The 144179-nt window shown below is 44.7% G+C and overlaps 4 protein-coding genes and 1 long non-coding RNA gene across 11 annotated transcripts; 3 read left to right on the forward strand and 2 right to left on the reverse strand.

Moving 5' to 3' along the window:
• The first annotated feature begins 1781 nt into the window (after window positions 1–1781).
• MTF1 (metal regulatory transcription factor 1) lies at window positions 1782–27160 on the forward strand. 2 transcript variants are annotated; one of them, XM_075604766.1, is made up of 11 exons: window positions 1782–2309; window positions 2939–3469; window positions 6405–6643; window positions 8267–8398; window positions 9438–9511; window positions 9852–9985; window positions 13623–13700; window positions 16256–16358; window positions 17261–17805; window positions 21727–21790; window positions 23528–27160. In XM_075604766.1, exons 2-11 carry the CDS (start codon window positions 3047–3049, stop codon window positions 23923–23925), a joined length of 2190 nt encoding a protein of 729 aa, XP_075460881.1. In that variant the 5' UTR covers window positions 1782–2309; window positions 2939–3046; the 3' UTR covers window positions 23926–27160. The 2 variants fall into 2 exon arrangements, with proteins under 2 accessions (XP_075460881.1, XP_075460882.1); XM_075604767.1 differs by lacking the exon at window positions 1782–2309 and adding an exon at window positions 2323–2592.
• A 1842-nt stretch (window positions 27161–29002) lies between these two features.
• On the reverse strand, window positions 29003–36330 carry LOC142497246 (uncharacterized). Of its 4 annotated transcripts, XR_012802209.1 has the most exons (4): window positions 35224–36328; window positions 33294–33407; window positions 30385–30660; window positions 29020–29694 (listed from the first exon to the last, which is right to left on the reverse strand). It is a non-coding gene; the product is annotated as an uncharacterized LOC142497246 (long non-coding RNA). The 4 variants fall into 4 exon arrangements; XR_012802208.1 differs by having other exon boundaries at window positions 29003–31328; window positions 35224–36330; XR_012802207.1 differs by having other exon boundaries at window positions 29007–30660; window positions 35224–36326.
• YRDC (yrdC N6-threonylcarbamoyltransferase domain containing) lies at window positions 36325–46600 on the forward strand. Its single transcript, XM_075604772.1, has 6 exons — window positions 36325–36526; window positions 38039–38234; window positions 39552–39666; window positions 42615–42734; window positions 43137–43279; window positions 43923–46600. The coding sequence occupies exons 1-6, from the start codon at window positions 36379–36381 to the stop codon at window positions 43981–43983; spliced, it is 783 nt and encodes a 260-aa protein (XP_075460887.1). The 5' UTR covers window positions 36325–36378; the 3' UTR covers window positions 43984–46600.
• A 30-nt stretch (window positions 46601–46630) lies between these two features.
• Window positions 46631–78959, reverse strand: MANEAL (mannosidase endo-alpha like). 3 transcript variants are annotated; one of them, XM_075604770.1, is made up of 6 exons: window positions 66798–67432; window positions 65597–65678; window positions 56141–56694; window positions 52436–52545; window positions 49987–50063; window positions 46631–49497 (listed from the first exon to the last, which is right to left on the reverse strand). In XM_075604770.1, exons 3-6 carry the CDS (start codon window positions 56613–56615, stop codon window positions 48861–48863), a joined length of 1299 nt encoding a protein of 432 aa, XP_075460885.1. In that variant the 5' UTR covers window positions 56616–56694; window positions 65597–65678; window positions 66798–67432; the 3' UTR covers window positions 46631–48860. The 3 variants fall into 3 exon arrangements, with proteins under 3 accessions (XP_075460885.1, XP_075460886.1, XP_075460884.1); XM_075604771.1 differs by lacking the exons at window positions 65597–65678; window positions 66798–67432 and adding an exon at window positions 78895–78959; XM_075604769.1 differs by lacking the exon at window positions 65597–65678 and having other exon boundaries at window positions 46632–49497.
• Window positions 78960–79369: 410 nt separating this feature from the next.
• UTP11 (UTP11 small subunit processome component) lies at window positions 79370–89888 on the forward strand. The gene is made up of 8 exons (XM_075604773.1): window positions 79370–79548; window positions 80106–80167; window positions 81728–81830; window positions 82435–82548; window positions 83512–83605; window positions 86962–87092; window positions 87748–87858; window positions 88570–89888. The coding sequence occupies exons 1-8, from the start codon at window positions 79486–79488 to the stop codon at window positions 88651–88653; spliced, it is 762 nt and encodes a 253-aa protein (XP_075460888.1). The 5' UTR covers window positions 79370–79485; the 3' UTR covers window positions 88654–89888.
• Window positions 89889–144179: the final 54291 nt, after the last annotated feature.

Below are 144179 nucleotides of genomic sequence, written 5' to 3' on the forward strand. Positions count from 1 at the left end.
CCCCAATGTATGTGTATTAGGATGGGTATGTGGTATGATTCCCTGCATTCTGTGTATTAGGAGGGGCTGTATGTGTCCCTGATGTCTCTGTATTAGGAGGTAAGTGGTATGTTTCCCTGATGTCTGTATATTCGGATGGAGTGAGAGGTATGTGTCCCTGATGTCTACTAGAAGGAGGGGGTGGGAGGTATGTGTCCCTGATGTCTATTAGAAGGATTTGGTGAGAGGTATGTGTCCCTGATGTCTGTACTAGGAGGGGGTGAGAGGTATGTGTCCCTGATGTCTGTACTAGAAGGAGGGGGGTGAGAGGTATGTGTCCCTGATGTCTGTACTAGAAGGGGGGGGGGAGCGGTATGTGTCCCTGATGTCTGTACTAGAAGGGGGGGAGCGGTATGTGTCCCTGATGTTTGTATTAGGCTGCGGTCCCAGTGACTGCTACAGCGCACACGTACGTACCTTCCTGCTGAAGGTGCAGCTGCGCCATACTGCCAGGTTTTTTAAACTTAGTGAAATTGAGTTTAGTGCTTGCGACGGAGGCGTGGCCACGCCCCCGCTGGCGCTTCAGCCAATGAGGGCGAACTAGCCGCGTGAGGTCATGGCCACGCCCCCGCAAAACCCCCACCACGCCCCCTCCCGTCGCAATCTCCCTCTCTCTCTGGAAGACCGCAGATCGCGGTTAGCGCTGTGCACGCGCTGCCCCCCTACTGCCGGGCGCAAGTGCCACAGTGCTGACTGGGACCGCAGCCTTAGGCTTTGCCTATAGTGCCGCCGATGGCGACGGCGATACGATGGGTGACGTCGCCGTCGCCACCGGCGAAAGTTATCTTTTGTCGTTCGGCCGCGTCGCGGGATTCCCACAATTTGATTTGTTTAAGGTCCGTCACATGACGCGACGGCCCTTGAAAAATCAAATTTTGCCGGCAGCGAGTTTTTGCAACGTTGCTCCGTTGCTTGTGGCCGTCGCGTGCACTATAAACGCACGTGGCGGCAATGCGTTTGTTTTCGAGCGAATTCGTGTCGCTGTCGCCGGCACAATAAGCACAGCCTTAGAAGGAGGGGGTGAGGTATGTGTCCCTGATGTCTGTACTAGAAGGAGGAGGGGTGAGCGGTATGTGTCCCTGATGTCTGTATTAGGCCGCGGGCATGGTGCCTCGGGCCGTGCTGAGATGCCCCCCTGCTCAAGCTGGTGCTTTTTTGCGCCCTGTCAGGCGAGGCAGCGAGCGCGCTTTGGGGGCGGGAGGCGTTGCTAGTCCCTCGTTCACATTGACATTTTGCGGTCACGTGACCGGCCCTCCGCTCCTGTAAGTGCGAAAACTTAAGTTAATATGTCGGCTGCAATTCCGCACGAGCCTGCTAAAGCCACACACATACCAGATGCAGGAGGTAAGTGTGCTGGCTCAGCGCGGTATTTTTTACTATGTCCAAGGCCTTCGAAGGAGGGGTGAGAGGTATGTGTCCCTGATGTCTGTACTAGAAGGAGGGGGGAGAGGTATGTTTCCCTGATGTCTGTATTAGAAGGAGGGGGGAGAGGTATGTTTCCCTGATGTCTGTATTAGGAGGGGGTGAGAGGTATGTGTCCCTGATGTCTGTACTAGAAGGAGGGGGGAGAGGTATGTGACTCTGATGTATACAGCAGGTGGGTGTGTTTTTGTCCCAGTATACCGGTAGTAGAGGCGTGTCTTTGTTGCTATGGAGACCTCCTGTCAAGCTCACGTGACCTCAAAGCTCCCTCGCCCCTCCCCGCTGTCACGTGACCTCAAGTCGCCCCGCCTCTCCCTTGGTCACATGACCTATCTCTCTGACAGCGCGCTCCTGGCGTGTCCCATGCGCCTCCCCGTAGGCCCCGGCAGGAAGAAGCGATGCAGGAAGTTGGCGCCTGTCGGGCATGAGCCGAGAACAGGGCCGCCGAGCTGCGGACTCTGCCGGAACCAGAGGACACTAGAGACGGGGCAGCGAGGGGACGAGGAGAGAGCCAGGGCCCTGGCGGCTTGTGTGGGGGGGAGAGGCGGAAGCGGGTGTGCAGGGCTCCCCCTCACACAGGCCTCACTGTGACCCCCCAAAACCTCCCCAACACCGAAGGGGGGGACGGGGACGACACACACGAAACCTCAATCAACAAGTCCCATCCACACAGATCACACCCACCCCCTATGGGAACCGCCCTCCTCCGTCGTTCGCTGAGAAATGTATCCTTGATCTACTTTATCCCTGATAAAAGTTCCCTCATCCCAGAAGAAAACGTGGAGATCTTTCATTCCTTCGCCTGATTGGTTCCTGTTGCTGACAACTTTGAGTTTGGTCCATGAAAGGTAACACATTACAAAGGATCTCAAACGTTGCCTGCTTAATGCTCATCAGATTTCCCTTGGTTAGTCACTTTTAATGGACTAATTGCTGGTGGACTCCAATAATAATAATAAAAATCAATAAAAAGGCCCTGTTACATCCCCCTTATATCCCCTGTGAAAGAGACAGCCAACGAGAGCTTTAATGCCATTTTGAACACACGCAGAAGGCAAGTCAAAGATGAACCTTATGGCAGAGATGTAGAGCTCATGAATTTTCCAACATCCCAACCTCGGATGGTCCATGGTAAAAAAAAAAAAAAAAAATCCATATTTCCGATAATCGGGTTAAAACTGTATAGTCTTTAAAACAATCAAACTGGTTTTCAAAAGATGCATATGCTGGACAGCATGGTGTTATTAATCGTTGTTAATTATTAATCCTGTGAAGCAAATTAATGTAAAAGTGATTTTGTTGTGAAATACATCCATCCACCTGTCAAGCAAATAGTGTGGATGCAACTTATAAAGTGGTATTTTTTTTTTCCCTTATATGATATCTGTAATTTCTTGCGAGGTTGCGCACAATCTTCTTTTTTTGTGTGAACAATTTGCCTTTGTTTACCTGACACTTTTTTTTTTTTTTTAAATAGATTTTTTTATAGCAATCTAACAAGTGGGAATCGTGATAGTGCTGAAGAGGTTAATAATACAGTTATCCGTGACCTATTGGGAGTTAAGTTCTTGTCTCGGTGCCGGCCATGGGGGAAAACAGTCCAGAATGTGCCCTCAAGTCCCTGGAGGAAGACAAACTGGGTCCTGATGAGAAGATGAGGAAGTGGTTCCTAGAAAAGGGTGGACGGGAGCAGCCCACTGTATATGACACGACCACGGTGCTGATAGAGCAGGATCACAGTCCCTCAGAGGAGGAAGAGGATGAGGAGGAGGATGAGGATGATGATGGCAGCATTGGGACTAACCTGCCCTTTCTTGACGCTGCCAATGAGGAAGGACTCCTGCTCATGCCAGAACAGGACGCCATATCCCAGGGATATGTCCAGCACATCATCTCTATGGACCAGATCCACGTCACCATCAACCCAGGCTCTACTCCCATGCCTAGGAACATAGAGGGGGCTACGCTCACCCTGCACTCTGAGTGTCCGGAGACCAAGCAGAAAGAAGTAAGTTGAACCCAGAAACATTAACATGGGGTGGAGGCATAATGCGTTATGAGCAACCGAAGCCAATTTAAAACTTATGTAGAGTGCAAGGATAAGGGTGTCAAAGATAACAGATCTGCTCATCTCACTCATTGGGAGGCAGTAAATAGGGACCAGGGAATCCTGGGAATTCCCCCTGCCATCATCCTCTCATTAGCCCACTCTGACCTCCTTTAGGAGCTGAAATGGCTAGCAGGACATTGCTCATCTTGCAGTGCTGCTTCTTTTGTCTCGCTGAATTAGTAGCATTCCTTGAATGGCTGAGACACCGAGGGACTCCTGTAATAAGGCAAGTTTGGCACAAATTGCGCAATTGTTTGAGTTGTGCCAATGTATCAAGGACTTCGCCCTGTATTTTGCCCCAGTTTTCAGTTTTATGGGGGACTGTCAAAAGGAGGCATTAGGGAGGAGTTACACGGTGTATGAATTATAATTAGATGTATCAAATTGCTCCCTCTGAGTCACTTTTGTACTTTAAATCTGCACCAACAATACAGGTATGCGGTTATTCCTTAAACTGCGATAGTGCCGATTGGGGCAAAATCACACGGAAACTGCTATTGAATTAAATGGGAGTCTCTGTGGGATTGTGCCCAGGTCGGCACAATCACGGTTTAATGAATAGTCCCCAAGAGTGTTGGAAGCAGAATCATTCTGACTAATGCACTGTGTTAAACCTAGAAACATTGATCTTCTTCCTCCCTGCTAAAAGTTCCCTCAGCAAGTTAATAGAAAATGAAGATAGGACCCTCGTTTTCCTCCTTAATCTCCCTCATAGAAATTGAATTGTTGTCTTTGCTTTGTCCACATTGCAAAGTAATTATGAGGCCATCATTAGTCAAACAGATCGTTGATTTGCATAAAGTATTCCTGGAGGAATGCAAAACATATTCATGTTTAACAAGAATAACAAATAGGTAAAACGTACTTTCAGAGGGAAATAATATTTCTAAGTTGGCTTATTTTTGACCTGCAATGTTTGTTTGACTTATGATGGCTTCTTATCAGCTGTACACAGAGTGGACAAAACAGACCTCTAGTTTTGACAAACCGGCTTATAACTAACCGGCATTAGCTGAAGATTGTGCTTACCGGTAAAACGGTTTAAAGAATATTTTAAACATTTATTTATTTTTTAATGGTGTCAATCCTCTCCATTTTATTTAATAGATATGCCACTATCCTTAGTTCACTTTCGTCCCAGGACCTGCCCCTTTAAAGAGTAGTTGATTATATTAACTATCTAATTAGAAGGCTCTATGTGTGAGGGAGTGTGTGCAAGCAACCTGTCCCAACAAAGGGTTCTTGACAAACCAGTTTGGCTAACATCACTAAAGCGACTTCAATCTACGGTGAGAGACATGGTCTCTATAATGCCATCAGGGTAAAACTTGCCTCCCTTGGAATGGAGGCATCATACAGTGTATGCATGTCGAGGCTTGTCCTATTTTTCAGAACGGCACAGTGGTGGTTGTTTTTTTCCCTAATATCTGGGAGGGTTTAAAGAAAATGTTGCGTGTAGTGTGTGAGGTCCCTTAACTGGAGGTGCACTACATAAAGATAACTGCTAATACTGTCAGACCAAATAGTCCATGACGCCCAGTATCCTGGCTCCAACAGTGGCGAGTACTGGAGGGTTCAGGGTAAGTGCAGCATTGAGCATCACCCTCTTCCTGCCTCTAGGTATGTCCATGTTGCTTGTAACCATCTGCAGACTTTCCTCTCACTAGATCTAGTTCTCTTTTAAAGCCACGAATTCTGTTTGCTGTCTCAAACTGTAGTGATCGCAGATCCCAGAGATAGTGAGAAGGTGCTCCATTTTATACATGGGAAATGATAATTTCACTGCGTCACCCCTGGTCTTTGTGTTATGCGAGTTTGTGTACAATCCTATCGGGTTCCACCGTTATCTCTACAAAGTAAATACAGTTATTGCACAACCGTACGAACAAGTGAGTTTGCACAATTTCATTTCAAGTGTGTTTTTTGTTTTGTTTAAACCTAAGCTGCTGAAAGAAGTAACAGTGCGGTATTATTTTTTCCCAAACTATTACGCAAGTATTGGAAGAGGGAGAGTCGTTAATGATCAACCCGAGTCTGTTTCACTGTGATGGAGCGAGAAGTCTTTGGCGGAGGGATCTGACATGTAGGAGACCATGATAGGTTATAACTAGGTCATTGATTTCAAATATAATCGGGCAAGTTCAGGTTTTTTTTTTGTTTTTTTTCCCATGCCATCTGAAGGGGTAACATGTTGTGTACATTTGAATTAACAAGACAAGACCTCCTAAGACCAAAGTGAACTAAGGGCAGCAGCATTTAATAGGTTAAATAGAGCTGATTGAAAAAACATTTCCTTTGTAAACTAAAAGTTTTATAATTTGTTTCTATTTTTAATATCTTTACCTAATGTCTTTTGGGGATAAGACTGTTTGTTAGTCCTCAAAGCATCGGGTAAGTTGCTGTTTTTGTGCTGCTGTTTGGTTTGCACAGTTATTATAAAGCCATCATTAATCGCACACACATTAGAAGCTGATGAGCGCGGATCCAGAGAGCAGAAAAACCTTTTCACAAGATACAGATATGTCTAACAGTTACTTCAATGATGGTTGAGTCTTTCTAAGGAATATGATTACAAAGTTCACATTTACTTTTATTAAGTATTACTTTTCTAGTAACGTGTCCTGGTAAGTGGAAAATAAACAGCGTTGATAGTCGTAACGGATGACATTTTATGCAGGGTGTAAGGGCCACAGGTCTGACCTGTGGAGGGGGGGAGACCTTCCCAGGTTTCCAGAGCTCATCGTCCTCTGCCCGAACCCAAACCCCCCTTCCCCCCCAGCCATGTCCATGGTGCGTATTACCTGGCTCATATGATTTAGTATTTGTGTTCCAGATAAAGAGGTTTCAATGCACGTTTGAGGGCTGCCTCCGGACATACAGCACACAAGGCAACCTGCGCACACATCAGAAGACGCACCGGGGGGAGTACACGTTTGTATGCAATCAGGCGGGGTGCGGGAAGACGTTTCTCACCTCCTACAGCCTCAAAATCCACGTTCGTGTGCACACCAAGGAAAAGCCGTTCGAGTGCGATGTTCAGGGGTGCGAGAAAGCTTTCAATACCCTGTACAGGTGAGGCTGGCGCATGGGGTTTGTTTCACTCAAGGTGTTTTAATCGTACAAACCACCGTTAGGAGTATGGACACTAAAAGAAGATCAGGGCCCACCCAGGCTGCCCATTATCCAGACCTGCTGTAATGCTTCAGACTTCGAACTCTGCCTCATTTGGGATCTTTGTGTCTGTCCCAAGCGTATTTAAATTTCTTTTATTAGGCTTCGTCACTACTGTTGAAAACATGTTCCATTACTCGATCAGCGAAGCACTGCCTCATGAGGCCACTGAGCCTCCCATCCTCTGCCTTTAGATAATGACCTCTTTTTCTAGCATTCCTCTGAAACAACACTCTCATTCTCTACTTTATTGATAACTACAATATATTTGAAAGCCTCTATCACATCCCCCTCGCCTGCCTGTCTTCCAGATTGTACATGTTCACGTACTTGAGTCTTGTCTGATTCTATGACACATGCCATCATTTAGTGGCGCTTACTTGCACCAGCTTTAGTTTGCCCTTTGAAAGATGTGGCCTCCCAGCACCCAGTACCGATCCCTGAGGTACTCCACTCGCAACTTTATCCCAACCTGAAAAGGTTCCATTTATTACAACTCTGTCTATCCTTCCACCAGTTTTCAATACTGGTGCAAATATTTTTACTGAGTCCAATTTGCTTTATTTTGTACACTAACCTCTTGTGTGGAACCGTATCAAAAGCCTTTGCAAAATCTAAGTGGACCACATCAACTGCATTAGTGTGGTCTAAATTGATACCTCCTCAAAGAAACTAATATGCTGACTATTACTAATAATTTTGTTTTCTATTAGGTATCCCTGAATATTATCCCGTACTAACCTTCAAGTAGCTTCCCCACTATTGATGTCAGGCTTACAGGTCTGTAATTCCCCGGTTGTGCTCTAGTTCCCTTTTTAAACATAGGCCCCATGTCTGCTTTACGCCAATCTTGTTTTACTGAACTTGTGGAAATGGAGTCCTTGAATATTAAATGTAATGGTTTGGTTATTACTGAACTCGGCCCCTTAACAACTCTTGGATGTATGCCATCGGGGCCAGGTGCTTTATTTTTGTTTCATTTTATCAAGCCACCTATGAACTTCTTCCACAGTTAACCAAATGTTCGTTAATATAGATGTTATGGCTTCTTCCTGCGGCACTACTGTTGCAATTGATTCTTCCCTGGTAAATACAGAGGCAAAGAATTTATTTAATACCTCTGCTTTTCCCTTATCTCCAATAATCTGCCTGCCCATCTCACACTGAAAGAGTCCTATATTTTCTTTTTTGTTTGTTTTTGTTATATAGATGAGGTCCTACCATTGATATGGAAAGCAGCAGTGTAACCATTATACAGTATTTCTATTGCTAAAACCGTTCTCCCTACACAACTCCGCATCCAGCAGCCCACTGCTGTATTACAGTATTACAGCCCACTGTGTGTATTACAAATGTACATTACTTTGAAGCACCACATATAATAACCCCAGGTTCCCTTTCTCGTCAGTGTTGGACCCTAATGCACCATTAAAAATGTATTCTGCATCTGGGTTTTTGCAGGCAAAGTTGCTGACTTAACATCCCCTGTTGTCGCAAATGACTAAACCTCTTCTATTTTGGCAGGTTGAAAGCGCACCAAAGACTTCACACTGGTAAAACCTTTAACTGCGTAAACGAGGGGTGCAGTAAATACTTCACCACGCACAGCGATCTACGGAAACACATACGAACGCACACAAGAGAGAAGCCATTTAGGTAGGTTTTATCTCGACATTCTTGGCTCGAGCAGGGCTTTAAAAGGCAGGAAGTGGGTCCCTGTTAGTGCTACCTGTTCCAGAACCTGCAGAAACAGGTCAGGAGACTGTGGGGACGGCCCAGAAGAGTGTGCCTGGGAGCTGCAGGACTCTGCAGCCGTGAATGAGGTTAGCCAGGAGGAAGTTAGGCTGCCCAGAGGATGTGCCTGGCACAAGTGATGGACTTACCTCAGGACCCTAAAATAAGGACAATTTAGTCTGCGTTTGTTGCACTGCCTGTGATTCGGCTATCCCTAAGTTTTGTTTAACCGGTAAGCGGGGTAGCAGTCTGGGATTGTTAGGGGCAAGATGGATACTGTGTAGTTATTGCTCAGAGAGGAGCTATGCATTTTGTTTTATAGTTGCTTCGTTTTAAGAATAAACCTGCTAACAGATTCTTATGCTTCCTGCCTTTAATGTGAGAGAACAAGGGATCAGAACGGCAAATACTCCCCAGATATGTGGAAAAATAGACACAAAATAGTGCAATAGCGTATGAACAAACACTATAATGGAACTTTAAAAATATCTCACTCACAATTGAGAGGGTTAGGAAGGCATTTTACCACCTCTTAGTGGATTTTCTTTCCAATGTGTGTTGATGGATAATTCTCAGGAACAGGATAGGATGATAGAGGATTCCCATATGTGAACAGAACAGAGAGGACACAAATAGTGTAGATTGATTTATTGACCAATACATAAACAAACGTATTACACTTACATAAGTGTTGGAGTTGCAGGCATGTGGACCACCCTGGGTCAGAATGTGGATATTGATCTTGTCTCCTGCTCCTGGATGTAGCACCTGTAGTGGCCGTCCACAGGAAATGCTGTCCAGTTATAGGTAGAAACCAGGCAAAACTTGGTCCAGGATCCTTAGAATGGTCTCCCACAACACTCAGGGGGGCTCCAGGTGGTCTGCTCACTCTGAAGGGTTTTTGTTTGGTTTGCTATTTTTTAGCTAGCTGCAACTGTAATTTGCCATCTTGCCAACATAGGTGTGATCATGATGGCTGTGAAAGAGCATTTGCAACGAGCCATCACCTCAAGAATCACGTCAGAAAGCATACTGGTAAGTAGGATTGTGCAACATTGACATGCACCTTGTTTTTTTTGCTATAGACAGGTGAGCTTGGAAGGTTAGAGGATATGAGACATTTGTTCACTTTAATAGACAGAATCCTAATGACCCAGATCAGCATAAGATCACCTATTCAACAATCTGATTTCTATCGCAAGAACAATTGTTTTTCCTCTGGACCAATAGAAATATTGGATTTAACAAAGCTTGAAATCGATTGTTTTTTTTTTTTTCCCCAACCTCATCTTTGCTACAGCAGTGAAAAGAAACCTGTATTTGTTATGTGGGTGCAGAGGATGGTGACTTTAACAGGAGTGTGTTCCGTTTGCAGGGGAGAAACCCTACTTCTGCACCAGTGATGGCTGTGAGAAGACGTTCAGTACTCAGTACAGCCTGAAGAGTCACATGAAGGGTCATGACCAGGGTGGATCAGACGATACGTTTCCCAACCATGCAGAGAGCGAGGTATCCCTGACTGCTGACTGTATACAGACACAATCTCTGTCTTACTGCTCGATCATTTCCCTCCTACGCTGCATTTCTCCGGAGTGCATATAATGCCTATTTTCAGTCGTAGATTTTTGTTCTATGAATATAAAGTTCCGGGTAAATGTAATAACTTCTATTATCGTATATATTTTATGATGGCGAGTCTGAAATCTTCATATACTGAGGTGCCAGCAAATGCATTTTGTTAACCTTTTATCTGTAGTTCATTATACATGTAGATCCTGAAAAGACATGGCGAGTTCTATACAACTTCTAAAGGAAATAGTCAGACTATATATCAATTTCCTTTATAGTATGAGCAATGCTTTATTCGGTCGTGTCTTCTAATAAGCATTATAGGTAATAATAATAACTTTATTTCACATAGCGCTTTTCTCCCAGTGGAACTCTAAGCGCGTCACAATTACAGTATAGCGCGCAGTACGCAGCACATAGGAATGTTACACACACTCTGTCCCTGCCCAGATGTTTTTGGTGCCTGAGGCACGGGGAGATAAAGTGACTTGCCCAAGGCCACAAGGAGCTGACACCGAGAATTAAACCAGGTTCCCCTGCTTCACACTCGGTGTCGTTGTTATTAGTCAGTGGCTTTACTCACTGAGCCGCGGCTTGTCTAGGTGTCTTATTAGCATTTATATGTAAAGGACTCTGGTTGCACATCAGAAAGCAAATCACAATAATAGGATATAAGCCGCACACAACCTAGATGAAGTGCAAAGAAGTCGGTTATTGCAAACAGTGACTGAGTGCTGCGTATATGCTAAGCACGCTCCATTAGAAACAGAATTGACCTCTGGTCAGTGGCGTAGCTAGACGGGCTGGCCCCCGGGCAAAAAAAAACAATCCAGGTCCCCCTCTTGTCTCTGCTCTCTTCTCCTCTCTCTTTCTCTCGCTGCGCTCTCTTTCTCTCTCGCTGCGCTCTTTCTCTCTCGCTGCTCTCTCTGTCGCTGCTCTCTCTCTCGCTGCTCTCTCTCTCGCTGCGCTCTCTCTCGCTGCGCTCTCTCTCGCTGCGCTCTCTCTCGCTGCGCTCTCTCTCTCGCTGCGCTCTCTCTCTCGCTGCGCTCTCTCTCTCGCTGCGCTCTCTCTCTCGCTGCGCTCTCTCTCTCTATCTCTCTCGCTGCGCTCTCTCTATCTCTCTCGCTGCGCTCTCTCTCTCTATCTCTCTCGCTGCGCTCTCTCTCTCTATCTCTCTCGCTGCGCTCTCTCTCTATCTCTCTCGCTGCGCTCTCTCTCTATCTCTCTCGCTGCGCTCTCTCTCTATCTCTCTCGCTGCGCTCTCTCTCTCTATCTCTCTCGCTGCGCTCTCTCTCTCTATCTCTCTCGCTGCGCTCTCTCTCTCTATCTCTCTCGCTGCGCTCTCTCTCTCTATCTCTCTCGCTGCGCTCTCTCTCTCTCTATCTCTCTCGCTGCGCTCTCTCTCTCTATCTCTCTCGCTGCGCTCTCTCTCTCTATCTCTCTCGCTGCGCTCGCTCTCTCTATCTCTCTCGCTGCGCTCGCTCTCTCTATCTCTCTCGCTGCGCTCGCTCTCTCTATCTCTCTCGCTGCGCTCGCTCTCTATCTCTCTCGCTGCGCTCTCTCTCTCTCTCTATCTCTCGCTGCGCTCTCTCTCTCTCTATCTCTCTCTGCTCTCTCTCAAGAGTGCGGGTCCCCGGGCTTTGCCCGGTCTATAGCTACACCCCTGCCTCTGGGCCATATTTACTATGCAGTCTTCTGCCATAAGATGCCTGTCCAGCTCTTGAAGACAACTTGCGGTCCATTGAAGTCAATAGGGGGCTGTAAGGTTTCTTCCAGCGGCAGAATGTGTCTTATGGCAGAGGAGTGCTTAGTAAATCTGGATATATGTATGTTACACGCGTCCTGGCTCCTCCCTGGCTCGCAGTTAGTGAAATTCTACATTTTTATTCAAAGTCTAATAACCAAGGAGTCATTTCGTTGCATCTTTTGATTAAAAAAATGATTTAAGCCTGTTAACCCTGACACGGTAAACTCAATTTCAGCAGGTACCTCCATTAAATGTATATTGTTTCTTATTGTCTTGTGGACTGAACTTAAGTACATCTATAAATAATTTTTACATAAAAGTAGTTATTGCCTCATATGTAAAACCCACAACAATTGATTTGTGAATAATGTACGTGATTAATTAGTGCACTAAGAAAAAACACTTACACTACAATATTTAAGTGTATGTGAGTGGCTTCAAGTCAGTGAATGTGACCACCCTGGTCAGATGTGAATACTCGAACAAAAGATACTGTGGGGCGCCTAGTGATAATAATACAGTGCTTGCAAATATTTGCAAGTGTTATTAATGCAATCAATATCGAAAATCATATCAATTAAAAACACTTGAACAATGTGTCTTATTAATACAAATATGTCCTTTTTTGAAATGTTCAATGACTCCATTGCTGATCTTAGGATAAACGTGGAACTCGGCTCATGAAATGAAAAAAACACATACACGATGTTTGGTAATATTACATGATAAGGACAATGTTAAACCGATTGGTTGTTAGAGAATAGTGAATTTCTCAAAGGTAGGAAATACTCCAGAAAGTGAGGTGAAAAAGTAAATGTAATAAACATTAAACATAATCACATGAAGAACATTGCAGTAGTATCCACGCCTTAAGCCAGCACAAATTACAATCCTGCCCAGCATCCTCTTGGAGGGCGTCTCGAATAGACTGTGAGGGAACCGGAACCGGCTTTTACTATCTGCTCTCGCGAGAGTACTATCGCGATTCCAGTCATTCGGACACGGGTAGGAAGGAAGTAAAGCGATGCCACCACTCCAGCGGCTACTGGAGAACCTGCACGCACCAGTGGGTCTGGATAAGTCGCAACCCAGGACTCCAAAGGCGTCAGCCGGGGGGGAAAAGGCAGCTGCTCCCTACAAAGATTATAATTCAATGCACAAGACCTACCTGTCTCCTGTAAGTAGGATTCTAATTTTTGCTGGCTTAAGGCGTGGATACTACTGCAGTGTTCTTCATGTGATTGTTTTTAATGTTTATTTTATGTACTTTTTCATCTCACTTTCTGGAGTATTTCCTACCTCTGAGGAATTCACTATTCTCTAACCAATAGGTTACATTGTCCTTACCATGCAATATTACACTATGCTTAGTATGTGTTTTATTCATTTCATGAGCCGAGTTCCACGTTGATCCGAACATCAGCAATGGAGTCATTGAACATTTCAAAAAAGGACATTGGTCACGGTTGTATTAATAAGACACATTGTTCAAGTGTTTTTAATTTATGATATGATGTTTCTATATTGATTGCATTAATAACCATTTGCAAATATTTGCAAGCACTGTATTATTATCACTAGGTGCCCCACAATATCTTTTGTTCTACTAATTACATTTATTTGCTATATAATGTGTCCATTTTTAGAGGGATATTTAGTTCACTATCCTATCCTCACTGGCAGTCGAGTTATATCGTGTGTTGTAATTGGGATGGGGAGGTGCATTGGTTCTGTCACAAATGCTCTCTTTGTTTTTGGACATCATTCAAAGGAGGATGTCTGGAAGGCAAAAGTCTTTCATTTTTGATCTTTCTGTTACCTTCTTAACAGGACACAAGTCACTGGTTCTGCCTCAGTGATATAAGCCTTCTGTCTACTGACTCCGAATTACGAGAGAACTCCAACACGGTAAGGGCCTGAGAGTATTGCAAATACTTTTATAAAGGGGCAATATACCCACCAACCCCAATCTGTTTTTGTGTTTTACATATTTATTATCTTAAAAAGATAGGCCAGGCAGTACTTTAAAAAACAAAACCCCCCCATTATTTAATATATGTAGGTTTTGATTACCGTTGTTGAAAATGAATTTGCTAAGCTGCATATTGATTCGTTCTTCCGTAATCGATCGGCAAAGATCCTGCTTCCCAGGGTTCATCAAATGGCTGCCCTCCAGTTTCAATCAATACTTCAGTCAGTGTAACTCAGCAGCTACACTGTATCCTTATATTACTATGGTAACATTATTTATTATAGTTTGCAGCTCAAACTGCTGGGAACATTGGCAACAAATTATTGCAAACCGGAAAGTGTTGCAAGGATCTTGCACTGCTGGGGAAGTGTGCTAAAGCCTGCTATAGAAATGAAAGGCTCCTCAGTATATTAAAACAGAGCTTATTCCTTTTGGTGCTTAAGGCACAGGGAGATCAAGTGGCTCGCCCAAGGTCACACGAGGCTGACACTGCGCTGTTCTTGTAGGATTGTAAAAATGGTTAGGGAAGAAATGATGCAAAGTTGTGCTTAAAACCTATTGGGGGGAGGGGGGCTGTTTTACAGTGTAATAAGGTTTCTGTACAACAAAGGGAGCTAGATCACAACCGGGAAATTACAGACCTGTAAGCCTGACTTCAATAGTAAGGAAACTACTTGAAGCTTTAATACGGGATAATATTCAGGAATACCTAATGGGAAAAAAAATTATTAGTGATAGTCAACATGGATTTATGAAGGATAGATCTTGCCAAACTAACCTTATTTGTTTATTTGAGGAGGTAAGTAGGAATTTAGACCAGGGTAATGCAGTTGATGTGGTCTACTTAGATTTTGCAAAGGCTTTTGATACGGTTTCACACGAGGTTGGTGTACAAAATAAAGAAAATTGGACTCAGTAATAATATATGCACCTGGATTGAAAACTGGTTAAAGGACAGACAACAGAGGGTTGTCATAAATGGGACTTTTTCAGGTTGGGCTAAAGTTGTGAGTGGAGTACCTCAGGGATCGGTACTGGGACCCCTGCTTTTTAACGTGTTTATTAATGACCTTGAGGTTGGGATCAAGAGCAAAGGTCTAGCAAAGTACTAAATTGTGTAAGGTAATAGAATCAGAGCAGGATGTAATTTCTCTTCAGAAGGACTTGGAGAGACTGGAAACGTGGGCAGGTAAATGGCAGATGAGGTTTAATACAGATTAATGTAAGGTTATGCATTTGGGATGCAAGAATAAAAAGGCGACTTACAAATTAAATGGAGATATATTGGGGGAATCCTTGATGGAGAAGAATTTAGAAGTGCTTGTAGACAGCATGCTTAGCAATAGTGCCCAATGTCATGCAGTAGCTGCAAAGGCAAACAAGATCTTATCTTGCATCAAACGGGCAATGGATGGAAGGGAAGTAAACATAATTATGCCCCTTTACAAAGCATTAGTAAGACCACACCTTGAATATGGAGTACAATTTTGGGCACCAATCCTAAGAAAATACATTATGGAACTAGAGAGAGTGCAGAGAAGAGCCACCACATTAATAAAGGGGATGGACAATCTAACTTATGAGGAGAGGCTAGCTAAATTAGATTTATTTACATTAGAAAATAGGCGTCTAAGAGGGGATATGATAACTATATACAAATATATTCGGGGACAATACAAGGAGCTTTCAAAAGAACTATTCATCCCACGGGCAGTACAAAGGACTCGGGCCATCCCTTAAGGTTAGAGGAAAGGAAATTTCACCAGCAACAAAGGAAAGGGTTCTTTACAGTAAGGGCAGTTAAAATGTGGAATTCATTACCCATGGAGACTGTGATGGCAGATACAATAGATTTGTTCAAAAAAAGGTTGGACATCTTTTTAGATGGGAAAGGTATACAGGGATATACCAAATAAGTATACATGGGAAGGATGTTGATCCAGGGATTAATCCAGTCAGGAAGGAATTAATTTTTCCCCTTAATGGGATTTTATGTTTGCCTTCCTCTGGATCAATAAGTAAGTATAGATATAGGACAAAGTATCTGTTGTCTAAATGTAGCATAGGTTGAACTTGATGGACCTATGTCTTTTTTCAACTTTATCTACTATGTAACTATGTAACATCGCAGTGCTTGCTCCCGTGACCCTTGGGCAAGTCACCTTATGAGATTGGAAGCTTAGCAATGCAGGAACTCCATGATGGTGTCATATTTGGCTACAAAAGTATTCTGTAGACGTCAAGATCATATCTCGCAAGCCGTCTTCTGCCATAAGACACCTGTCCGGTGCTGGGAGACACCGTACAGCACATTGAATTCAGTGGACTGTAAAGTGTATTACGGCAGAAGACTCCTTAGGAAATATGGCCCTGTCTTCCATGGGGGAATTGGCTGTTTTTTTATCCCCTTTGCTGCGAGATGGGGCCAGCGACACATTTCAGGGGTTGTAATGTAGCTGGTCACAGATGTATATTTTGGCTTTTGCTTTAGACTCCTGGACACGCTCTCGGCAGATTGTCACCGGCAAACCTCTTCGAGTCCATGTTTCAGGGCCTGGAAAACACAGAGGAGCTAGGTATAGGTCAGCACACAGGTATGAGGCAAGGCCGCATCGTCCTATCAATTTGGCTGTACATGCATTTCGGAGGGAGATTTTCGTGAGAGGGAGGGGGTGATATGTGTTAAAAGTGTAATCTGCTCCAAAAGGATGAGCACTTTGTGGTGGCTGCTTATGTATCAGACGTCTCCTTAAATGCATTTATAAATACTCACTATTAATCGCCCGTCCCATAACTGCTCCCATAGCCCCTCTCTATAACTGCTCCCATAGCCCCTCTCTATAACTGCTCCCATAGCCCCTCTCTATAACTGCTCCCATAGCCCCTCTCTATAACTGCTCCCATAGCCCCTCCCTGCAACTGCTCCCATAGCCCCTCCCTATAACCGCTCCCATAGCCCCTCCCTGTAACTGCTCCCATAGCCCCTCCCTATAACTGTTCCCATAGCCCCTCTCTGTAACTGCTCCCATAGCCCCTCCCTGCAACTGCTCCCATAGCCCTCCCTATAACTGCTCCCATAGCCCCTCCCTATAACTGCTCCCATAACCCCTCCCTGTAACTATTACTCACTAGCGTCAAACAAACATTGACACAAGTCAAAATGAGATGTTGTACTCGAAATGTCTTGAAATAGCAGCCATTTAAAGTGTGGTCATAAGGCCTTGTGTTTACATGCAGATCTCGGTAACATTACAGATAATAACAAAAGCGAAGAATTGCGGCTGAAAGCACAAAAAAAGCTTGTTTAGAATCTACTCCAACAAAGTGGATATATGAATATTTGGTGTGTTGTAAAAAATATCTTGCGGCCATTCCCTTTAATGGGTTGTAAGGTGCTTTATGACTTTAGCACTGTTCTAGAGGTATGGGCCTAATGTCTTAATGTGCAGGAGATTAGCATTTATTGTAATCCTATTATCATGCTTTTCTTCCCCAGAGGCCTTGATAAAAATGTGGACTCCCGAGAGGCAGGCGTCCGTTGCGGCGGAGAGCAGCTCGGCTGGACCCGAGCCTTTAGCCATCCATCTCTTTGACCCGTCTGTCATCTCAGAGCCTCCCCTGCAAGGAGCAGCTGCCACAACCTCTACCTTGCCCGTAGCGCCCGACACTGCGGGATTAGGCACACAGCAGGCCCCCGCAGAGGAATCCGGCGCATTGGGGCAGCCTGTGCAACTGCCTCTCCTCAACAGGGCTCCTTTCACGGCCAGACAGGACGACATTCTCTCGCAACGGACGTTGCCGCCTTTAGTACAGGGGCTGTCTGTAGTTGGAGGACCTGATGTCCCCACAGCTGCTGGCACAGAAGCTGTGCCTGCACTGATTCAGACTTTGCCGCTCAGCACCAACGCGGTGCTAACGAGTAACCCAGCCATAACCATCACTCAGACACCCAGTGCTGCCCTCCTGCAGTCCAGCCTGGTGATTGGGGAGCAAAACTTTCAGTGGATATTAAATGGGGCCACTCAAAGCCTGGAGCAATCGGTGAGTATTCACAAGCGGAGGGTGATGGAGGGAAATAATTCCGGGGAAGGGAGAAATCTCACCGGTATCAAGGTGAGGAGTGGAAGGCCTTATTTTTTCATAGAAAGAGGAATCCTAGAACAGGTGGTTATGCGCTGAAGCTGGAGGGTGGGATGTTTAACGGGAAACGGAAGCAAGTTGTTCACCTCTGTGCTAGTGGATGCATGGAAGAGCCGCCCACCAAGGGGGATGGATATACAGGAAACAAATGTTTGGGATAAAGGAAAATGGGCCAGTCGTGTGTGTGTGTGTGTGTGTGTGTGTGTGTGTGTGTGTGTGTGTGTGTGTGTGTGTGTGTGTGTGTGTGTGTGTGTGTGTGTGTTATATACATACATTTTTTTTATTTTTATATAAATTCAAAAGGTCCACAGCACTATTGGTATATTAAAAAAAAAACCTTATATTTATGGAAAACAGCAGGAGACGGTCCCATTAGTTATACTTATTTCATTAGGATTCCCCCATAGTATTTTTACATTTGCTGTTGGTTGATCGAATAAGGCCAATACACCCGTTAAGTAAGGACCCCTAAATCCAAAGGCCTCCAAGGTCTTAGTCATGTATTGCCAGCTTATCAAAAACCTTTTCTGCATCCAGGCTCAGGAGCATGGCTAAGAAAAACCTGTGGTATCGGCGCTACAAGTTTTGTATTGCATGTGTGTGTACACTATTCAGAAATTATGAATGGAGACACAATACGGGATAAATAAACACTCATCCATTCAAAAACTGTATTAGAGATAAGTGAGGAGTCTCTAACAATAAAGTCTATAATAAGGGACAATGTTTCCCTAAAGACAATGAGCTGGTAAATAACTAATCCACCCCTCATGGCCTCATTGGGATAATCTCTAGACTGCAATAGATATGAGACTCAAAAAATATATATTTACATCTAATCACTGTTGCCCCTGTTCTGTGCCCCTTCAGTAGGCATGCAGCCAATGATGAAGTCCAGATGAAGAAAAAATGGGTATATGGCACACAGGCAGAGAGAGATGGGTCAAAGCAGAGATTTAAAAAAATTACTTTATTACCGGTAGTACATACAAATTAGAAACGGAGGTCAAAAAACCTCTCCTACGCGTTTCGTGCGCACTTTATCAACTAAAGTGTGCACCCGCACGAAACGCGTAGGAGAGGTTTTTTGACCTCCGTTTCTAATTTGTATGTACTACCGGTAATAAAGTAATTTTGTTATCTCCCCCCCCCCCCGCTCAAACCACGCCCCCCCCCCCGCTCCCTACAGACCGCAGATAGCGGTCTGTGCCTCTTAGCGCGCTGCCTGCATGCAGTGCGGGGGCGCTGACTGAGGGAGCGGGGCCTTAGCCTTATGGATAGCTTTGGCCATCTGTTTATAGCTCCTCTCCCCTTCCATAAATGAAGTGAAAAGATTGTGGGGCGATAGTATGGTCTCAAATTTCCTATAGTAGCTGTTTGGTAGTCCGCCTGGGCCTGGAGCCTTATTGGGATTCAAGTCTTTGATTTCCGCCCCCCGCCCCAGCTCTTATTTTTGTTACTTTAGCGTTCAGAGCTAATAAATCCTCTCGACGATTTAGGTCGGTTTAAAAATGTTTTTATATTTATCGATTTGCTGATTGTGTAGAGATTGCTTTAATAGTTTCTTTGTTTAAATTATACAAGTTAGAGTAAAATTATTGAAATTATTTAGCTATCTTTGTGGGGTTATAGGTGATCTCCCCAATTCTCAATTTAATCGCCAAGACCTGGGACTCTGATATTCCTCTCGGTTTAACAGGTCAGGTTTTAAGGATAAACCTGCTTCAGCACTGGTGGCTCTGTCGAAGACTGCACCACCTGTGCTGAAGCAGGGATATCCTGAAAACCTGACCTGTTGGTGGCCCTTGAGCATTGGAGTTGGCTACCCCTGCTCTACATAAATATGTTAATTACACCTCAACATACAATTGTAATCGGGATGAAGCTTTCACTGAGTAGACTCCAATGAGTGGTAGATCTGCACTAAAATAATCTAGACTATTACATACTACACACCCACCACAATAAGAGGGGAAAATGTATCCGTCTGCAGCTTCCACATAAAGAGTAGCGTAATTCGATGTCAGCCAGGGATGTGTGATACCAAATGCTGGAAAGAGGGGAACATAAAGACAATAATGGTCAGACAACAATCGGAATAACAATGTGAGGCATATAGGAAGACATTCCAGTGGATAGAACCTCCATTCCTACTCTTAGACGGCTAATGACGCCTATAGGAACACTGACGGGTCATATTCTCTATTGAGTCCTAGTCTAGGGGACATGAGGATGTAGCCAGACTGGCTTCCAGTCCTGGGCGCCGGGGACAGTGTCTGCTGCGGGATGGCCATGCTTCTGAATGCGACCCTGCGCAGAGTTAATCCTTCGTGGCGGTCGCGTGACCGCACATGGCAGCAGCATCAAAGACACTAAGCTTTGCTACACTTGTAGTATCCAATTTCTCAACCCATTGTGCTTCCTTTTTGCTTCAGTTGTCTTGCTCAATAAGCCCCTTCTCATTGGTGGCTCCCAGTCTATAAGCCGATATCGTCACTGGCTCACCCCATGCCCAGTTTGTTGAAATTGCGCAGCCACCGAAACCCCTATATTCCCACACCTGGTTGTGGATTTGTGTAGGCAAATACGCCCTTTAAGTCATCTCTACGACATAAGGAATGCGCGTTTGACAAGGTATACCACACATTCAGAGTTACACACGAAGTAGTCCTCTTTAATCTTAAATACCCGTACCCGTATCCCATATAGGGATGTGTAAATCTGCTGCCCGTGGTGGGCACAACTTGGACATGGGAAGGTGCCAAATGTGAGTGCCCAAGGATCTAGTCACTGTTTTTGTCGTTGTTGCAGAACCCAATATCTGCTCGTACTAGTTTATCCCTGAAGTTCAGGCTCCTACAGTATGACAATAGTGTCGACAAGGTATTGCCTAATTCCTTGTCTCCCCACAATATATGTCAGAGGTTAGGTGTAACTGGCCCTATTCTCCAACTAGAAACATAGCTACTTACAAAAGGGATTATGGTATCCTGTGTGTTCGCACTATCTGGGGCTAAAAGAGTAGAGCGAATCATCCCATTAACTATGGTTCTCTCTCGCTGAGTAAACCCTTTGGGTAACCTCGTTGTTGAAATGTAGATGTCATCTCCCTTAGTCTAGTGTCCCGTATCAGAGGATCACTCACAATGCGTTTCACCCCCATATACTGGCTCCGAGGGAGTGAACGGACAGTGTGCGGTGGATGGAAACTAAGAAACAATGAGAAATTATTGCAGTCGGCAGGCATTATATACAGGTCAGTATCTGGCGACACAATGCCGGGAAGGGGGGTGGGGGAGCTTGATCACAGCTGCCATTGTAGCGTGCGAAAGGACCAAGGTGGGCCGAAACATCGCTTTTTACACAGTCTCCTGCTGTTATCCATAATGTACGTATTTTTTCCCCCTCTATATATTAAGTGCTGTGGACCTATTTAAATTTGTATACTAAACATATGCTATTTTTCTAAGACTCTGAAAGCTCATCCAACCATTGTCGTATGTGCATATAAATAAAATGTGTGTGATATTACTGAACTATTTTTTTTTTATCATTCATGGAGGTGTAATACAGTAAGTGTAGCAGCAAACAGAAGAGTACACCTGAAACATTTTATTACCATTAGCATTTTTTATATGATTTACTTGGTGTTTTTTATTATTGCTATTACTGAAAAACACGTTTGAAAAGATTCTGGCATTGAAATGACTGAGTGAGTGAGTCCATGCACGCTAGCTTGTGTTTGTCCCCTGCTGGAGCATTCTGAATATCTCTCACCTCCTGTCTGCATTGTGAGCTCAAACATTTCCTTCTGTCCCACAGCAACAAGGTCATAAGGTGGAAAAGGTCTACTTTACTACTGCAGTCCCAGTGTCTGGCAGCACAGGTATGTATGTATGTATGTATGTATGTATGTATGTATGTATGTATGTATGTGGGTGTGTGTGTGTGTGTGTGTGTATACTGATTTCCGAACATGACTCAACAATGCGATTGTTGGTATAACTCTCTGGGGAGAAATATACTCTGCAGATATTACAGACTTCATTGTTCCCCCAGGAAACACAACAAATTCCATTATAAAGTAGAATATCATTGAGTTTTCATTGGATTCAATGACCGTGCTTGTGCAGACTATCACCACATATCTCACCATGAGGGAATACTGAAGGCTGCTATATCTGTAATCAGGGGCATATTCCCTTGAAAACAGTGTATGTGACTCAGTAGACTCCGAAAAAAGGGTATCGGAGGTCCCGCTTTAACTGCCCAGACCAGAATGGCAGATAATGTGGGATTCTCCTCCTATTCCCCTTATCGGAGGTTAGTGAATCTCCCCCAGTGAATCGCTGTGAAATTGCCTGTGAACCTGCTGGTTGATTTCGAACAGTCGCAGTCAGATCCGGTCATCGTTCTTACTCTCGCTGGCGTGTTGTAGCAGCACATAAGGGAGAGCCATTGTTTTGAACCAGCCACTCGTGTAAAGGTGGCGCTACTACCGCACGATTTCAACCCACGGAACGTGCCGTCGGATGCAGTAACAGTGGCTACATTTGTACAAAGGATTGTGAATGGTACAAACACAGATGATCACTTACATTATTGATTTGGATGCCTCGGTGTGAGAAAAGTGAGAATTTATAGAACATTTGCCTGTTTAGAGGGACACCTGACTTAACTATCTAGTTAAATAAGAGAAAATTTAACATTTTAAGTAAAATTAAATAAAAACGATATCTATATCTCGCCTTCAGCCCTTGGCAGGCCACTGTTAGATGAAGGCATCCCCAATGGTCTCCCAGTTACTGCGGTTGCAAGTCTTTCTTCTACACATTGCTCCAACAAATATACTTACATATATCATAGAAAAAGGATGGCACTCCCGAAGCAACTGGCAAACTTGCTTGGGTGCTCTGTAAATAAAGTATACGAAATTTGGAAAAGACAGGCACACTCGAACTGTAAATAATGAAAAATTATTTTTATTCCATTGATCAGGGATGCGCAACTCCAGTCCTAAAGCCCCCACCAACAGGTCAGGCTGTCAGGATAATCCCTGCTTCGGCAGAGGTGACTCAATCAGTCCCTGCTTCAGCAAATGTCGCTCAATCAGAAATTCAGTCAAGACTGAGTCTCGGATTGAGCCACCTGTCCTGAACTGGGATATCTTGTTTGGGTGGGGGGCTTGGGGACTGGATTCGAGCACGCCTACCATAGATAGTTTCGGTCCTTTTGTATCTTGAGAAAGAAGTGCTGTAGGATAAGAGCATATTGCAAAATCCAGTTAGGGTAATCGCCATTAAAAAGAAAAAAAAAAGGTTGAATTACTGAATTCAAAAGCTTAGAGGAGAGTGGGCATAGCCCCAATCTAACATGGTAACCTATATATGATAAGAGTTTGCAATAAGTTAACCCTTTCACTGCCAGAGGGACCCAATAATACAGTCCATTGAATTTGTAAGAAAAGTCTTTTCTGAACCATGTGGGGCTTGTGGAGCGTTACTGCTCCCCCCTCCCCCCCCTGCCCTCCGCCCCCCCCCTGGTAGCAAAGGGGATTAATGAAACCTGCAGTGCAGATGTTGATGTTGCATCAACTTCTCCTGTATCTCTTCTTCACTTTCAGGGAGTGCGGTGCAGCAGATCGGCCTGAGCCTTCCCGTCATTGTAATAAAGCAAGAGGAGAGTTGCCAGTGTCAGTGTGCGTGCCGGGACGTCGCCAAGGAAAAAGCCGCCAAGAGAAAATTGCATCCCTCCACTGAGCCAGACGCTGTCCCCCAACCGCCAGAGCAGCTGCCTCCCGAGCCTCTGCCCCCCGAGCCTCTGCCCTTCTCCTCGCCCCCTGGGGATGGCGGAAATGGACAGATACTAAACCCCCCGGACACGCAACCCTGGACGCCAGCGTCTATAGACGTGTCCGACTTCCTCTCTCTCCAGATCCCTGAAACACCTTTGCCTGTTGTCTCCATGGAAGCCTTATTGCAGGGCGAGGATATCAGTCTGCACAACAGTTTTTCGACGTAAAGAAGGCCTCCAGAAAGACTGGTTTGGGGATTACTTTAACCCAGGGGTTCTCAACTCCAGTCCTCAAGACCCCGCCAACAAGTCAGGTTTTAAGGATATTCCAGCTCAGCACAGGTGGCTGAATCAGTGGCTCAGTCTTTGAGAACCCCTCCCTTAACCTCCTTGCTGCCAGAAGGTAATTGCGGGCCCCTTTGGCAGCGATAGTTAAGCGAGACATTTTACCTCTTGGATACAATTTCATTTCTCTCCATTAAATCAACAGACCATCCATTGTTTTGGAAACCCGCAGTAGAAGGGCCAGTAGTGCTTACCTTCTAGCACTGAAGGGTTTAGAAACGTGACAGAAACAGAGATGAGATCATCAATGGTGTTTTTTTTTTTTTTTCCTTTTTACTGCACTATGTGTCACTTTGATTGCTAGTTACATGTGAACTTGGATTTCTAGAGTGCAATCTCTGCAGAAAATATGAGAGGGGGGGAGAGAATGTGTAGTCTTTCCTATTATTTGCCACTGGTAGAGGACCTGTTACAGCAGATGGTGAAGCTGGTCAATAAGTAGCTCCAGGTTTAAGCCGCAGCACATCCATTTGTGTTTGAAGGTTTATTAAATCCAGGATATACATCTCCTGGGTGCTACAGCGCTGTAAGTAAGCGGCTAAGGGGAGGCAGCAAACACACAATCTTTTAGGTTCCAGATGCCTCCTAAAAAGAAAATCATGAGTAGTTTTCCAGGCCCTCCATTGCTGAACCCTTAGCTTGCACAGCCAATGCATTGCTGGCCCCTCTGGAAGCAAGAGGGTTAAACACAATCTCAATTTATTGCAACATAGTATAGCTGCCAATGTTTTTGCCAGCAATGCATTAGGCTTAGAAAATAAACAAAAGCACCAGTATTATACCCTCACAAAGTGATCCAATGGGTGTAATGGCAGCTGTCAGCATCCTGTTTGATCACCGGAGGTTTCTTTATTTTCTGACCCTGACAAACCTTGATGGCCGCAATGTTGGCTGCTGTGTTATAGGAAATCATGGAGTGCCTAGAGATCTTTTGCCAATTGGCTGTCTCTGGAAGCACGCTTGGTAGCGACATCGTTTTATTGGTGTGCACAACCTTTAGCTGATCTGATTGTGTATCTATTACCTTCGAAATGTAAATATGCTGCAAACATCTGAAACTTGTGTTTCTTGAGCAGAGACCCTGTAAATCATGGACGTCTGTTCATTACACTAGTTGACTGAATGCTGCGTGCACTAATGTTCTATATTGGGGCAGAGGCAGGGAAAGGAAACATTCTGGGATGTGGAGGGTCTTTTCTGAACCTCGGCATCACTCTACTCTGCAGCATGTACTTTATACAAGGTGATATGTTTTAATCAAGAGAATACATCTATGAAAAGGGTACTGATTATTTGTGTTAGAACAGAGTTATTAGCAGAGAATCACATAAAGCCAGCACAGAAACTAATTCTTAGGCGCATTTCTTCCTGTTTTTTGGCCGATGCTTCGTTTCTGAGCAACTTGTACATATCAGACCTGTCTCGGTTTATAATGTTTCCCCACATTTTATTTATAATGTACTGTATCTGGCACTTCATGCTGGATCATGGAATAGTTACACTGCTAAATTCTTCTCATCATTTTCTGATGACACTGTAAGTGAGTTCGTACCACGCTGCTTCTGGGTAGAAATGATTGGTTGAATGTATAAAGTCATTTATCAAAAATCAGATGGCTCATGGCGAAGAGGGACGCTGTGATTCTGAAATTTGTTAGATGACTGCTAAGCATTGAATCTTTTAAGTCTGTCTGCTGCAACGCATTGGAATCCCTTCTGGTTGCGAGGAATTTAAAGTTTGTGCTGTCGCCCTTTCCTGCAAAGCACTAAAGTTACAACCCACCCTAACCAAACACGTTTTTTAATATATTTTTTTTAATATTTGCAAATTTTGATAAGACCACCCGAATCTCAGGGCTGTCTCCTTTCACAAAATCAAGACCCTTCTCTTCTTCCACAGACCACCAATTCTATCAAATACATATATATTTATATATATGTATAGAGAGACAGCAGCAGGCACTTCCACGGCTTCAAAGAAGCAGGTGCTTGTTCAATAGAAATCAATAGTGAACCAGGTGTCCCACCAGGAGACAAGAACAGCACTCAAGATATGATGCAAAAGTTGTATTTGAAACATAAAACAGGCACAAATAAGTCCGACGTTTCGGTCCTGTATAGGACCTTCCTCGGGCGTGCTGGAGAACACTGCCCAAGGAAAACATATATACCCATCACCCACCTGTGTGCGCAATCAAAACCAGCTGTTTATAATTAAAATCGGGAGTGTTGTAGACGCATGGTAGCCCCGTCATCTCTGCGCATCAGCCCGGCTTCACTGCTCTTCTGTTTACATCCGGCTGTCAGATGCCATACACACCGCGCATATATATATATATATTTATTTTTTTAAACCAGGGTCGCTCAACTCCAGTCCTCAAGGGCCACCAACAGGTCAGGTTATAGAGATATCCCTGCTTCAGAACAGGTGGCTGTCATTAACCCACCTCTGCTGAAGCAGAGAGATCCTGAAAACCTGATCTGTTGGTGGCCCTTGAGGACTGGAGTCGGACACGCCTAGGGGTAGACTCTCACAAAAACCAGTCTTGTTTTTTTTTTTGGTCTATATTTTTAGATTATAAAATGGAGTCTCCATGTCTTTCGTGGATTTATTAATGGTTTCTTCCATCTTGATATAAATTCACTGAAGGGCGGGCATCATTCAAACTTCACTATTACCATTCGGCTTTCCAGCTGGGATTTTGCTCTCTGACACTGTTCTTTCAATAACAGAAACTTTAGTCCTCAAGAACAGAGGAGGATAAGTACTGTCCACATCAGATCTAAAAAATAAAGGCAAAAATATGTTGGGTTCTGATTGTGAGAATCAAAACTGAGAATACATACAAGCAATATATGGCAGCTAGTCTTTATACAGTGGGAGGGGGAGGAGGGAGGCTTATGAGCATTTATTTAAATATATATATATTTGAAAATAGTGACATTCAAGGTTTTATATACTTCTAAGCATCACTGACCGTTCAACCTATTACAGCAGGTTTGTTAAGAGGGTGGTACTCCAGCTAAGTGTCTTTGTCTCGTTTGTACAAGCCAGCATTTACTGACCCATGTTAAAAAAAAAAAAAAAGGGGGTTGATCTTAAATAACTTTCTTCTGAAGTTGAGGTTTGTGTGTTTTGAACATTTTTGCTGCCCCCCCCCCCCCTTACCAGGGGAAGGGTTGAAGGAGCATTGTATGTTCCCATGCAAATTGATTTATCAGCAGAAAGGGAGATGTTACCGGCTACAGCACTATTATACCTGAAATCACACCAATAAGGCCAGACGATGTATACGGCTGCCATGTGTTAAATGGCCAAGTAGCAGCCAGACTGGAGCGTGCAGATCCATTACCTCATTTGGGAATTCATGGAGACCTCCAGTAATAATGGAGATGGTGTTTTCCGGCTGGGTCATGGGATGGTAATAAATCTCCACTAGTAAAAATCAGTTCTTTTCAGTTAAAGCCATTTTTTGTGCCGACAGTATCTGACTTTTTCTCAACACTGCATTTCCCTCCTGCTTTATACCTCTGTTCCCCTTACAAAAGATTGTTATCTCCCACAATTTGCGAAAAAGCAAAATAGGAGCAATCACCGCTTCGGTATTGCCACGGGTGCACATACGTCTGCTGCAGAAGAGAGACATCAGTGGAGTAAATAATGGCCGGTACTCCTGTGCAAGTGAAGAATAGGTTTATTGAAGGTATCGACCCCTTCAATAAAAATTTTCTCCACTTGCACAAGACCACTGTTCATTATTTACTCTAGTATTTGCCATCACAGCTTTGAGTATGGTGTTCAGGTCTAAGGCTACAGCCCCAGTCCTCACTACTGCACCCGCACCTGGCGGAGCGTACACAGCCTACAACCGCGATTGGCGGTCTGTAGGGGAGCAACGGGATATGCGGGGGGGTACGGCCTATCTGCCCTTCCATTGGCTGCTCGCCGAGCATGTGACCGCAGCACGGTAAGACAATTCTTGTCTTCCCTGCCAGCGTACGAGTCACAGCGCTTTGCGCGCCCACTGGGGCCTGCCCCATAGAGGGCTGTGCCCGCTGCAGCAGCCTCTGGGGACATGGCCTAAGGCCCCTATTCAATTTAGGCCTACATTTTTAAAGTTAGAAAACAAAGAAACAGCTGCAGACAAGCTTTAACCAGTCTAGTTTAAAAACAAACACTAATTCAATGGGTTACAGTCTCTGCACTTATCTAGTGCAAAGTGTACAGTACATTCTGAACACGGCAAGCTAAAGCTTCTTGGGTGTTGTGACAATGGGACAAACGCAGTGTTCTTCCTTGTATGTCTGCTCAGTGAAGATGCGTTCAATAGCTTTGCAAATAAAGTCGTGTTGGAAAAATTAGCAACTGTGGAAAGTTACCACACCATCTACCTGGAGTATCTTTTACATTTGACAAAGGATCTTACCCAGTGTTTACCATTATCAAAATGGCTTGTTTGCTGGAATCCAGGCTCTGACAGGTGCCATTTTCTTCCTGCCCTTGTAATGGTCTGGCCCAAAACGAAGCATTGGCTTTGGTAAAGATGACCACATTGGAACGGTCACCTCCATTTTGTAAGAACAACAAATAGAATTTCCCTTTTTTTAACTTCAGGTTGCCCAAAAGTTCAAAACTATTCTAGACTTTTTTTGATGCATGTGAGCATTGTCGGCTATTTGTATAAGTAAGGTTATTGAACATAGGAATGGGGGCTGCACTTGCTAAAGTTTTGTCAAAATCAGGTCTTTCCTTTCCCTCTGTCAAGACTTTTACAATAAACTAAACCTCTTAATAAATGTATAGTGTGAATTAATTTGACTCAACACAATCGCTGCCAACAACCATGCAAGATATTTTAGTAATAATTGTTACTGTTTTAGCAATTTATCAAAATTCAATGGCTAACCTTGAGTAGATAGTACTATTAAAAGTGTCAGATACACATTTTGCCTTTAACAGTTTAAATTACTTGCATCTTAGCTTACTAACCCCACAAAGGCTAATAACGTTTAGCAGCACAAACTGAATCAATTGATCGCACTCGGAAATCATTCAATATCATCCAAAGTCCTCGTTTTAGAGTTCAAAATAAGTTTATTAGCGATATAAATACAGGTTGAAAGCAGACGCAAACGTTTCTAATTTATCACAGAATATACAATACATCTTACTGGTTAGGAGCTAGTCCAAAATAAATAAATGACACTTGTGGGAATATAAAATGTTCTGCACCCCCCAGTTTGCACACCCCTGGTATGTATATCTATTCCTGGGCTAAATGGCTAGGAGCTAGTCCCTAAATAAAGAATGTAGCAAAAATAGCACAGTTGAAGCGGTCAGGGCAGAGTTAAGTAGTTTAGGAATAAAATAGTTCTTTAGAACAGTAAGCTGCAGTGAAGCCACAATGGAGGCATGTGAAAAATGCAATACCCAGAAAAACAGAGTAACAGTCCCTTTAAAAAAAAAGGAACTGTCACAGGTCATGTACTAATCGTGGGGGGGGGGGGTGGGGGGGAGTTAGAACTGGCATTTTTCTTAGTCATGAATCCAATAAGATCTGATCCTCCTTCACTTTTCACAGGTTAGGTTTTCCCGAGTATCCTTATGTGCACCATCAATCGCTGTACGCTCCTTTTTGCCTTTAGCACTCGCCTGTAACAAATCAGTTGCTTGTAAGTGTTTCATTGAAGACATATCAAAACACTGCTCACATGTTTAAGACAACTTCCAAAGACTTGCACCTACATTGCAGATCATATGGAGGATTAGAAAGTTGCACGGTGGATGTTATGAACAGCACACCTGTGAGCATGTGACATATCTAGCGGATTTAATCTTCACCTCTGAAAGGTCCTTCAAATGAATAATCTCTAACCACTGATACTACCAATAATGTTTTACTCTTATTTGCAGTCTTTGGTCCCCGTTTAATAAACAAACTATGCACGTAACATCTGTTGTAGCAAAAAGGTGTCCAAAAATGTAAATACCTCTACAAGACATGCAAGTTCAGAGCCCAAATATCCACTTATAAAAGTTTAGATTTAACATACAAAACTTAGTACAGCACTTAGTTAACAGAGAGATTACAATAAAATACAATAAAGGCAAACAGTTTCATTAAATAAAGGATTTTAAAAAAAAATTAAAAAAATCCCTAACATACGTTATCAAACATTTTTGGGTTCTCTCAGGGTCATAAGACGAAGAAATTTCACGTCTCTGGTTGGCATAAGACACTCCCTTGGTTAAAATCAAACTCAAAATCCCTGATGCAGGGTTTATATTCTAAAACCTCGTTGATTGAAATAGTGAAAACCCAACGTCTGGTTGTGTCCTTACCCATCCTTTGTGACATTTTTACGACTTAAAGCAGTAGTCCAAACTGCCGTTTCTTTTTCCCTTTAATATGTGCATCAATACAATCCACAATAAGTAATTAGCCAAGTTGACAAATAGATTAATTCTCCCGAAATCGATCGGCGAAGATTCGGTTGAAGGGTTCACTAAATGGCTGTCAGTGCAGCAGAAGAGGACCAAAGATGCAAAGTTCTGTGGGGAAGATCATGTGACCAGGCATCACCAGATACAATTGGTGCACTTCTAGAAAGGTGAGGGCTAAAAAAAAAAAAAAAAAAGTGTGCCAGAGCCTGTTTCAGAAGAGGAAGGGGATGTGACTTTGTAAATGGTTGCTATAGAAACAAAGAATGCTTGTTACATTAAACATGTCATGCAGAGTTGTTTTGAAAAAATATATATGGTACAAGTATTTTCTCACAGTATATAGTGCATTTCAGTGGACAATTCAAAATAGCTCTTCATTATGACGCCAGAGTTCAATGCGAGTTTCCATGCGATTGTGCCCAAACAGCACTATCAGAGCTTACAGAATAACCACCTTAGCAACAGAATGACTGCAGATAGAGACCAGGTGGTCCATGTTGGAATGGAAAATTTGGTTGCAGACATCCCACCGCACCCAACTCCCCACCGGTGTTTAGCTGCAGGAGGACCCTCCGCTTTGACGAGAAGGTAATGTTTAGTGTATGGGGTTAGTTTTAGTGATTAGGGTAAAAGGGGTTAAGGTTAAAGGTAGGGGTACCATTAGTATTTGGGGTTAACATTAAGGGGTTTTAGGGTAAGGTTTAGTGACTTACCTTGGCAGCAAAGCGGGCGACGGCAGAAAGTCTCGGAGGTAAGGTGAGCAGCGGCTAAACGGCCACAATCAAATGTCGTAGACCAGCCCATAGTCTACTGGTTTACCTATGTAATAAACTGCCAAGCAGCTGTAGACATGATAACCAACACCAATTACAAACCTCTCCTACCAGGAGACATTCTGGATATACAAACTTAACTCTCTCTCCCCCAAAGGGTTGAATGAAGACAGATATATGGTCCCTCTATTAAGTTGGTTTTCTCTCTGTTATATACCTGTAATGGGTCATACTACAGGGCATATATTTTCTTCTTTTGTTTTCTGCATGTTTCAGATGTGTTGATTTTATTTATGTCTGTTGCATTTCTAATCTGTTATTTTTATTCACAGCCTTCTCATACATTGTTGTTTTATGTGTAATTTTATTCATTGTTTATTAGGCAGAGTTCTAAAATGTACGTGTAGGTAAGGAACCAGGAAAGCACAGCCAAAATACAAAAGCGGGGACCAGGCAAAGCTAAAGCTATAGAATTGAGGTTTTATTCATACAAAAATGGCAGCAACATACACAGGAGCAGGTAGAGTACCTCTAACGCGTTTCACACTATTCAAGCGCTTTATCAAAGAGTCATTGTTTATTAAATTGTTTAAGTGATTTTAGTGTTGATTATGTCTACAGCTGCTTGGCACTTTTCTGCATGTTAAGAATTGGTCCATCCTAATTGAGTGACTGACCAATCACTACAGAAGGATGGGTATATAGTTGATATGCTCATTATGATTTGTCAGTCCCTGAAGTGGCGTTCCCGCTACGAAACACATTGAATTGTGCCAAGGAGCTCCTAAGTTGTTCCTTGCTGTATTGGGTATTTTATTTTACTGCCCCCACTTGCTTTTGGTATACTTCTGTGATATTGAACAATCGCGAGTCACGCTGACGTGAGCAGAGGCCGCCCGCTGGCGTACAACGTGACTCAGTGCCCCTGCCACACCATATCAAGAGAGGCAGCCGGCGAGTGTGCATTCCATCTGGGGAGTGCTCCATCGCGCCCCCCTCCTCCTTGAGCCCGTGAGTCATCTCGAGGGACTAGCAATCCAGGTGACATCATCGGTCGTCCACTGGTCCCGGAAGCTCCGTGCTGTGTGACTGTGTGCTCTCATCTCAAGGAGCACAGAGGCTGAAAGGAAGCGTGCTGTATTTGCAATCTGGTACTGGACTACCTATTCCCCTACATACTTACGATCAGCTGTTGGGAGAGGACTTCAGTACCACTTACCACTGAGGGAGAGTGACCCAGACGTTACCAACGGTACTCAGGATCCCGGTTCCAGTGTGGTAACATCTACTGGGCCTTATACCATGCCTGCTGCTTGTTTGTTTTTAACCCAATGTACGCAGAACCTTGAATTTTATTAATACAAATATTTTGTTTTCATACTTCACTATGAGTGTTGTGCGCTGTGCTTTTTCTTTATCTTCTAGTGTATAAGGGTGTTGAGCCCCCTTTCAAGACAGCTGCAGACGCTCTCTTTGCCAAGCAGGTTGTGTTTATTTATGAACTTCTAATCACTTATGTGGTGATTTTAGTTAACTTGATAAATTATTTTAGTGGATGTATTTTAGTAGCGCACTTTACTGTTTTTCTTAACTCAATGCATTACTTCCTGCTAAAACATTTTTATAAATAAATTAATTTTACCCACCCTAATCTAAGTTGTGTCTAGTTTGCAAACACCACCAACTTCACAATGCGGAGTCAGTGACCAAGCTCAAACAGATGAGTCCAAAGGAATTAAAGAGCTGCCCCTGAGTGGGCTCACAGACTTCCTTGTGCCAGGCTAAGGCTACGCTTATAGTGCCGGCGACGTCAGGCTGCAGTCGCTGGAAAAATCAAAGTGAGATGCCTTCCAGTGATCGCGACAATGCATTTGTTTTGCCGCGACATCGCGTCGATGCTGCCGCCGCTGCCGCCGCTGCCGCCGCCACTATAAAGCGCAGCTTTAGCTGTACACGCTGTGTAATGAAGCAAGCAGAAATAAAATTAACATTAGGGGTGAGTTTGCATATGGTGTAAAACAACCGATACTTAACAGTGAAAGAGGCATGGATCCTACGAAGATGAAGCAGCATCTCATCACAGCGGACTATATTCTCCAACAGGAGCTGCTGCCGATCATTTATAACCCTCTTCATGTCCGGGTCGTCCTGGGGAGGAAATTAAAGCTTTGATTGAACACGTGCACATTACAGATGTTCCAGAGCTGAAAATAGTGGTGTAAGTTTTTGAAGTGAAACTTATTTGCTGGCACCTACAGAGTTTTAATGGGGAAAATTTAATTCGTTGTAACAAAAACACGTGACGGGAGTGACATGACGCAGAAATGGCCACGGCGCAGTCGCAGAACGGTTCTCGGGCTGCCTGCCGCACACGTGCAGAGACCTCCAGCGCAGTACCATCAACACTTGGGAGACGGAGACCACACAGAGACACAGACAGTATACATATAGAAGTGTGAATAGCTCAAATAGGGGGGTGCCAAGTCAAACTTCTTTGCGTTTTGATTTGTAATTAAAAAACCATCACCAATACAATTTATATGACAAGTGAAAAAAGACAAAGAAGTTTCACTTAAAATGCACGTGCTCGGCACACACACACACACTTTGTTTTTTGTTTAAATAGAGTACCGATAATATATCCAAGAAAGCAAACATATGGCATAAAGAAAATAACAGTAAGACCTGTAAAGTAAAGGAGCAATCCGCATGATGATCCACACTCACGGCGCCAAAGAGTGCGAGACCCAAAACCAGCGAGCCTGCCAAGATATCGCGAGATCTGGATCTCACTTGACGCAGAAGGACTGTGCGCTGGATGCCGCCGCAGACCATTTCAACTTACAGAGTTGGGAAAATTCCAACTGCGCATTACCCATCTCCAATCTGTGAGTGCAATGTGCATTTGTGGTTTTTTTATTGTACTAAATTTTGCCATATCTTTCATATATACAAATACCAACCTCTGAGATGACAACTGACCGAGGGGATAACAAACGCAGCAGTATCGGTGCCTAATCTTTGTTGTATCCAAACACCTGAACAAGAAGATTTTCTGTGAGTGTGGATTTCCCCTTTATCACACTTTTCCTTTGCGCTATATTTTTGCTTTCTTGGATATCTGCTATTTTTCACTCTGGGCGAGATTCAAACCTCAGCTGCAGGGACAGTTTTGTTTTATGCAATTGTATGGTCACTTTTATATATTTTTTCTTGCACTATTGTGCTCTGTTCTATTTTTTTCCTTTTGCAACACGTTACAAAGCAGCCATTAGGATGTAATAAAGCTCATTAAATATACAACAGATTAATACTTTGATTGCGTCATACTGAAAGATATTCAATGAGCCAACATGAGTTCTTCATTATAAGTTCATGTTTTCTACGGCCACGGATATTAAATATACACACTAGTATGGCGAATTGGCCATGAAAGTGTGGCGAATTGGAGTTTGGCAGCTCCCACAGTAAAATAAACTTTTTCTGGCGACGTGTGCTGGTTTCCGCTTTCTGAATGAGTCATTGACAACACAGCCATCCAATACTCCCCTCTCCCTTCAGTTGAAGTCTAGATCCGACCTTGAACTGTTATTTTTTATGGGAGCTAAAATTTGTAGCGACGCAAGTAAACGAAAAGCATGGTGCAGCGATTTTCGTTTCCCATTCGCCACACCTGTGGCTACATTGAAAAATAGGTTGCCCGCCTCTGCACTAGTGGAAGAGACCTGCGAGGGTTCAAGACGTAGAATAATTTTACCTATGAATAAGCCATGTTGGTTTATTAAAGGTACCACAGAATAGATGTGCACTCCATTAACCTAGAGATGATTGTTAAACGCAGCACACACAGGCGTGGACAACAGGAGTTATGGCATCATTGGATAGCTTTACACAGAGAGGGGGTTTACCAGTGAGTGTAGCTCTGTGAGTACAGGGGATAGTGTGTTACACTTCTGTCACTCACCAAAGGTATGTTATTGTGCTGCGGTGCAGCATCTCCCGCTGGGAACTCGCCTCCAGACGCCATCTGAACAGAAAGCAAAGCACTGGGCACAGAAGCAACTGCGATTCAGCGGCCACAGAAACAAGCGGTGGTGCTGGGTCTGCTCATCAGCTGCTCTATAAGGATGAAACATTGGGGCGGGTGTGAAGAGGATTTATACACTATCCACGCCATCATAACGCGAGGGAGACCCTTTGCAATGTTATTTAAAAGTCCAGCAGGATTGCACGGGTCATCAGTATAAAGAAACAGTGTAACCTGTGGTGCCTGTGCTGACCTGCAGTAACCGCGGCTGTGCGGGCGCGGAGACTCCACGTGTTTGAATGAAATCGCACTTGTGCCTTTTAAAGTCCGTCCTTTAATTACGCCCCACAGATTAATGTCACGTGTCCTGTCTACGGGTCGCGTTATTAACCCCTCACGCTGCGTATATTTGGGATGTTTCCCCCTATCTTGGAAAGGAGTGTAACCGTTTCGCTGCCGGAATGCGATGCAGGCCCCTCCCTGTCACTACAAGCGCTTCCCGCCCGCCGCTTTATTCTAATTACCTGAGCAGGTGTGCCCGCCAAGCACACACCCCGCCAAGCACAGTGCCCGCCAAGCACACACCCCGGCCCGCACAGCGCCCGCCAAGCACACACCCCGCCAAGCACACCGCCCGCACAGCGCCCGCCAAGCACACCGCCCGCCCCGCACAGTGCCCGCCAAGAACACGGCCCGGCCTGGGGAGCACAGTGCCCGGGGGGCAGGGTCGCTGAGGCAGCCAACACAAAGTGTCACGCTATCGGTACATGGTTCTGTGACTTGCTATGTGTGACCCATTATATTTAATTCGATGTCGCAACCGGCACACACACAAACTGGGGAGCCGGAGAGTCCCTTCAGGTTGGGGGGACGTTGAAGGGGTTAAGAGATGATGGTGAGAAAGGTGTTTTGTGGCCGAGCGCTTTCAGTGTATTGCAACCCCAAGGTGTGGGGGTTTGGGGGAGGTGTTGCTTGGAAGAGGAGCTGTGTCTTTAAGGTGTGGGGTTGGAATCAGGTGACGTATGTGGGCGTGTCCTTGCTGACCCGGAAGTGCAGCAGGGTCCCCGCGTGTTGCATCAGGAGCTGTCTCGGATGAGGCTGGTTGCCCGGCTCCCTCGCACCGTGTCCGGGTTAAGGAGCCGCGAGTTCCCGGGGAAACCTCGTGTTATGCGCAGGGAGATGGCCTGCAGGGTGCTGAGGTTGGGAGGGTGTCGGGACGGACCGGCCGGGGATGTGAAGGGTGAGGAAAGGGAGGCTGGAGGAGTGAGAAGGGAGCCTGGAGGATAGGAGGGTAGGTGGGAGAAGAGTGAGGTATTTAGGAAGGGATGGTGAGGGCTGGCTGAGAAGTGGGCGTGTGGACCCCTATGAAATCACTTTACACTGGAGAGATTCATGTAATTGTTTTAATGAAGGGGGAGGGGAGGTAAATACTAAGCAGTGTTTCCCAACCTAGGGGACCCAGAGTGACAGGTGGGACACACATTGGGAGGCAAAGAGTAGGGAGGACATAGGCTGGGGATTCCCTAAGATGTGTTGGAGGGTATCTCACTCATATAAATCAATGGCGGATCAATGTGAGAGACCCTGCATTGCAGCTTGGTGATTCCCGGCCAAAAAAAATATGCACCGCTTTTAGAATATTACAATACACGGTAAATAAAGTACAAGCAATGGGATTCAAGTGGCTGTTTTTTTTCCATCTGTTTATTTTATTTTTTTCATTGGATTGAACCCCATTCACATTGGCTCTGGGGATCCACTGCTTCCCGAGATACCTCAGTAGGAGGTGCCGGTAGCCGCCACGCTCGGCTAGCCTGATTCATGTAATGGTGCATTATCAAATCTCTTGCGCTACGCAAGCCAATAGGAAGCCGTGATGTCATCTGGTACGGCTTCCTATTGGCCCACGTGACGTGGGAGCTTTACATTTTCCCAAGATACCAGCACCCCATTCTGAGGTACGAATGTCTAGAAACAGGTCGTCTCCGGAGCTGACATTAGTGGGGTTCAGCTCCAGAGACCCCCTGCTTCAATCCTATGTAAAAAAATAAAACCTCTTGGATTGCGCCTTTTTAAGAATAGCCGTTAAATTACAAAATATTGCAAAAGGAGATCCTGCCCCGAAGAGCTTACATTCTGAACACTCACATTGTAAGATCTTCGGGGCAGGGTGTTCCATTCCTATTGTCTCATTTTGTTTGTTGCATTTATGTATGTCTTTATATAGTGCGATCCATATACAGTACATAGCGCTTCACAGCAGTAATACATGTGACATAATAATAGAACACGTAATGGGAATTAGTGCTACAGACGTAAAAGTAAGAAAAGGAGTCCCTGCCCTGAAGAGTTTACGATTGAAGTGTATTCGAATTCCCCAGTGTGTTGAGGGGTGCCCTAGGGATTCACCCCCCAGTGGGATGGGGAATACATTCTGCCCCAGTCACTAGTAGCTCTGCAGTCTCTGCTCTTTAATAGCTATTCCACGGGCAGGATCACATCCACACTATCCCACTCAGGACTTGGGTCACTCTTAGACCTCAGTGGAATTGCATGATAAAAGAAGCGGTTCTAATGCAGAAGTGCCCATTCATTTTACCTCCGGTGATCAATGTGTTGTTGGTACCGCCAATTGGACTGGATTAAAAAAATTAAGCTCTTTCCACCTATATTTCAAGTTGTTTTGCATTGTGTCTGAGCGCTTTGACAGCAAAGTGAGTTCTAACTACACAATGACGCTGTCACTTTGCAGGTTGGAAAGAAACGCTGAACACCTCTGTTGGCATCTTGCAACAGGGCGGAGTGATAGCTGTGCCCACTGATACCATCTATGGCATCGCCTGTTTAGCTCAGAACTCCCAATCCATCACCAACATCTACAATGTCAAAGGACGCAACGGGACCAAACCCTTAGCCATCTGCGTGGGGGACATCCCGGATATTTACAAGTGAGTGATCCAAGTGTGCACTTTCAAGCGTCACTGCTTAAACCCCTTGTGTGTTCCTGTACAGGCTCTAATACATTTTATGGATCAATACGAAGGCTGCACAGTGTTATTTCTATAGTACCAGGTGACCGTACCATATGGACAGTTTGATTACGGGTACCATAAAGAGATGAGTATTAAACATGACTTAAATGTAAGAAACATTATATTCCTGTTCCCAATGGTGTTAAATTAAACTACTTATGCAGTAGAAATACAAATGCAAACTCTCCAACTATCTATTTAGCATGGCCGTACCTGTTTTGGGTCTCGTATCTAAATAATGTCACCTGTATCCATTGTACCCTTTCTGCCCATGTGTGAAAGATGAACCGAGCTTAAATGTCTGTCTCCATTGGTTTAATCTCGAAACCTTCTGCTTATTTAATTAGCTTGTGGACATCTGTAGAGATGGGAAAATCTGCCCAAATCCATTTCCTGGTATTTTCTTTCATTTTTTCCCCCAAAATCTGTTTTGCGGTGTAAAATCCGCAAATACATTTGGTAGGTTTTAATACGCGCGGATTCATCAAAAACCGCCAACAGATTGTATCCAATGGCGGATTTGTAGAATCCAATCCGTGGATTCAGAAACTAGGCGGATTCTTAAAAATCCACCGCGGATTGCTGAATTTTGGATTGGATTCTACAAATCGGTCAACGGTTGCGGATTTCGCGGAGTGTATTGGCAATAATAATACAAATAACCTACAAAACGTAAATCGCCCTTTTTGAGATTGATCCGCTGAAATCTGTGGACCAAAGGAACCAGTATCGGCTACGTATCTAATTTCGTCCATCTCTAGACTTCTAGCATACTGCTTGGGAAAAAAATAATCAGATTAACATATTTATTTTGGGGATCCTTTCTACAATGAACTAATGCAGGGGTGGCCAACTCCAGTCTTCAAAGGCCCCCAACAGGTTTTCAGGATATCCCTGCTTCAGCACAGGTGGTGCAGTCATAATGACTGAACCACTGATTGAGGCACCTATCCTGAAAACCTGCCATTTTGCTGGCCCTTGAGGCGTTTGCCACCCCTAAGCCAATGTATACATATTTACACACGCAGAATTCACATGATGGCCCAATAGAGATCCAGTGCCTATAATTGTGTCTGCTTGTCTTCCACAAACCTGCTTCACTTAACCCACTGTCTTGCCACACAGTGGTTAAGCTGCAGCCAAGGATTCTGGGTTGTGACATGCAAATGATCACCTAGTGTGCCCAATAAAAGGAATGGGTGAAGGATTGAGCTTCTCCTGTGACTGTTGCAGGTACTGCCATGTGAACGTCCCTGACCAATTACTGCACGACCTGCTGCCGGGACCTGTCACTCTGGTGATGGAGCGATCCGAAGGCCTCAATAAGAAGTTGAACCCTTTTACCTCTGTAAGTATGAGTGCATGGAGCGGTGAAGAACTACAGCTGGTATATAAGACGCTTCGGAGAAGTGCAGCTGGGAGATGATTCCTTGTAGTCGGTGCAGTGAACCCGAGGACTTTACCAACGAGAGATCTGTCTATTTTGCTTCTCTGAATTTCCCAACAAACTTTCCAAATTGTCACTATTTTTGCATTTACATTTTTTAGACAATAGCAGCTTCGGGTTTAAAATGATAGATAAAAAAAGTTTGATTATTAATCTTCTGTTCAAAGCTCTAGTACCTGTTCTAAGTCCTGGAAAAACGTACGCTTGTTGTAAATTGTCATACCTTTTTAGTGGACCTGCATTTGGATCTTCATAGATGAAATTATAATGTACAGCACTTTCCGACCCCTTAGGCTGCGGTGACGTCACCAACTTCCCTTCCCTCCTCTCTCCCCCTCCTCTCTCTCCCCCCCTTCCCTCCTCTCTCTCTCTCCCCCCCTTCCCTCCTCTCTCTCTCTCCCCCCCCTTCCCTCCTCTCTCTCTCCCCCCCTTCCCTCCTCTCTCTCTCTCTCCCCCCCTTCCCTCCTCTCTCTCCCCCCCTCTCTCTCCCCCCTTCCCCCCTCTCTCTCCCCCCTTCCCTCCTCTCTCTCCCCCCTTCCCTCCTCTCTCTCCCCCCCTTCCCTCTCTCTCCCCCCCTTCCCTCTCTCTCCCCCCCTTCCCTCCTCTCTCTCCCCCCTTCCCTCCTCTCTCCCCCCTCCTCTCGCTCTCCCCTCCCCCTTCCCTCCTCGCACTCTCCCCCCCTTCCCTCCTCGCGCTCTCCCCCCCTTCCCTCCTCTCGCTCTCCCCCCTTCCCTCCTCTCGCTCTCCCCCCTTCCCTCCTCTCGCTCTCCCCCCCTTCCCTCCTCTCGCTCTCCCCCCCTTCCCTCCTCTCGCTCTCCCCCCCTTCCCTCCTCTCGCTCTCCCCCCCTTCCCTCCTCTCGCTCTCCCCCCTTCCCTCCTCTCGCTCTCCCCCCCTTCCCTCCTCTCGCTCTCCCCCCCTTCCCTCCTCTCGCTCTCCCCCCCCCCTTCCCTCCTCTCGCTCTCCCCCCCCTTCCCTCCTCTCGCTCTCCCCCCCCCCCCTTCCCTCCTCTCGCTCTCCCCCCCCTTCCCTCCTCTCGCTCTCCCCCCCCCTTCCCTCCTCTCGCTCTCCCCCCCTTCCCTCCTCTCGCTCTCCCCCCCCTTCCCTCCTCTCGCTCTCCCCCCCCCTTCCCTCCTCGCACTCTCCCCCCCCTTCCCTCCTCGCGCTCTCCCCCCCTTCCCTCCTCTCGCTCTCCCCCCTTCCCTCCTCTCGCTCTCCCCCCTTCCCTCCTCTCGCTCTCCCCCCCTTCCCTCCTCTCGCTCTCCCCCCCTTCCCCCCTCTCGCTCTCCCCCCCTTCCCTCCTCTCGCTCTCCCCCCCTTCCCTCCTCTCGCTCTCCCCCCCCTTCCCTCCTCTCGCTCTCCCCCCCCTTCCCTCCTCTCGCTCTCCCCCCCCCTTCCCTCCTCTCGCTCTCCCCCCCCTTCCCTCCTCTCGCTCTCCCCCCCCCCCTTCCCTCCTCTCGCTCTCCCCCCCCTTCCCTCCTCTCGCTCTCCCCCCCCTTCCCTCCTCTCGCTCTCCCCCCCTTCCCTCCTCTCGCTCTCCCCCCCCCTTCCCTCCTCTCGCTCTCCCCCCCTTCCCTCCTCTCGCTCTCCCCCCCCTTCCCTCCTCTCGCTCTCCCCCCCCTTCCCTCCTCTCGCTCTCCCCCCCCCTTCCCTCCTCTCGCTCTCCCCCCCTTCCCTCCTCTCGCTTTCCCCCCCCCTTCCCTCCTCTCGCTCTCCCCCCCCCTTCCCTCCTCTCGCTCTCCCACCCTTCCCTCCTCTCGCTCTCCCACCCTTCCCTCCTCTCGCTCTCCCCCCCTTCCCTCCTCTCGCTCTCCCCCCCTTCCCTCCTCTCGCTCTCCCCCCCCTTCCCTCCTCTCGCTCTCCCCCCCCTTCCCTCCTCTCGCTCTCCCCCCCCTTCCCTCCTCTCGCTCTCCCCCCCCTTCCCTCCTCTCGCTCTCCCCCCCCCTTCCCTCCTCTCGCTCTCCCCCCCTCTTCCCTCCTCTCGCTCTCCCCCCCTCTTCCCTCCTCTCGCTCTCCCCCCCTCTTCCCTCCTCTCGCTCTCCCCCCCCTCTTCCCTCCTCTCGCTCTCCCCCCCCTTCCCTCCTCTCGCTCTCCCCCCCCTTCCCTCCTCTCGCTCTCCCCCCCCCTTCCCTCCTCTCGCTCTCCCCCCCCTTCCCTCCTCTCGCTCTCCCCCCCTTCTCTCCTCTCGCTCTCCCCCCCCTTCTCTCCTCTCGCTCTCCCCCCCTTGCCTCCTCTCGCTCTCCCCTTCCCTCCTCTCGCTCTCCCCCCCCCTTCCCTCCTCTCGCTCTCCCCCCCCCCTTCCCTCCTCTCGCTCTCCCCCCCCCCCTTCCCTCCTCTCGCTCTCCCCCCCCCCCTTCCCTCCTCTCTCTCCCCCCCCCCCTTCCCTCCTCTCTCTCCCCCCCCCCTTCCCTCCTCTCTCTCCCCCCCCCCCTTCCCTCCCCGCTCAGACCCTGCTTAGTGCTCCGAAGTCAAATCGAACTGTCTTGGTACAAGCACCAAGCTTGGGAGAGTGTACGAGCGAGCACCGCGTGAGCAGGGACGTGCTAATAAAGATTACAGGAAGTAAACTTGGCAAGCAGCGTGTACGCAGCCTTAGTGTACACTAAGAGGTTTGGAAACCTCTACACACTGATTTGTATCCATCTTATGTAGTACAGATAAAGGGACCTGCAGTGTCACAGCCCTTACTCTACATACCGTGAGCCGTCTTCCCCTGGCAATCAGCCGATTTTTAAGCTCCCATTTCAATGTGTTTTTGATCTTCCCGGTAAAAGGGTAAATGGCTTCACAGTTTATGGAATAAGGGGCCCAAGCGCTGACCCCTCTCTTCACGTGTCCCGTCTTGTTACAGCTGGTGGGAGTTCGGATCCCAGATCACTCCTTCATCAGGCAGCTGGCCCAGCTCTGCTCTGAACCCCTGGCCCTGACCAGCGCCAACATCAGCACCCAGGAGAGCACCCTCACTGCGGAGGTAGGGTTCTTCCACAGAGCAGTGGATACAGGGGGGAGGGTGGCGTAATCCCAATAACTAGGGGGGGACTTTAAAAACCCAGTGGGTGTTAATCCCATCACTGCTGGAAAGGTCAGAAAGGTAATGCAAATCTGTGCTGACCCCTTTAATGGGGGAGGGGTTAACCCCTTTTGCTGCCAGAGGGGCTCCGGGTTTTTAAATAGGGAAAAGTGGTAGTAAATTGGAAAGTAGAGGGACTCTGGGCTTATACATTGAAATGAAGCAGGGTATATAACTTAGAAAGTAGTGGTACCCTAGGCATAAACATAAAAAGAAATACTCTGGAGTTGTACATTTAAAAAGTAGCGGTACGTCACACTCTCTTACTGTGGACCCCTGCGGATTATGCACTCCTGCTTTTAGGAGTTCAAGGACCTGTGGCCCCTGCTCTCCATAGTGGTGGACGGCGGTCCAATTGGGGACATAACCAGCCCTGAATGCCGCTTGGGATCAACAGTGGTCGACCTTTCTGTGCCTGGGAGGTTTACAGTGATCAGACCTGGCTGGTGAGTCCCACTCACACATGTTTGTGCCGTTCTCTACACTAATGCTGAGTATCTGTAGCCACATCCATTCCCACCATGTCCTCCTTATGTCGTCCAAGTCACCAAAGGTCTACACTGCACAAAATCTTTAGTTATTATTGCATGCTGGCGGTCTCCTTCTTTTTTAGCTCATTCAAAGTTTTACCTTTTCACAGACAACTTAGGATGGAAAAATATGGCTGCTGGCGACTTCTGGGTCACCAGTAGGAAATAATGTGATATTCCCATAATGTAGCCCATATCTATCCTATATCTAGATCTCTCACCCGGAACAATAAACAGGGCATCTGTCCCAGGCACCAGACAAAGAGACAGGCCCCATGTAGGTAAATCCTATACAAATTAGTGTATTATAGTCCACGTAATCTATACCCTTAAAGGGACTATAATACACTTCTTTTGATGCAACTTACCGGTGTGGTGCTGTCTCTGTCTGGTGCCTGTCTTGTGACGGAGGTTCTGGGTGGTGTATATGCTTATTACTCTACTTGAAGCCTGCACATGCCAAATAATGCCAGCGTTGCTATGAGTGGCGTGCCTACTATAGTGTATGTTTTATGTATACGCATGTATTTACCTTTTGCTTATCTCCCTTCTCTTGCAGCGCGCTGTCACCTACTCTGGAGACCATCAAAAATAAATACGGTTTATTACCCACCTCCTGACCCCACTGTGGGTAATAAAAACCTGTCATCTGCTGGCATAAAGGGGCCCCTGGTTAACCTGAGACTGGCACAGGCGTGGCATGTTTTGGGGTATTTTGCAACACATTTTGGAAACGATTTAGATCTTTGAAGCCACTGTCCCCATATATAGATGGCGAAAAACGTCTACCTCGATTAATACGCAATTTATTTTTTGCTACTTTTAAATAATGGGTCCGATTTAAGTTTGAACGGTTCCCAGCACGCCTTGTTATTCCAACATACTGTCTGGTACTAAAAGTGTTAAAGTACCATTTCTTCTTCACTTATATAAAAAAAAGTCATTTTTACACTTTTTCTTATTCACCGGTATCAAGTGTTTCATAGTTTGGGGGAAATTTATATTTTTTTTTTTGGCTGGTAGTCTTACGAATGGCCACCCCTACAGAATCCATCAGCCTTGCATTTCTCCTGAAGCTGTGAGATCACAAATAGATCTGAGAATAAGGCGATTGTATAGTCCCTGATATTTGTTGTTGAACTTTTCTACATTGGGATTTCAGGCCTAAATGTAAACAATTTTTCAACCTTTAATACAACAGCAAAGTAGCAGATTGTTACGTGAATAAATGCTGTTTGCATTCTGCAGAGTGACACTGCGCCCCTCTCTGTCCTGGAAGTGTAGGCATTTATTTGTATAGGTTTCGGATATTGTAGAGTTGTTACACGGCATTGCATGACTGGGACTCTCCCCACCGTAAGACAAAATGAGCATGGGGTACTTTAAAGTGAAATGGAGTATGACCAGTTACCTCCCAGTGGTTTGTAAGGCAGTATCTGTGCCGCTGCAGGACCATAACAATACTCACTGATACATACTGTACCAGTCTGACTCATACACATGATGCACACAGCAGACTGACTCTCCCTACTGCCGAACTTGGACTGCAATGGGAGATTGCAATGATTCCAGTGATTTAGTCTTGCCCTTTAAAGGAACCACCTGGTGCTAGGGATTGCATGGGTACCCGGCATGCCTGTCTGAGGCTGGTTTTAAGTCTTTCCTTTGTAGAGTCAAAATCTTCGGGCATCCTAAAAAAAAAACTGTAGCTCATGTGTGATGCTATAGCATGGAGCACTGAATATGCTCAAGCTTCCCTTTCAAGACTTGCTGTTTTATTTTGTGCATTTTATTTATTTTCCCTTAACGTTTAAGGGTAGAGTTTGTATGCTTATTTCATGTCAAAACAAAAAAGAATACAGAATAAAATGATTTAAACATGTACAATGCAGCGTTTATTTTTTGATGGGATTGTTGCTTCCCAACTTTTATGGGGGAACAGATACGTGTGTATTTGATATGGCAAGGGCTGCTAACATCTAGCTGGGCAACATTGCAAAATTGCCCTCCCCCTCTTTCGCCAAGCCACATACATACAGTAAGTCCAAATATCCATTTGCTGTTCCACTCCTAAAGAGGTCTCAAGTTACAGGTCGGAAGACTGCCTTGTGTTGCTAGTAAAGCTCTGCAATACCCCCGATAATTCAGAGTGATGTGCTGTGACTCAGAGAAATATTGTCCCGTTTTGCAATTGTAGGGTGAAATAACAGTGAGCAGGTAAGGTGGTTTTCTGCTTTTCATCAGGAAATGTACAAAGGTTCGTCTTTGGTTGTTCTGACCAGTGGTTTAAGTGGCTTCCAAAAAGTAGTTGATCTGCATCTGAGGGTTTTTTTGTTGCGTTTGTTTTTGTTTTTTAATGTAGCATTGTTTCCAAAAAAAATTCGAACTGTATTTTAGAAATATTTTATAGCTGCCGTGTGCGCAGATTTATTTTAGTTTTGGGGCTCTGGTTGGTGGTATAAAAGTAGGAAGGTGGGAAACGCTACAACAAATCTATTTCTCTATAAAAAGCTATTTGGTATTTTTTTTGGTTACAGAAAGTAGTGGTACTCTGGGTGCAGAAATTAGTACTGGTACTCTGGGTGCAGAAATTAGTACTGGTACTCTGGGTGCAGAAATTAGTACTGGTACTCTGGGTGCAGAAATTAGTACTGGTACTCTAGGAGTAAAAAAAAAATAAGTTGTGGTACCCATTTGTATCATTACGGGAGGCTACTTTTAATGGACCACAGACAAACCTTAATATATGTAACAGTGTTTTACAGAGCTTTCATCTGCTCAGGATATACTGAAGAGGTGTCCCCGGTGCTGGTGAATTCGGCTCCAGTCTAATGAACTGGGACAATAATCTGCAGCACAGGGAAGACGACTTCAGAGTATTGAATTAGAGGAATCTTGCAGGTCTCTTCTTTATACGTAGTATGAACGTTTTAAGGACACACAGCCAATGTTTGGGAAGACAAGATTTAAAAGGTATCGCCTAACACTGAAGAACTCGTTTACTCTGCACGGTTTAAAGCTGCAGTTCAAGCTCCTTGTTTTTGTTTACTTCAATAGTTTCATGTGGGCAATCTCTACTTGCCTAAAGAACTGCATAGCTGCCGGTTAATTCGTTCTCCGTCTATTGATCGCCGAAGTTTGGCTACATTTTAGAACTGGGGAATGTAAATGGTTGCTATAGGAACAAACATGCTTGTTAAAATAGTACACAAGAAAATGTGGTCTTTAAAAAAACAACTTTGAAACAGAAAATGCTAAAAGTATTTTTTCTTACTACAAAACTGATTTATTAAAAAAACACATGCAGGATATTGCTTGAACTGCAGCTTTAAGCTACAAACGTTATTATCTTGATTTCATTCTTCTGTGAGTTGCTTCTGTGCAGTAGTAGTTAAAGGGACAAACCCGCCTAGGACCAAAGTGTACTAATGGCAGTGACCTGTTTAAGAGATCACATCTGGGCGATGCCTTTTTGCACCCAAATCTGAACCCTATAAGTATTTTTAATCCTTTTTAAAGTTATTCTGTAAACCTGGTGAGCTGGGACTTGGGAGGAGTTTGATTTTCTTTTGGCTGCTCTGTTTTGTCTGATGTCATGGTGTTTAACAAGAGTTTGCACAGGCAAAGTTCCCCTCATGTCCCATTATGTCTGAGGGTAGTGGAAACGTTTTGGGGTATATCTAACAACATGGTGTGTTTAGGCAAACATTTGTGGAGCAGAGCTGCATCATGTATTTGTATAAGAACAGTTTCTTATATCTGATGCAGAATATTACACTTTTGCCACTTCAGATATAGAGTATTATTTGGGGGCAAATAAAATTGGAAAATTATGGTGCAGAATGTGATGCATCTCATTATAATCCGTGCACCATGTAACTCACCAACTCCTACTGACGCTCCCCAAGGTGCATGGTGGGGTATAGATGCAGAATGTGATACATCTCATTATAGGCTGTGCACCAAGTAACTTCTCCTACTGACGTACAAGCTGGGGCAAAATACTTTGATATATTGGGACAGAATGGAAATATCCTGGTTGTGCTCCGTAATGGCCTTGATACATATCATTGACACCCCCCTGTTCAGAGGTACCTTGACAATGCAATCTGTAATTCATTTCCAAATAAACTAAAATGGCCAAGTCTTTGCTTGGTGTGTGGTTTTATTTGTTCAAGCCAATTACGTGGGGCGAGTGATTTAATCAAGAAGACATAGGAACCCATATGGGAGTTTCTTATTTATTAGGCATAAAACAGGGAAACTATTGTTGAATATTTGCACTGTGAAAACAATATGTATAGATAAGGAGATCCCGCAAATCCAACAATGTACGTTTTATAACACATGGGACAGAGAAAGGAATCTTTGGATTCACTAGGATGTGTAATAAGTCGTTTAAAATATTTTCGCTTTAATTGTGGTTCTAGGTTTGATTCTGCTTGTATACATCCAGAGATGGCGCTATTTAACATAGGAGCAGGGTATCTGTTTCTACCTAGTTCCCCCCTGCTCACTGATATGTAAACTGTGTTATTCCTAACAAATGAGCCCAAAACAGAAGTGAACACTGCTCCTAAACATCTCCCATTTTTTCCCCAACACCTTATCAGAGAAGTTCAGGATAACGCAGTGACTCCGATAAGGCTCTTTGGAGTCTGCACAGAAAATTGCTCTGCTACCTGGTGGGGTGTAGTAAGTGAGACTAAACAGAGGCTGCCATGTGAACACTCTCTACTGCAGGCTTTGGGCTTTTAATTTAAAGTAATTAAAGGGCATAACATTGAGCTCACTTTCAGGATGAGGGAGGGGCAGGGAACTGCACCTTTAATGTCCATCTTCATTCTGCCAGAACTATACATTCTAGCAAAAACAAAGTCCTAGATGTGAGGCTTCTCATGAAATTTGTATGTTATGTGCATTGGATTCTATGGCAGGAAATCCGGCCATCCAATTCCCCCCATCTCCATTGTTTAGAGTTTCTGCAGGTGCCAGAAGTACTTGAACGCCTATCCTAATGGGGCCAGCAACACAATGCCAAGCTAATGGGTACTAATAACTATTCCTAATCATTCACCAAAGTGTCTTTATCACCAAAAGGCCACATCCATATGTTGCTTCGCGAAGAAAATACAACAGGGTTGTGCAGTCAGTTCTGTAATTTGAGGCCATACATACGTCCCTCGTTACCCATACCAGGCCGGATACCAATCATCAAGCAAGGGAGTGAAGAGGCTTGAAACTGCTGAATCGGGTTACCTGGCATTGATGCTATCGGCGCCGGTCACAACTGCCCTAACTGATACCTCTTTGTGCAACGCATTCCAGGTTCTTCTCTACATGCAATCAGGCCCTCTGTCACTCTTAAGGGTTTAATCAACATCTATTTCTGTGTAACTTGGTCAAACACAATCCCCTAAAAAGGAATTATTCACCCCTAAATTGCTTCATGTTCTATGTAAAGAACTGTGCAGCAGTGTAGAGTTGTACTGAGCATTCACATAAGCCACTGCTCTTTCTCCTTATTGAAATGTTCAGCCCACTTCCTTGTAAGTACCAGGTATAGGTCAGGCTGGTGGGGTAGGTAGTCCAGGTAAAGACGGGTAGCAATTTTCTTTGGCACGGCCTTCTCGATTTGGGTCCCTTCATGCCACTCGTTGAAGGAGGTGAGGGACACAATATCTGGCCTTGCGTTCAGAGCGGCCTGCAGTGCTGTCTCGTAATACTTCCCATTGACCCTGTTACGGGTGTTGTGGTTGTTCCATGGTCGGATGCTGGTGTCTATGTATCCTGGCCCGACGCTTGGGATGAACATGAGATTGTTGTCGTCGCAGAAGCTCTTGACAGACTTCCAGTTCTGATGGGAGGATCCGTAGGAGAAGCCGTTGGAGGCGAAGTAGGTGTAAATCCCGTCATATCCGCCCGTAAGGATTTCATGCTTGTGCCCCTCTTCCACCAGGAGCCCAATGAAGACTGCATCGTAAGGCGTGTTACGGACTGAGTGAGAGCCGGTCAGCGTCAGCAGGTTGGCCCAGGACTCAGGGGGGGTCAAGTACGAGTCGTAAATGTAGAAGAGCGGCAGACTTTTGCTGGTGCTGGTTTTGTATCTGTAGAACGCAGCGTGGGATCCGAAACTAGAGAAGAGAAAGGAAAACCTGTTACTGGGCGGTTCCAGTAACTCCAACCTGGGTCCAGGGCTGGTATTTTAAGAACCCTCCATTTCCCTTAGTCCTGTATTTCTATGAATAGATTGTGAGCAATGGATTATAGTTACAATGCATACAATGGCAATCTCATGATGGTGAAGGCTGGCTGTACTGTGGTCTTGACTACAAAGCAGCACTGAACCTAAGATAATAAATCACCTTTAAAAAAGGAAGTTGGTCTGTTAAATCTGTGTTACAGGATGTCTTGCAGAGTATCCTCTTTTAAAGTCTTTTGCTTTATTGTTAATTAAATTTAAAAAAAAAAAAAAAAAGGTTTTGCCAACCACTGCATAAGGTATGTGCCCACATGGTACGGCTTTCCCACTAAAAGATCCGTGCCCTTGCCACCAGGGGGCGTTTGTTGTAGTGACCTGGATACCCTGAGCGAGAACCACATGGGACCGTGACCAAACTTACTTGTCAACAATGTACTTGATGTTATCGTGTATTGTGCGGTCGTTACGCCCCTGGTATGGCTGTATATGGAACGCCACCTGCAGCGTGAACGAGAGAAGCGCACGGGGAAATATAACACTTGTTAGATGAAGATAAAGATTTATTTCTAAATAGTCACGGATTACAAATTGAAAGGTGCGATTCCTCCGAAAAGATTTGAGACGCAGAAGAGCAAAGTATTATAATATTTTTCCATTCCCCTCGTGCATTCTATTATTAAACTGTAGAATCCATAGTGGCAGCCATGTATTTCTATCCCGCTAAATCTGATCTACAAGCTATCGCTGTTCAGGTTTTAAAAAAAATGAAAAGAAAAGTTTTTTTTTTATTTAAGGTAAATGTATTTTTTCAAAATACAAATGGCATCTTTTAATCTAACAAAAGTCCCCGTTGAGGACAGTTTAACAGGAGTGGCCAATTCCAGTCCTTAAGGGAACACCAGCCGGTCAGGTTTTCAGAATATTCCTGCTTCAGCACAGGTGGCTTAGTCGAAGGCTGAGGAGTTGGCCATCCCTGGTTTAAAACTTTCACTGCTAAAGGTGCCAGCAATTCATTGCTCTGGCAGTGAAGAAGTTAACTAGGGTGACCAAATTCCCATATAACATCCACAGTAATAGCTGAGCTGTTGAAGCTGAACATTTAAAAATCGGCGTATTCGCGGGCTTCACTGTTCTAATTTAATCTCTGCAGTCAAGAAATGATGTCGGAATTGGAACGTACAGTACTGGTTCCCATTCTGTACAGATATATTAATTAGAGTTACATTTTAAATACTACCCTTACTACTCTTTAAATGTACTACAATTGTTTTATGATCGTGCCCCATTTTTGGTTTGTCGGATAAATGGACCCTTTATGTCCCTGGCATGCGATGGCTCCATTTGATTAACACTACCTTGTATATTCTCTCCATTCATGCATATGATGATAAATCTCTTGTATGGCTTAGGTCAGGAGTAGCCAACTCCAGTCACCCCCCCTCCTCCTCTCCCCACTCCCCCTCCTCCTCTCCCCACTCCCCCTCCTCTCCCCCCTCCAAGGACTGGAGTTGAAAAACCCCTGGCTTAGGTAATAAGGTCTTTGAAACTACCTCTGGTGTAATAAGAGGATGCTTGTGTATGGGATGTTTGGATGTCAGCAGATGAGTCTTCTTGACCTGCAGGAATCCCATAATTCTAATTCTAAACCCTATTATTGCACACCGGTTACATAGTTACATGACGGTTGAAGAAAGACATACGTCAATCAAGTGCAACCTATGCTAAATTTAGACGACAGATACTTTGGGCCTCATGCAGAGAGCAGCGCTATTTAGAATTGGAGAGGGGATTTTTTTTTAGCTTTATTGGAGAGTTTTTTTCTCCATATGCAGAAAGGGCATAAAACTGCATTTACAATCCTTTCTGCATATGGAGAGTTTCAACCAGCGCTATTAGCGCTGTTGAAACCAGTGGGAAAGAAATCGATTTTTTTTTTTTCTCCTCCACCGGCCGCCGAGCGCCAGCTGCTTGGTGGAGGGGAAAAATGTTGAAAATCGCGCCATTTTTTTGGCGCGAACAGCCACTAGATGGCGTTCGCGGCTCTCTGCATACGGCAGAAAAAAACACTCGAGAGATTAGGATCTCTCCAGCCGCGCGGCGAATTTCAAGAAAAAAAAATGGCGCTTTTTTTAAAACTTGCCTTTTTCTGCTGCTTTCAGCTCGATTTTCGCCGGAAAATGGCGAGATTGCTATTAGCGCTGCTCTCTGCATGAGGCCCTTTATCCTATATCCGTATTTACAGTATATTGATCCAGAGGAAGGCAAACAGAAAACCCCAGTGACATATCCTCTAATGATCTCCCATAAGGGGAAAAATAAATTCCTTCCTGACTCCAAATATTGGCAATCAGATTTCTCCCCGGATCAACATCCTTCCCATGTTTAGTTATTTAGTATATCCCTGTATCTTTCCTTTCTAAAAAGATGTCCAACCTTTGTTTGAACATACCTATGTTATATCTATGAACATATCAATCTAGATGTCTACTAACCTTCTGTACCTTGATGGAGACGCTGCAATTTGCTCCAAAACACGCGGCAAACATTTTAATCTGCATCAGTTTTTGGAAGCACCCTATTTATGAATCGTGTTTCTTACATTTGGAACGGATCAGGCAGAATTATTTCACGCAAGAAGGAAAACTGCACTAGTTATAGGCCTATATGATGATAAATCTTATTGTATTATTACATGGACTATCTCGTCTTATAACCACTCCGTCATGCAAGTGGCGCACATTCTCTTGATACATTGACACGAAGTAAGAGTCAAAATGTGCAATTTGAGCGTTCCGTGTGCACGTCTCCTGTATCAGTGAGAAGGTGGAGTATTGCAGAGCTGTGGTTTATAGTGACAGGTAAAGTGGTACCTTTATGTTGTATCTAAGGGCAGCATCCAACACGAGGGGCACCAGGTCTTCCACTGCATCTCCGTTCTCATCTGCCATGCCAGGTGGGTACCATGATAGGACAAGCACCCCTACAAGGAAACAGTACTCAGCGTTAGCGACTCCTTTACCTGATTAAGCACAGAACACGAATCAAACCCCTGTGTGCCAGAGAATTTGGAATGGTGTGTGTGTGTGTATATATAATATATATATATATATATATAATTTCTCTACGATTAGAATTAGGTGTTCTATAGAGGTATGTGAGGTTTTTTATTTAATTTTTTTTAGACAAATTTATTCCCCATTGATATCAAAGAAGGAAATCTATCCCACTGATGCTTATTAATACACCTTTCCTAAAACTCCTGTTTTTATTCTTTAAAATAAAATCATATTCTTCCAAAGAGAAAAATGATATATTTGTTCTGTCATTTGTTTAATTCATTATTACACTAAACTCTGAGTTTCATTGTTTCCCACCACAAAGTATCATGGGTTGGACTGAAAAATGCAACTATTTTTAACTCTTTCATGAGATGAAGGGTACATGTGAAGAAGGGATGTGTGCGGTTTGGAAAGCCCTGTACACACGAAGAAAACACCTATGAGGTTTGGAAAGCTCTGTACACGTGAAGACGCGTGAGGTTTGAAAAGCTTTGTGCATGTGAAGAAGAGACCTGTGAGGTTTGGAAAGGGCAGTATTCTATTGAAAGAAAGACACAGCGTGCTGGGAACATTTGTCTTTCTTTGAATTATTGTTTGAGAGGAAATGGGGTCCTCTCAGTTCCACATTGCACCACTTTTGTTTCCCATTATATGCTGGTTTTGTGTGCTGTCTATCGTTAATTATTTTGTGCAGTATTCTATTATTTCATTTATGAAGAACCCTCATGTTAATCCATTAAAAAGTATCGTACTAATACTCACCTACACTTCTCCAAGACCAATACGACTACTAGAACTTTGAACTATATTGTCAAGACTTCTCTCAGTGATAACATGTTATTAGACGTACACACACACGTACACACACGTACATCCAGCTGGCTTCATTAGGCCGCGCTTATAGTGGCGGTGACGCGACGTCGCGTAAAAACAAATGCTTCGAATCCATTGCGTGCGCTTATAGTAGGAGCGGCGCGACGGCACAACTGCTTGGTCGCGATCGCTGGAAGTCAATTCAACATGATTTTTTCAGCGACCGCAGCGTGACGTCAGCGTCGCTGTTGCCGTCACTATAAGCGCGGCCTTAGGCATTGCTCTTTAGCTGCAGTAATTTAATAAGTGAGCTATCCATCTGCAGTGTCCTGAAACAGGATCTGGCTAATGCGTTTACAAGTTGTTTGCACAATGACAGCTCCAATTGTCCATTCCTACAGCGATCTCACCACCACCCGCTCCCTCTCTCCATGTATCAGTCACCTCATTCTCTGCAGAGCAAACTCCCTAAAGAATGTTGCAGGTTGTAGTGATGCAGAGTACATAATACAATCCCAGGCCCCAAAAGCTCAATGTATACAGAATGGACCAACGCCCATATTTATTAAGCAGTGCTATGCTATAAAAGACACCTCTCTGTGCCGGGTGGCACCTTGGAGACTATAAACTCGAATGAGCTGCAAATGATTTTCCAGCGTGTAGGAGACGAGTGCAGAGGTATGACCAGGGAGACATATATTAGGGAAAATAAACCTGGACTTTATTCAGCCCGTAGCTTCAAACAATACATCTTTAAGGCAGCATACAAATACACAAACCGCCTATCCCTTTGTAAGGGCTAACTCACTCACCCAGCCCCTATCTGCAGGGCTGGGAGAATAGGCCTCTTATCAGTCTCTAACCCAAAGTCCAAAGAGGTACATCAGGTGCTCTTTCCATCAGTTCGGGTCTGGGTTGGTGTCTGCGGGTGCACCCTCTGCCGGGTTCCAGGGTATCCTGGAATAGAGGGTTCCCTGGGATTCCTCTCTGCCCACAAACACCTTCCATGTGCAGTTCAAGCAGGAGGCTTTTCTACCTGTCTGATGAGCCAGGTGGAGACTGGTTACATTTCTGTAGCTGCAATTAACCAGCTCCCTGCTGGACCCATCAGACCGACACAGGCTTTCTATGGAAGCCCTTTTAGACAGGGGTTTATGCTCTGCCACACAGCGCCAGAAGATGTCTTATGGAAAAACACTGCTTAGTAAAAATGGGCCTTAATGCACTAAATATACTCAATCCATATGTCATTTGTCGCTAAATGTGATCTTTGCGGAGTCTGACTTGCTCATTTTTGCTTCCTCATAGTGGTTTGTTCCCTTTAATTAGAGAGCATTAGATAGTTACCAGCTGTAACTATTAACACTTGCTATCTAAATAAAAGCTTCATATGCTTGGCAGTTGCTGTACCCGTTACTCCTTTATTTCACTGCTAGGATCCCTCTTGTGTATAAGGGTGCTATATTTTGGGAAATTAAATACTACTGAGTACCTATGAAAATGATAGACTGCATAAGGGGCGTTGAAGCCAAAAAGCAGGTGCTGAACATAACCATGCTGCAATTTAAAGCTGCACCCGGGCAGTGAAGCGGTTCATGTCAGCAGAAATATCTATCTTGCATGCACTTGGCGTATACAATCTGCCAGTCCCGGTTAGACGAGCCTAGAGCAGTGAGGGCTCTGTCACTGTAGACAGTCAGCTGATAAATACTGATGGAGCAGTTAGCTGCACTCATTATATCTGTAACCTTGTTTCTGGTGGAGGAGATAAGCGGTCCAGCAACTTGCTGATGGCCAATCTGGTAGCAAAAGGGGTTATACATCAATTAGACGAGAATGCATTGTGAGCACTGGGAGTCATTGTTTGCACAGAGCTGTCAAGGTGATGGTCTGCTGGACAGGTGAGGTCTCGTTTTTTTTTTTTTTTTTAATGCAACCTTGATTCCTGCTGGTGGGTTTCAGAAGGCAACAGAGAGCGCAGTATATGTGATACAGAGAGATGGAGATGGGATCAACTGAGGGATGGAGGAGGGATGGGGAGCAAAGGAGAAAGAGAAGGGCTGGGAGCAAATGTAGGACAGGGAGGGAGAGGAGATAAATGTGTGCAAAGCCAAGGGAGAGAGCACAGAGTCGTGAGGTGCAGTGGTTCAAGGAAAAATGAGTACCACTGATTATCCACAAACCTATTTGTCCACTTTGTTTCATTAATAACTAAGTGTCTGTTTACAAAAAAAAAAATCTTTTCTATCCTTATAACATAGAACCTTTACAATTCTATCTAAAGAACATCAGCCTTTTGGCCAACTGGATTGTGCATTTTCTGTATCATGCGCAGTATCACTACTCTTTTCAACGGCTCTTTGACCACTGCACCTAACACACACCATATGCTACATGTGAAAAGCCAAGCAAACTCATGTGTTCATGTGTACAAACTCACATGTTGGTTCGGTAACCCATTCACTGCCATTCTAAAGAGTATATGTTCTTGAATTGCTATGGACAAATAATAATGGTCATTGGATAGTAGGCATAACTTGAGTGGGGATTTTTGTCTGAAAACTTACAGAACAGGCGCTTTGGACTATACAGAAGTAAGCCTTTAGACTTCCTTTTTTATTCCTGAACCAATGTTTCTGTCCATATGGACCTTCAGCAGGGTTAGGGTTGCGTCAAAAAGCAGAAGTCAATAAATGCACTTACCGATAGCAGCTGCTTTTAGCTGCCTCATATGCTCTTCCAGAACCTCAGGGTCCCTGGAGCTGTATGGTCCCAACTCTGGGTAGAAACTAGAGCCAATGTCTTCGGGAGGGCTGTGTCTGCCCTTGGGGTAACTTGCAGATATTTTGGGGTCCCAGTGGGGTACCATAACATGGTCCCAGTGGACGTAACTCCCTTCAAACTTGGGGTTCCCATACCACATGTAGTAGAAAATGTGGAGGTCGTAGTACACTCTTGTCTGGTCCTGTGAGTCTGGGGTGCCCTGAGGCCGGGCGATTACCTCGTTGGACACGGAGCGTCTTTCCGACTGTTCGGCAAACGGCATGAGCTCAAGGCCAGGCGCCAAGTCAGAAAACCCATCGGAGGGCTTCAAAGTCCGCAGGCCCATCATGGTCCCGAAAATGAAGAGTGTAAAGAGGAAGAGAGCGATGCAGGCTTTCCTGCGGAGTCTGGCCATGGCAATGAAACGAAGGTCACCTTGTTACAAAAACTCCATCAGGGCGACTAATTCCACCAGAATCCAGAGGCAGGAGCACCTGTCACATGGAGATACAAGGAGGAATTGTTAGCTGTATCCTCAATGAGGAACATATACTGAATATGAGTGAAAGAACTCAACTTATTTCTCTAACTGATGCATTTAAAGTCCCTAATATATTCTGCCTCTGACTGCAATGTTTAAATCTTGATTTGTCTTAAAACGGGAACACAGAAGTTGCAGACTGTCTGACAGGGAGAAATGGCATGGCACACCGCTCTGCCAGCAAAGTGCTTTAAAACCAAAAAGTCACAATACCCTTTAAAAGACACCCACGCCATATAATTCAATGCAAGTGCTCCTTATTCAAAAGGAGCATCTGCTCCACGGCTCATGTTTCAGCCGAAATGTTACTGCCCCCTCAGCGATATTACATTCCACTGCATCTTTAAGTAACAAAAGCAACAGACACACTCACAAGAGAACACAATGTGGACAAGGGGAGGCGGATTGCAACCCTGAAATAAGAACCGATAGCCCTCATTCACGTAACGTCTTCTCTGCCTCTTGTAATGTTTGTTTCATTATTGATGTTCACAATGTTTGGCTCAAACGATTAACTGTGAAAAGGACATTAAGATATACTATATCTACACTGTGTTCAGAAAAAAACCGGATCGCTTTTATTTTTCGTCATATCTTGCCGAAAAATTAGTCAATTTTCATGAAAATTTGAGCAATTATTGGCCTGTCACAGTATATTATTACATTTGATAATCTAATACATACTCTGTAATTGGTGGCGGCGCGATGACCTCATCGAGTGCATAGTTACAAAATGGTGTTTGGCGAAGAAGCTAAGCACGTTATAAAGTGCTTGAGACAGAAAGAATGATGCTGCAAAACGCTAACATTAAATGTTTCCTGATAAAGGATGATTGCCAAGAGGACTGAAAAACGAATTAGTAAAACAATGTAACATCCAGGAGTGGGAGCAGCTGGATCATCGCGTTATCGGTTATGAATCAGGCAGCGGCGTTCTCCTCTTCGGGCGCCCGTTTCAGCAGGAGGACATTTTGAACACACACTTTTACCATATTTTAAACTCAAACGTTATAGTAATCTTAGTGTTTCAGATTAGATTACAACAGTTCAACACAGGGGCGCGCAAACTTTCTATGCTGCGCCCCCTTGTCAGGCCTCCCCCGTCTTGCGCCCCCTCTCCTACCTTCCACATGCGTCAAATGACGCTCCGGGGTCGCGTGACGTCACATCACGTGATGTCATTTGACGCCGTGTTGCCATGGAGACACGTCCGAAACAAGGTAAGTTTCCTTGTTGCAGAGGCCTCGCCCGATCCCCCGGCATTAAATCAAATGCCTGGGGGAAGAGCGCGGGGCCTCTGCAACGGCCCGCGCCCCCCCAGACAAATATCCCGCCCCCGCTGGTTTAACACATACCAAACAGAGGAAAGAGTTCTAAAGTTATTTTTTGTAAATGACAAAGGGGGCCATTTATACTTCTCCATCTCAGTCCGGGATTCATCAAGCTGCATTTGGGTTATCACACATCGATCCGGCGGTAACTGCCACTGACATGAATGGCTCCGGATTGGTCCGCGATACTTTGCATCGCCGCTTGATGAATACCTTAGGCCTTAGGCTCCTCTTTATAATGCTCTTAAAGAAAGTCTCCATGTCCATGAAGCTCTGAGCTCCATTCATTACAGAAGACAATGAGAAGTGGCTTCATACGTGTTATTGAAAAGGGGTCGTAGAGATTTTTCCCAAGGGTTTTGCTTTATAGTGTGTGATCCGGATCAAAAGGAAGAGCGAGTAAGTCGAGTGTGGAGGTCCCGCAGAGTCGTGCGGCCCAGTGCAAAACTGAGGCTGTACAGCAGAAATAAACAATGACGCACCAAATCAGACCCAACTCACTCTTTGCGAGATCCTCGAACCTGACACGTTCTGCGCCAAAAAAGCACATTGTGTAAGGATACATCCCAGAACAACGTCACGTGTGATAACCAACCAATCAGGTGTAAAGCAGGCGTACATACAGAAACACTAACCCATACTATTATGCATGTACATATTAAACCGTATGTCTCCCAAGTAATTCAGCAAATGTTAATTAGAAATAACAAAAACAATTTAAAAAATGTGAATTTAAATTGCAGAATGAAAATTCTTATTGAAAATTATTGTGAAAAAATAAACTGCCCACTCTAAGTCCAAGTGGCATTATTTTACAACGCTTCATTTTTCAGCTTCCATCTTTTTTACACGTCAGTAAGGATGTTCGGAAAATATGTAGAATTTTGCACAATCACACTTTCTTTTAGTTAACGTGATTGAGTTTTTACTTTGATGGGGTGTTCTATCTCCACAGGTGTGGCACGGCGAATAGGAGCAAGACTTGCTCCCTCCTATGTCAGCCTCTTTCTGGGGTAGTGGGAGTCGTGCCACGTCTTTGAAGATAGTAACACCTCTAGATCGCAGATGAATTATTGAATAGATATATTGATGATGTGCTTTTCATCTGGAGTGGTAGAGAACATGATTTACACATTTATTTATTTTAAGTATATTAACAAAAATTGTTTGAGTCTTTCGTTTTCTGACATGTCATCCTTTTTGTGTTGATATCCATTTATTTATAGGGACTGATGGTAAAGTTAATTCTTCTGTGTTTAGAAAAAAAAACTTCAGGAAATACCCTTCTTAAGAGTTAGTAGCCGTCATCCAAAGTCTCTCATTATGTGTCAGTGTTTCTGTATGTGCCTCTGTATTTTACACCTCATTGGTTGATTATCAGCCATGTAACTATGGATATAAAAGGTACATTTTTGTTCTGTATGATTCAGCAAAGCGCCTTTTTGGTTCAAAACATGGTAAGTCAAAGAGAGGATATTGCAAAGAGGGGGCGGTCTGATTCGGTGCGCATTATTGTATCTTTTGCAATGTAGAAGATTGAATTTTGCTGCACTGCTTCATATTGCACTGGGATGTTAATGTACGACACCGTGGGACATCCAGTTCCGACTTTGCCCAGGCTCGTTCTGCATGTCTGCGCTCCGTACACAGTAAGGGACTGGAAGGTCTGTCTCAGCAAATAGCAAATAGAATGACAATTTGTATGCTAAAAATGTTTTAAACAAACTAATTAGAGCATGAAAGACTTTTTGTTGGTTTCGCAGTGGTGGATTGTTACTAAAACATTTTTAGGTTCTAATCCCTTAAAGCATGAGTGGCCCACACCAGTCCTCAAGGGCCACCAACAGGTCAGGTTTTAAGGATATCCCTCTTCAGCACAGGTGGCTCAGTCATTGACCGAGCCACTGATTGAGCCACCTGTGCTGAAGCAGGGATATCCTGAAACCCTGACCTGTTGGTGGCCCTTGAGAACCAGAGTTGGGAATCACTGCCTTAATGATACAGCAAAACACCTCCATGGTGACTTCTAATTATTATCTTTATTAGAAGTGCATCCGACTTGGAGCCTGTTTTCTGTATCCTGGCAGACGTGTTGTTATTGTAGAGGTAGTTGCAAGGTGTAATAACTTTGTCAGCAGTTGAAGAGCCTTAGGCCGCGCTTATAGTGCGGCGACGCGATGGTGACGTCAGGCTGCGGTCACTGGAAAAATCAAATTGAGATGACTTTCAGCGATCGCGACCAATCCGTTGCATCGCGCTTACTATAAGCGCACACGACGGCGGCAATGCATTTGTTTTGATACTACGTTGCGTCGCTGCCGCCGGCACTACAAGCGCAGCTTCAGGAAAAAAGTAGTACTAATGCGCCGGATTTGAAGACATTTTAAAAAGTGGTTAAATCAATGTGGCAGAACCTTTGAAAGATAATTTTAGGAAGAATTATACGATAGCGCTACTCTAAAAGCATACATGGATAGGGGCTTTTTAAAACCGCTTTTTTCATTAAAAAGTAAGTGGTACTCTAGGTTTGTAAATGTAAAAAAGTAGCGTTCCCAAGCACCATCATACTTCTACTACTGCTTCAATAGAGCAACATGAAGGCTCTTTATATCAGAAATGTGTTCAAACGCTTTCAAGGCCTCACAAGTCTGTTTCCAGATTTAATTATGACGCATATTAATTCCTCTCGACATTGGTCCATGATAAAAATATACATACTGTACACATGTACTATATATATATATATATATATATATATATATATATATATATATATATATGTAGATACATACGCAAAAAGTGGAGAGAAAGCACACCATATATACAAGACAATTTGTTCAAAATTGTCAAGTGTGCGCGTCATAAATAGTATAAAACAGATACTTCGCCAAAATCAAATGACCAGGGAAGGAGACTCAGCACTACAGGAAGATGAAAAAAATGGTATTTAATCCATATCCAAATGTATAAAATGATAAAAAAAATATACATATATATGAGTCAGCCAGGGCTGATACTTTGTAAGCACAAATGTTAACCCCGTCACTGCTAATTTTGTTGTTGGACCCTCTGGCAGGGATCAGGTTAATTTGACTAATTTATAACTTCACTAACTTATTAACCCCCCAATGCCAGCACCTGAGGCTCTTCACTGTACCAATTCACTTCCACTCTGACACACATACTTACTGTAACACATATACTGTATGCAGAGATATCGATACACAGTCTAAACACGTGTATATACATATGCACTATCCAGGGGTGCACAAACTGGGGGGGCACTGTTACAGAGGCCCCGTGTTTCCCCGAAGGCATTTAAGTGAAATGCCGGGGGACTGCGCGAGGCCTCTGTAACCACTTACTTTTGTGTCGGGTGACGCATCGCCATGGCAACCCGGCATCAAATTACGCCGCAGAGTCACGTGACGTTGCGTTGCCATGGCGGGGAGAGGGGAGGCACGATCAGGGGGGGGGGACAGCAGGGCACAGGGGAAATAATTGGTGCACTCCTGCGTGACTATACAAAGATACACACCAATGTGCACACACGTGCACGATATACACAAGTGCTTACACACTGCTATTTACTGCAGACATTATAAACGTGAGCTTTTTTGCTCATACGAGTGTTATACACACACACACACACAATGTACAGCGATGCCAACCACACGTCACCGCTGTCCCTCATACTGCAGAGGTGCAGTAATAACATAGAATTAAGCTGAAAGATGTAAGTCCTCATTATAATAACTTCCATCCAGCCACAGGCAAATGGGGCTGCATCTGAACTTAATCTGTGGGCATCTGTCTGCTCCCAGCCTGTGAGTTGTGATGCATGGTGCGCTCTACCTAAGGGACATGAATATTCAACTGCTTCCCCCGCTAATAGCCCAGAGAATAAGCATTGAAGGTGAGACACTCAGGACACACTGCACATGATGGAACTTAGCACTGGAAACTGCCAACCAAATGGGCACCAATTACTGTGACAGCTAATTAGCATTCAGTGCCTCGGAACAGGTTGGAAATGAAATGAACGCATTCTGCAGCGGAAGCGTTGTCAGATGCTACAGTCCAACGTAAATTAGGAACATATTTATAGGGTTGACATAAGCAGTGGAGAAGGCCCTGCAAGTCTGGGACTTGGAGGACAGTGAAAAATAGGAGCGGAATTAGTTCTAACGCAACTTTGGATGGGCCACATTAATGCAGGCGGATAAAGACATATATGTGATCTGTAAACTTTCTGGCCCCTTATACAACATATTCTATAGAAGAAAGATAAAGGTCTAATCTAGTAGTAATACAATGGGATGATGTTTTTGCAGGGAAAAATGTAGAAGATAAATGGGCAGTCTTTAAAACATTGTTAGAAAAGCACACTTATCAGTGTATACCCTTGGGTAATAAGTATAAAAGAAATAAGTCAAAACCAATGTGGCTAATTAAACAGGTAGGGGAGGAAATGAACAAGAAGAGGAAGGCGTTTAGATTCTTTAAGTCAGAAGGGACAGAGACATTGTATCAGAATTATAAGGAATGTAACAAAAATTGCAAAAGGGCAATCAAATTAGCAAAAATGGATAATGAAAAAAGGATTGCAATAGAAAGTAAGGTCAACCCTAAAATATTCTTTAAGTGCCTTAATAACAAAAAAATGAGAACAGAAAATATAGGACCCTTTCAGTGTGGGATGGGTAGGCAGATTATTGGAGATAAGGAAAAAGCTGAGGTATTAAACAAATTCTTTGCCTCTGTGTTTACCAGGGAAGAATCAAGTTCAATAGTAGTGCCGCAGGAGGAAGCTACAACCTCCATATTAATGAACAATTGGTTAACTGAGGAAGAAGTTCATAAGCGACTTGAAAAAATTAAAGTTAATAAGGCACATGACCCCGATGGCATACATCCAAGAGTACTCAAGGAGTTAAGCTTAGTAATAGCAAAACCATTATATTTAATATTCAAGGACTCAATTTCCACAGGCTCAGTACCACAAGATTGGCGTAAAGCAGATGTGGTGCCTATATTTAAAAAGGGAGCTAGATCACAACCGGGAAATTACAGACCTGTAAGCCTGACTTCAATAGTAGGGAAACTACTTGAAGGTTTAATACGGGATAATATTCAGGAATACCTAATGGAAAATAAAATTATTAGTAATAGTCAGCATGGATTTATGAAGGATAGATCTTGCCAAACTAACCTTATTTGTTTCTTTGAGGAGGTAAGTAGGAATCTAGACCAGGGTAATGCTGTTGATGTGGTCTACTTAGATTTTGCAAAGGCTTTTGATACGGTTTCACACAAGAGGTTGGTGTACAAAATAAAGAAAGTTGAACTCAGTAATAATATATGCACCTGGATTGAAAACTGGTTACAGGACAGACAACAGAGGGTTGTCATAAATGGAACTTTTTCAGGTTGGGCTAAAGTCGTGAGTGGAGTACCTCAAGGATCGGTACTGGGACCCCTGCTTTTTAACTTGTTTATTAATGACCTTGAGGTTGGGATCGAGAGCAAAGTCTCCATCTTTGCTGATGATACAAAATTGTGTAAGGTAATAGAATCAGAGCAGGGTGTCATTTCTCTTCAGAAGGACTTGGAGAGACTGGAAACGTGGGCAGGCAAATGGCAAATGAGGTTTAATACAGATAAATGTAAGGTTATGCATTTGGGATGCAAGAATAAAAAGGCGACTTACAAATTAAATGGAGATATATTGGGGGAATCCTTGATGGAGAAGGATTTAGAAGTGCTTGTAGACAGCATGCTTAGCAATAGTGCCCAATGTCATGCAGTAGCTGCAAAGGCAAACAATATCTTATCTTGCATCAAACGGGCAATGGATGGAAGGGAAGTAAACATACTTATGCCCCTTTACAAAGCATTAGTAAGACTACACCTTGAATATGGAGTACAATTTTGGGCACCAATCCTAAGAAAAGACATTATGGAACTAGAGAGAGTGCAGAGAAGAGCCACCAAATTAATAAAGGGTGTGGACATTCTAACTTATGAGGAGAGGCTAGCTAAATTAGATTTATTTACATTAGAAAAGAGGCGTCTAAGAGGGGATATGATAACTATATACAAATATATTCAGGGACAATACAAGGAGCTTTCAAAAGAACTATTCATCCCACGGGCAGTACAAAGGACTCGGGGCCATCCCTTAAGGTTGGAGGAAAGGAAATTTCACCAGCAACAAAGGAAAGGGTTCTTTACAGTAAGGGCAGTTATAATGTGGAATTCATTACCCATGGAGACTGTGATGGCAGATACAATAGATTTGTTCAAAAAAAGGTTGGACATCTTTTTAGATGGGAAAGGTACACAGGGATATACCAAATAAGTATACATGGGAAGGATGTTGATCCAGGGATTAATCCGATTCCCAATTCTTGGAGTCAGGAAGGAATTAATTTTTCCCCTTAATGGGGTTTTTTGTTTGCCCTCCTCTGGATCAATAAGTAAGTATAGATATAGGATAAAGTATCTGTTGTCTAAATTTAGCATAGGTTGAACTTGATGGACGGAAGTCTTTTTTCAACCTCATCTACTATGTAACTATGTGTGTTGTGTTGAAATGGGCTGCTTACTATGTAACGTACGGAATATGCTAATAAGATACTACGGTTAACGGGAGGGTGCCATAGTCTAACGCCCAGGCCTGCACAACTCCAGTCCTCGAGGGCCGCAAACAGGCCAGGTTTTCAGGATTTCCCTACTTCAGTACAGCTGGCTCAATTAGTTGCTCAGTCATACTGAGCCACTAATTGAGCCAGCTGTGCTGAAGTAGGGATATCCTGAAAACCTTGCCTGTGTGTTGGCCCTCGAGGACTGGAGTTGTGCAGGTCTGGTACCCATCGTCGGGATTCACTGCCATTGACTTGAATAGAATATGCCCCTGCATCTTAGTGAATCCCGGCAGTAGCGCCATATTAACTAAGTGGTGCTAAGTCATGAGGCACCTTTCCGGTCTGGAAGACACCCTATGGCCCATTCACTTGAATGTCTACCAGTACCTCCGCTTGACAAAATTGGCGCTGAATGCTGTTTCGAGCATGACCGAAAAAAGCCTTCAGTTGCTGTTCTGGTTCTGTTTGGATATGGTCCATACCCAAGGAAATTACAAGTACTCGTTTATTTTAAAAATAATTAGCAATCAAAGTGTGTTTGGATGGTGCATGGAAGTATCACTGCTTTTTTTTATTGGGAACACACTTTATTAGTAAAGAGAAAGGATTCATAATAAAGGCTTTCCTACGGTTTATCCTTAAAGCACAAACACAGCGTACGCCTTTGGATTGGACACAAATACCTCGATACCCTTGTTTAACAGGTTCTCCAGAAATAAAGCACAGTCCCACTGCTTTCTACGTGCGTTTTACCTGGAATGCATACATTGAGATGTGAAAAAAAAGTATAAAAAGTGCAAAAAAACCACCACTGTGATAAATGTGATGATAAAAAGAAGTCGTAATATACATGATACTGATAAACCTCCTAGGGTACCTGCTGCTCTCAGATAACAGTCTCCTCCTCCGGTCACAAGTGTCCTTTCCTTAGAAGTTCTGGGAGTGATTGTGCCTCAGAGCTTTGAAAGAAAATACATTGAGATGTACAAATAGTTTTTCATATACAGCAAGTCCTGGGAAATGTAGAATGAGGGAAATGTAACCAGTTCATTGAGGTGTTCAATACACATTGGGTCTGTGAAGTCATGGGGAGGACGGAAATCTTGTGTAAAAAAGTCTGTGACGCGTGTATAATTCTGGGGCAGTTCTTTTACACTAGCTTTGTCCCACGTTTTACAGCCAGGGGACCTTAGTAAATCCCCCATAGCGCCTACCTTTCCTAAAGACCCGTCCTTACATTAAAAAGGTGTCACTACTGTTCAAAACCAATCAAAACCAACATAAGCCAAAATCATGAAATTCCCTCAAAACCCAGTTATTATAAGGTTAACAAAAGTCTGTCTTTTAGAAATCCCTTATCCTAATCACAGAACTCACTGCCAAATCCTACAGTCATTTTCCACTTCAGAGATTGGGTGGTGTAATATATTTCTCCCTGGCACCTCTTAAATATGGCAGCCGCTGTGAATCCATCTCATGTTTCAGCCCTGAGCACTGCAACACTGGAATCGCTTATTCCATATACCTTTCCACTGCCTCGCCCACACTGGAGACGAGTTTAGTAGACATGTGTGAAACTGTCCTAAATGCATTAGCTAAATCGTCGGCTTTTTTTTCTTTGACTAAATTCGATACTTCGTGAAATGTTTCGTCAGGCCTCAAATGGCTAAAAAAAAAAAAAGTCGCCAATTTAGTAAGCTTTCGGCAACACCTCGCCAGACGTCTCAGTATTAAACGAACCTTAAAAGAATGTAGCAAATTAGTATATGAAACAAAATTGCAATGCACGTTGACTTAACACTCGACGAATCGCTTGCGAACTCTGACTCATTCGCTGCCTTTTTCGGGACTCAAATTGGGCACATTTTGCATGTTACGCAGCCTCGTGTGAAAGTTTCCCACATCTCTAGACTTCAGCCGTAGAGGTCTGAATGGGGGAAGGGGGGTGATGTCCATATGGTAGGCTCACCTTATTTAGGAACAATCCCTGCACCCGCCAGTAATATAGCCCTTTAACCCCTTCACCGTCAAAGGGGCCAGCCCTATTGGCGGCGAAGGGGTTAATGAAGAATATTTACCCTATGGCGGAGGTCTTCTTGGACCACAAGGGATTCAGGGTGAGTGTCTCCGCGGTCCACAGATCAGGCTCTCTCCACGCAGTAGGGCTTTCTCCTTGTAGACCGTCAGGCTGGCGTGGCTACGGATATTTTTCCTCCACGGATGCGTTCAATTTAAGATCACACGTCTGACCTCCCAACATCTTCTCGGTACAGGGGGATGTCTGAGTGGATCCCAGAAGTATCTGGTCTGGAATTCAGTGCAAAAGGATTCTGCTGCCTGTTATGGCAGGAGGTGCGACTCTCCAGGTGAGGACCACTCTCCCGGTGAGGACCACTCTCCCATCATCACCCCATGCAGAGATGCTCGGGGTGCACAGGGGGTTTGGTGTTAGGTATCTTACAGAGCCCGCCTGCTGCTGCTGCCCACATTGTGCCCCAAGTCCTCACACACATGTGTCCTGCTCCTCATTCAGCACAATGCATGCACAAAAGAGATGTGGAGGCTGCAACCATTACTCCCAGTGGGGACCATCAACAGGTGCATAGCTACATACCCTGTCACTTTCTATCCTTCAGAGCTATTGCTGACAAATAAACCCCAAGCATACAATGTGCCGGTGCCTTAGTGTCTGTGTTTATGGCTTGGCCTTTGCCAAAGGAAGCTTGAGGGGGGAGGGGGTGTAGGGGGGGAGATGCCAATCCCTCATTGTATCTCCCCCCTGCCTGCTGTAAAATGGAAGAGCCCAAGCAGAAGCAGTCTGCAGTGTGAACAGAAGGCAGCTTTTAAACTGAGAGCTTTAACCGTTTCATTGCTGGCCAAGCTAAAATAATCCCTTGTGTTCTTTGTGAGTGCAGTAGCTGTTGTTTTACTTAGCCAGTCCATAAAAGCCCTTCACGACGTGTATGTGCATTGTCATCTATATATTATATATTTGTATAAAAATTAAATGTAACATTAACGCATTTACAACATATACATTAGAATAAATTGAATTATAATATATATATATATATATATATATATATATGTATATATAAAACATGTGAGCACATTCGCATGTCTAGACAGGTCTGCAACCCTGCTTTTCACCATTATCACCTACCATACATGCTTCTACTGCGGCAAGGGATTCTGGGAAATGACATGCAAAATATAAAAAATATCATGCAAAAAAATTACGTTTTTTGCTTCTATCATGAAAAGGGTTCTTGATAGAACCGAAACATTGCTTTTTTTGCATTAACTTTTTAAGACTTGTGATATATATACAGGAGTCAGACAGGGCAATTATTTTGTAGGCCCAAATTGTAACCCATTTGCTGCCAAAAGGGCAGTCACAAATTGCAGGTCAATATAATATAACTAGCTGAGAGACCCGGCGTTGCCCGGGATGTAAATGCGTAATAGGTAGTATTATTTATAAATTGTGGAACAATAGGTGACTGTTTGTTGTAAAGGTTGGATAATAATATTGAAAAGAAAGATGGAAGAAAATGTAATACGATGTTGTATAAAAATGGTTTATTGTAACCACACCACAGTACAATGTATATTTTGGTGCTATAAGTGATGTAAAAATGTGAGGCGTGTGTCCTGCTAGGGTGTGAGGCGGCGGGTGGCGCGTGAGTTGTGAGTGCTGTCTGCGAGTGGGTGTCCTGCTAGGGTGTGAGGCGGCGGGTGGTGCGTGGGTTGTGAGTGCTGTCTGTGAGTGTGGGTCCTGCTAGGGTGTGAGGCGGCGGGTGGCGCGTGGGTTGTGAGTGCTGTCTGTGAGTGGGGGTCCTGCTAGGGTGTGAGGCGGCGGGTGGCGCGTGGGTTGTGAGTGCTGTCTGTGAGTGGGGGTCCTGCTAGGGTGTGAGGCGGCGGGTGGCGCGTGGGTTGTGAGTGCTGTCTGTGAGTGGGGGTCCTGCTAGGGTGTGAGGCGGTGGGTCAGTGATGTCGGTGCGTAGGGGCGGGAGGCAGCAGGTGTGTGTGGCGGCAGGTATGTGTCGAGTGTGGCGGGTGTCTGTTGAGTGCATGCAGCGGCTGTGAGGCGGTGGGTGAAAGGCAGAGGCGGGGGTGGGGAGGCGGTAAGGCGGGCAGGAAGGCGAAGGGCGGCGGGAAGGGGAGAAGGGGGTGGTGGAGGGGGGCAAGGGGTGGAGGAGGGGGGCAAGGGGTGGAGGAGGGGGGAAGGGTTAGAGGAGGGGGGGAAGGGTTAGAGGAGGGGGGGAAGGGTTAGAGGAGGGGGGGGAAGGGGTGGAAGTGTGGGAGGGGTGGGAGGGGAAAGGGGTGGAGGGGAGGGGAGCGGAGGGGGGGGGAAAGGGGAGCGGAGGGGGGGGAAGGGGAGGAGAGGGGGGGTGGAAAGGAGAGCGGAGGGGGGGGAAGGGGAGCGGAGGGGGGGGAAGGGGAGCGGAGGGGGGGGAAGGGGAGCGGAGGGGGGGGGAAGGGGAGCGGAGGGGGGGGGAAGGGGAGCGGGGGGGGGGGTAGGGGAGAAGTGGTGGGAAGGGGTAGGAGGGGGGAGGTGGTGGGAAGGGGGGAGGTGGTGGGAAGGGGGAGAAGGGGGGAGGTGGTGGGAAGGGGGAGGAGGGGGAAGGTGGTGGGAAGGGGGAGGAGGGGGGATGTGGTGGGAAGGGGGAGGAAGGGGGAGGAGGGGGGATGTGGTGGGAGGGGGAGGTGGTGGGAAGGGCTAGGAGGGGGGAGGTGGTGGGAAGGGGGGGGAGGTGGTGGGAAGGGGGGGGAGGTGGTGGGAAGGGGGAGGAGGGGTGAGGTGGTGGGAAGGGGGGGAGGTGGTGGGAAGGGGGGGTGAGGTGGTGGGAAGGGGGGGAGGGAGGTGGTGGGGAGGGGGGAGGTGGTGGGAAGGGGGGGGAGGTGGGGGGGAGGGGGAAGGTGGTAGGAAGGGGGGGAGGTGGTGGGAAGGGGGAGGAGGGGTGAGGTGGTGGGAAGGGGGAGGAGGGGTGAGGTGGTGGGAAGGAGGAGGAGGGGGGAGGTGGTGGGAAGGGGGGTGGGAGGCAGTGGGAGGGGGGGGGAGATGGTGGGAGGGGGGGGGGAGGTGGTGGGAGGGGGGGAGGTGGTGGGAGGGGGGGGAGGCGGTGGGAAGGGGGGGGAGGCGGTGGGAAGGGGGGGGGAGGCGGTGGGAAGGGGGGGGGAGGCGGTGGGAAGGGGGTGGGAGGCGGTGGGAAGGAGGGGGGGAGGCGGTGGGAAGGAGGGGGGGAGGCGGTGGGAAGGAGGGGGGGAGGCGGTGGGAAGGAGGGGGGGAGGCGGTGGGAAGGGGTGGGGGAGGCGGTGGGAAGGGGTGGGGGAGGCGGTGGGAAGGGGTGGGGGAGACGGTGGGAAGGCGTGGGGGAGGCGAAGGGGGGGTGGAGGGGGGGGCGGAGGGGAGGTGAAGGGGGGGGTGGAAGGGAGGTGAAGGGGGGGTGGAGGGGAGGTGAAGGGGGGGTGGAGGGGAGGTGAAGGGGGGGGTGGAGGGGAGGTGAAGGGGGGGGTGGAGGGGAGGTGAAGGGGGGGGTGGAGGGGAGGTGAAGGGGGGGGTGGAGGGGAGGTGAAGGGGGGGGGGTGGAGGGGAGGTGAAGGGGGGGGTGGAGGGGAGGTGAAGGGGGGGGTGGAGGGGAGGTGAAGGGGGGGGTGGAGGGGAGGTGAAGGGGGGGGGGTGGAGGGGAGGTGAAGGGGGGGTGGAGGGGAGGTGAAGGGGGGGTGAAGGGGGGGGTGGAGGGGAGGTGAAGGGGGGGGGGTGGAAGGGAGGTGAAGGGGGGGGTGGAGGGAAGGTGAAGGGGGGGTGAATGGGGAGGTGAAGAGGGGGGGTGGAGGGGAGGTGAAGGTGGGGTGGAGGGGAGGTAAATGGGGAGGTGAAGAGGGGGGGTGGAGGGGAGGTGAAGAGGGGGGGTGGAGGGGAGGTGAAGGGGGGGTGGAGGGGAGGTGGAAGGGAGAAGTGGAGTGAGGGGAGGTGAAAGGGGGTGAGGGGAGGTGAAAGGGGGTGAGGGGAGGTGAAGGGGGGGGTGGAGGGGAGGTAAATGGGGAGGTGAAGGGGGGGGTGAAGGGGAGGTGAAGGGGGTGGAAGGGAGAAGTGGAGTGAGGGGAGGTGAAAGGGGGTGAGGGGAGGTGAAAGGGGGTGAGGGGAGGTGAAAGGGGGTGAGGGGAGGTGAACGGGGGTGAGGGGTGGGTGAGGGGAGGTGAAGGCCGCTCACTCACCCGTCCGGCAGGTCCCACGTGGATCTGAGGCGGGAGGCAGCGTGTTGTGGCCGCTCCCCCGCTGTGTCCCGGGCGCTCGCTCCTCCGCTGACTGTAGCGGCGCCGGGGGGGGGGGGGGGTATCGGGGAGACACTGACACTGGAGAGGAGGGGGGGTGGAGGGGAGGTGAAGGGGGGGTGGAGGGGAGGTGAAGGGGGGTGGAAGGGAGGTGAAGGCCGCTCACTCACCCATCCGGCAGGTCCCACGTGGATCTGAGGCGGGAGGCAGCGTGTTGTGGCCGCTCCCCCGCTGTGTTTCCCGGGCGCCGCCATCTTGGGTACTCGGCGCCGCGAGGCAGCCTGCCTGGCCACTGGCTGTTCCCCCGCCGGGGAAGGGGTGAGTTGTAGCGCCGGGGAGGGGGGGGGCATGTATATGTGTGGGGGGGGGAGAGGTGGGAGATATAGAGGGGGGGTCTCGCACGGCCGCTGACACTGGGTGGGGGGGGGGGGCGCTGAAGGGGTAATAATAGTGTGTGTGTGTCCCGCTGACTGTAGCGGTGCCGAGGGGGGGGGCGGGGTGAAAGCGCGGGAGACACGGGGAGAGGAGGAGGTGCGCTAATGTAGGTAACAGTGTGTGTGTGTGTGTGTGTGTGTGTGTGTGTGTGTGTGTGTGTGTGTGTGTGTGTGTGTGTGTCCGTGTCCGTGTGCGTGTGCGTGTGCGTGTGTGTCCCTGTGTGTCCTTTGGCCCGTCACTCCGCCTCAGGCCAATGAGAGGTGTGCGGGGGCGGGCGGGCCAAGGGACCAATGAGATTGCCGCTAGGGACGCAGACATACAGTGCTTTCAGAAATATATAGTAGAGAATAACATGCACAACAATATAATATAATAACATGCAAAACAATATAACAAAATGCAGAAAATATAATAACATGCAAAACAATATAACAATATGCAGAAAATATAATAACATGCAAGACAATATAACAACATGCAAAAAATATAATAACATGCAAAACAATATAACAACATGCAGAAAATATAAACATGCAGGAAATATTATATAATAACATGCAGAAAAATGCATTGCTGTACCTTCTTGTTAAATCAAATGTATTCTTACTTAAAACCATTGTTGATATTTGCAGAAAGGAAAGCAGAGGTACCCTGCTACACTAATGGGTTTTGTATTGTAACATGATATTGTTTCAGATTCATTTTTGTAGAGGAACATTTTATTAGAGATCAACAAGAATCCCCATATCGTGATTATGAAACTATAAGGAATGGGGCAGGATTAGTAACTGGGGGAGAGGGTTTACATGCCTTTTCTGTTATATTTATTTATTTAAAGAGGAATTATTTATTGTAGTTTGGACCTAAAATCCCCCTTTTCCCTATAAAAAAAGGTTAGGTACCTCATTCAAGATAAGCCTTTGCTTATTTCGGTCAATCTACCTATAAATAACAGCTTCCTTATATAGACCCGTAATTTATCATCTTGTACATTACTACTAGTTTATTTAGTTTGTTTAATATATATATATATATATATATATATATATATAAGAAAAGGGAAGAGAGAGCGCATACCCATAGCGTAAAATAGTCAATTTTAATGAGGGGAAGGGAGGGAAGGGGTTAAGAAATGCGCTTACAAGAAAGCAGTAAAATCAAGCATTGTGTGAATAATCACCACCATCCGGTTTGTATCTGCAGTATCCTGGGGCAGTCCCGATCGTGCAGCAATAGGATCAGTGTCCAAACAGATGTCCAGGGCTGGTGTATTCCATATACACGTGTAGGGTCCTGGAAAGATGGCTCCTCGTGGATCAAGCCTTTGCAGCAGTCGCGCGGTCCAATCAGTTCCGGCGCGCGGTGATGACGTCAATGCCCATGCGTCTAACGTGATGACGCTCCCTGACGCGTTTCGTCACTCACGGGTGACTTTCTCAAAGGGAAGTATAGAGAAGGGGGAGGTCCAGTACTTTATATGCTCTCCAATTATCTCGATCACTGGGAGTCTCCCCTTCTCAGCTGTATATACGCTTGGTGCTAATTAATATTTGTTAGATGCGCACAATGCATATTAAAAACCTTTGAGTTGAAGGAGTAAAGAAAAAATCTTATTCAAACAACAATTAATTAGATGAAAAAAAGGCACATAGTATTCATATGGGGAGTCAACCTTCACATAACATGACAAAGTATATACATCAATAATTGATAAACCTGTCATACAAATATCGTGAAAGATAGACATGCAAGGAATGCATATTTATTACAAGTCGTGCATGTATATGGTCCACTCAGCTGACATGACCATTCAAAATATAAAAGGTATCTCCCTGTATAATTACATATAAAAATACAAATTGCATACAATTTAACAATACCAAATTGTGTTGAAAAACATATAAATGTAATTCCAATAATTAAACAGAATCAAATGAAAGACACAGCAAGAAAGCATTATTACCAGATATTGAACCCTATAAGGAGGGCAATTTCCCATATTAACATATGCCTAACAACTTAAGCACAGTGCATAATAAATATGCATTCCTTGCATGTCTATCTTTCACGATATTTGTATGACAGGTTTATCAATTATTGATGTATACTTTGTCATGTTATGTGAAGGTTGACTCCCCATATGAATACTATGTGCCTTTTTTTCATCTAATTAATTGTTGTTTGAATAAGATTTTTTCTTTACTCCTTCAACTCAAAGGTTTTTAATATGCATTGTGCGCATCTAACAAATATTAATTAGCACCAAGCGTATATACAGCTGAGAAGGGGAGACTCCCAGTGATCGAGATAATTGGAGAGCATATAAAGTACTGGACCTCCCCCTTCTCTATACTTCCCTTTGAGAAAGTCACCCGTGAGTGACGAAACGCGTCAGGGAGCGTCATCACGTTAGACGCATGGGCATTGACGTCATCACCGCGCGCCGGAACTGATTGGACCGCGCGACTGCTGCAAAGGCTTGATCCACGAGGAGCCATCTTTCCAGGACCCTACACGTGTATATGGAATACACCAGCCCTGGACATCTGTTTGGACACTGATCCTATTGCTGCACGATCGGGACTGCCCCAGGATACTGCAGATACAAACCGGATGGTGGTGATTATTCACACAATGCTTGATTTTACTGCTTTCTTGTAAGCGCATTTCTTAACCCCTTCCCTCCCTTCCCCTCATTAAAATTGACTATTTTACGCTATGGGTATGCGCTCTTTCTTCCCTTTTCTTCTATAGATGCCCTGTGGACGTGGTTCGTCCACTTTGGAGAGCAGCAGGAGACCCTTCATACCAGGATCCATATCATTATTGGACTATCTGAGGACTGGTGTTCATACTCTCTTTTTTCTTTTGGCTTTATTTTTTATTTTTTCTTATTACTATTAATAGATCATGTGTTTTTGGTTATAGGTCTATTTAATATCTGTGTTAGGATAATCCAATTATTTTATTGTTTAAGTGTATAGATTAATAATAGTTTTTGCACAGTTGGTGTATAGGATATATATTTATTTGCCTAGTTAACCTTAGCATAGGCGCTGCTTTCCTTCCCCCTTTTTTTTATATATATATATATATATATATATTTATAATAATGCATTAATGTAGATCACCCTGGCTTTGTATGATGTATTTTTAGTTTTTATTGACATACTCTGCAATATAAAAGCCCTGTGATATTAAATATTAACATTGTACCTCTTACACATAAGCTGGTATTGGATGCATTATGTATGAGAGAGTGTTCTGAATAGACCAGATGTATTATCAACCTTAACTACTAAATTATATGCTAATGGGCTCACAATATTTGCCAGCAGACTCTGGCGGTGTGTTATGAAATGTTTTAGCAAGAATGTCTACTCCATTCACATCTTATGGTTTGTGAATTCTTATCTTTGTAACTGCTTGAATGCACACAAGGGGTTATATGATTCAGCAATAGAAAGCCGGCGCTGTGCTAGTAGTCAACGTGTAATAGCACTGTAACAAGGGGATACTCACTATCACTTCTCTTTTTATTTGCAGAGTACAACTACTTTTTATTTACAGCATCAATTTCTTATTATTATAGAAACTTTCCACTTTCCTGTTTTTTTTAACCTTAAATAGGGATAAAACCTTAAACAAAAATTATATATATATATATAGTGCTCATTTGCATGTAATTTCCCAGAATCCCTTGCTGTAGTGGGAACACTGTATGCTGGGGATAATGGTGAAAGGCAGGGTTGCAGACCTGTCTAAGACATGTGAATGTGCTCACAAGTGATATTTTTATTATATTTTTATTGACAAATCACCCAAAAATCTACTCGCCGAACCAAAAAATCTACTCGCCACCTAGTCCCGCCCCCAATCCCGCCCTGCTTGGGCGGCCATGAGGAGGTCGCAAAGGGGTCAAATCCAGTCGCCACGGGCCTGTAGGTGAATGGATTTGTCGAACATTGTATATATATATACAATGTTCGACAAATCCATATATATATATATATATATATATGGATTTGTCGAACATTATATATATATATATATATATATATATATATATATATATATGAGGAACAGAGGGCCCAACCTATTTACAGTGTTTACAAATGATAAACACACATGTGGATACAAACTTTGAATGTCCAGTAATAAAGGGGGGACTGGAAACCTAAAATGAAGAAAGAAGAGCCAATATGGTGAAGTACGTATAATTAAGGTTTCCACAATGCAAGCACTGATCCTACTTACAAAGTGGTAGATAAAACAAGCATGTCGGTATAAATCTTTCACAGCAGCCCAGGCAGTAGAACACCCAGCATAGGACGCCGTCCGCTCTCAGCCTTCTGATGTTACAAAGCGACTGCAGTCTGGCTCCTTCTCCTCTCAGTCAGCTGTTTTCGCGATGTTTGCTCTGTTGTAGTCTGTTATACAAATGCTACTGGCGATCTTGTATTTCAACAACACTCCTCAATAAACGAGGAACAATAAAACTTTGTATAAAATTCCAAACATGCCTTTAAAAAGGCATATTATTAAGAGAGTCCGTTTGACTATAAGAACTCTAAAAGCACACTGCTCTACGTGTTTCGTCTGGGAAGACTTTATCAAGCCAGCTGTCCAATAGGAAAGCTTCTTCTCCTGCTCCGGTCACATCGTCCAAGCACACAGTGCAGTATGGAGTCCTGGAGCTCCCGCGCGGGCTTCACATGACCGCTGCTGCTGCCGCACCGCCCCCGCACCTCTGCTTACCTGTTCAGATGTCCGCGCGGGCTTCCAGCAGGTAAGTAAGAGATACTTTTCAACTACCCTGACATTACCCGGATACCCGGCGCCGGGTCCACTTTCCAGCTGCCGGGTCCGGGTAATTTCCGGGTAGCTGAAAAGCCGCCGGGTACCGGGTAGTACCCGGTACATCACTACTTGAAGCTTTTGGCTGGTTTCGCCAATGTAGCATCCTTGGTCACATTTGTTACATTGAATCATATATACAACATTCCTGGATGTGCAGCAGTATGATCCTTTAACATTGAGTGTTCCATGGTTGTGACAGGCTGTGGGATCTTGGTATATATGTTTGCAGAGTTTGCAACGTGTGTTGTCACACGGGTTTGTGCCATTATCCGTGTCTTTAAGTTCATTATGTTTTAGTTGACTCCTTTTTGATTGAGGTTTGGTGGTTGCCGAAACGCAAGAATGGGAGGTTTGGGGAAGACTCTCATTCTTGCGTTCCGGCAACCACCAAACCTAAAACAGAAATTAGTCAACAGAAAACTTCATAACGAACTTAAAGACACTGATAATGGCACAAAACCGTGCAACAACACGCGATGCAAACTCTGCGAGCATATATGACAAGATCCCACAGCCCGTCACAACCATGAAACCCTCAATGATAAAGGATCATACAGCTGCACACCCAGGAATGTTGTATATATGATTCAATGCAACAAATGTGACCAAGGATGCCACATTGGCGAAACCAGCTAAAAGCTTCAAGGCAGAATGAAATGCACAGACACTATACAACACCACGAAGAAGGAAGATGCTGCTAACCAGTGGGACACACTTCTAACTACCAGATCATTCCATAAATGATTTAAAAATCTAAATCCTCAATGGAATATTTAAACGCACCCAAGAACGGAAAACATTTGAACTCAGAATGATAAGACTCTGCCACCAAAACAAGGTGACTTAATGCGGATATGGGGTTTCTCACACACTATCACAATTGTTTGTAATTATCCTGCCTGCCTCTCTCACAATGTTCTTATCCACACCATTCTAGCTCCCTACACCCCCCCCCACCCACACAGCATCCCATTCCCCCTCCATGCTGTTCCTTGTCACAGTTTTATTACCCTTCTATGTCTTCAAACACCACTTTCTCACCCTACCTTATCTACATCTTTTTTTTTTCCAGCTTGCTTTAGCCATAGATTCCTTTGTTAATCAGTATTGCTGACCTGAGGAAGAGAGAACTCTCGAAAGCTTGTCCAATGACACAAATTGTTAGTCCAAATAAAAAATTCGCCTTCACCCAATACTGAAGTACTCATTTATTCTGCACTATCGCAACTGGACTAACACGGCTATTTCCATTTTATATATATATATATATATATATATATATATACACCATAATACTGAGTTAAGTTAGGCGGGGTTGCAGACCTGCCTAAGACATGCAGGTGAGCATACAGTTGTATTTGCATATTTGCTTTCCTGTGGAGGGTTTTTGTCACTTTTTTTACTCACCATAACTTAACTCAGTATTATGATATAGCCTATCCCATAGCCTCTTTGCATATCCAGTTAAAATCAACCCCACACTGATGAGACCCATCAAGGTCGAAACAGCTGTCTGTGGGTGGTTTTCTGGGTATGCACCTTAACCCTGGCTGTGCGCAAAGCTGTGACCATGCAGCAAGCTTAAGCCTATAGGGAACCATGTTAAAAATGGTTATTGAGGCAAAAAGTGACACTGTGTGCTCATTTGCATGTCATTTCCCAGAATCCCTTGCTGCAGTGGAAGTGCTGTATGCTGGGTGATAATGGGGAAAGGCGGGGTTGCAGACCTGCCTAAGACATGCAGATGAGCATACAGTTGTATTTGCATATATATATATTTGCATATATAAATACATACACATTTATATATAGATACATGTATTCATAGTGTCGCTCAGTCACTCACAGGGGAAGAGGCTGTTTCCCCACAGGATTTAGTGGGATCATCCTATGACATGGGCTGAAGGAGAATTTAGTGATCATTTCACTGCCTTTGAAGTGGGTGAACCTAATTAGAATCTTAGTGTCAGCTCTTCTTGGGAAAGTCACTCTCCCTGTGCCCTTGGCATCAAAAATTAGATTATAAATTCTGGAAGGAGTGGTTTAGTGAGTAAAAACACTGACTGTAAACACTGACACTGAGTTTGAATTCCTGGTGTCAGCTCTTTGTGACCTTGGGCAAGTCACTATCTCTCTGTGCCTCAGGCACCAAAACATAGCTAGTAAGCTCATCTGGGCAGGGACTGTGTGTAAAATTTCTATGTGCTGCGTACCGCGCACTATGCTGTAATTGTTACGCGCTTTGTGTCCCATTGGGAGAAAAGCGCTATGTGAAATAAAGTTGTTATTGTGCCTGCAAAATTATATGTACAGCACTGCATACACCAGTAACACTATATTAAAAAATATGTTATTACCTTCATGTAATTCAATAGGATAACAATTTCCCACACAGATTTGCCCACAGAATCTAATGGGGTCACAATCGTGCACAATCTGCACTAATACCCCTAATTAATAATTAGGATCACCTTCTTACACACACCACTTATCTCATAAAACTTTAATAGGATCACATTATTTTCCACATCAGCTGCTGCAAATATTAAGAGATTATCCTCCTATTCATTTGACCCATACATTTTAAGGTATCCACTTACTAAACAATAGTTTCCACTTTATAACGCCCGCAAAAGGTCTACAATTCCGATGTGGTGGTTTCCACACCACAACTAGTTTCATTTTCTACACTCCCCTTTCGTTAAAGGGATATACACGGATATAATTCATATCATATAAATAAAGTGTCGAGAACATGCAAATCACAGCCTTTTTTCAATAATTATATATGATTATAATTGATAAGTACAAATTTATATATAGATACTACATAAAATAATTAGCAGCATATAATAATCTACGAATATACTAATGCAAACGAAAAGATGCTTCCTGACAGCTCGTGTGTTTCAAAACGATGAATGGGCGAGAGAGCTGATTGGACAGGAAGGGAACATGAAAGGTAAAGGGGTGGGCAGAAGTGATGAATGGAGCTTGGAGCTGCGTGTAGGGCACCGGAAGTGCTGAGTGGAGCTTGGAACGCAGGGCTGCGTGTAGAACTCCGGAAGTGCTGAGTGGCGCTTGGAACACGGGGTTGCGTGTAGAACACCAGAAGTGCCGAGTGGAGCTTGGAACGCAGAGCGGCTTGTATAGCACCGGAAGTGCAGAGTTGAGCTTTATGAGGAGGCAGCATGTCTGCGGCTTTTAAGAAAGCGCTAAAGTCCCGGCAAAAGGACCACAAGGAGAGATCCCAGGTGAGGGCAGCGTGAGCGTGGGGAGAAACGAGACAGGACTGAGAGTGGGTACTGACAGAAGGGAGGCAGTCTTAATCGGGGATGTGGAGGGGAAGGGAGTGCAATTTCACTCGGTCACCAACTGCAAAGGGCAGTTTTAATAATTGACACACTCGCTGGGGGAGGCAGTCCTACTCAGTGAAGGTGTGGAGCAGTCTCTGAGTCTCACTCAGTCTCTGACATGAAGGAAACGAGTCTCACTCAGAGGGGGGAGGCAGCCTCAGTACCGCAGTCTTTCACAGGAAAGTAATGAGTTTGGCTCAGGGAATGTAGGGTCTCAACCCAGCAGTCTCGCTGGAAGGAGACAATTTCAGCAATAGGGGGAGGCAAAATCATTAACAAGCGAGGGGGGTGGTAAATAGAAGCAGCCTCACTCATAGAGGGTAAACCGTGTCCGTCATTTACAGAGGAAGGTAGTATGACGGGACTGTCTCATTCAGGCAGGTTCTCACCTACTCGCTGTGCACTAAATGTATAGCGATCCCAATACTAACAGTTAATGTGTCTTTGTATCCTAGCCTGGCTTTCGGAAAAGTTTAGGTCTCCTGGAAAAGAAGAAAGATTACAAACTCCGAGCAGAGTGAGTAGAATTTACCACCTGAGTTTGCATGGATTTGAAGCTTGTATAATCTGTACTTGGGTAAACCTTAAGGTAACACGTTCACCTTTTTTACGTGTGACCAGTAATAGCCACAGATGCCCTAATCGTGCCACGTGATCACCATGCTTTGTGCAAAAAATGGTGAAGCTAGTCCATTGTATAGTCATACTCCCATATTGAGCTGTAAATGTCTTCTCGGCAATTGGGAGCGCAGAATCAATGGATATGTGAAAAAATAAAAATAAGAATTCAATACTGCAGATATAGCAAAAATAGGTGATGTTTGCAAATCTTGTGGTACTAAAACTCACATGGTGCAAGATTTAAACAGGCATAGGTGTAATAGGATCTGTTATAGGTGGTAAGTAGAATCCCTCAGATATCCTTATACCAAACAATTTTATAACAGCATGGATAGTGAAACATACATACTTGCAATTAAAGTAAGAACCAGCACGGAGTCAGGATCACATTCCCCTGACGAAGCATATTGCTAAGCGCGTTGAGCCGTGATTCGTGGAGTTGGAGACCACTATGACGTCAGGCTCCTTACATGTGAGATACTGCATTGCACAGCGGATATCCGTCCAGGAAAGAGGCGGCGATCGGGGCAGGAGCCCTATCCGACTCCGGCCTGGTTCTTACTTTTTTAATTGTAAGTGTTTATGTTGCACTATCCATGCTATTATACAATTGTTTTTATAACTCCTGTTCCTGCATCCTATCTTGCCTGCTGGGTGAGACAAAGGAATCCTATTTGGTCTAAAGATATCTGAGAGTTTATACCTACCACCTATAACATATCCTATTGTATGTTTTTATTTTTTCACATATCCACTGATTCTGTGCTCACCACTGCTGAGAAGGCACACTTTACGAGGACATTCTTTTGAGGTTTTTTTGTGCAGCGTATTTATGGTTTTGACACCCCTGTATTCACTTTCTATGCACTTGTCACTGCAACCTTTCCATTTCACTTTTTTTTTTTAATGTCACTTATCTTTTAAGAGCGTCCGGTTTATTCACGTTTTCACACTAATTTGTAAATATAGCATAATAGGAATTGGAGAGGGTTAAAGGGACGCTTACTCCCAAAAGTGAAACAGTATGTGCACAATGTCCATTATTCTCCCCAAATCAAAACAAGTTACATGGCTATCCAAACTCCATTAACTGGCCTCAAAGACCAATTTGTGTTGGGAGGGGGAATATTGGTTTCTCTGAATGTCAACTGCTCATTTTATATAATTATTACAATAAAAATATGAACTGAATCACATGTAGGACACCTGCGGAAGGGAAGGATTCTTTCCAGGTGTTTGAGACACTTCGTGAAGAGATATTGTTGCAGCATAGAAATAAAAGGAAATAATGTATACAGTGTAAAAATTGACTTTCACTGGCATACGTTTAAGAAAAAGAAGCCAACATTTGGCACAAAGTAAAATGTATAATTTGGAGTTGACTTTTTTTTATGAAGTGGATTTTTCCTACCAGCGGGTTTTTTGTTTACCTAACCTTTTTTGCGTTATAATCCAGAGACTATCGGAAGAAGAGAAACACACTCAATGCCTTGCGGAAGAAAGCCCTTGAGAAAAACCCAGATGAATTCTACTTTAAGATGACCTCGTCCAAGCTGCAGGTAAACAAGTGACGCGCAGTGTAAATGATCTGCTCTGACACACAGTGTGTGTGTAATGTTTTCTCGTCATCCCTGGTCTTTTTTTGCTGTTTTTTTCATCCCTAACAAACTATAAATCTGTGTTGCTGTAATGGATTCAGACATTGGCACCAGACAAAGTAAAATGTACCAATAACTTTCTCTTTAGGGTAAAATCACTGCTGTGTAAATAAATTTTTGGAGATATAAAAGCACTAAGGTGGTCCTTCAGTTCACTGATTTTCAGACACAAAACCTTTTGCTGTCAAGTACTTCTTTGCTGTTGTATGAGCCAGCGCTGAACTGCATATAAATGTATAACTGGCTCGTACAGCAGCAGTAAATAGGTGAGCCCAAAGAGAGTAGAAAAGTACCTCCCGACAACTAAAGACCTTTATTCTCAAACTGCCCAAGTATCTGTTTAAACCGTTTTCAGATGAAAATCCCCACTTAAATCTATAGGGATTTTTGGCCGGGAATGGCCTTTTACGGCTGCTCCGGCAGAGATAGAATAAGAACCCGCAGTGTCCTGTGTCCATTCCCACATGATGAGCTGGATCCTGAGCCTTGTCTGGTTTCTTTAAAGGACGGGGTCCATGTGCTAAAGCAGCCGACAGAAGAAGTGACAGATGAGCAGCTGAAAGTGATGAGGACGCTGGACATGAAGTATGTGGAAATGAAGAGAGTGGCAGAGGGCAAGGTGAGGTGTCTATTACCTAGGCAGACAAATGGCAATAAGGCATCTGTTTATAGCTTTGTCTATTTAAAAAATTTTTTATGGCAGTTAAAAACATCACTTGTGGGGCATTTGCATGTTTCAAACAGGTCTGCAGCCCTGTCTTTCCCCATTAGCGATAAGCAAACATTGCAGCCAGGGATTCTGGGTAATGACAAGCACATGAGCACTCAGTGTGTCACTCTTTACTTCTTATCCCTTTAATATAGACCCATAAAAGCTTATGCCTGCCATATTGCACAGCTTTTCAGCACAGTCTGGGTTACAGAAGGGCATGGCCAGTAAACCCACTCAGACGGCGGTTTCGACCTGTTTATGCTAACAAACTTTACTGAAGTGGAATATCTATATCAAGGTCTGCTGGTATTGTCACTGTCTGAATCTGCTTCGAACCTCAGTGTCGGACCCGACTTATCTCTCAAGTTCCTTTATCTCTCAAATTAGAGTGTATGTTCTTTGGAGCAGTGCTTGCAAAATTCAGCATAGCTATTTGAACATGGTCAGTAATATGCAAGGATATCTTTGTGCTTTAATTTTAGGGGTTACCTTACTCACAGGGGTCCCCTAGAACTTTCTCCGTGGACCCCTGCAGTGTCCAAACAAAAAAAATACTTGCCCAGTTGATATAACACATTGCTGGGAGGTCATTGCTCGCTCCGGTGGCCAATAGAAAGCTGCGATGTCACGGGGAAATGCTGTTGTGGGTCTGTATTGGTAACCCCGACGGTCATGTTTGTATTTGTTTTCAGAAACTATAAGAAATTAGCATTCCTTTTTAATAGTAACTGGGGTGCCCCCTGCAGATCGGGGGAATCTCTGATCAGCTCTAAGGGGACCCTTGGTTCAGCTAAAGTGTAAAATAAATAATCCATGTTGGGAGTATAGATACCTCCAACCATACAGTGAGTGAGTGGTTTGCATTTACAGAAAATTGAGCGGTTGAAGTCAGAGCTCCACCTGCTGGACACTGAGGGCAAACAGAAAAACAAGCACACTTTCTTCTGTGACACCAAGAACGAAGGTGAGATGTCCGTGACCAGCTGGCACTACAGGGTGTGTGTCTGGCATGACTTTATATGCATTTACTTGTTGTACCAAGGGAGGAGCATCTTAGCTGCTAGCTACACATGGACGGTCGCTAGAACCACAGAGACCCCTCTCCCTACCTAGACTTTCCACTCGCCCCTTCATCTTGGATTGTAAGCTCCTTAGGACAGCTTGCACCGTACCTACTGTACCAGTGAATGTTAATGTGTAATATACTGGAGCTTTATAAATAAGGGATGCATAGAAGGGGTTAGGGTAAGGTGGGAAAAGGATGTCCGCATCAGCCTTTGAGCTAGAAAAAGAATAGGGTGCAATGTAGGGCCAAGAGCAAACACAAATTATATATTTATATAAAGAAAGGTGCCCTACCGAATGCACTTGTGGTGTGAGGATGTGAAATGGGTATAGTGCAAGTAAAACCCTTTTATTATTAATTAAAAATATTTATATAAGGGATCAGGTGTGCAAGTCCATGACCTGTCCCAAAGGAATAAACCACACCCTGTTAAAGCTTCTGATTTAAATATGCATTAGCAGAGAATATGGCTCCTGAGTCTATCCAAAGGTCCCCTGTAGTATTATGGGGGTAGCTCCCCTCTAAAACTCACTCATAGCATAATTATTTACCCACAGTTGGGTTGGTGTAATGGTTTAATAATCCAAATGATTTTAACTAAAAAATCAGAACCTGCTCATATATAATAATGAACAGTCTGATGCACTAGATACACCAGAATTCTACAACTGTATTGGGGAGGGGTGTATAGAAACAGCCATACCTCATTATGTGCAAGTCAATGGTAATCTACTGACCTATCAATCCGCTTATGCAATCAAGAGTCGAACATCACGGGCATTAGTTCATAATTATTAGGATATCGTGAAGTGTGATACCCATCTGTATGAACATTTGGAATAAAATATATATGCGACACCCGTGAGATTCGAGCAGTGGCAGAGAGACGGCACGAACACTGGCTGAGTGAATTATAAGATAAGTTAAAATCATTTGGATTATTAAACCATTACACCAACCCAACTGTGGGTAAATAATTATGCTATGAGTGGGTTTTAGAGGGGAGCTACCCCCATAATACTACAGGGGACCCTTGGATAGACTCAGGAGCCATATTCTCCGCTAATGCATATGTAGCCCATGTTCCCCCCCCCCCCCCCCCCCCCCGACACAGATCGTGCCTCTAAGGTGTTTTGAGGGCTGGCTACATGTAATTGGGTGGTGCATACCTGCTTGGAACAGGAGGGCCTGAGTCTCCCGCGTTGGTGTGGGGGATAACAGGGCCAGGTTTCTGGGGTATATGCCTCCATTCTTTAGTGGTTGTGGTGCCGCGCCTCCATTCTCTGGCGAAACCTAGGGGATAGGTTGGAATCTTCCCAGAGAAAGCCCTGGTCCCAGGGCGAGAGATTCCAATCTCACACACACAGTCTCTTTATAAAAGCAGCAATGGTCTTTATTGTACTCACAGCAGATCAGTAGCAGCACGCAGCAGCAGCACACAGCAATACTTTAGACACAGTGTATAGGCTTTTCCTCCTTCTCCTTTCCCTCCAGAAGTGCACCCTCAGGATGGTCTGTGGGGTCTTTGCTCCCTGCCTCCACCCCAAACCTAGGGCGCTCAGGGAGGGGCTAGCTCTTCCCTCACCCCCTAAGCAGGGTGAAGGGCACTGGTCCACCTATTGCTACTAGGCCCTACTCCACAGGAACCTAGCTAACTTACTGCTCTGACTGTCCAGTCAGGCACTCCAACACTAACTGCCTGCACACAGACAGGAACTGCAACTAAGTTTAGTCAGCCCCACCCTGCATGATGTCAGCAGGCCCTCCCCTGTGTCTATGCCTTCCCACACAGTCAGGTGCCTACCTCTACCAATCCCGGCAGGGCTTGAAGCAGGGAAAACCCATGATAACTACTGGCGGCCTGCTATTAGCAGGACTTACACCAGTAGAAGATAGATATATAGCCCCCATTACTTACCGGGGCTACACATATTTAACTCAGAAGCTTTAACAGGGTGTGGTTTATTCCTTTGGGACAGGTCATGGACTTGTACACCTGATCACTTTTATATAAATATTTTTAATTAATAATAAAAGGGTTTTACTTGCACTATACCCATTGCACATCCTCACACCACGAGTGCATTCGGTAGAGCACCTTTCTATATAAATAAGGGATGATGAGGGTTCCCCATACTTTGGCATGGATAGGATATACCTCCTGACCCTAATCACTGCATCAAAGCCTGCAGATCTTCTTATTGGCACTTTGTAAAGAGGCATTACAGCTGTCTTCATATTATGGCATATTCCTGCCCAGGGCTATTTATATTAAAACCGTAAAACTGAAATCTTGTGGTGTTTTTTTCCCCCCCCTATCAGTTCTGTAGTATTAGATAATAGTGACCTTTTTTTATTTTTTTTATTCAACTGTTAACGCTGCCGTTCTTAAAACCCCTTTTTAATTTTTTTTTTTTTAAATTATATACAGTATGTGCATCAATACAATCCACACACTGACAAGTGATTTAGCTAAATTGCCAACTAATTCATTCTCCTGTGATCGATCGGTGGAGATTCGGCTTGGGGGTTCATTAAATGACTCAGTGCAGCAAAAGAGGACCCAAGATGCAAAGTTCTGTGGGGAAGATCATGTTACCAGGCAGTCACTAGATAGAATTGGTGCACTGCTAGAGAGAGGGCGGGTCTCAAAAAGGGGTGTGTCAGAGCCTGTTTCGGAAGGGGATGTGACTTTGTAAATGGTTGCTATAGAAAGAAAAAATGCTTGTTACATTATAATACTATTTCTTTTTCTTTTTTTAAATGCTACAAGTATTCTCTCATAGTACAGAACTGATTTATTAAAAAGAAGCACACATAGGATTTTGTATGAACTGCAGCTTGAATGCCTTTTTTTTTTTAATTATTATTATAAATATATAGTGAGCATCCTTTTGATTTCTATAGCAGGTCTTAGCCACCTCCCCAGCAGTGCAAGATCTTTGCAACACTTTCCTGTTCGTGATATTTTGTTCCCAGCAGTTTGAGCTGCAAACTGTAACAATAGATCATGTTATCTTAGTAATATCAGAATGCTTTGTAGCTGCTGAGTTACTCAGACTGCAAGGATTGGTTGAAACTGAAAGGCGGCCATTATGTTAGCCACACAATTAGGATTTTTACAGATTTATAGCATGTAGAATTATACATTCACATGATTTACATATAAAAATTATAAAATAGGGGGAAGTAGACAGCCCCCATAACTCTTTGCACCACAGGTTATTTGGTTACTGTTTTGTCTTGTTCCTCAGTGTTGCAGTTTGATCTGGCAGCTCATCTGAACACTGCTCCGGAGCTGGTTAACAGGGTGTACAACAGACCTACCCTGGAAACCCTGCAGCAGAAGACACTGAAAGGAGTCACAAACGCAAAACAATTAAAGGTAAAAAATAGCGTTCTGTCCCCAGCCATCGCTGCTTATTGTGGGACCAAATGTCTCTCTTGGAGCAGATGCCAGTACAGCATGGTGGCCTTTTGTGGGTCCGTCTGGTGTTAAGAACTGGTCACCGACTCACTCTGGGTTGTAGTAACCTGTTCACCCGACACTGCTTTCTTTCCGCTGGTTACTGTCACGGTGTCCCACTTTCAGATGACAACCACGTGTAGAAGGACCAGCAGTCCCATGGATATTTTCAGTGGATTTATTCAGTGAATCAAACGTTGGGTCGATTGATGGACCATTCTCTTGAGAGGTCCCATTGATGGACCAAAACGTTGATCACCCAATAAATCCACTGAATGTGCACGTGAGTGCTGGTCGTCTATTACCCACCTTGACACCACTGGCGTCTTCATGCATCGCTGGCAGCATCCTAAGAGAATTGGGAGAGCTTCCTTTATCCTACTACAATAATCCAGAACATAGAAGTCACTGCGTTGTAGAGAATGTGCCAGCAAACCGCTCCATGTTTCCTGGGATGTGGGGGAGGGTGGACCCTCCTTTCGCCAGGTTCCCTGTGGAGTTAATACATAAGTGGACTATCACTCCGTGGTAGTGACGGAGTTGACTTTTTTTTTTAATGTATTCTGTGTCACAGAAATTATCCAAACAAAGGCAGCAACAATATGAGCTCTTGAAGCAGCGCATCGAACGGGAGAAGAAAATGTTTGTCATCTCTCAGAAGATCCAGACACGCAAAGATCTAATGGTAAGGAGAGGCGTTTGTGTGCTGCCATTACACTTCCTCTTCTTACACTGCACCCCCCATATACACATCCCAGCACAGGTCATTTTAGTATTCAGGAAGGGGATATGTATAGCCTAGAAGGCAGAGGCAACACTGAAAGCTATTGAAGCTGTTGGTGAGAGTTCCATATAAGTTCAGACTGGGTCTTTTTGTAGTGAGTGATGCTTCTATTGGAATAAACCAGAGAAAAATGGGGTAGCAACATATTTTTACAGGGAAACGAAAACCTACCTGCAAGTGTGGCCAACACGATAGGTATTTAAATAATGAAAACTGGGTAAGGCCTCACACTGCAGGTCGGGCCCAGGGATGTGGAGGTTTTTTTTTTTGAAGAGAGATTCTGGCACTTATTTTAGCTGTACTCCGGCACATATGGTTCTTCCGCCACTGGATGATGCTCTGAAGCCAGAGGGTGGGAGACACCAAGGTAGTGTAAGAAATTCCATCACTGGATGGGTAATATATCCATGGAACAGCCTCCCAACGGAGTGATGGCAGATAGACCCAATTGAATTCCTTTATTGTATTAAGGCTTTATAACACGTTGAAAAATTGGCAAACTGAGTGGGTCCAATCTGCTGCCCATTTTAAATAACATTGCTAGCACGGCAGTGCTTCTTTTGAGTTTGCAGATTACAGACGTCTGTGATAATCTGTCTATTCGACTCCTAGGACAAAACGAGGAAAGTGAAAGTGAAGAAGGAAACTGTGAATTCCCCAGCGATTTATAAGTTTAAAAAACAGCGCAAGAGGTAACGTCAGCGAGGGAGAGGCGAGCCACAGGACGTCTGTGCCGTGCAGGCAAACAGCTGAACATCTTGGATTTAAAGCGTTTCATTGTAGAAAATCTGTACCATTCTGCCTCCATATTAACATGTAATGACATCTATAGTAATACTGAGCATTACAATCTACTTGCAGTCCTAAAAGGAAAACGATCTTTGATATCGGAAGGTCCTTCAACGTGTTGCTATGGGGTTGAAGATTGCAGGAGCAGCTTCATTTGGATCGGGTGGGATGTAAGATTAGCATCGCTTATTGGATGTGCTCCAAAGGGAATAGTTTTTTTGCGCTGTCCTTTTTAATGAGACAGAAGGTGGGATCCAAATGTTTTAGTAATACTCCCAATTGCTGTACTCTTAAATCCTTGGTTTAGACATGAGGTCTGTATACTGCAACCCTGGTTATTAAGGGACAAGAGAGATTGTTTGTATTTGTTATTTTTATAGACATGTAGAACTGCTGTTTTAGTATTTGCTTTTGTCTGCATATGCAACGGTGAAACTTTAATAACCAATCTTGTATTTTCTTATCAAATATTCAATACATTTCTGGCATCATATTTTAAGTAGGTTTCAGATTCCTCATTCATGTGGACTTGGGCGCAGCATGTTCAATATTCCAGGGGTAGGAGCAGAGGATTCTGGGAATGCAAACAAGCAGTTTATTTTACTCTAGTTTCCAAGCATACTGCCTAGAGCAGTGGTTTTCAACTTTTTTTTTTTTTTAAATGTTGTGAAATTGTGCAGAACCCCAACCCTCTCTAATAGCAAGTCTGAGATCGCATGTGTTGTAAGGAACCCCAACCCTCTCTAATAGCAAGCGGCATAACTTTGCTTGTAAGGGGTTCCCAGGTACATGTTGGCCCGTTGTTGCCATGCTGACGCAGCGTTGCATCACAATGTGACGTAATGGAGGAGAGCTGCTATGTTACAGAGGCTTTGCTCTCTTCCCGGCTATCTGTTTCATTGCCGCGGCGAAGAGTGCGGGGCCTCTGTAACTGCTTGGGGTTTTTTTTTTATAAAGTGTCTGGAGGGAGGATCCCGACTCCTTCCATGCCCTCCGAGTGGGGGCCACCGGGATGTTCCCGGGCTGTAGTTACGCCACTGCTAATAGCATGTCTGAGATCAGATACAGAAGAATTTCAATGCATTTGGTATACAGTACAAAACAAGCAATTTATACACCGCTCATAAATATATTACAATTTTTACTGTGTCTTTTCCTCTTCTCTGAATGACAATAGGTTCACCCTAATAGAAAATATACTATACAAAACAAGCAATTGTATACACCGCTCACAAATATGGCGTGGTGACGTCACATCACGTGGTGCGGTGTTCGGGCCAGTTGCAGGAGTGGAAAGCTGTATGCCGAGCGACTTGGGCTGCGCTTATAGGGCCGCGACGCCGCGTCAAAACAAAGGCATTGAATCTGTCGCATGCGTTTTATAGTAGGAGCGCCCTAAATCGCTGTAGTCAGTAGAACAGCAACAGTCTCACCATGTGACAGGCTATAAACCAATCAGATATCTTTGTGTGCCAACTTTAAAATAGTAAATTCTTTAAAGTAAATTCAGCATACAAACAGAAATTACAACTCCTCTCCATTTCAGCCTCCCCCCTTGCTCTGATCTCCGCCCCTCTGCCTTCCCCCTTGTCTGACGTCACTTGTAGCAAGAGACATCTCAAACTCAAATTACAACTCTCACAAGGGCTATGGAGACGGTGATGTCATCCGTAGCTGGCACTGCTGCACTTATAGTGTCTGGCGACGTCGTTCCAAAACAAATCCGTTGAATCCGTCGCATACGCTTATAGTAAGCGCGACGGAGCAATGTCGCAACCAAAAATTTGGAAGCCAGTGAAATTTGATTTTTTTTTTTTTTTTAGAGAGAGACAGTCGCCACATGTGACTTTCTAAACCAATCACAGAACGCTGCCCTCCTCGGTGATGTCACTGGCCTTGTCGCCAGCGATGTCGTTTAAAACTAAAGTTTAACTTTCGCTAGTGGCGACGGGTGACGTCATCGGTCGCGTCGCCAGCACTATAAACGCGGCTTAAGATGTTGCAACCTGGATGTAACATGCACCAAGTCACCTAAGTAAATTTGTTTCTATTGCTGGTATTGAGACACAGTTACATATATTATCTCGTGTATTATAGTGAGCACAGTAACATTTGGCAGCGAAGTTGGAGCTGCGCTGTGCGTAGGCAGATCCTTTATATGCGAGTCTAGTTTATATTAGGGTCCAAGCTTAATGTTCATTCTGCTTGTTAAATAACACAATGACTACACTGGTTCTTTCTCACTAGCATAGAGTAAAATTAGGCAGCGAAGTTGGGGCCGCGCTGTTTAATACACAGCATTTATATACAAGTTTAGTGCATCTAGTGTTGTCTGACCTTCATAACTAGTGCTCTTTACACCAGCATATAAACATAATTATCAGCTGCTTAATATGTTTGAATTTGGTTACTATCATTGATTAATCTGACTTGCTAAAATATTGTATATGAGATCGAGTTGCATTAATGGCAAACAGATAAAGACTTACACCCCTTTTATAAAAAGTAGCAACAAGGGCCTCCTGACCCACGTGTGAACATTTTCATATCAATATTTTATTCACTCATCACTTCAGCACTTCATATTCACTTTAGCATATTAAAAGGTAAATAAAAATGTATTAGTTTGGTGTGCACCATGGTAATGTGCTTTCTGTGGAGGATTTGCTGATTTCTTTTCAGTTAAACTCTAATTCGTAATAATACATTTTGGTATACAGCAAATGGAAAAAATCCACTTGTGAGCACATTCACATGTCTCGGACAGGTCTGCAACCCTGCTTTTCACCATTACCACCTAGCATACATTGCTTCCACTGCAGCAAGGGATTCTGGGAAATGACATGCAAATGGGAACACTGTCACCTTTAGCATCAAATCCATTTTGACATGGACCCCTGTAAGCTTATGTCTGCCTCATTACAAAGCTTTGCAGCATAGCATGGGTTAAAGTGCAGAGCCAGTAAACCTATTCACATACAGACTGTATTTGGTACAATTTTCAACCTTTTTGGGGATGCCTGGGGAGCCAAGGTTGAAAAAATAACAAAAAAACACTGGCCTAGAGATAAAGCCTGCAAGGGAAGGTCTTAACCAACAGTAGAAACATACATTATAATGCAGTCACAGCTTCTTGTAAACTAAATTGCTAGAGTAGGCATCGCTACACTGGCAGTTAAGGCAGGGGTGCGCAAACTCTTCTCCCCGTGCCCCCTGCCTGTCCCCCCCCTCTCGGCTCCAGCGTCAAATGATGCCACGAGGTCATGTGATGTCACGCTACATGGTAACGTGCCGTTATGTGACCTTGCGCTGGGTTGCTATGGCATCGCTGGAAAGTAAAGGTAAGTAAAGTTACAGAGGCCTCGTCTGGTCCCTCGGCATTTAATTTAAATGCCTTTGGGGAAGCGTGGGGCCTTTGTAACCGCTCCCTCCCTCCTGAAAATCTTGCGCACTCCTGGATTGAGGAATAAACAAATGGTGTTTCACGCTGAGGGCGATTGTCATTCTGTTCTCCAGGAGGTGGCACAAGAGAGCTGCTAAACTATTGCATTTTTCTAACTAACTTGGACGTTGCTCAATAATCAAAGGAGATACAGGCAGTCCTCTGTTATTCAACAGAATCCGGTCTGGAAGTAGTGTTGGATAGTGAAACTGTTGTAAAGCGAGTCCCATGTTAATCAGTGGCGGTGAGCGTTGGATAACACATTTCCGGCGTTCGAAAAACGGCCCAAAGGGTTGCATTGTAAAGCGTTGGATATGCCATTTGTTGTAAAGGGAAACGTTGGCTAACGATGACTACCTGTACAGCGATGTCCTTTATAGCAGAAATGTGTATTCCTGCCCTCTGGTTTGTGTTACTGTTGTATCACTGTTTAATTAACCCCTGCACTGCTAAGTGTCCAAGAGCAGTTCTCCGCAGCAAACTGGTTAAGGCATTTAGAGCCAGTAACGAACGAACACACGCATGGGTAGAAGTGTTGTAGTGCTAGGGGTAGGAGTACCTGTACTTGGTTTTTTTTTTTTCACCTAGAGTGCCACTTAAATGTTTTTTTTTTTTTTAACGAGTTTGAAAAAGCGCCCTGTGCGTGAAACATGGCAGAGGACTACCTGTGTGCAACTCAATGTTGCTAGTGGTTCCGGTTTGTGAATAAATTACCTGTCATCACCTTTTCCTGTCTGGATCCCCGTTTTTTGCTATTGGAGCAGTGCTTTCCATGTTCCTGTTCTCCAGGTCTTCTAGAATGTAAAATTATACTGGGGAGTAGTTTTCAGGATGTCACTATATACAATGCCCCTTTGGCAATGAAGGGGAACATGGTAAGTCACCTCGGGTCCCCCCTTTATTTCAAAACCCTTCACAGATAATAAATTAGAGGATACACTGAGTTTTACAGAGAGCCATCACCCATTCAATATTATGGATCATTGGGTCCATACTGACCTTATTAGAGAGAACGTAGTAAAGGTCGCAGGACAGGACAGTGTCAATACTATTGAAAACCAACCAGGAATGTGTAACAATAATCCCTTCATAAGACTAAACAGCCCCTCGGGAGGTCATTACCTGTTTGGTACAAGCAAGTCATGTCATTTTGGGGGACAGCTTTGACATTTTACGGCTGGAAGTAAGAGGGCACAGGGTGCAGCCGCCTCCCCAGGATTTTAATATCACGGTGCTGAGCGCTGCCTCCTTCTATCCTGCTTTTTCCAGCTGGCACAGTTACCCACTGACTTGCAATGTCTTTCCAGGGTCAGTGTGAGCCTCTACTGAGACAAACATTAGATTGTCATCCACGCTCATAAGACATCCCATGATGTGTGTACATTGTGTAATGTGTATGTATTGTGTAAATTCGTGTGTTAGTGAATTTGTGCAGTGGTTAAAGAGCATTAGGTGCTGCCATTAGTGCTCAGCAGCTACAAATGGGCATTAAAGCACCAGTCCAAGCTGCCTACCCCCCCATTTTCTTTAATATATGCATCAATACAATCTACCCAATGATAACTAATTAACTAATTTGTCGATCGATCCGTTCTGTGATCGATCGGCGAAGATTCGGCTTGGGGGTTCACTAAATGGTTGTCAGTGCAGTAGAAGAGGACCAAAGATGCAAAGTTCTGTGGGGAGGATCATGTGACCAGGCAGTCACTAGATACAATTGATGCACTTCTAGAGAAAGGGCAGGGCTCAAAAAGGGGTGTGCCAGAGCCTGTTTCAGAAGAGGAAGGGGATGTGACTTTGTAAATGGTTGCTATTGAAACAAAAAATGCTTGTTACATTACAAAACATTAAACATGTAATTCAGAGTTTTAAAAAAATGCTACAAGTATTTTCTCATAGTGCAGAACAGATTTATTTAAAAAAAAAAATAAAAAAAAACCATGTAGGATATCGCTTGGTCTGCAGCTTTAAAGCAGCAACCCCCCTGTCCCGCCCCCACCTCTTCCCAAGATACTTGTGAAGTAACCAGTACTACCTCTTGGTTTTGCTGGAGGACTTAAATAGCCATCCAATGATGTTGGTTTCTGATTGGCCTGCGGTTTGGAAGTCCATTTTTTCTCTCTCCTGGAGGGAGATTTGAAACCCGGTAACTTTACCCATAAGTATATCAGGGACCAGGAGGAAAAATGTCAATCTTTGAAGGCATGTTTGACACTTGTTTCAACTCCAGAGTATTTAAAAAGAAGCGTGGTGCTGCAGGGACCTCTGGCAGTGAAGAGGTTAAAACCAATCTATATCTTTATGATACTCATACCTGTTTAAGAACACTGTCCTGATACCTTCTCTTCCTTCTGCGGTTTAGACTTAAAAGGACGCCTGGATTGGAAGAGGAGTTTGTGCAGTAAGATCCAGCATTAAATAGGTCACTTGACCCATGCAGTCTTCCTCTTCTCTTACCTGCTGATAAGCCTCATACCCCCTTAGTCCCCAAAGAAATGTAGGATTCCCTGGTGTCTACCCCAAGCATCTTTGCATTCTTTTGCTGTATTACACTCCGCTGGGAGGCTGTTCCATGCAGCCACTACCCTTGTATGGTGTGAATCAGTCCAGCCGATCGCAAGTTATTCAGCTGGGAAATAAAGTGGAAAAGCATATTAATAGCAGATGTTTACATTTATGGTTAATAACAAAAGATCATAACTTGCGATTGGCTGAACAGATTCCCAACAAATTTGCCACCCTATATCACATAGCTACAGACATAAATGTGTCAAATTTAGTGCAAAACTATCCAGCCAATAGCGAGAGATAATGGTTTGTTAAAATCTATAAAATTATACTGCTGTTTTGTACCTGTTTTGATTATTTTCCTGCCCACGGTACGTTCTGACATTCATATCTTGCGATCGGCTGGATGTGTTCCCAGTACATTTCGCACGCTTGTATTCCGTACCTGTGTGATACAGAGCGCCCACTTTGGTGAGAATCCATCCTGTCGATCGTGAAATGTGTGGGAGCGTAAGCAGGAAAATAATTTAAATAGGTATAGAACAGCAGTTACATTTTTAGGGTTAGTAACAAATGGTCATATCTTGTGATCAACTGCAGAAACTTAGCACATCTATAGCACATATCTGTGATATAAGGTGCCAAATTTAGTAGAATCTCTCCAGTCGATCATGGTTCATGAGCATCGGAATGTAGCCAGAAAAGTATTCAAATAGGCATTGGGCTGAGGATTACAGTATTTGTATGTTGAGAAAGATCTATTTGATTTATACAAATATATTTTGTGTGCAGTAATACATGTGACAATAATATAACACATAATGGGAATAAGCGCCTGAGACATAAAAGTAACAGGAAAAGGAGTCCCTGCCCCGAAGAGCTTACAATCTAAGTGGTAAGTGAGAAGAACGTACAGAGACAGTAGGAGGGTGTTTTGTAAGTGCATCTGCAAGGGGCCAGGGTTAATTTATGAGGTGTATAGTAATATATAATCAAAATCAACGGTGAATATTTGAGTTACCTACAATTTGCAGATGACATTGTTATTTTTGACAGAATTCCAGGAGACCTCAAATTGGACAACTCGCCAAAGCCAGTAATGAACCTCAACAAGACCTAACTGATGTTCAACAAATGTGTCAAGTCTGCAAAGATGGAAATAAATGGAATATAAGAAGTTGAAGACGGTCTACCTTGACCGGCAAATAACAATGGGTCGGAACTGTTAGAGTGAAATCAATAGGAGAATAAAGATGGGATGGAGGACATTTGGAAGAAACAAGATTATATTTTAAGGGAACCTTCCACTGTGCCAGCAGGGGAAAGTTTTTGACCTGTGTATTCTGCCTGTGCTCATGTATGGATGTGAAACTTGTACCGTAAGTGCGAAAATAATTCAGAAGCTTCAGACAACTCAAAGAAGTATGGAGAGATGTATGCTGGGTATTATCTGAAGAGAGGAAAAGAAAGGAATGAGGATGAAGAAATGAAAGTGTGTGTCTATATATATATATATATATATATATATATATATATATATATATATATATATATATATATATATATATATACTGAGTTAAGTTATGGTGAGTAAAAAAAGTGACAAAAACCCTCCACAGCAAAGCAAATATGCAAATGTAAATACAACTGTATGCTCATCTGCATGTCTTAGGCAGGTCTGCAACCCCGCCTTTCCCCATTATCACCCAGCACACAGCACTTCCACTGCAACAATGGTTTTTGAAGCAAAAAGTGGCACTGTGTGCTCATTTGCATGTCATTTCCCAGAATCCCTTGCTGCAGCAGAAGTGCTGTGTGCTGGGTGATAATGGTGAAAGGCGGGGTTGCAGACCTGCCTAAGACATGCAGATGAGCATACAGCTATATTTACATTTGCATATTTGCTTTGCTGTGGAGGGTTTTTGTCACTTTTTTTACTCACCATATCTTAACTCAGTATGGTAAACCCCATCCTTTAGCTTCTCTGCATACCCAGTTTACTAACCCCACACTGATGAGACCCATAAAGGTCAGAAGGATGGTCCTATTTGCATCACTTGGTCCTCTGGTCATGGGCTGAGGAGGCGGATGCAAAGTAGCCCGGGCTTTTTAATCTTGCACCCCAGGCTTGGAACCCCTGGGGAGCATCACTTGCTGCACTGTGGATGGCTGTTTGGGCGGCGGCCTCCACTTAAGAGCACTTGATCTGCACAGATTTTTTTGCACCATCCCCTATTTTTCCCGCACTTTGGCCCCCCTTATTGCCTTCCGCTGAGGGGACAAGCCATTATTTTTGTCACCGCCTGGCCTTGCACCGGGCCGGGCGTGCACTCGTGCACACCCTTTTTGAGTTTGTACGTTTGAGCACCTCCTGCACTGCATCACACAGAGCACTGGAGCACTCGCACCATGGATTTTTGATGTTTCGTTTGTTGGGTTATCGTCACCCCTCTCTCCGGAGAGCAAAGACTGAGTGCTGGCTAGTAGTCGCCATCCCTTCGGGGGAAGATTGCGGTGGGTTAGTAGGCGTCAGCCGAACACCCTAAAGACTTGGACCCTCCTGCGGCGTCAGCTGCACTAGGAGGGAACAGGATGGACGTCGGATTCCTCGGATGACGACGTCGATGTAACAGCAGGACTCCAAGGCTTCGGCTGGAGAGGACTGCTTATGGCACGGACTGGCCTACTCTCCGGAGCGGACTTTGTCACAAGTTTTGAGCACCTGGTCTCACTGGACCATGAGCACGGTTTTTGAGGTGGAATCACTTTTTCACCACCCGGGCTAAAAAAAAAAAAAAAAGCTGTCTGTGGTGCTTCTCGGCCTTTTGGCTAAGATCAAGGCGAGATGAGTGCTCCTCTCGACCTGCACAGCTATGACCAAATGCAGTACTATCCTACATGGGGCTGGGGTGCACCCGCACAACCCTCGAAAGAGGGGAGATGATGTGAACTCCCTTGCGGGCCTCGGGCCAGAGGGAGGAAGAGACGGATGTCCTGAATCCTAACGGAGGAAGGCATCAATGTCCCTGGAGACCTAGGCTTTCGGGCTGAAACCTCCAGGGAAACTGGGCACTGAGGGCGGGTCTGACTTCGGTTGGACAGTCCAAGGGCAAGCTCCCTATCCACTGAAGTGGACTGGGATCCGATGAGCGAAAGGGTGTACCCTCTCGTGAGGAAAAAAAAAAAAAAGCTGTCTGTGGGTGGGACTCTTCGGAGGAAGACGTCATGGAACCGGACTAGCCTACTCTCCGGAGAAGACTGTCACATGTTTTGCGCACCTGGTCTCACTTGACCACGAGCACGGTTTTTGAGGTGAAATCACTTTTTCACCACCCGGGCTACAAAAAAAAAAAAAAAAGCTGTCTGTGGGTGGGAAGGCAGATATGTAGCCCGGGCTATTTTATCACGGCACCCCAGGAGTGGTTGACCTGGCGGAGTCACTTGCTGCACGCTGCACAGCACTTGACATGCACGGATAATTTGCACACGCCTACATTTTCTGCACTGGCACCCCTTATTGCCTTCCACTGAGGGGTTCGCCACTATTTTTTTACCCGCCAGGCTTCCGGGTCTGGCGTGCACTTGTGCACACTTATTTTTGTTGTTTCGTTTGAGCACCTCCTGCACTGCATCACACAGCGCACTGGAGCACTCGCACCATCAATTTGTTTTTCTTTTTTTTGGGTTATCAGTCACCTAATTTTCTTCGGAGAATGCAAGACTGTGTGCTGAGAAAAAAGGGGTTGAATGTCCTCGGGCGCATCACTCTGCTTGCGGCTCCACGGCGTGTATTATATGCAAGGCAAAAGAGAGAGAGAAGGGCCACAGTGAAAAAAGACAGCTTCCTATGCTCGAATTGATCGGTCGCTTGTAAGTTTTAAATCTCAAGTTTTTATTCGTTAATAAATTGTATTGCACTATTTTTTCCCTTTATTTTTTACTAAGGAAGATTTTAGAAGGCATCTCCTCGGCCTCAACCCATCTACCTGCACATAGAAGAGAAGACATCTGTTGAAGACACCTACTACAAAAAGAGAAGGAAATACCAATTCAAGTTTTGAGAGTTTTAATGTGAGTGTGTCCCCAGTCAACAAGTTTGAATTAATAATAGCCATCCCTTGTCTTTATTTCTCACCCCTCGCAACCACCCCCCCCCCTTCCCTCCACCCAGATGAAAAAGTGTGCAAAACTTTGAGCTGTCTTTTTTCACTGTGGCCCTTCTCTCTCTCTTTTGCCTTGCATATAATACACGCCGTGGAGCCGCAAGCAGAGTGACGCGCCCGAGGACATTCAACCCCTTTTTTCTCTTCAAATCCATACAGAGGTTGGTGAATAACCTCTGAAAGACTCAGGCAGCGAAATCACTCTGTGGAAAGGACTGGAACCACAAATTGAACAGTAGGATAATTCTTTCTTTTTTGGCGCAAACTTTCCCCCCTTTTTTCCCTCAAGACTGTGTGCTGGTCGGTGGTCGCCATTCCCTCGAGAGAAGACTGCGGTGGGCGAGTAGGCGTCAGCCGAAAGCCCTAAAGACTTAGACCCTCCTGCGGCGTCTGCTGCACTAGGAGGGAACAGGATGGACGTCGGATTCTTCGGATGACGACGTCGGTGTAACATCAGGACTTTTCTTGGCCCTTGTGGCTGAAGAGGACTGACCATGTCATGAACTTGCAGCTCTCCGGAGCCTACAGTCACAAGTTTTGCGCACCTGGTCTCACTTGACCATGAGCACGGTTTTTAGAGGTGAAATCACTTTTCCACCACACGGGCTACAAAAAAAAAAACCTGTCTGTGGGTGGGTTTTCTGGGTATGCACCTTAACCCTGGCTGTGCTCAAAGCTGTGACCATGCAGCAAGCTTAAGCCTATAGGGAACCATGTTAAAAATGGTTTTTGAAGCAAAAAGTGGCACTATGTGCTCATTTGCATGTCATTCCCCAGAATCCCTTGCTGCAGTGGAAGTGCTGGGTGATAATGGTGAAAGGTGGGGTTGCAGACCTGCCTAAGACATGCAGATGAGCATACAGTTCTATATATATATATATATATATATATATATATATATATATATATATATATATATATATATATATAACGAAAAAAGAGAGCACCCGATCCTCGTGCAATATGTAAAATAATATCATTTAATATACAAAAAAAGAGTCCAACAATTTAAAACTCACAAGCAACATGAATAAAAGAGCATTGTATGAGTAATACTCATGCACCAAACACAGGAACTCTGCTGCTCTGCTCACAAGCCTCTCCACTGCACACGATCAGGACACGATCAAAACCCCTCTGAGCCACCGTCCAGCAGGAACTCAGGTATTGTGTCACTATCCCGATTAAATCCCTTGATGTGAAGAAACTAGTAGGGTGAATTGCTAGTGAGAGCAAGCAAACACCATACCTCTACATTTGGGACTCAAAGACATTGATGCTGACAGCTTACTCCTCACGGTTCCTGTTTTGGTTTACTCGGTCTGGCACCCCTTGCACATGCGGATTGTTTCCGGAGGACACTAGGAGAAGTGATACGATACCTGAGTTCCTGCTGGACGGTGGCTCAGAGGGGTTTTGATCGTGTCCTGATCGTGTGCAGTGGAGAGGCGTGTGAGCAGAGCAGCAGAGTTCCCTTGTTTGGTGCATGAGTATTACTCATAAAATGCTCTTTTATTCATGTTGTTTGTGAGTTTTAAATTGTTGGACTCTTTTTTGTATATTAAATGATATTATTTTACGTACTGCACTAGGATCGGGCGCTCTCTTTTTTCGTTTTTATAGATCTACTGGGAGGTCGTTGGTTTCACGTAGAAGGCTGCCAGTATCCTGCAAAGAGTGCTATTCTTGATTTGAGTACATTTTTTTATTCATCCATTCATGGTTTTTTATCCACATTGATTTTTTCCAACATTTTGTTTATCACAGCCATTTTTTGATCTATGGTTTCATAGACACTAGCAATTTTTTTGGTTAGGATATTTACATTTATATGTTTGATCATCATTTTTCATGTTTTTAGAGATAGAAATAGAATATAGTTAATCATAATTTCAAGTAATTTCTATATGTTAAATTTGCAAGTGTATATAGATCCCAACAGGTGCAGTCTTTTTGTTTGTGTGTATATATGTGTGTGTGTGTATATATATATATATATATATATATATATATATATATATATATATATATATATATATATATATATATAAACAACAGGGAGATAAGCTGCGCCTCTAAGGAACATACACAATGAAAATATATGTGCTATAACGATATGATGTAAATGTCTTAATTACATAAGCAATACATATATACACATATAATAATAGTGTGGACCTATAATGATATCAGGCCCACAAAAACATGAACAATAAAATAATATAAATGCAAAAAAGGATAAACCAGTCCTCAAATAGTCCAATGATTAGTATAGGTGCTGGTATGCAGGGTCTCCGGCAGCTCTCAGTATGGACCAACCATGTCCACAGGTATCTAAAAAGAAAAGAAGAGGAGAGAGCGCACGCCCATAGCGTATAAAAGTTTTAATGAGGGGGGGAGGGGGAGAGAGGGGGGTAAAAAACGCACTTACAAAAAAATGCATTAAAATCAAGCATATGTGATATACATAATCACCACCATCCGGTTTAGCTGAGGCTCTTGGGGCACTCCTAAGCTCCGTTGGTAAGGGGCAACGTCACTGCAGATTCCAGGGCTGGTAGCACCATCCGGTCAAGCTGCAGGCTTCAGGGGCCGTCCCAAGCTCCGTTGGTAATGGAGCACCGTCCCAGCAGATTCACAAAGCAGGTAGGCTATGAAAATGTCCAAGAAAGAGGTCCCGTATAATGCTGCCTCTAGCACTTGTGCCTGGATCAATACGCTCCAGCGCTATATATATATATGACACACACACATACTTTTTATGTAAAATGTTCAAAATTTCACAAAATTAAGTACACTACAAAGAACTTTGTTAAAATAAAGTTATGAGTTTTAAATCAAATGATTAGAATAAAGGAAATTTAGTTATGGGCCATGTCCTGGAACAAGTATTCCCATTTCTGTTCTCTTTGTTCACCCCCCCCCCCCCCTCCTTTGCAACTTCTGCCTGTCAGTTCCTCATTTTCAGCTGCATGTATTTGCTCTGAACACACACTCTGTGCCTGTGTGATTATACAATGTTGCCATTCCTGACTGCATGAAGTCTGTGAGTTGCTATAGCAACCTCTGAGATCCTTCTCAGAATGGGCTATTCTACCATTCCCCCCCGTCCCTGCTGACAGTTGGTTTAGCCTGGCCAGTATCCCTGTGTCACAAGCAGTACACACTTTCTTTTACTTCCTGACTCTGGCTGAGTGAGTACGTTTCATGTTACACTCCTCTGGCAAGGCCCAATCCCTTTTTACCTGCCCTTAACTACAAAGCATCCACAGAGAAGCACTCTCCCAACACAACATCACATCCACAAGTGTCTGTATTTACTGTTGCTTTCCTAATAAAGTGAAGAAAATATAACAGGACTTGGTGTGCTTTGGAAAGAGGGCTGTGTTAAAGCTAACTGGAGCAATTCATGCATCACACGTGACCCTGGTTCCAGTATAGGCCAGACCGTGGACCCATAACGTGACCTCCTTTTGCCCTGTATGACATCATATAGACATCAATACTGTATACGGCACAGCACTCCAAACTCACCGTAGAAAACTAGACACCCTCTACAATTCAATATGCCGCTTTGTCCTCCAATGTAACTACAACGCACATCACTGTGAAATGCTCAAAGAATTAGATTGGCCATGACTTGAGTCTAGGTGCAAAGTTCATCTCTCCTGTCTTACCTTTGAATACTTCTTGGGCAAGCTACCCTTGTATCTGAACAAACTCCTCACCCCTACCACACGCAACTTTAATCATCAGAGATCTGACTCCAAAGGACTTTTCATGGTCCCAAGGCTCAACAAAGTATCCTGCCACTCCTCTTACCGTGCACATCACAACTGGAACAACCTACCTGAGACTCTCAAAGCCGCCACTAGTCTAAGTTCTTTCAAAACTAAAGCTGTCTCACATTTTAATGTGGTCTGTAACTATTACATACGCCTATAACTTATTTTACCTTTAACTGTTCATGCAATGTCTTCATATATAATGTATAACTCTGTTCACCTAATGTAATGCAATGTCCTTATATATAATGTATAACCCTGTTCACCTAATGTACCAATTTATTTGTAACCATGTATCTATCATCATAACTCTATGCCCAGGACATACTTGAAAACGAGAGGTAACTCAATGTATTACTTCCTGGTAAAACATTTTTTATAAATAAAATAAATAAATCATTGATGACATTACAAATGTATTCTAATAACACAATCTATAATTATGTAATGTATGCAAAATGTACAATTTTAATGTATCAAAGCGAAGCCTGTGGCATCTGTTTGAGCAAAGAATCAAAACATAACTATATATTTATTTTATTTCCAAATATGTATGTACTGTATATCCAAATATTGTAAGAAGTCAGAGTTCCTGTCACGAGAGATTGTCGCAGCAAACAGTAGATCAGGTCAGCTCTTCCGTACTGTGGAGATGTTTGGCAGGCCAGCAGGTCTGTGGTCTGATGCAGTTTTCTCCCAATCACGTTGTGATAAGTTTGCTCTCTTCTTCTCGGATAAGGTATTCTCTATCTGGGCTGAGATTCCGACAGTGCTATTAAAGGAGTGTCGGGGTTTCAGGCAGGTGAATGTGGATTCTCTGGCTTCATGGACTAATTCTGACCATCTGGATGTGGAAGACGTGCACACTATGCAGGGGTTCGGCCTCACTACCTGCAATTTGAATGCAAGCCTGTGATGATGTAGTTTGCCAAAATATTCCAGTGCTCTTTGCAGACAGATCTTCCCAGAACCGCTGAAGGAAGTAGTCGTCAGACCTCTTCTATAAAAAAAAAAGCTTTCATTAGACCCGGACTGCATGACTAATTTCAGACCTGGATCAAACCTTCCTTTCCTAGGAAAGGTTATTGAGAAACTGGGTGCAACCCAACTGGAAACCCGTATTTCGAGCCATGATATTTATGATCCATTCCAGCCAGGATTTAGAAGACAGCATTGTACTCAAACAGTTCTGGTTTGAGTGCTTAATGACCTTCTGGGAGACAGAGGTCACTGTTTGAAGTTAGTGCTCCTTGACCTCTCTGCAGCATTTCTTACCTGAAGTATAGGTTTGGAGTGGAAAGGGAGCGCTCCAGTCAGGGACACATCATGTAAATAAAAAACATAAAAAGCAATAATTGTGCAGTATGTTAATTCAAATGTTGATCGGATGCAGTTCTTGGCTCTTGGGGCAATTCTACTTACAGCAATAATGAGTATTTAAAGCCTGTATCTGACTTAGTCAGAAGATGTGTAGATTGTTGGTATTGTGCTATCAATTATTCCCCAGACTTTTCTCCCGCAGTTTGGGCTGTTCCAGAGTTGAAGAGACTCAAAATCCCATGTGGCAATATGTAAGTGAAGAGATAAAAAAAGCCCAATGGTGCAGATTGCAGAAACAATAGCTTTTATAAAAGTAATGGGTAAATGGATGTACTCACACTTTGTACATATATATTGTACACATAAAGGTGTCTTTCGGAGCACAGTATAGGTGTGTGTAGCGGTGTTTGTTCTCTCCCGATCCTCCTGTGTGTCCAGCCGCGCCGTCGACAGTGGCGTCTGACGTCACTTCCCTTTCGCGGTCAATCGCATCAACTTGGAATGGATTGTGACGTGCTGGAGGGAGGTCTGTAAGGGAGTTCCAGCGTCTGGCGTCTTCTCGTGAAGGCAGCTGCAGCAAGGCTCTACGCGTTTCGCTGTTACAGCTTCGTCAGTTACCTGAAGTATATTCATGGTCTGGGTGTCACAGTTCGCAGCTGGTTAAAATCTTTTCACAGAGTATCTTCAGGAGTATTCTCCTCTGCACCAGAGACCCAGTCATGTGGAGTGCCACAGGACTCTATCTTATCTCCCATAGTGTTTGCAGTGTACATGGGTAACATTATCAGATGACATAGCCTGGGCTATCCCTGCTATGCTGATGACACTCAATTCTACTTGTCATTTGCACTGGGTACTAAGGATCCATTAATAGTCATTAATGGATGTCTAGGTGAACTCCTTGATTGGTTGAGGCTGATGGGAGGAAGTGTCATCTTCATTTTTATGGTTCTTGATTTATTTTTTAAACATTTGAATTTTTGCCAAATTGAAAACACTAATGTTTAGAACCACAACTAAAACATTTGTTTTGGAATCAAAGCCAAATCAAAAAACTGAAAGTGGAATTTATCTAATATACAGGCAATCCTCAGTTATCCAATGGAATCCGTTCTGGAAGTAGCGTTGGATAGTGAAACCGTTGTAAAGTGAGTCCCATGTTAATAAGTGGCGGTGAGTTTTGGATAACACATTCAGGCTTCGGATAACACATTCCGGCCCATAGGGTTGCATTGTAAAGCGTTGGATATGCCATTCGTTGTAAAATGAAACATTGGATAGCGAGGACTACCTGTACATATATGTGTGCACTACATATATATTTATGTAGGTGGTATATAAATTATAGCGATGAATAGAGGAGCACACATAGCACCTAACCTTTACTCTAAATAAATAAACAACTCTGTCATATGCACTCACAAGAAGAGTAGTGCTTCACATAAAGTACACCTGGAGGGGTCCTCCGTTTTCGTCCCTTTGTGGACTAACGTTGAAAGCTGCTTACTCCCTCACTGCTGCATACCGATTCTCCACATGGATATCATTTCTACTATGTCTACACATAGAAGTCATCTTTTCTAGTGTTTTAATTACATATAAAGAGCTCTCTCTCCCGTCTCTTTCCTTCTCCCTTTCTTCTTCCCCTCTTTCCTTCCCCTCTCTCTTTCCCCCCTCTCCCTCCTTCCCCCTATCTCTCCCTCCCTCCTTCCCCTCTCTCTCCTTCCTTCCCCTCCCTCTCCCTTCTTCCCCCTCCCTCTCCCTTCTTCCCCCTATCCCCTTCCCCACTTCCCATCCGCCCTTCCCCCCTTTCTCTCCTCTTCCCCCCTGACTTCCCCGCACCCCCGCTTCTCTCCTTCCTCCCCCTTCTCTCCTTCCTCCCCCTTCTCTCCTTCCTCCCCTTCTCTCCTTCCTCCCCCTCTCCCCCTCTCCCCATATCTCTCCCACCCCCAACGAAAGCACAATACGCTCCTTTAATTTGTCCTGGGCCCCAAGATTTCTATTGACGGCCCTGGTAGTACCAGCACCTCTCCCAATCAATAAACCAAGTGGAAGTTGGAGAGGGGCTCCTTTCTCCCCCGCCGAGACCGATCTCCAGCATATTTCTCTGGCAAACACCTAGCATTCATTTATTTATTCATTATTTAAAACACTGCAATTAATCCAAGATTACATACATACAAAGCTTACATGCTTGCAATAGGTTTTCTGTTCCATAAGATCTTCACAGTACCACTTTGTACCTTACTACTTCCTACCTAACCTTTAATCCATGATTCTAAGGCTGGGCGGGAGGGTGTTACTACCTGCTCAGATCCAGGAACACTAACATATTTTTCTTCCTCCCCTCTCCTTTCCCTCTTGTGCTCCATCCCCTCCCCCAGCCTTCTTCTCCCTTAACCCTATACCTTCCACCTCTCCAGCCACATCTGATCTATCGTTTATTTGCCCCTAAACATAATTCTTTTTAGCCTTGCTACGGGTCATTCGGACCCGCAGTCATGCCAACCTTGCGCCCATGGCGCCACGGCTTCCTGTGTCTCTCCCCCCCCACCCCTGCCCCCCTATGCTTCTCTCTGGTAAGATGGTAATCTTGTCCATGAAGGCAATCAGTATCCTGTGAGCAAATGATATGAATACAAATGAGGAAATAGAGTTCTTACCTCTCTTGCTGGTTACGCTGCAGATAGTAAAGAATAGAAGAGTATGGGTTAATAGGAATGGTATCGATTTAAAGGTTTGTAACAATAGCTGTGCGCAGTGATGTCACTGCCGGCCTCTGATGTCCCTCATAATAATAAAAAAATAAGTCATATTTGCATATTTTGCATAATTAAACATGCTAGTAAGTTGAATCTAATGATGTCAGACAGTGATGTCATTAAAGATATCATGCAGAGCAAAAAGTGGGGTTATGAGTCCCAAGGCCATAACTGTATATTTCTCTATCTATAAATAGTTCAAAACAAATTGAAAAAAAGGATAGAGCACTCGGGAAAGCAAAGAAATCCATCAGGGAAGGTTTAGAATCACTTCAAAAAAACCTCCAGCCAACTGAGCCGTACGTTTCATCACAGCCGCACTGCCCCAGAGAGAAAGCCCATCGTGCATAATAAGTGGAGGCTTCTTCTTAATTAAAGGCAGGCGCGTGCATCTGCAGAGTTCAGCGGTGCCAGCTTAGAGGGGCGCAGACACCTCTCGCAGGCTACAAAGTTCAAACGAAGCTGACGTGAGATGCTGGGCCAAGCAGCAGGTGGAAGCAAAATGTTCCCCTTATTAGTCATGCAGGTGAGGCTGTGAAGGTAATTAATGGGACAGAGTTTGCATTATACCCAACACCCAAATGTCGCTGCTAAATCCTAACTAACTGCCGGGATTACTTATCCTCAGAGCAGCCTGCAAACTATGGAGGCATCGCCTTGATCTGGAGATGCACACACTACAGTGTATAGTGGCTCTGAGTACTAATATGCACTTCACTAACTTAGACCATTGGAGATCCAGTAGACACAGAAACATAGAAATGGTATCATTCGTCCCTCCCAGCCTGCCCAAAGTCACAGTCCCCTACTTAACATGCTGTAAAGCCGTTTCTTCAAGTCATGGAAGCAGGGCCATCAAAAGCTTTTCTGGTGCCCAGGACTAGTCCCCACCCGGGCCCCTGGTTGTTGAGTATGGGGGAGTTGTCAGCTTCCCCCGGTCTGTGGGCCTGCAAGCTTACTCCTCCATACCCCTACGCATTTCGCTAATAAGGTTCTTATGCAGTGACGGTAATGTCCACTGCACCTACCCTTAACAGACTTTGGTTTCACTGACGTCATGTGCAGAGACGAGATGGAAACCGAACAGTGCGTTCCTTGTTGGATCCAACCAGCGAGCTGACTACAGCGGGAGTCACAAATAAGGACTGTTGTTGGTGGGTCCCATTACATGCAATATGTTTGCATAAATTTTGTAATTGCAATTTTTAACAGTGCTATATACCTTTTTATAGCAGTATTACGCTGTTATGCTCCTTATTTCAGGAGTTACTCCAGTCCAACCTCATCCTTACCCACGAAGACTACCTTTCGTATATCTCCTCCACCCTGATTAACATCTTATAGCGTGATTCACCTATGTGAGTGTATATTATCAGAACACTTGATTTTATTCAACTCACAGTAAGAACATCTGCCCATTGGTTTTTTTTTCTGTCTTCCTTTTTTGCGCTTAGGTCCTTTAAATTTATATATATATATATGTGTGTGTGTGTGTGTGTGTGTGTGTGTGTGTGTGTGTGTGTGTGTGTGTGTGTGTGTGTGTGTGTGTGTGTGTGTGTGTGTGCACACAGACGTGTATACACACATACACACACATTTAATAAACATACTGATATTTACATATTTTCCTTCTAGCTGAGTTAATGGGACTGGTTCTTGAAAGTCCTCTGTCTGTCCTACCAAAATATTTATTATAGCGTCTGCTGCTTTAGCAGATCTAAATCCCCAGGTCAGACGGCCGAGGTGCACATTCATTATTTAGCAACATCGCATTCCCAGGGTACATCTGCACCAGGCAGACCCCGAGCCAGAAATAGTAGAGCAGAGCGAAGCCGGCTCATCATTTACTTAAGCGATGGCCCCCGATGCACCTTCCCGGGGAATTTCTCATATATTATGCGCTGTCATTAGCTAAAGCAGCCAGCAGGGCCTTCATTAGACGCCGGAGTTAAGGTCTTGTTGTGGTTGCCTCATCAGCATCAGTGAGCTGCGTCCCTGCGAGGTTTGATACAATTTAATTAACCTAATTAAAAGCTCTGATTGCAGAGATGATTGGGGTAGCGCCAGCAGCGGCTGCATATTTATAACGAGCTGGAAGGCGTGGGATGTCGGCCAAATGATATACATCGAAAATCAGCCTCCCCTATGCTCGAGTGCGGCTTTCAAAGACTAACATTTATTTTGGGTAACAAAGGGCTTCGCCCCCTCCCCCCCCCCACCTCCGAGCTGATTGCCGATGACGCTTCCTCCTGAAGTGCCTGTGACAAGGTACAGGAACGTGGAAGGATTGTTTCATACGTTTACGTCTGCAAATGTTGCTCCTTTGGCAGTGACGGAGTTAAAACAGCAATTATTATTTCGCATTATCAGAGCAGCCCTATACAGTATAAGCTTTAAATAGTAACAAAAGCTTTCAATATTGCTTGACAATAACATTTAAAAAAAAAAGTATTTTCACGACTGGGAGTCACACAATAAAAAGAGAGATCTGACTCCAAAAGACTGTTCATGGTCCCAAGATTCAGCAAAGTATCCGGCCGCTCCACCTCTTATCGTGCACCCCAAAACTGGAACAATCTACCGGAGACTCTCACAGCCACCGCCAGTCTAAGTTCTTTCAAAACTAAAGCTGTCTCACATTTTAATCTGGTCTGTAACTGTTACATACGCCTATAATAAATATATATATTATCTTTAACTGTGCATGCAATGACCTGTATATAATGTATAACCCTGTTCACGTATGTAACTGTATTTGTAACCATGTATTTGTCATCATAACTCAGTGCCCAGGACATACCTGAAAACGAGAGGTAACTCTCAATGTATTACTTCCCGGTAAAACATTATATAAATAAATAAAGTGTGACTTCTGGCGGCCATATCCTCCCGGATAAGTATTCTTGTATGAGAAATGAAAGTTCTGTGCAATTCAGCTCTGGGGGAGCTCCTGGTTTAGATAGTAACAGTAAAAATAAAACTAGCAAAATAAATAAAACAAACATAAAATGACAGCACAGATTGCTGCTTTAAGCCCAAAAGGTCTTTCCCTGACTTGCACTTTTAACAAATAACTTTTACCCCTACTGTGTCTGCAAGTCTTCCAATATACCACTTAGATTGTAAGCTCTTCAAACCTCCCTTTTAGTTGCTGCTCTTATCCCCATTTGCACATAGTTTATTGTCTATGTTTTGTAATTTTGTAAAGCACTGCGTACACTTAGAGTTGCCAGGCGGCTTCTCCAAAAATACTGGACACAATAGCGAAAAGTGCGATGCGCTCAAGACACACACACACACCCCCCTCCCTCCACTCTATGCTGTTTCCTCCTCTCTTTGGCCCCACTCCCAGGCTCCTGACACCTCCTCCTGATTGGCTAGTGCTGGGTAATGCAGTAATGCAGTAATGCAGCCAATCAGGATGGAGGAAGCTGCCCAGCCCCCTAGCAACAGCCCTGCTCTCTCCCTGGTCGGGGAAATCACGCGCCCCCCCCGCAAGCCGGTCAGGTCACTAAGTCCAGAGAGGTAATACCAGTATACACATACATGTCCAGTATTACCTCTCATTTTTTACTGGACACTGGTCCATATACAGGAGTGTCCGGTTCAATACTGGAAACCTGGCAACTCTACAACTGTAAACGCTATATAAATACAATTATACAAACATACAGAAAAAATATCAGACCCTAGACTAGGAGTAGCCAACTCCAGTCCTCAACGGCCACCAACAGGTCAGGTTTTCAGGATCTCCCTGCTTCAGCACAGGTGGCTCAATCAGTGGCTCAGTCAAAGACTGCACCACCTGTACTGAAGCAGGGATATTCTGGAAACCTGACCTGCTGTTGGCCCTTGAGGACTGGAGTTGCCCACCCCTGCCCTAGATAGTACCTATTAAGCAGGCATTGTACCTCAGGCCAGATGCACCTATTGTACGGTCTTCTGCACCCATTGGTTACAGCTCAGAACCTGCAGATAATTAGTTCTGCTGGAGGGTTTGTTTGTTGCATGCGACTTAAAAAATATGTATGTGATGAATACTTTATCCCAGGTACTTATTTGTTGTCCAGTATGTACATCCGTAGGTACAAATATATTCAAAGGTTTTAGTGGGACTTGCGTACAGTTATGGATTCTGTTTTCGGTGTTTATTGTTTTTGTACAATCAGTGTTTATTTAATTAATTTCCAAATATTTTTCCATATGCCACAAAAATCTGTGTTTTCAGTGTTTAAATAACAGATAACAATATATTTTCATTTTTGACCACACCCGCATCAAATAGCATAGATGGCACCCGACATGGTAACGGGAGGTGGAGGTGCGCTTGGGTGAGGGTTTCAGGTTCTGGGGGGGGGGGGGGGAGGTGTCGGTGTGCTGGGGGTAGGGGTTGCAGTACCTGGTTGCCTCGCTCTTTCTGCTCCTCCTCCTCCTGTTGGCTGCCTGGTGCATTACATAGAGCTGCTCCGTCTTCTCACTTGGCCACTTGCATTCCCGCGCCTGGAGTACTCAGTAAACATTGCTTTTAATGCACCAATGACCAAGATAGCAATGTATTCATGTTGGGTCTGCCCTTCTGAATTGCTGCTTCAACTAGTTTAGTTTACAGAACTTTAGTAACCCTCGCAGGTTTCTTGTTCAAGTGTTCAGAAGAAGCAGAGACCTAAGGTTTGCAAAGTTCTGAACACTATCATTTAATCTATGAAAAAGTCTCTCGTTGGTCCATTAAAATGTAAAACAATTACCAACCTTCTATCAGCAAATAAAAATATCAAATTTCTTAGGCCTCGGGCATGGTCAGCGCTTACGCGCTGACCCGTGCTGAGGCGCGCTTGTACTTACCTGTGAGCCCCTACAGCCGCAATGAGAGCGGCTTTAGTAGGGGCTCGCCTACGCTTCCGCAAGTGCGCGGAAACGTAGGTCTTAGCAGAATTTTACATTTCAGCACTCGCCGGAGCACAGGGCCGGTCACATGAGCGGTTCGCCCAATGTGGGCGAACCAGCTCCGTGACGTCACTGGCCCGCCCGACACGCCCCCGGACGGCGCGCTGTCTAAGGCCAGGGAAAGCATGCGCTTTCCCTGAGCCTCAGCGCGCCTCCGCACGCCAGCAGGAACCCTGGCCGAGGCCTTAGACAGGTGTGCAACCCTGCTTTCACCATTATCTCCTAGCATACAAGGCTTCCACTGCTGCAAGGGATTCTGGGAAATGACATGCAAATGAGCACTCAGTCACCTTATGCTAAAAATACATTTTAACATGGGCCCCAATAAGTTTATGCCTGCCGTATTACACAGCTTTTCAGCACAGCCTGGGTTAAATAAGTGCATAGCCAGTAACCCTACTCACAGACAGCTGTTTTGGCCTTTTCGGCCTTTTCGATCTCATCAGTGTGAGGCTGGTTATACTTGCGTTGCAATTTCAAGTTGGGATAGATTTCAACCACACATTAAACAACCTTCTATTCTAATGTAGACCAACTTGGCCACTAGACTTTCCAAATTACTTTATAGAACAGGATCTACAATACTTGATAATAATCCAATAATGTTTTCAATCATTGAAAACATGGCCTTTTTCTCTCAGTTGTCATTGGCTAAGACTGGTTTAAGTGATGGTCCGCTGCTGGGACATGGTAATCAGAGAGATTAAATCCAAGACAAGTCAGGATCGATGAACCAAAGTATTTTTAGCAGATGAAATCAATGGGAATGATATACATCAGGGGTGCTCAACTCCACTCCTCAAACCCCCCCCCCCCCCCCAGGGCATCCCAGCTTTAGTACAGGTGGCTCAATCAGTCCCTGCCCCCGCAAAGGTGACTCAATCAGAGGCTCAGTCTTGAGCCACCTGTGCTAAGGCTGAGATATCCTGAAAACCTGGCCTGTTGGGGGGGGGGGGGGCTTGAGGACTGGAATTGAGAACCCCTGATGTACATGAAAGTGATGAGAGAGAGAGAGAGAGAGAGAGAGAGAGAGAGAGAGAGAGAGAGAGAGAGAGAGAGAGATGGATGTGGCTGGGAATGAGCAAAGCAGAAAGATAGAGAAAAGGAGAAGGGAGAGAGATGTACAAGAAAGAAGAGTGTGACCGCTGCAGACGGCTTGGATCAAGTGCAGGAGAAAGAGGATGCAAGAAGAGTGCAAGATAGAGGGGCTAATAATAATATTATCATGAATCGTGTTTTTTCACATGTACAAGTGAATCCCAGTGACACTAATTGTAGGCAGTTTGACTCGTCACTCCCTGGAGGTTGCACGGGTCTATTGTAGACCATCATGTGTTTGATTTAAGACTTTCCCAGATAGAGATTTAGCAGGACTTGTTCCCAGCTGTTATCAACACAACCTATCCTGTTATAACGCAAAATATCACAGCGCTTGCATAGGATTTAATGGCAGTGTGGGTGCAGAAATATTACAATATATCCCATCATATTCCACCAAGAGGGGATAATGAAGTTGCTACTGTTCATAGCCTGGTTTGGGAGAATAGACCAAGAAGGGAGAAATGGTCAGTTGAGTGAATGTTGGGTTCCATTGTGAGCCCAGAGATCAGTCACCCAATGTGATTTCCGAGCAGCCACAATAGCTCCTGGGAGGAAATCAATCTGTTCATCCCAAAAACCATTTGACATAACAGCACATTGGTGTGATTATCCCTAACAAGCAGCCTGCTACCAGCACAGAGGAACAGCAGATGGTGGAAGGTGTGGGACAGAGGTGGAGGTGTTCATGCAAATTTACACTTACCCTACCCTGGATTTTGCTAGTGAACTGTGACCTTAATTCTTTATCTCTCCTTAGGAAATGATAATGGTTCAAGAGTTAATGGGAGGAAGCCGCCTTCTGGGTAACTTGCGATTTGGAAGAGCCAGCTGCTTGTGACCTGTGCTTTATGCATTAAGATTTTAATTGAAAGCTCTTTAGGAAAGACCTCAAGTCAGCCTGCTGCCTTCTCTCAGAAACCTGTGCTCTATGGTCTACACATCTATATATCAAAGGAAAGACAAATGTTCTTTGGTGCATAGCATCATTGAAAACATTCCTCCTGCTTGTAGCCGAGTCTATGATATGAAGCTCGTTAGTCAGATTTCCTATATTTGTTGCAGATCATTAGCCAGGGAGATTTATGTTACAGGGTTTTCTTTATGCAAAGGAAAGAAAAATGACAGTATGAGATGACAACCCATTTCATTACTTGGTTTTTACAAACTCCTCCTATTGACACTCCCCATATCACATGCACACGTGGGTGCCAAGTACACTGACAAGTATATAAAGAGACAGGAGATGAACAATGATTTTACAGCTAAGACTGAGAACAACTGGGCAGGAAAGGCAATTTCTAACAGAATATTTAGCGGTAAATGCAACTGAAGATGTTCTCTCTCCTGCAGATGAGTTTACGAGGACAGGAGTATATTGTACAGATCAGCGTTTTCATTTCCCGACGGCTGCAAAAAAAAAAATATGGAAACGCGAAACGGCTAATTCCTACATCTAATTTTTCTCACGCTGCATCCTTCCCCAATCACCCCCTGGGTTGCTTGGTGCTTATGCAGAGAGGGCTAATGCTATTTTCTGCGCTTGTGATTGATGCCCGGTTCGTTTTGTCATTTCGGCCCGCGCTGTATAATATAAATAAACATTTCTCTCACCCCCGCACTTCGCAGTCTCCCAGCCTTCTGAACACTCCCTGCGGGCTGGGAAAGGAGGTGCTGGAGTTACCTGAATTCTCACTCTTCTGTCTCACAGGCAACGTATGTGCGTTGGAAAGCTGGAAATAGCACAGGCTTCCAGCTAGCAGGCCAGTTTGTCTCTGGGAATTATAGACAGTGTACACAAACTGACACCTTTTCGTGGAGCAGATAGCGTTACCACTTGGCTTCCTCCAGTACAGGATGGTCGATGTTACATACCCAAACCTTTTAAGGATTTTTTATGCAAATCTTATAGTCAAACCATTCAGAGAAAAACGTGCGACAATTTATCTAGGTCATTTTGAAACAAACTTGCTAGGGTTGGCTCCAGTGCTTCCACATGCAACTGCTACAATAAAAAGACAACTGTTTAGAAAATGTACAGTTCACACGGGGCTCATAACACCATGTTATCAAAATCATTAACCTACGGTATGTTCCCTCAGGTTAACGCATATCCACAAAGCTAATATGTGTAACACAGTTCCCCCCCCTCTGGAAGATGTTGCTACTGGTTACTGCTGTTGTGGTGCGGTCATACCTGTGAGGGTCCAGGAGAGCGGAGTGATCTGCGATGGTGTGGGGAACAGGACAGGCTTTTGATGATCTTAATGTTCAACTCAGGGTATCAGTGCCTCCAGCTCCAGTGGGCTCCAGGATTGGCAGAGTCAATCCCCCACTAGGGCAGATTGCATCCATACTCCTACCCAACAGACTGAGAGCTCAGGCAGGGGTATATGAAAAGGGATGCTTTATTAGGCAGTCACTGCAGGTGTTACACAGCGGATGCAGATAGGTCACAGAGGATCCCAGGCCAATGTATGGTGCTGGGCTCTCCGGTAGTCTTGAGGCCTCTGATCTCTCTGGCCCAGTCAGCCCAGGAGGGACTGACTGGCCTGGATCACTCCCAGCTGGGAGGAGCAGCACACACTTCCTCTCTCCAGGAGGGGTGGAAGAGGACTCAACTATCTTTTGGGCACTTGCTCTCTGAGCTTTTAGAAGGGGAGGGCACAAGGTCTGTACCACTATTGGCTGTACACAGACCCTTGTGGCACCACCTCTTCTCTCACTCAGGGAGTCAGCATGAGGGTAGTCAAAGGCCTAGGATAGCCTGTCACCGCCTGTAGCTACTAAGGGCTTACGTGACAGGGGGTAGAGAGGCAGTCTGGGCCAGCCATGCTACATATGCAAAAGCAACAGCCGTTGTATATCTCATTAACATAGCCTTAAAGCCATATTCAGGTAACACTGCCTTGCGCCAGCTTCAAATAACATGGTGTTTAGCCTGTTTTACCCAAAGATGGCATTACTACCAGGCCCAAGTTATGGCCTAGGCACTATAGTCACTGTGCCTAGGGCCTACGAAAAGTAATGGATGTATTATGGTAAATTATTTATATTTTATATATATATATATATATATATATATATATATATATATATATATATATATATTCTTTAAAAATCTATAATAAAAGTAATTTACCATCTTAAAATAACAAAAAGGACACTTGACAGGTTTTTTTGTGTCTACTATAAATTTTCTAATTGTGCAGCGGAAGGCCGGTCGGCCTTTAGGAAACGTAGTTTGCCAGCGTGCCGTAACATAAGATGGCCGCACCCACGCCCGCACTGAGATGACAGAGTCGGGCCTGCATCTGAAGCTGAAATGAGTTCAAGAGACAAATTCAAAACACAAAAATTTTATGTGATTATGGACACATTAATAGTTTAAATTAAAAAAAAAAACAGTTTATTGTAGTTTAAATGAAAGATTATGGCCCTTATTCGGTAAAATGTGATAAGCACAGATGGGACCTTTCAAGTGATAGCACGTAATCTGCGCTTATCACATCTCACAGAATAAGGGCCTTTGTTTCCTAACAATCATAACTGATCATAAACTAACCACATCTGAAATCAGGATAAAAGCACCAAATCTAGTTCAAGTTTACCCATTGGATTTAGAAGCTGATGTTGTGGATGAATTTCTTATTTTTTTTCTAAATTTTGGGTAAATTGGTAATTTTTTCAACAAAGGAAACCTCATTTCTAAAACATTTTTTTTTCAGAAATAAAAAATAATTGTTCCTCATATGCTTCCCCAATTAAGCACCATTCTGTGTGTATATAAATATATATGTTTTTTGTCGCCTTTTTCACCCACCATAACTTAAAGTGTGTGTGTGTGTGTGTGTGTGTGTGTGTGTGTGTGTGTGTGTGTGTGTGTGTGTGTGTGTGTGTGTGTGTGTGTGTGTGTGTGTGTGTGTGTGTGTGTGTGTTTGTGTGTGTTTGTGTGTGTTTGTGTGTGTGTGTGTGTGTGTGTGTGTGTGTACATTTTAAGTTATGGTGGGTGAAAAAGGCAACAAAAAACCTCCACCGTTAGCATATAGCCAATGAAGAATATCACTTGTGAGCACATTCACATGTCTTAGACAGGTCTGCAACCCTGCCTTTCAACCATTATCACATAGCATACAGTGCTCCCACTGCAGCAAGGGAGATGACATGCAAATGAGCACACAATGTGTCACCTTTTGCCTGGAATATCCATTCACATGGAGCCCATTTAAGTTGATGCATTGCCGTTATATATAGTGTGTTTATTTTTTATTTTTAATGGAAGCCTATTCTTATAACTTTTTTCTGTATTATGAAAAATAAAGGCAGTTAACTTAGATGATTATTAGTAGTTACTGCGCGTTGATCCCTCACTCTCCTAATACCAATATTGTTGATCTCTCCTGCAGCTCTTCAAATCTCCCGTGATCAGCGGGGTTAGATAAGACACTATAATAAACACACAAAAAAACGCAATAAAAAGATAAAGGGCCTCATTCAGAGAAGGTTCATAAAAAAAAATCACCGGACCATTGAAATCACCCTTTTTATGAGCGTTGCTATCACGGTATTCAGAAAGCCTTAATTACCTGTCATAGCAAAATTCACAAAACGGGTGAATGATCTGATAAATGACCCTCTGAAAAGGCCTTACCCGGCGAGTTGTATCTGCTGCAGAGAGAGCTGCTCTGAGAGAGCCGTCTCTCCCTGTGCAAATCTCGCCCGAAATTTATGTGTATAAATTTTAATTTTGTTAATAGTTTAGATGAGCAGGGGGTCTCCTGAGCTGAACCGCATTGGTTTCAGCCTCAGGGACCCCCTACTTCCCGAGATACAGGCCCCGTTAGGGGGTGCCGGTATCTCCTATGCATTTTATTCCATGGTCACGTGACGCGGACATTTAAATGCATAGGAGATACTGGCACCCCATTACGAGGCCTGTATCTCGGGAAGTAGAGGGTCCCTGAGGCTATCCGCTATGGTAATGAAGTTTACTGTAAATGCATTTTTATTGCATAGGATTCATGCCAGGGGTCTCTGGTGCTAATATTAATGGATATCAGCTCCAGAGATTCCCGGCATCAATCCTATGCAGGAAAAATGCATTTTTTTCTAAGTCCCATCTCGCTGCTTCTCTGCAGGTTTCCAACACCTTCACACCAACTTTTTCTGGCGTGAGAATTTTGTGATAAAATCATCATTCTAGAGCGGTGATAGGCGTTCATAGCCAAATCACTGCTACTAGAATTGCACGAGTTTATGAACATGCCGAAAAGTGGTGATAACTGGCTTATCACCGCTGCCTCGGTGATATTTTTTATGACCAATTTTTTTTGAGCGGTTCAGCCTTTTATCACCCACTTATCACCGCTTACTGAATAGCAGTAGGCATTTTGGGTGATAAGTGCTTGATAAGTGGCTTATGAACGCTTTCTGAATGAGGCCCAAAGTGTTTTATGTAAAATATACACTTAATACAAACTTACATGTCAGATAAAACCGGTTGTATCACCCCTCCGACAAACTCCAGTTTGTTAATTGGTCAACCAAGTCCAACTATCGGTAAAGGGAAACCCCGGTGTCTCCTATGCACTCTGTAGCTAGCAGGGTCAGGAGCAACCAGGGAAAGATGATGGATGGGAAGGGGAGGGTGTGAGGGGGGAGACAAGGACCTAAGACGGAATTCAGTCCCAAGGCTACTGTACACCCTACATGGAGACAGTGAGTGAGGCTGTTGCAGCTGTACCCACAGCTGCTGCTAGGATGCCAAAACGCAGTGCTTCCGAGAGGGATGGGGTGAGGAAGGTAAGTTACCAATACTCTGAGGACCGGGCAGGGAGAGAGTTCGATCCGAACAGCTGCAACTGCAGCAGAAACGCCAGTTGTGGGGTCCTCGTGGTGGGTGCTGACGTCAGACGTCCATCGTCACGGCATCAGGCATCAGGCATCAAGCGTTGTAGAACCTGAAGTCTTCCGATTTTACGACGCTTGATGCCTGATGCCGTGACGACTATATCTGAGACCTTACACCACATTTGGGTAAGCCTATGCTAATGAGATAACTAACGGGCCATTATTTTTGCATATAATTAGCTTTGTGGATTGGCATTATCCTCAGGGAGAATACACAAAAGAGAGTATCAGAGCCAGCAACTTGGGATGCCCCTAGCAGGGGTCTAAAAGGATAATGCGTGGTAAACCTGAGGGCTAAGGCAGGCAAGAATCTGGTCAGGGAACCAAACCATTAGATAGGCAGTAGCCAAGAACACCAAAAAACAAGAGATCAAGTAAATGCAAAAAAGGTAATTTAATTACTAAAAAGTAATCTAAGCATCCAACATTTTGGTTCAAAGCACCTTCATTAGGATAAAATCGTGCTTTGCACTGAAACGTTGGGTACTTAGATGACTTTTTAGTCATGAAATGACCTTTTTTGCATTCACTTGATCTCTTGTTCGTTGGTGGGCTTGGGTACTGCCTATCCATTAACCTCAGGGAACATAACGTCTGTTACTGATTTTGATAACGTTACGTTACGAGCGCTGACTTAACAGAGCTCTGTGGATCTGCGCTGAGTTCTGGAGGCCACATTTCCAGAAGGATATAACAAGGTAACTTTGGTACAAGAAAGACTAACGTGGTGATTGAAAGATCTCAGCACGTATGGCTTGGAGGGATGAAGGGACATAGGGGAGAATGTATGGAGAGAGGGGGTTAGATAGACACATTCATATACATCAAGGGTACAGATGTGGGAATGTCTTCATATTTGGTTCACAAACCTTCTTTTTTTTCAGACGTTTCGCCACTTTTTGCCAAAATTTAGCAAAAGGGCAATAAACAAAGGGTCATGTGACCTGAATTTAAGGTCATATGACCAGCACATTGACGTTTAATGCATGACAAATGTTATTTTGCGAAGCAAATTTAGCCTGGTTTGCGAGACTCAACACATCTCTGATCGAAGGTATTCACCCAGATGGGAAGCATATTTCACAGAGATAAGAATACTAGAACAGGAGGGGGGGTAGAAATATGAGGAAATACAATGAAAGAGTAGCGCATCAATTGAATGGCCTCCCAGCAGAGGTGGCAGAGGTAAATACAGTCACTGGAATCACAACCCCTGTCTGTCTGGCATAGATATAAATGCATCCAAAGAAGCAACAATAGGGTCTGCACAGCAGGCAGGAAAACAGGCAGATTCGGTAGTTATTGCACCTGTATCGCTTTTGTTGCCAAAAGAGAAATGTTAGTGGCAACATGTTGTATTATTGATCTCTGTAGCAGTACACAGGCCTGTCAAGTGTCATTTAGTCTCACTCATTGGAGATCAATGCAATTGCCCAATCTATTAAAATCGCTCTTTAGAGGGACAGTCCAACATAGTGGCCAAAAAAGAATTAATCTTACAACAAGTAACTTAGTAACATTCAATCACTCTTAGGCTAGGTCCCCGCTGCAGCCGGCGGCGCGTGCAGCTGCGTGCGCGCCTCTCACCAGCCCCTTACCTCCTCCCTAGCAGTCCCCGGTGACTCCTCGCTTCCTGGCTCACTGCATACTGTGACGCGTCAGCCTGCAGCGGATATAACAGGATTGTGTTCCCATGCGGTGACGCGTCACATGGTGCACCAGGGAGCCAATCAGAAGATGTTTAAACTCTGTGGGCAGGAGCTGTGAATTGTGAAGCTGTACAATCCCAGCTCTCCATTTCAGCTGCCTGTATTGTTCAATTTGGAATATTTTAGGGGGTGCCAGCCCCCATAATCATCTAGAATAAAGAGGTGGCAGCTAATCAAGTGCTATCGATTATTTGCCCTCTGTTTAATATTCATGCTCCGTGCTCCAAAAGCAGGAAATAAAGTCTTCCTCATGGCGCCATCCATCATTAATTAACAGGAGCGCTAAAACCAACCAAAATATACCAGCTGTGCCTAATAACAGCACCACAGATTGATTTGTGCCAGTCTTCTGAAGAATCTCTGCACTCAATCCCAGACATAGCCGCATAGAATGCTGGGAGATGTAGTTCTGCTGCTGTCCTCATACAACACAAATCACACCAAGCTACCTGTCATGGCCACACCCACCTGACCCATTTTGGCCACGCACCATGCCTAAAAATGCTGCCTACAGACCGCAGGTCGCGGTGAAGCGCTGTGCACGAGCCACCAGGATGCCAGGCGCGCGTGCAGGCGCGTGCAGCGGGACCTTAGCCTTATGGTCTCTGGGTCCTATAAAATTCTGACTAATGATGATAGCATAATACATTTACACAAAGCAACACAGAAAGGGAGCATGGATTAACAATATGTCTGTTGACACAATAGTTCACCAACAATCTTACCACTTAAGAAATTAGATCGTAAGTGAACTCCAGGACATGCGTTTACTACAAAAACCATTAAACATATGAAACATTTTAACTCAAAATGATCCTTTCAAATCTGTGATAACAGGGGACATCTTAACTACTTCAATGCCAGTGAAGAGGTTACCTGTAACAGGGTAATGCAGCTATCACAGAACGGAGCTCTATGTCTCTTGGTGTGATAACGTTCTATAGGTTCTGATGTTAGCATCAGCGCGCAGGGCTTGTTCCACGTGTGGAACAGCAGAGCCACACTCATAGCTGTGCAAACTTTTTCTGCCTGCTAGAAAGTTGCCATCAGCCACCTCCTTGTAGAAACGCTGCATACTTCACTGCTTCTTTATTGCAGGGGTCTCTGCGTTATTATCCATTCAGAACAAACTGGAATAGAGTGGTCCATTGACCCTCTGGGGTTACATTACTTGATTTCATTGTGGCGCTAGTAAATAAATGTCCTGACAGAGACAATAATGTTTTTATGAGTCTCTAAATTATGGACTCAAAACACCCTTTGTAGTGGACTAATAGCCAACGCGTGTCTCACGCTGAACTTTTGTAGCCCGGCACAAAAGAGAAAAGGCAGCAACGAACAATGGGAAAGCGCTCGTACAGCGACCACTTTGTATTCCTCCAGGGCTAAGGGGAGCTAGAAGAATCCATGTATTGAAGGTCAGAGCTTGGAGCAGTTTGGCTTCATTTTGCCCTTGTGAACTGCCTAGAAAAGATGATAATATTTCTCTCTCATCTGTTGATGCCCACCTACACACGAGCTGCCTCGGAATAATCTCTCCATACAAGCTTCTTGTTCACTGGAATCTTTCTGATCCCAGAAATCCCGAGGCATTGTTGCGTGTTTAAGTCAAAAACCGCACCCCGGCCTACGTTGGCCAAAAGGTCTTTCAACTGTAGCCTTGCTGACGTGGACAAGTTCACATTTTCTGAAGGGCTCACTCGTCAGTGTTTGTGTTCACGCTGCATTGTGTAGGTTGGAGAGTTGTGGTTCACTCTATACCCATCATCATTTATTTGTAAAAACAAAAAACAAAACTGTGCGCTACTACCTAACTACCTATAAAGTGTAAATGTATAAATATATACAGTGCAGTGACTATACCATCAATGTAGTGATAAAATTAAAAAAAAAAAATTAAACCACAACTCCCACAGTGAGATAATTATACATTAAATAATAAGTGCCACATAACCGTGTTGGGGATAATGGCGTCTGCAGCTGTAAACGCAGGGGTGGCTCAGCACCCCACACACACTAAGAGAATGGAAACAAAAGAAAACAGCGCACAACGCCAAATAGTGAAGCAAATTCAACAATATATTATAGAATTAAAAAGGGGGTAATATATCTGCGTACATGAAAAAGGTTGGTAAAAGGCATGTAGTGTGTATCACACTGTTTACCACTCGGCGGCTGTTAGCTGTAGATTCAGGTGCTTGCTTCCCTCTGCTGCTGCAGCTCAGTTGATTCTGGGGCAGGGCGTCAGTCTTTCACTCCCAAGGGGATTTCCCTTCATGCAGCCAGGTTCAGCAGCTGGTACTGGGGCTCGGTGAAATCGCTCCTGCTTCCTGGCCGATATGAAGCTGCTCCTGTACCTCGGCAGGTGTATCCTCTGCACAGAGGTTAAAACGCAGCTTGCTGGGGTGCCCTCAGCGTGCCGCGATGCCGCTCCATCGCGGGACGCTGTGTAATGACGTCACTGTCTTCACAGCAGTGGTGGATTCAATAGGGAAGTTTGAACAGTCTTACAAAGTCTCTCACAAGTGTCCAAAACAGCACACAGGATGAAATAAAAACAGGACAGGCCAATACATAGACAAAGGCCAATGTAGGCAGATATAAGGCAATAGAATGTTACATCCAACTAGTTTCGTAGAAGTAACTACTTCTTCAGGGAGGAAGTACTCGGACCGTGGGGGGGCATTCCCAGTGACCTCATGGAGCTGGTTCGCCCTCCTTGGGCGAACCGCTCACGTAACCGCCCTATCACACGAGAAATCAGTTTTAACTGAGTGCTCACGCATCGCGTGCCCCCTCCTGCCTCCACGCGCACGCATGCCACATGGATACGATCACTGCCTTGAGGCAGTCTGATCGCGCAGCGTGCAGACGCGTCCACGCGGTCGTTCATACCATGGACGCAGCCTAAGAGGTAGGATGGGAAACTTACAGAGACACTAGATGAGAGAATAAGTGCAGTAACTGTCAGTGCTTGGCCACAATGGTTTGTAGGAGTGGCTGTGGGACAATAGCCATCAGCCCAGGCTATTGGGATGCTTCATTTAAGAGGTGGGTTTAGTTGGTCATTTAGTTCGATATTTGTTTTCTGCAAATATCTGGTTGATTTGTTTAATATCCATTTTGTGATTTCTTCATTTTTGCTTACATACCTATTGAGCATGTGTTTTAATTTGATACCACGTGTTTGGATTAATTTCGTACTGTACGCTATAGCAGAGAAACGTGTCAGAAAGGGTCATTTTTATTTCTCTTGTAACATAACTTTAACTGAATTTGCTGAATTTCCCCGCTGTCAAACAAACTTCACAAAAGTCGCTGCGACAAACTGACAAACTTTGCACCCAAATCCTTGCCAAATTGGTTAAGTTTATGGGTGAAGTGAAATCACTTGACTTCTTCGCGGGCCGAGAATATCTACAATTCTCGTGTTTTGCAAACGTGTTCGGGGATGTTTTGCGCGTCTTAACTGCACCCGGCGGTGCTATGTGAGTTTTTGTAGGGTGGGGGAACTTTAATTGGGGACTAGAAACAGCCTTAATCTCCTGGATTTTGAAACAGTAGAATGTAAAAATCACCCCCCCCCCCAACACGCCTCTCTGTCTCTTCTGCATTCAGGGCACAGATCTCTCCTGCTGCAGGCGGGGGAGCTGTGAACACTTGCACCCTCTCCAGCATTCACCATGGCCGCAGCCTAAGGCTGCATCCATAGTGGAACGCGATAGCTTCCGCGCTCCTCGGAGCAGCGCACGCTCGCCTGCAGCAGGAGATATTTGCTGTCCTGCAGGCAGAGGCGACAGGTAGGCGTGTCAGGGGGCGCGGCCGTGACGTTACAGAGCTGGTTTGCCCTCATTGTGCAAACCGCTCATGTGACCCGGCAGTCGCACGGGAAATACAAACCTGTTTGTAGCACGACGGTCTCCCCGTAGTGCATGTGCATGCGCTAGCGCATCCGCACACTATGCACAAATTCAATGTCGTCCTAGTGTTTGTTTCGGAGCGAGCTACGTATCTCGCGCCGTCTCCTGCATTATGGACGTAGCCTAAGTGAAACCCTCCCTCCACAGCTCGTAGGGAGTTTACATAAAATAACTTTTCTTGCTCAGAGGTGAGTACCTTGTCAGGGTGCTGGGTTCGTGCAGGCTGGGTGATGGTAATGCAATGATGGGTGCCAGGAACTTTATACTTTGTGTATACTATCATCAATGTTCTCTGTTTCTTCTTCCATAGCTTCCCTGTATGTCGGCCCGCTAGGAAGGTGCTGAGGCCTGACTAACTCCTGTTACCTAATGGATCCCTCTGCTTTGTAGTGTTGATAATACTCCATCGCCTTTGGACCCCTGTCAGGCCTTGTACTACTCTCTCAGTCTATTATCTGTACTCTCATCGCAGGTACTGAGTGCCATCTGTGGCCTTCTGGGAGTCAGCTATGGACCCTCCGATGGGGCTGGTCCAACTATGCCGTGGGGTTGCGGCTTTGGGAGCCCACTCTGGGCATAGGCTACCTCTCTGTTAACCTTTTGTAATGCGTAGCTCAACACAATCGAGGTGCGACCGCGGGGCTGAGGTAGGGATTGGTATAGAACGCCGACCACAACTGCGAGAGCACGTCTAGAGTGTAGGATAGTCTTGCAGGTGAAATGAGAGAAAAAAATGATTGAGACACCTATTTAAGGGACACTAACGGACACTCTTGCATAAACCCCTGAGGAAGAAAGCAGTTGCTTTCGAAACGCGTAGGGTGGCTTGCAAGGACCCCTAAAAGTGACGCCGAGACTGCCGCTGCTCCCGTGAGTTGACCTGGAGGCGAATCAGCTGAAAACTCTGACAGACGAATCTGCTGCTGAGAAATCGCCAACACGCTGCACGACATCCATCCCGCGAGCAGGCAGTGAGAGCACACACACACACGCCGGCTGGCGTGTGCAGCGCCTCCTCTGCAGATCCGTTCCGGTGCAGTAGCTGTTTGAGCAGCTGAGAGGGGATACTCTCAAAATTATCCACTGCTCGTTACCATCCTCCGTCCGGTGAGTGGGCATTTCACCCGTTGTCGCAGTGAGGTGGTCCTCACCATTAACCATTTGGTCATTTTTATCAGTCTGTGTATTTTTATTATTTTTCTTATGTCCATTGTCATAGTAATTGATTATATGTTTTATTAAATGTTTTTTGATAATTTTCACCTTGATCTCAGCTGTTAGTTTTTAATATTGAGTGTTGTTTGTCCCATATACCTACAGTATCACGCTATGTTTTGTATTTTTGTATTTTTGTATTTTGTATTTTTGTCTTCTTCTTTTTTAAGCACAACTCATCTATCCTGAGCCTCACCTTGGCCCTGCATTCGGTGTGATATATCCTTTATCATATTGGCGCCTATAATACATCTGTTTCACATAGTCTTGCAAGCTGTTACAATAGTGTAACACAGTATTATCAAAAATGGATCAAAAAGACCAGTAAACCAGCATCAAATGCACCCACAAATTGCACATTATTTTCAGCTTTAGGAAGCAGTTAAAGGTATCCAGATGATGATGATATATGCAGGGGTCAGGTAATGGCACCCAGGTAAGTAAGGTATGAAAAGAGATAACATGCCAAGATAGTATAATACTTTTAAAGCATTTAATAAATTAAGGGAAATAAAATCAATGCACTCCCATATTGTACATTGAACTCAGACGCTCCAGCAATCAATGTCCAGATAGTCCTGTTATGCGTTCTCCACATGAGATGCATAGATAGAAAATGGATCTCAGGGATGCCGGCTTCAGCCTGGACAGGCTTCAGGTACAAAATGCAAATCGCCCTACGCGTTTCACCAGTGTCCTCAGGTACTCTCACTGAAGATTGCAGAATATATTGGGCAGAGTTAAACAACATGTGGCCTTGGATCAGATCGATTCTCATCAGGATCGTAGTAGTTCGATCAAATTATAACCTCTGTGAGATTGACTCCGGGACTTTCGGGGTCCAGGCACTCCGCAATTGGACCTTCCCTGAGGCAGTGGAGCTAGTCTGCATTTATTTTAATCAGTCCATGGGTGTGACAATGTGCTCACCACAAACAAGATGTGACCACGCTGCTGAGGTGGGGTAATGTATATAACACCAACCCACAGCCGTGTGGGCACGTCTGGAGTGTAGAGTAGTCGAGGTAGCCGGGTCAGGGTAACAGAAGTGAGAATAGTCTTGATACTTGCCGGAGTCAGTAGTGGAGAGGTACAGATCGTTGAGGGTGCTTTAGCCGAGATCAGGATTGGAGAGGTACGGATCTTGAGGGTGTTTAGCCGAGGTCAGGATTGGAGAGATGCGGATGGTCAAGCGTAAGCCGGGTCAGGAAAGGAGAACAGCGGAGTTCGAATACAGGCAGGGTCAGGCAACAAGACAAGGCAAACCAAGCTGGAACAGAACAGACTGTGGAGAAGCACATGCACAAACAGAGATTATGCTCAGCCGACGAGACTCTGGCACTGCAGAGTATTTACAGGGAGTAGTGACCAATCAGAGCAGGAGGCGTGTCACTGAGCAAGATTCTGATAGGAAGCTCAGCTGCAAGAGGCTAAGGGGAAACAGGTGCGTGCTGCACACGTGCAGTACGCGCATGTCGCCTTCTGATGCTGTCACCACGGGGAGGGAACCAGGAGGCGGAGCCAGCGGAGTTGGCATTTAGGTCCGTGCGGGCTGCGCGTGCACTCCTAAGATGACGACAGGCCTCAGGTTGAGGTTTGGGAGCGGTGCTGGTAGCTGGATGTGTAGAGGGTAAGTTTTTCTTGCACTGAGCACGCGGCGCCTCACGGATCCTTGCAATGGGCCATTGGGTCACTGTTCAGGGAAGCCCTACCTGAAGATCCATTGAGGGTTCTCCAACTTTTCTTCTGCCCAAAGAAATACCATTCTTTACAGTTGGGCAAAATATTTTTTGCTGTGATGGGTGAGTTGGGCAAATGTTCAGAAAATTTCCTTCTAGCCCACAACAGAAGCACCATTTGGATTGGCGACATCAATCCGTCTCCGCAGGTGTTACAGGGCTCCAGAAAATTCCGGTTTGCATGGGTTCAGGGGTCTCTTCCTGGGAAAAATAAGGTCTGTACCTGAGAATGTTCTTGATGGCTCTCTGCTAGTCCATATGTGTTTAGCTTGTCGTTCAGATAGCCATTGGTCTATTTGCAAAGATACATTTATAAGACTGGTTAAAGTGGGAGGAAGCGCAACTCAAGCTAATTCATCCTTTAATTCGTCTTTTAATGCCTGACGAAACAATGCGGATAAATTACCATCAGTACAATCGGAAGTGGCTGCAAGATTACGAAATTTGGCAATATGTGATGAGATTCCCAGAACCTTGTTTCACGTCTAACATGGCATTTTCTCTGCTTTGAGCTTGGGTCTTTCCTTCAAAAGTTCCCTTTAATTATTTTTTGTTAAGTTTCTATAATTGTCAATAAAGGGACTGTTTGTGAATAATAATGGTGAAGCCAGCATCTCCTGTAAGGTTTCCTATAATAATGGCAATTTTAGTCCTATCAGTAGCATGTCAGAGGTTTAAATAAAAATTGTACCTGGCACTGCGTACGCTCGTTTTGGAACTTTTTAGTGTTCCCGTTGAATTGTTCAGGTAAGGGAAGATAGATGGTATTTTCCGCTGATGCTACAGCAGCAACTGGAGTAGGAATAACGGGTTGCAGAATAGCCTGCAGGCTCGTACAGGTATTGGCATTCTCAGTACGAAGGACACCAACCTTCGGCCACAAGGCTTGTACTATATCTGCCAGTTCCTGAATATAATCTGTCAACTTTTGAAGAAAATTTTCCTTCGGGAGCAAAAAAAAGTGTTGCAAACTCTAAGATGACTGGGGAATGACAGAGGCTCAGGAAGGAATATGATGAAAACAGGGTTTAATTAGAGCAGAGCCAAAGACAAACCGAAGTCATTCACACGCAGGCGGCAGTATAAATTAAGGGGTTAGGCAAAGGGAAAGTCCAGAAGAGATCCATAGTCATACACAGGCAGGCTACAAATACTTATCTGTGAGGCAGAGGGAACAGGAGTGTGAACTGTATAGAAAAGGGAGTTGCCACGCAAGGAACAAGTAACTTCCTGGACTCTAAATAGGGATCTACCAGTACGTGGGAGAGTTCTGCATTGCAATGCCTCTGGGAGTTGTAGTCTTTTCTAATGTCTCCAGCCTGGTGGACTAGTACTGCATCATGAAGACAGAACTAGATTCTTGCCAGGTGCTGATGAACGGATCTTATACCTGTTAATACATAATTTTATGATTTTATTCTATATTGTTCCTTATCAAATATGTTGTTTTGATAAAGAACACTTATTATGGGCATGTTCACATATCTGAGACAACAGATCCACAACCCTGCCTTACCTCATAATCACACAGTATACTGTGCATCACGGCAGCAAAGGATTCTGGGAAATTACATGCAAATGAGCGATCACAGTGTGTCACTTTTTGCTTCTTATCCATTTAAACATGGATCCCTAAAAGCTTATGTCTGCCGTTTTAGACAGCTTTAACAGCACAGCGTGGGTTAGAGAAGTGTATCATTACCAAACCTACTCACAGACAGGTATTTCAACCTTTTTGGTCTCATCTGTTTTCCCCGACCTCTGGCCAGGCCCTGCTGCCAGTCGCAGCTGGGCCCTGTCGCGGCTGGGCCCTGGCTCTCAGCTGCCTTAGGTATGGTTGCCAGTGTGGCTGCGGGGTACCCAGTGGAAGGTCTCTCTGACGTCAGCGCCGGAAGTCAGCTGGGCTAAGCATCAGGCGCGCATCAGCATACGGCCCAGACACCTCGTGGAACAGACAGTGAGGGAGAACGGGGCCGGCGGCAACTGCTGGGACCTGCTGCCCCCCCAACACCAAGCCATTCTGCAGCAACCGGCCTACCGCTCCCCCCCCCCTGGATCAACGGCCCCCGTCCCACAGCCACCGCCCCCCCGCAGCAACAGCAGCCATCGGCCCCCCCGCAGCAACGGCCCGCCCATAGCAGCCCCCGGTCCCCCCGCAGCAACAGCCCCTCCCTCCTGTAGCAGCCACCAGCCCTCCCACATCAACGGCAGCCACCGACCCCCCTTTGCAGCCACTGGCCCACCCGAAGCCACCGGCCCACCACCCATCCCGCAGCCACCAACCCCTACCGCAGCCACCGGGCCTGACCTGAGACCATCCACAAGGTAAGATTGATTTTTATTTGTATTGGGGGTGTATTTTTATATGTATTGGGGGGGTTGGGTATATTTTTTATATGTATTTGGGGGGTGGGGGTATATTTTTATATGTATTGGGGGGGGTGGGGGGTATATTTTTATATGTATTGGGGGGGTGGGGGTATATTTTTATATGTATCGGGGGGGGGGTGGGGGGTATACTTTTATATGTATTGGGGGGGTGGGGGTATATTTTTTATATGTATTGGGGGGGTGGGGGTATATTTTTATATGTATTGGGGGGGTGGGGGTATATTTTTATATGTATTGGGGGGGTGGGGGTATATTTTTATATGTATTGGGGGGATGGGGGTATATTTTTATATGTATTGGGGGGGTGGGGGTATATTTTTATATGTATTGGGGGGGTGGGGGGTATATTTTTATATGTATTGGGGGGGTGGGGGTATATTTTTATATGTATTGAGGTTTTTTTTTAATATGTATTGTTTTATTTTTTTTAATGGATTGTTCTCTTTTAAAATGCATTGGGGTATTTTTATATGTATTTGGGTGGGTTTTCTATGTATTGTTTTTTTTTAATATATATTGTTTTATATATATATATATATATATATATATATATATATATATATATATATATACAGCCCCCAGTCCATATTTAACCCCCCCAAGCCCATATTTAACCCCCCCATGCCCATATTTAACCCCCCCATGCCCATATTTAACCCCCCAGGCCCATATTTAACCCCCCAGGCCTTTTGTCACATTGGATGTAGCATTGTGTATCTTTGTCTTTCGTTGAAAATATTAGAATAAACAGATTACAATGCAATGTTTTTTTCCGTTTTAACAATAACAAGAAAACAGTTAATTAAAAGTTGCGCACAAATGTTTTTTTCCCGTGGTAGGTGCGCTATGGGTTGGGTGGGGGGGGGCCCTGCTCCTTTAATTTGTCCTGGGCCCATGAGTTCTGTTGGCGGCCCTGAGTATGAAGTTGGTTGTAAGTTCTAGTTCTTACATTTCTATTAGCTGTATTGTCCTGGAGAAAAGTAGATTCTGTGTAGGTTGTGTTACCTTTTATGGGACCAACATTAGGGTTCTTAATAGCTAAAATGATAGTACAGAGCTGTCCTGACCTTCACACTGGTAGAAGAGACCTATGAGGTTTGGAAAGCTCTGTTTAATATAATTTCTTCTATTCAGAAGGACTCTCATGTTGGACCCTTAAAAGGTATCACACCCTAAAAAACTTTATGGCTTCTAATGTGAAATGAAAAACAAAAGGATGTTAAATGCCTCTTTACATAGTATAAGTACAGCTTACAATGGACAACCTACACGCTGCCAGTGCTTGTGTTATGCTCAGTACACCCATGGCTCAGGTCACAGAGTTAAGGTCTTAAGTACCAAACATTAGTTTTTCATCTTATGAAGCACAGAGCTGAGCACAAAGACAAAAGTTGCTCAGCAGAGGCCAATGATAATGTCAAACTGCACGCAAGTGCAGCTCTGCAGTGAATGGCCCTTTTGGGACTTTACAGAGGGGTCTGGCAGGATCAGTGCTGTGTGTTGTATGAGCTTGGATTCCTGCCACATTCCTTAGCACCCACGGCTTCTATTAAGTACGTCAATCATTTCTTGGCCTGTGCCCCAAAGACGAAAGCAACATATAGTGCTCCTGCGTACAAGGAAGGGCAAAATATAGGGGCAAGAGGCCCATTCTCTGCGAGCAATGGAAACAATGCTACCCTATTATACCAATCCAATGGGGATATGATTTTAGAGATTATAGTGGCTATGAATGCTGCAGTGATTCGACTAAGAAAATAACTAAATGTGTTTGTGCTTTGAGTTTTCTAAGCCACTTGAGGTTGCCGTCTTAATAGCCAGTTTGTAGGAACGTTTTTTGTCCTCTGTGACACGAGTCATTTGCTTTCAAATACAATGTGTGATTCTTAACCGAGATATGGGTTTGCATAACAGCGAGCCGGGGGTGTAGCACCCTCATATGCAAAGTAACTTCAGCAGGATATAAGCATCTGTAGGTCTGTTTGTATCAATATATAGATATGTAATTATCATTGTGTCTGTGTTTAGAATAGACTGTGTATCAGTCCCTTTGTGTATACAGTATAAGTGTTTGTGTGTATTAGTTTTTTAATGTTTGTGTACTGTGTGTATATGAGTGTATCTGTACGTGTATCAGTCTGGTAATCTGTGTGTATTGTGTGCATCACTGTGTGTATCAGTATGTTATTGTGTGTCCTGTGTCTGTGTGTATCAGTGTATATTGTTTGCATTAGGTGTGTATCAGTATGTTATTGTGTGTCCTGTGTCTGTGCGTATCAGTGTGTATTGTTTGTATCAGTGTGTGTATCAGTATGTTAAAGTGTGTGTCCTGTGTGTAGGGTAACTATACGTCCCAATTTAGCTGGGTCAGTCCCGGATCTCCATTAAACGTCCCGGTGTCCTGACAATCCCCCAAATTGTTCAAATGTCCCGGCTTGTAGCTTTTCCTTATTTGGACTTAAACCCATAAAAATAAACACTGCATGTTTTATGTGAACAATCACATCAAAGAGTAGACAGTTTAATTATATTGGTAAACTCTAATTAAACGATTTATTGATATACATCAAACCATCATTGTTCTACACTCAAGAGTTTGTGTTATGTTAGGAAATGGAAATGAATCAATTATACAACATACAAACAAATATCATTATAATATTTATTTTTAAGTGATGTCATTTGTTTTATAAATGATTTTTTAATTTGCCCCGGTTTCCACTTTTGGAAATCTGGTCACCCTACCTGTGTGTGTGTCTGTGTGTCTATCCGTGTTATTGTATTGGCACTTTGCTGTTAAGAGCACTCGTTTCTACCACTAGGAATCAGTAGAAATAAAATGTCAGGTGGCACCATTAACCCCTTAGCTGCCAGAGGAGCCAGTTAATTATCAAAGTGTCTGCCCTGAGTTGTGACCATTATGTAAAGAACCTTCATGAGGATGAACCCAACGCTCTCACGCATCCCAGTCTCAATGGGTTCACCTTCCTCAAAAAACTCATTGGCCGCATTGGACTCTCATGGGATCAACATCACGACTCCAGTTTGGCTTAAAATCCTCAGCTTTTGGGAATCAAAGCACTGCCAGCTGTACATAGGCGAGATAACCCCCAGTGCACACATGGCTAAAACGAATATAATCTGGCTGCACTGATTTAAGTCATCAATAGGTCATCAGGAAGGATCCCAAGTTAAACCTCTTATTATAGGCACAAGGGTGGTCCTTCATTAGTATGTAAAGTTGAGATGGAAGATCTTCCTCCTGTGTCATACACTTCTTTCTGAAATCAGTCACTGGTTCTATGTTTCAGAGATACAGTTAGGTCCGGAAATAATTGGACACTGATACAAGTTTTGTTATTTCAGCTGTGTACCAAAGTAAATTCAAGTTACAGTTAAATAATGAATATGGGCTTAAAGTGCAGTCTATCAGCTTTAATTTGAGTGTATTCACATCCAAATTGGAGGAAGGGTTTAGGAATTACATCTCTTTAATATGTAGCCCCTTCTTTTTCAAGGGACCAAAGGTAATTGGACAATTGACTCAAAAGCTGTTTCATGGACAGGTGTGGGCTATTCCTTCGTTATTTCATCATCAATTAAGCAGGTAAAAGGTCTGGAGTTGATTCCAGGTGTGGCATTCGCATTTGGAAGCTGTTGCTGTGAACCCACAACATGCGGTCAAAGGAGCTCTCAATGCAAGTGAAACAGGGCATCCTTAGGCTGCAAAAAAAAAGAAAATCCATCAGAGAGATAGCAGGAACATAGGCGAGATTTCAGAATTTGAATTTACAGGGGGTTCTTCCAGTGACAGCCGGCAAAGGCAAATATAGTCTATTAGTTCTCTTAAGATATTGATTCCAATACCACTAGCGTATAAGTAGAACACGTAAGTGGTTTACCATGACTAGACCTGAGATTTCCAGTGGTCAAACTGTGATGTAATGGCCTGAGATGGGTGAGGTTGCCCAAGTTCACTTTGCCTGTGTTTCAATCGAACTTTCAAAATATGTTTTAAAAAATTCATAAAGGTTTGTCAGAACATTTTAACTTCCAGGGTTGGGTCGAAATTGATGAAGTCGAAGTGAAATGTGATATTTTTGATTTGTCATTGTCGATCGAAAATTACGGTGCAGTAACATTGGCTATACGGTATCTGTGCAGGTTTTGTTTTTAATGTCATGCACAATATCACTACTTTTTTTAAAGCCAAGTTGACCACTGGTCATTTTAATGTAAGGCATTAAACAGATCACTGTCATTAGTTCACTGTGGTCCTTTAAGGGGCTGCACCAGTGTCAGTACTAAGAAAGAATGCAATATTTAGATTTCGGCCCATGTTTTACTCCCTGTCCATTCCCTGATACTCTTTCTGGCTCAAAGACACCTTACAGTCCAGTTACTTGAATGGCTCCAGCATGGGAAGGAGCCCTATGGTATAGAACTGCTTGGTAAATATAGCACTCAAAAATCATGAAACAAGCAGCAAGTGCGTCTGTACAGAGAGGTCAGTGATATCTATCTGATATTAACATCAGTTGTTTATTGGTCTACAACATTTTCCTCTGCAGATGTCTCAAGCGGCAAGTGATTAGAGGTACAATCCTTCTCAGCAATATATTCAGGGCCGTATGTAGTAAGCAGTGTTATTTCAGACGACTCCTTTCAGCACCAGAAGGCACCGTATGACCCATTCCCTTGTATGGGTCGGTAGGGGATTTCCAGCACTGCATAGCAAATGTAAATCTCAAAGCGTGCACCTACAGTATAAAACGTCTACTTCCAGAACATTTTTAGTGTGTCTCAATGTAACTCCTTTTTAACCAGATTAACCATCAGTACGCTGCTGGCATCTGGCCGAACAAAGTTAACAAATCATTTCACTGAATACTGCCGTGAATTTAAAGTCCATTGAAATGGAGTTAAGGTTCAGCTCACTTCTAGTTTCTACCTTATCCAGTCTAGTGCCAGCCAAAGGGAAGTGTTAAATCATACAGCATGCATCGTTCATTTCCTTCAATGTGTGTTTCTGGAGTCAGGTCATAAACTTCCCATAACCCCCTCTGCATGAGCACACACATTCTTTTGAGGTGCCAATGGTGTCCGATGTGATATACCCACTTTTAATTCAGGATGTCACACTCTGTGCTCAATGCCAGCGGGTGACTTAACCTTCTGCTGCCAGGACCAGCATCAAAGCATTGTCCTGAGATTCTTCTCACATTTAAAAAACAAATGTTTACAACCCATTCAGTGCCAAAGGGACTAGCAACTCTTTGCATTGATGGCTTCTTCAGGGCTGAAAGGGGTTAAGGTGGCCGGTCCAACATCTTCCTGCTATTTTCACCCATTCGCATCCTATTTATACCATGACATCTCTCAGCCAATGGCAAGATTCCAGATGCCAGCCTCACACCTACACTGCACTTAGACTCCTCACTCTCCCTCTCTTTAGATTCTCAGCTCTTAGGCTGCGTCCATAGTTAGTGCGCGCGTGCGAGCGTTTCGCACAACGTCACGCACGTAGCAGGACAGATTTGTGGCCTAGGGGTAGAAACGACAGGGAGGCATATCGGGGGGGGGGGTGTCGGAGGCACGGGCGTGACATCATAGAGCTGGTTCGCCCCTATCGGGCGAACCGCTTGCGTGACCCGACTGTCGCGCGACAGAAACAAATGTATTTGTTTTCTCGTGCATAGCGGGCGCCTTGCATCGCGCGCGCCATTGCGTGCTCTATGGCCTGCCTCTAAGGCATTTTGATCGCGTGCCTGGGCTGTTGCACGCGCGGTCGCGCTCACCATGGACGCGGCCTTAGGTTCTGCTGTCATAGTGCAATAGCGCCAGGAGGTAAGGAGCACTTCTTTATTTGCACACACACCGCTGCATCTACAATAGAGACGAGCAAAACATTCACATGTCACTGAAACTGGGGACATTTGGACTTTTGCAACAGCGCTCTCTTAATAAAAATGTGCTAGAAGTTTGCATTCTGCAAAGAGTTAAATGGCCTATTAAATATGGACATATTTGCCCAATTTTTTAAAAAGCCACAGTTCTGCCCAACCACCATGAAAACTGGTTAAATCATTCTCACTTCCGTGCTAACCAGCAATAGCAAACGCACTAAAAATGCTGCAAACATTTTGTAAAAAGGAAAAATTGAAAAAATAATAGCTTACAAACATGGCAAACCGAACTCCCTAGACATTAGTCTTGGTTTAGCTCATACTGCAGGAGATGCTGCTCAGAACAGTGAAGATTGTGGGTTCTAATGCAGTTCCATTCCTCACAATGTACCTTAGATGTCAACTCAATATATTTCTTATGGAAAAACTTTTACGAAGTGTGGGATGTGAGTAATTTGAATATACCTTGCATATCTCAGGTGTGCTCCTTTTTGAGCACAAGGATCTCTCCCTATGTTATTTGGAGGGAACTTTGAGGGATCTCTCTCTCCCTCCCCCCCCCCACCCCAGTAGGATCCTGTACCACTGTTGGCATCCAATCAGTCACATGCACATAGGGCCTAGAATCCCCCAGCACCCCCCACTGCAGGAAACTGGGCTTGATGGACCATTTGGTCTCATGTTCTTGACAGTTCTTATTCATAGAAACTTTTGTGATGCCGAGTAGGACAGATTTGCGCATCTCTACTAGGAGACACTGGAGCCTTAGTGGACAACAGGGTGAGACAATGGGTGGATTTGTAGAGGCAGCATCAGTCAACAAAATGTGATGTTTCAGTGGCTCATCTGAAATCTTATGCGAGACATGGGTTTCATGGGAAAACCTGTAAGTAGAGTTTCCACAGGGTCTCCTCCCTCCCTCTCTAACACCATCCCTCCCCCTCCTTACCTTTACTTTAAGAGTGATTAAATATTTCTAAAGAAGCTAATTGCACTGATACATTTATTAGCTTTTTACTTACTTTGGATTTCTTTCTAGAAAGCCACAGGGCTTTTGGCACTCAAAAAGGTATGGGGAGAAAAAGGTATGGGGAGAAAAAGGTATGGGGAGAAAAAGGTATGGGGCAAGGCAGAAAAAAAGGTATGATGTCAGGGGGAAAAAATAGGCCTAGCCCCCTTTGGGACTACTATTTAGTTACGGGGTTAATAGCCCTAATGGGTTAAATGTGTAGGCTCACGCAGGATAACGTCTCTCTCGCTCACATGGTGTAGATCAGGGGTCTGCAACCTCTCAAGGAAGAAGAGCCATTTTATAAAAAATGTCTTTCTCCAAAATATTGCGAGAGCCGCAACAAAGGCTTGAATATTACACCTCCACAAACACATACATATACTGTACACACACTAATAGCTATATACATAGCATTAACATACGACAAAATATGCATTACATTTACAAATAGACACATATACACTGCCCTCCCCAAAAAACACTTACACGACCCCCCACCCCCAAATACACACACACTACCCCCCCAAATACACACACACACACTACCCCCCTCCCCAAATATACACATATTGTGTGTGTGTGTGTATGTATATATATATATATATATATATAGCCTATAGGGAACCATGTTAAAAATGGTTTTTGAGGCAAAAAGTGACACTGTGTGCTCATTTGCATGTCATTTCCCAGAATCCCTTGCTGCAGTGGAAGTGCTGTATGCTGGGTGATGATGGGGAAAGGCGGGGTTGCAGACCTGCCTAAGACATGCAGATGAGCATACAGTTATACTTGCATATATATATATATATATGTATATATGTATGTATGTATGTATATGTAGCCCTGTTGTAATTATGCTACTGGTGCTACCTTTTACCTGGTGGCTCACAGGGGCCTAAGCCTCTGCTACAGGGAGCTTGGGGTGATGTACTTACAATCTTGGTGCAGCGCCTCCATCTGAGAGGGATCCCAACGTAGTGGGAGGAGCCCCCCACAGGACCCTAACACAATGATCACATACACTTTGTAAAAATAGAAAAATAGAAAGGCCTTTACTGTAACATAGATAACTCTTAACACTCTATAATGAACACTAAGAATACAACAACCCACAAGCCTCGCACGGCAGTACCACCCACCGTGCAACCCAACACCGTGTCTCAAGAGTCCCACACCCCACCCCAATGTGAGACAGCGCTGCCCACTAGATGAGGTGTACTGGTTGGTGCACTTGGTGTAGGATACCTGCCGGGTGTGTCCAGACCCGGACGCTCCAAAAGGACGACAGAGTGGATCCGTTGATCTGCGACGAGTCCGCCTCCGCGTGGGGTGGTATCACTCCGGATGGACCCATCATGAAGACAGTCTCTTATCTTGATATGGTCTGGGCCAAGACCACGATTCTCAGGGCTGCGCAGCGTTGCAGCTGTGTCCCTGAATTATCAAATGGCTAAAGGGGCAGGGTCCCTACCTAAGTGCTGTCCCTGTAGCAGCCACAAGCTTCCCAAGTGAGTCGGGCCTAGCTGGGGCCTAGGGGATTACCTGGCCTAGTGCAAAGGGTCCCGGACCCCTGCACACACAACCTCCACCAAAGTTTGACCCAGCTCCAACTGCCTGCGTGCCCTGAGCGTGCCAAATGTATCTACCTTGCAGCAGGAGAATCTGGCCGCACAACTGGCTCCCTGGCATCATGTGGTACACTTGCCCCTGAGCACTATGGGGCTTGTAGTCCCCGCGGAACCTTTACCTTTACTCTACTGCGCATGCGCAACCATGTAATGGCCGCCACTACTCTCCTGGCCCTCAACTGCTGAGGCTCCAGGGTAATGGCCGCCGCTGACGTTTCCGCGCATGCTCGGGAAGGCCCTGCACTGTGGATCGCCGCATCTGCGCTTGCGCGAGCATACCGCGGCTGCGCGCGCACCTCCAAGATGGCGGCTCCATTCGGAGAAGCCCGCTAGAGCCCCCGGCGATCCCGTCACCAGTCTCACTCCCCCGCAACCTCCCGTGAGTCAGCGGAGGTAAGGTGGGGGGGGGGGGGGGGGAGGGAGGAACAGAGGAGACCTGGATACATATATATATATATATATATATATATATATATATATATATATAGACCATACGATACCGGTTGCAACACGACATCAAGGGACAGCACGCAGGTAAGTAAATAAAAAATGTTGTATATTTGATAGAAGACACAAAAACCGACGTTTCAGTCCCCCAGTGGGACCTTTCTCAAGGTGGTGCAATTGAATGCAGTGCACAATACATATATATACCCCAAACCCCAGTGCAATTCAACAAACCCAATCACAGTTAATTAGCCTCACCTGCCCATGTGACATGCATCCACAGTATCAGCAGGTAAAGAGCGTCCATTTTGAATATATTAACTCTATATTTGTTTACCTGATATGTGTTTAAGCATGCGCAAAAAGGCTCAGGAATTGCATAATGTTACTGCTGAGAGACTACATAAGTCTGCCAGACCCAGCGATATCTTGGATAACAGGAGAGAGTGCGCATGGGCTAAACTGATCTGGAGCTGATACCTGGATAGATTAACTATTTCAGGGACGTGCAAAATACACATTGTAACTGCAAGTTAAGCGAAACATGTGAAACACCTGATGTGCTCACCGTAAATGTGCAAAAGAAATGTGAGGGATTAAAACATATATACACACGTGTGGATGACGTGGCTGACTGGAATCTAGGACAATATATAAATGCTGAAAGCACTCAGCCATATAACGCCTAATGCATAGTGTAAGAAATGATAATGCAATGATGACTCTATGCATCATGTCAGGAAGCGACACCTTAAAAACCAACAAAAATACATAATGCAGACAATGTCAAATAGAGAAACTGGTAATAAATTAGAATACATGCTGTGTCACACTCTCAGCAAACATTGCTACAGGTGGCTCTTGACTAAAAGGGACCTGAGGTATCTGACACACTGAAATGCACCAGCATACATAAAAAGTGAAATAGTGCATCAAAGCATAATCATTTGCACAAACAAAAAAGACAGTATATAAATGCTGAAAGCACTCAGCCATAGAACGCATAATGCGTAGTGTAAGAAATGATAATGCATTGATGACTATGTATCCTTTCAGGGAGCGACACCTTAAATACCAACATAAACACATAATGCAGACACTGTCACATGGAGAAACTAGTGATAAATTGTGTGTGTCTCGCTTTCAGCAAACATTGCCACAGGTGGATCTTGACTGCAAGGGACCTAAGGTGCCTGACATGATGGAGGAAATGCGGCTAACTGGCTGACACCCCAAGGCAGTATGCGCTGGTTTTGCTGTTAAAGATGAATCCTAGTATCAGCAGGCAGCTCAATGGGCCAGGTGCAGAGATTACAGGAAATAGCTTAATCTGAAGTCCTCATTTAGACCCCGTGGGCTCAATGTGCCCAAACTATAGATGAGTCTGGCTTCAAGCTGTAGTAGTGTCCTGTTGCGATTCCCTCCTCTCCCCGAAGTCCGTGCCTGGGCAATTGGCATACAACGCAAGGTGGCGAGCCCATGCCTCTTCTCTTTGTAATGTCTTGCTACTGGTTGATGTGACAAATCCTCCTTGTTTTCAGTATCAGCCAGTGCCTTCCGTATGGCAGAACGATGTAGGGCTAATCTCTCTTTTTTTTTTTTTTTTTTAAATGTTTTTATTAGGCAGTTAGTTAATACAACATTCTCGACAGATATCAAAGCCTAACAATTTTCCAAAACATCTTTTTTTTTTTTTTTTTGGGGGGGGGGTAAAAGAGTGGCAACCGAAGTTGTCAGAGTTAGAGGGGAGGCAGAGGGGGGGGGTGGTGTGGGTGGTGAGGGGGTGTGAGGGAGGGGGGGGAGGTGGGGAATGGGGGGGGAGGGGTTTTGTCGACCCACTTGGCTGTTGAAGTTTTGCTGATGAGAGTCGTTTGAGTGTTCCCTTATGGAGGGGGGGTGGGCCTCAGACCCACCTGGGTTGGTTGGTGCTCTCTGGTAAATTGGAACCAGGATTCCCAGATACCCTCAAAGGCCGGAGTTTTTTGTCTAATGTGGGCAGTGAGTCGCTCCATGGTCATCACTTCCCCAACTCTTTTCTTAATCGTGTTTAGCGCTGGAGTGGTTGTTTTCCTCCAGGAGGCCGCAATACAACATCTCGCCGCAGTGAGAATGAAGGATATTAATTTCCTGGTGGGTCGAACAATATTCGACATAGGTGCGGCCAACAGGAAGGTCAGTGGTTCAATAGGAACTTCTAGGTCGGTGACCTCTTTTATCAGAATTTGGACCTTGGCCCAGTATTTCACAATTTCTGGACAGGTCCACCAGATGTGGGCCATGTCCCCTCTATTACCACAGCCTCTCCAACATTGGTCTGATGCCAGAGGGTAGATCTGGTTTAATCGTGCTGGGGTAAGATACCAGCCAAACATGATCTTATAAATGTTTTCCTTGATTGTGGTGCAAAGGGAAGTTTCTGAGGCTGCCTGCCAGATTTCCTCCCAAGTCTCTCTTTCAATATTAACGTTTAGATCAGCTGACCATCTGAGCATGTAATCGTGCTGTGTGGGGGACGTTGAGCGCATTAAGATGTTGTATATGTCCGAGATAAGTCCCTTCTGGTAGGACTTGTCCTCACACAGGAGCTCAAACGTAGTGAGAGTGGGGTATTCTGGATGAGGGCATGTAGCTCTGACAAAGTTTCTAATTTGTAGGTATTTAAAGGTGTCCAATTCTGTGATTTTAAATTTGTTCCTCAGTTCTTGGTAGCTCAGGAGCTTCCCTAGGCTCAGTACGTCGGCAATCGCCTCTATACCCCGTGTGTGGAAGTAGGCGAACAGTTTAGATCCGCATCCTGGGGGGAATTTGGGGTTATTAACGAGGGGGGTGAGTTGTGAGCTTGTGGAGGAGAGGTTAAATTTATGTTTGCATCTGGACCAGGTGTCCCACGTGAAACGTGAGGCCTGTAGTTTCAGGTTGTGTAAATGACCATCACCTCTGTTCAGGCTCCAGAGGCAGGCTTGCAGAGAAGGCAATTTGGCACATCGAGTTTCCATTCCCACCCAGCAACATCGGGTCGGGTCTGAGTTCCACATTACTACCTGCCTGAGCTGAGCGGCTAGATAGTATTTATATAGATCAGGTACCCCCAACCCTCCTCTGGATCTAGTGGTCATCAGGACTGATCTGGCGACTCTGGGTCTCTTGCCCTGCCAAATGAAGTGGAGTAGTCTATTCTGTATAAATTTTAGATCGGCAGCCGGGACCTGGATTGGGAGGGTCTGGAATAGGTAAAGCATTCTTGGGAGTATATTCATTTTGGTAGAGATCATCCTCCCGATCCATGAGATCTGATAACCTTCCCACCGATCTAGATCTTTTTTGATCTGGTCCCATAGTTTCGGGTAATTATCCCTATATAGGTCCCGATAGTGTCTAGATACATTAATTCCCAGATATTTAATGCATGAGGGACACCATCGGTAGCTAAAATTTAGTTTAAGAAGTTTGACTACGGGGTCGGGGAGACTAAGATTTAGGGCCTCTGATTTGTCGCTGTTTATTTTATACCCTGAAACCTTTCCAAACTCCGTCAGTTCCATCTGGAGGTTGGGGAGGGAAGTTAGGGGTTTGGTCAAGGTCAGGATAATGTCGTCAGCGAATAGGGAAATTTTGTATTGTTCAGTGGCAATGGGGATACCTTGGATGTTCGGGTTTTGTCTTATTTTAGACGCCAGAGGTTCAATCGTGAGAGCGAAAAGGAGAGTGGAGAGGGGGCAACCCTGTCGGGTGCCATTTCTAATGTGGATTTGTGCCGGTCCTCCGCCAGATAGTTTAACTGAGGCGGATGGATTTTGGTAGAGCGCTTGGACACCCATAAGGAAGGAGTCCCTGAATCCGAATTTTTTTAATGTTTGATTTAGGAATAGCCAGTCAATTCTGTCAAAAGCCTTCTCTGCATCCAAACTTAATAGCATAGCTTGTGAGTCTGTGAGATGGGCATGGTCGACTAAGTTAATGATTTTACGGGTATTGTCTGAGGCCTGGCGGCCCAGGACAAACCCGACCTGGTCCATGTGTACTAGTCTCGGGAGGATTGGATTAAGTCTGTTCGCCAGTATTTTACTGTATAGTTTTAGATCGTTGTTCAACAGTGAGATTGGTCTATAGCTACCACATTGTGTGGGGTCCTTCCCTTCTTTGAGAATTATAGCCAGATTGGCGGACGACATCGAGGATGGGATAGGACTTCCTTCCAGAAATGAGTTGAACAATTGTAGTAGGTGGGTGGACAGGATGGGGAGGAACTTCTTGTAATAGGCATTCGTGAAACCATCAGGGCCCGGTGCTTTAGAGATTTTGGAGGCCTTAACGGCCCTTTCTAATTCTTCCGCCGTTATTGTGGCGTTCAGGAGAAGGTTTTCCTCCTCTGTTAGTGAGGGGAGGTCGCATTCAGCTAGATAGTCAATGGCAGCCGATAGCTCCTTCGGGTCTGGGCTAGCAGAGTGAGCCCTTAGGTTGTATAATTTAGAATAAAATTTAGTAAATTCCTCTGCAATTTTTTTTCTCGTTATATAGAAGCTCACCAGCACTATTCCGGATCGCCGTTATTTGAGATCTTTTTTGTATGCCTCTCAGCTTGCTAGCAAGAAGTCTGTCGGCCTTGTTCCCTTTATCATAATACCTCTGACCCGTCCATTTAAGAGCTTTCTCAACATTGTCCATTTGAATTATTCTTAAGTCGCTTCTGGCGGAAGTCAACTGTTTATAAATTTTCCGGGAGGGGTTATTTTTGTGTTGTTGTTCTAGGCTGATTATTTTGTCTGTTAGCTCTTTGGTTTGTTTGAGTTTAGTTTTTTTCCGATGGGAGGCAATCGAGATGAAATGTCCTCTGATTGTCGCCTTATGGGCTTCCCACAGGTTTGCTGGAGAGGCGACAGTGCCTATATTTATCCGGAAATATTCCTTAAGGGATTTTTTGAGCTCCCGTACTGTCTCCGAGTGATTCAGTAAGGAGTCGTTAAGTCTCCAGCAATATGAGGTTGTTTTCACGAATGGAATGGACAGGGTCATGGTGATAGGAGCGTGATCTGACCACGTAATTGGGCCAATATCGGTGTCTAAGGCGGCTTCTAGGATGTTCTTGGTAGCAAGGAAATAGTCTATACGGGAATATGTCTGGTGAGGGGCCGAGTAAAAGGTATAATCCCTTTGCCCCTGATGCTGTGTTCTCCATATGTCCAAAAGTGAGAAGTCCCCCATAATGTCCTTAAATTTTTTCCCCAGTCTTTGTGACTGGGTGGAGTGTTGTCGCCCTGGGAGGCTCGATTTATCTTCTTTGGGGTTGAGAGCCATGTTTAGATCGCCTGCAATTAGTAGCGAAGATAAGTATTGGGGGTCAATTTCATCCAGAACTGTTTTTAAGAAATCTGTCTGGTTCTCGTTTGGGGCATATAGGTTAATAAGGGCGATTGCCGAGCCTGAGAGCGAACCGTAGACCACAATAAATCTTCCCTCTGGATCTGCCTGGATTTTAGTTAGATTAAATGGGGTACCCTGACGAATCAGAATGGCAACTCCTCTGCGTTTACTAC

Source organism: Ascaphus truei, chromosome 6 (genome assembly GCF_040206685.1).
Source record: "Ascaphus truei isolate aAscTru1 chromosome 6, aAscTru1.hap1, whole genome shotgun sequence".
In the NCBI taxonomy this organism is placed as follows: Eukaryota; Metazoa; Chordata; class Amphibia; order Anura; family Ascaphidae; genus Ascaphus; species Ascaphus truei.

Coding starts and splice junctions, on each gene's coding strand:
- UTP11 (XM_075604773.1), top strand. CDS start 79,486: ATGTCTGCGGCTTTTAAGAAAGCGCTAAAGTCCCGGCAAAAGGACCAC. Junction 82,549..83,511: donor AGAGAGTGGCAGAGGGCAAG/GTGAGGTGTCTA, acceptor TTGCATTTACAG/AAAATTGAGCGGTTGAAGTC. Junction 87,859..88,569: donor AGACACGCAAAGATCTAATG/GTAAGGAGAGGC, acceptor TTCGACTCCTAG/GACAAAACGAGGAAAGTGAA.
- MANEAL (XM_075604771.1), bottom strand. CDS start 56,615: ATGGCCAGACTCCGCAGGAAAGCCTGCATCGCTCTCTTCCTCTTTACA. Junction 52,546..56,140: donor GCTAAAAGCAGCTGCTATCG/GTAAGTGCATTT, acceptor GTTTCCTTGTAG/GGGTGCTTGTCCTATCATGG. Junction 50,064..52,435: donor CCCTTAGATACAACATAAAG/GTACCACTTTAC, acceptor TTCACGCTGCAG/GTGGCGTTCCATATACAGCC.
- YRDC (XM_075604772.1), top strand. CDS start 36,379: ATGAGGCTGGTTGCCCGGCTCCCTCGCACCGTGTCCGGGTTAAGGAGC. Junction 36,527..38,038: donor ACCGGCCGGGGATGTGAAGG/GTGAGGAAAGGG, acceptor GTCACTTTGCAG/GTTGGAAAGAAACGCTGAAC. Junction 38,235..39,551: donor GACATCCCGGATATTTACAA/GTGAGTGATCCA, acceptor TGACTGTTGCAG/GTACTGCCATGTGAACGTCC.
- MTF1 (XM_075604766.1), top strand. CDS start 3,047: ATGGGGGAAAACAGTCCAGAATGTGCCCTCAAGTCCCTGGAGGAAGAC. Junction 8,399..9,437: donor ACAAGAGAGAAGCCATTTAG/GTAGGTTTTATC, acceptor TTGCCAACATAG/GTGTGATCATGATGGCTGTG. Junction 9,512..9,851: donor TCACGTCAGAAAGCATACTG/GTAAGTAGGATT, acceptor TTCCGTTTGCAG/GGGAGAAACCCTACTTCTGC.